This window comes from Oncorhynchus mykiss, chromosome 15, assembly GCF_013265735.2.
Source record: "Oncorhynchus mykiss isolate Arlee chromosome 15, USDA_OmykA_1.1, whole genome shotgun sequence".
Taxonomy (NCBI): domain Eukaryota; kingdom Metazoa; phylum Chordata; class Actinopteri; order Salmoniformes; family Salmonidae; genus Oncorhynchus; species Oncorhynchus mykiss.
The window spans coordinates 50,180,846-50,302,741 of record NC_048579.1 but is presented as its reverse complement, the minus strand read 5'-3'; the positions used below and the strand labels follow the sequence as shown (position 1 = coordinate 50,302,741).

The 121,896-nt window shown below is 45.4% G+C and overlaps 6 protein-coding genes and 1 non-coding gene across 16 annotated transcripts; 6 read left to right on the top strand and 1 right to left on the bottom strand.

Moving 5' to 3' along the window:
- Nucleotides 1-1,659: 1,659 nt before the first annotated feature.
- Nucleotides 1,660-12,692, top strand: LOC110490244 (PR domain zinc finger protein 4). Its single transcript, XM_021563514.2, has 11 exons — nucleotides 1,660-1,761; nucleotides 2,480-2,536; nucleotides 2,658-2,773; nucleotides 2,892-3,080; nucleotides 3,229-3,963; nucleotides 4,185-4,334; nucleotides 6,198-6,316; nucleotides 6,463-6,548; nucleotides 6,650-7,200; nucleotides 11,161-11,329; nucleotides 11,595-12,692. The coding sequence occupies exons 3-11, from the start codon at nucleotides 2,659-2,661 to the stop codon at nucleotides 11,941-11,943; spliced, it is 2,463 nt and encodes an 820-aa protein (XP_021419189.2). The 5' UTR covers nucleotides 1,660-1,761; nucleotides 2,480-2,536; nucleotide 2,658; the 3' UTR covers nucleotides 11,944-12,692.
- Nucleotides 12,693-12,739: 47 nt separating this feature from the next.
- On the top strand, nucleotides 12,740-18,522 carry LOC110490245 (transmembrane protein 209). 2 transcript variants are annotated; one of them, XM_036944545.1, is made up of 15 exons: nucleotides 12,740-12,875; nucleotides 13,728-13,849; nucleotides 13,967-14,025; nucleotides 14,167-14,298; nucleotides 14,454-14,680; nucleotides 14,905-15,097; nucleotides 15,352-15,527; nucleotides 15,644-15,715; nucleotides 15,820-15,916; nucleotides 16,009-16,134; nucleotides 16,343-16,440; nucleotides 16,539-16,653; nucleotides 16,740-16,837; nucleotides 16,964-17,037; nucleotides 17,423-18,522. In XM_036944545.1, the coding sequence occupies exons 2-15, from the start codon at nucleotides 13,734-13,736 to the stop codon at nucleotides 17,475-17,477; spliced, it is 1,638 nt and encodes a 545-aa protein (XP_036800440.1). In that variant the 5' UTR covers nucleotides 12,740-12,875; nucleotides 13,728-13,733; the 3' UTR covers nucleotides 17,478-18,522. The 2 variants fall into 2 exon arrangements, with proteins under 2 accessions (XP_036800440.1, XP_021419190.2); XM_021563515.2 differs by lacking the exon at nucleotides 12,740-12,875 and adding an exon at nucleotides 13,544-13,606.
- A 968-nt stretch (nucleotides 18,523-19,490) lies between these two features.
- LOC110490242 (putative adenosylhomocysteinase 3) lies at nucleotides 19,491-66,117 on the top strand. 3 transcript variants are annotated; one of them, XM_036944542.1, is made up of 17 exons: nucleotides 19,491-19,937; nucleotides 49,804-49,912; nucleotides 51,788-51,931; nucleotides 53,570-53,670; nucleotides 53,891-53,993; nucleotides 54,089-54,183; nucleotides 54,306-54,412; nucleotides 54,648-54,764; nucleotides 54,892-54,955; nucleotides 55,885-55,973; nucleotides 56,071-56,141; nucleotides 58,117-58,211; nucleotides 59,651-59,749; nucleotides 61,588-61,656; nucleotides 61,879-61,957; nucleotides 62,802-62,922; nucleotides 63,660-66,117. In XM_036944542.1, exons 1-17 carry the CDS (start codon nucleotides 19,617-19,619, stop codon nucleotides 63,664-63,666), a joined length of 1,791 nt encoding a protein of 596 aa, XP_036800437.1. In that variant the 5' UTR covers nucleotides 19,491-19,616; the 3' UTR covers nucleotides 63,667-66,117. The 3 variants fall into 3 exon arrangements, with proteins under 3 accessions (XP_036800437.1, XP_036800438.1, XP_036800439.1); XM_036944544.1 differs by lacking the exon at nucleotides 19,491-19,937 and adding an exon at nucleotides 48,221-48,338; XM_036944543.1 differs by lacking the exon at nucleotides 63,660-66,117 and having other exon boundaries at nucleotides 62,802-62,926.
- Nucleotides 66,118-68,121: 2,004 nt separating this feature from the next.
- Nucleotides 68,122-113,045, top strand: LOC110490240 (striatin-interacting protein 1 homolog). 4 transcript variants are annotated; one of them, XM_036944540.1, is made up of 22 exons: nucleotides 68,122-68,236; nucleotides 71,469-71,538; nucleotides 73,921-73,995; nucleotides 78,940-79,074; nucleotides 85,468-85,588; nucleotides 97,711-97,779; nucleotides 98,953-99,059; nucleotides 100,612-100,739; nucleotides 101,007-101,195; nucleotides 101,600-101,650; nucleotides 102,480-102,712; nucleotides 103,970-104,035; nucleotides 104,164-104,227; nucleotides 104,712-104,783; nucleotides 105,194-105,268; nucleotides 105,435-105,532; nucleotides 105,773-105,899; nucleotides 107,662-107,762; nucleotides 108,044-108,110; nucleotides 108,295-108,399; nucleotides 108,597-108,801; nucleotides 111,786-112,138. In XM_036944540.1, the coding sequence occupies exons 1-22, from the start codon at nucleotides 68,216-68,218 to the stop codon at nucleotides 112,037-112,039; spliced, it is 2,433 nt and encodes an 810-aa protein (XP_036800435.1). In that variant the 5' UTR covers nucleotides 68,122-68,215; the 3' UTR covers nucleotides 112,040-112,138. The 4 variants fall into 4 exon arrangements, with proteins under 4 accessions (XP_036800435.1, XP_036800433.1, XP_036800436.1 ...); XM_036944538.1 differs by having other exon boundaries at nucleotides 68,147-68,332; nucleotides 111,786-113,045; XM_036944541.1 differs by lacking the exon at nucleotides 78,940-79,074 and having other exon boundaries at nucleotides 68,147-68,332.
- Nucleotides 95,991-96,064, top strand: trnaa-ugc. The gene has a single exon. It is a non-coding gene; the product is annotated as a tRNA-Ala (tRNA).
- A 2,316-nt stretch (nucleotides 113,046-115,361) lies between the features above and the next one.
- Nucleotides 115,362-116,383, top strand: LOC110490238 (small lysine-rich protein 1). Of its 4 annotated transcripts, none has more exons than XR_002468683.2 (3): nucleotides 115,362-115,480; nucleotides 115,672-115,745; nucleotides 115,912-116,174. XR_002468683.2 is itself a non-coding variant. In XM_021563508.2 (3 exons), the coding sequence occupies exons 2-3, from the start codon at nucleotides 115,743-115,745 to the stop codon at nucleotides 116,176-116,178; spliced, it is 270 nt and encodes an 89-aa protein (XP_021419183.1). In that variant the 5' UTR covers nucleotides 115,434-115,484; nucleotides 115,672-115,742; the 3' UTR covers nucleotides 116,179-116,383. The 4 variants fall into 4 exon arrangements, 3 of the variants coding, with proteins under 3 accessions (XP_021419181.1, XP_021419183.1, XP_021419182.1); XM_021563508.2 differs by having other exon boundaries at nucleotides 115,434-115,484; nucleotides 115,912-116,383; XM_021563506.2 differs by having other exon boundaries at nucleotides 115,672-116,383.
- Nucleotides 116,384-116,616: 233 nt separating this feature from the next.
- On the bottom strand, nucleotides 116,617-119,922 carry LOC110490239 (short transmembrane mitochondrial protein 1). The gene is made up of 3 exons (XM_021563509.2): nucleotides 119,715-119,922; nucleotides 119,509-119,562; nucleotides 116,617-117,647 (listed from the first exon to the last, which is right to left on the bottom strand). Exons 1-3 carry the CDS (start codon nucleotides 119,727-119,729, stop codon nucleotides 117,573-117,575), a joined length of 144 nt encoding a protein of 47 aa, XP_021419184.1. The 5' UTR covers nucleotides 119,730-119,922; the 3' UTR covers nucleotides 116,617-117,572.
- Between the last annotated feature and the right edge of the window lie 1,974 nt (nucleotides 119,923-121,896).

The window sequence follows — 121,896 nt, the reverse complement described above, 5'->3', positions numbered from 1 at the left end:
ACTGTACCTATGCAAAATATATTTGGGTTAAGGTGCCTCACACTGGTTTACAAAGGCAAACAACAATACCCTCGTCCCTGGGGCTGGCCTGGGATGCACTATCTCCGTGAGAGAAACAGTGCAACTTTTGACCTGATTTAGCATCTGATAGCAGGCTTTACAGAGTCCACGGTGTTCGTTGTCAAAATGCACTGTCTTGTGGCTTTTTGTCAAAATCAAGTGATCAACATGTTCATTGAAATGAATGATAGAGAGTACACAGCTCATGGATATAACTTTCACGTGATTTTTCTGGAACAAACCTCAACAAGGATGCAATAAAGTGAAAGGAAATACAATTTATTCGTTTTTACACAGTTCTAGAAACTCAACTCTCCACTGTCGCTGTTCTTTGACTCGCCGTCGCTGTAGCATTCTGTCATCTTTGGCACGGGCGCACGGCTGCGCATCTCTCCAGGTGACATTTCAACTATCCCACCACCACTGGACACGTTGACATCTAACAGACTCTGCAAGTGTTTAATGTAGTATATTGCAGCACGAAGTGTCTCCACTTTGCTGAGTCTTTTGTCCTCGAACTCTTGGGGAAGATGCTCCCGGAGCCGTGCGTAACCCTCGTTTACGCAGCGCACCCGCTGCCGTTCCCTTTCGTTCCTTTTCCGAATGAACGCTGGTTCGAATGAATAGTCATAGACACCGATGTGCCTGTGGAATGGGAAATACGAGAGACTCCCTGCGAATCTCTGACCGTACACAGGATCCAGGTAGGTTGTTGTGTCCAGAGGAAAGGGCAGTCCACGCGTGCCCTTGTAATGCGCTATCTGGTGATCCATGGAGAGGCCGAGCGCTATGGGTCTGACATATGGCATGCGCTCAAATAATCCCTTCTTGTGGTCCGACATCTCTCTGCAAAGAAAACAATAATTGAGGGTTGATTTATGCTGGTTATATAGGCTATTCATTATAACACAAAACTCTCAGGTTAGCCTATCATCATGGAAACTATGAAACTCATCCCACCCATGGTTTAATTAGAAATTATAGGCTATTTCTAACTTTCATGCATCTTCATTTTCCCAACACCCAAAGCCTTCGAAATTACAGTGTTAAATACATGGCACAGACTAGAACATTCCCATTAATTCCACAATTGAATTCATGACCTGAGTTTACCTCGTCACAGAGTCTTCATAATCATCTCTCATCGCGCGTTATCTCCTTTCCCCGTTTATGTTTGTCTATTGAAGTATGCAGGTGAAATTGTAACCTGTTAGAAAACAAGTTGTCACATCCCCATTCCCTCTGTCTGTGACAATCTCTAGTTTTTGTTGGTTAATCATGCCAGGTGGGTGTGATCTTAAACTGGGCGGGGAGAAAGAGATATGCAACCCTTTCTCTCAAGACAAAACTACAGTGTGCTATGCATTTGAGTAGACATGTATTACTGAAAAATAATTGGGGATTTACTTTTGACAGCAAAAGGATAGTGGGGCCAATGGGAGATATAACTGTCAAACAAAAGCCAAGTCTAATTTGCATATCGGATATGCATCCAATTAATTTAATTTAAGTTACATTTACAAAGTTGTGGACCTGTGCAGCCTAAAAACCTTTTTGTTAGGGTCCGTGATAAAAAATAAAAAAAACAGAGAGAGGCTTTGGCAAATGACCTCAGATCAGATGTTCATCCTGCAGCGCAGCTTCCTGCATGCGCATGCTCAGTGTGTCACGCTGTCATGGACCCGAAGAGGAAGCCTTTTGGTATTTTAGCTTTTGTTTTCATACAATTTTAACTTACTGTATGCTCCATTTTTATATATTGCATGAATATACAACATCGCAGCATTGTCTTTGAATCGTCAACGTGAGCTATACGCTCAAATGGGGATCGTAACGGGTTTTTTTTTAGGTCAAATTGTTAGTTTCTCTTGATTCTCGTTAACGCTATTCTTAGCATGCTAGCTAGATAGCCAGCTAACTACATTACCAATGGTATTCATGTGTAGTGAAAAGGTGCAATATGCGAGAATCGTTCCGCCTTTACCTAATAGTTGGCCTAATTTAAGTTTGTGACAAAACAAACAATGGATCGTGTAGAGAATAATTTCCCCATGTAAATCGCTGTGAAATATATATGAATTAAACCAGAAATATTGTACTTTCTGCTGTTTGACTTGCTTTCAATGAGTGACAGATCTATAAATCACATGTCTATGTGAATTTAGTCTGGTCGCCCAAAAAGTTACATCTTGCAGCTACTGTATGTGAAATTGGTCAGGTCCCCCAAAAAGTTACATATTGCTTACTTTGTTGATAGGGTCTCAGGGCAGTGGCTCTGATTTGGGACTGTAACATGTTCTATGAAAGATATATCTTGTTATTAGCTAGCTAACTTATGCATTGTCATATTTTGCTACATGTTTTGGTGAATGTGACATGAAGCACATTGATGATTGGTATCTGTGTCTATCCTCTCCAGCCAGCAGAATGCACACATTTCACACTATCTTGGATGAGCACACACTGCCGAAGTCAGGTATCCAACCACTGTGATAGACTTTCCACACACATTTTAATGTTTTTCTTTTGTCAGCCTCAAATGGGATATTACACAGCGTTTTCTAACACCTTAGACTTTTTTTTTGATTCCTTTCTAGAATGAATGACATGAACCTCAGCCCTGTTGGGATGGACCAGTTAAGTGTGCCCGCTGTGAGTGCCAGTCATCTGGGTCTACCCACCTCCCCAACACACAACCCCATCACTACACCAGGTAAAACACATTCACTTATCTGGTGAAACTACATTATCTTAATTTGTTTACATATTTATGGCAATTATAGTTGTTGATACAATGGTCGATCCATTCGTTTTGTCCCCCTTTACTTCAGGCATGTCTGTGGCTATACCCAGCCTGGGGCCCTCTCTTGGGTCTCTTCCCTCTGCTCTGTCGCTCATGCTGCCAATGGGTCCTCTTGGTGACCGAGGGGTCATGTGTGGCCTTCCAGAGAGGAACTACTCATTACCTCCCCCCCCCTACCCACACCTGGAGAGTAGCTACTTCAGACACATACTGCCAGGTAGGGCTGAGCACTTCTCTTCACCACGGTCTGTCATCTCCATTGTATCTCTTATGGATATCTTAAGGATTCATGGCATTACACCATGACACGTTTGCTGGTCTATATGTACATGGATTGGATATGATTTCTCTTTCTCTCTATCAAGGTATTCTGTCTTACCTGGCAGACCGGCCTCCCCCTCAGTACATTCACCCCAGCAGTCTGAACATGGACGGGACTCTCTCTGTGTCCAGCCAGAACCCCTCAGGGCTGGACCCTTACAGTGGCCCTGGAGGACCTCTGGAACAGGGCCTGGTGTCCCTGGACTCCCGTCAGGTCAGTGGCCAGGGAGACCTCCACCAGGGTGGGGGCCACGAGGTGCAGCTGGACTCCACAGGGCTGAACATGGAGTCCCGGGTCAGCAGCCCCATGTCCCCAGACAGGATGGGAGAGGACCTGGCCAACATGGAGGGGGTAGTGGGGGCTGAGAACCAACAGCAGCTGGGAGGGAGGGGCCAGAACCACGAGGGCCTGGGAAGAGTTGAGTCCTCTGGGGGCGTGATGCCCCTGCACGGGCCTGGCCTGGAGCTTCCTGTGGGGATGGAGCCAGAGCACCTAGGGGGCCGGGTGGGGAACTCAGGGGGAGGCGGTCTGGGGGAGTCTTTACACAGCTCAGGGGAGCTGAACTCTGGGGTGGTGAGTGTGGTGCTCACCCAGTCCCAGCTGGAGCCTGTGTCCCTCCATGGTCATTCGGGCATGGGCCTAGATCCGGTGAATGTGTCCCCCATCACGGCAGAGGTGTCCATGGGGCCAGAGAACAGCCTGTTGCTGGTCAACTCCACCCTGCAGCTGGAGGACTCCACCTCCAACAAGGAGAATATGGTCACTGCCTTCACCATCTGTGAGTAAGAGGGAAGAATGGCAGACATTTTTTTTGTGTTTACTTGCGCTGAGTTATTGCTGGGCACGGTGGCTCATTTTTGGTCTGTAAGGAAAATTTTAGCTTGGTATTGTATAAAGCTCTCCCAGCTTACTGTTCTGTTCTTGTCATCCATTGGAAGTCTTTGAACTTCTGATCTGTATATCTTTCTTAACTTGTTGTTATGTTGCGTTTGTGAACAGGGTGTACGCTGTGTGAGCGCTCGTATCCCTCCGACTGCCCAGAGCACGGCCCAGTCACCTTTATCCCTGACACGCCCATCCAGAGCAGAGCCCGCCTCTCCCTGCCTCGTCCGCTCTGCCTCCGCATCTCTGTAGCTGATGAGCCTTTTGGTATGGAAACCGCTGTGGAAGATGCAAATTCGCTTCTAATGTCCTGACTCTCCATCTGTTTTCATGTGTCCTTTCAATTTTATTGCTTATTCACTGAGTGTACAAATCATTGAGAACACCTTCCTAATATCGAGTGATAAGAACAGCCACAATTCATCGGGGCATGGACTCTACAAGGTGTCAAGTGTTCCTCAGGGATGCTGGCCCTTGTTGACTCCAACGCTTCCCACAGTTGTTTCAAGTTGGCTTGATGTCCTTTGTGTGGTGGACCATTCTTCATATTTTAAACTGTTGAGCGTGAAAAACCCAGTAGCGTTGCCGTTGTAGACACAAACTGGTGCGCCTGGCACCGACTACCATACCCTGTTCAAAGGCAGACATCTTTTATATTGCCTATTCGCCCTCTGAATGGCACACATACACAATCCATGTCTCAATTGTCTCAAGGCTTTAAACTCCTTCGTTAACCTGTCTCCTCCTCTTCATCTACACTGGTTGAAGTGGATTTAACAAGTGGTGTCAATAAGGGATCATATCTTTCACCTTGAGTCACCTGGCCAGTATATGTCATGGAAAGAGCAGGTGTTCTTAATGTTTTGTACACTCAGTGTATATTGATTTGGACATTTCCATGTAAAAGGACCCATAAGCGCCAACGTGAAGTTCATAGAAGCATTTAAAATTGTGTGTCAAATGAAAGCCAAGAGTCAATATATATATTTTACATGAATGCATATATACATTTTTCGACCATGTTCCCTCCTAAAATGGTTGAATAAGCAAAGGCTTTGATTTCTGGTCAAACAGAGGGAAAGTAGGTCTTAGAAAACCTCTACCAGGAAAAAGTCTTAATAGGTATTAGAAATAGATTAAAAACACAATAATGATGAAGACCCCTGCCAACTAATGTCAACACTTATATTTGGTTTTGGTGACTTTTCCCTGCCTTCTGTATGTTTAGAAAACATTTTGTGCCTTGAAATTACGTTTCCAAAAACCTGTCTCTTTTGCGATATGTTCTCATTTCTCTCCCCAATGAGGAGGGATGACCATGAAAATGTAGACATATCAATTAGTTAGTGTTTTTACTGATATTTTGTTTAGGAATGATTCATTGATTAAAACAGTAGTGTACAGTACAGGAATGTATAGTTCAGTAGAGTACAGTACAGGAATGTATAGTTCAGTAGAGTACAGTACAGGAATGTATAGTTCAGTAGAGTACAGTACAGGAATGTATAGTTCAGTAGAGTACAGTACAGGAATGTATAGTTCAGTAGAGTACAGTACAGGAATGTATAGTTCAGTAGAGTACAGTACAGGAATGTATAGTTCAGTAGAGTACAGTACAGGAATGTATAGTTCAGTAGAGTACAGTACAGGAATGTATAGTTCAGTAGAGTACAGTACAGGAATGTATAGTTCAGTAGAGTACAGTACAGGAATGTATAGTTCAGTAGTGTACAGTACAGGAATGTATAGTTCAGTAGAGTACAGTACAGGAAAGTATAGTTCAGTAGTTTACAGTACAGGAATGTATAGTTCAGTAGTTTACAGTACAGGAAAGTATAGTTCAGTGAACACTAGATTTGAGTACACTAATGTACTGAACTTTACTATACTTTACTGAACTCTGTATTGAACTGTACTGTGCTCTACTCTACTCTGAGCTCGACTGTATGGTAATGTACTCTACTGTGTTTGCCACACATTTTAAGTGAAACATCTGAGTCTCAGCGTTACTCTATTCCGTTACTGTGGAATTGCCCATTCAAAAACAACTTACAGCTTGTTTGCCCATCATTAATATCTGTGTGTGTGTGTGTGTGTGTGTGTGTGTGTGTGTGTGTCTCTCTCTCTAAGGAGTGTTTGCTCGGGACATCATACCTCCCAGGACCTGCTTTGGACCCATGGTGGGTCAGCACTGTAGCAACGTAGACCTGCAAGACTGGCCAGACAAGGACACCCCTCAGATATGGAAGGTCAGTGGCTTACAACATCCACATCTCCTCATTTAGATTTCAGATGACCTTATCGTAGAATTGCATGTGAGTCAATGAAATGCTATGTCAATTATTTGGATGAAGGGAGGCACCATTCTGACCAGTAGATGGCGGTGTTGTTTCAGATGTTCCACAACAACGTGCTGGAGTTCTGTATCGTGACCACAGATGAGAATGAATGCAACTGGATGATGTTTGTACGCAAGGCAAGGTAATTATCACTTAGTGAAGCAATCTCATGCATTTGGCTCAGTGTTATTATTTTTTATCCAAAATGGCTGCCACTCAGATATGTGGTGTCTCTGTGAGCAGGACCAGAGAGGAGCAGAACCTGGTGGCCTACCCTGACAACGGGAAGCTGTTCTTCTGCACGTCCACTGAGATCCTCCCAGACCAGGAGCTGCTCTTCTACTACACCAGGGACTACTGCAGGCAGATGGGGGTCCCTCAGGTCCCAGAGGGCCAGGTGTGCCAGTGCGGCAAAGAGTGCCAGTCCTTCGCCGAGCTCAAGTCCCACCTGAGCAGCCACAACAACCACGGCCATTCCCACAGCCCCAGCCAGGACCACCACCAGGAGGGCAAGCTGCCCAGCGGTACCTCCATCTCCTCCTCATCCCCCTGGGCCTGCCACTCCCACAACAGCAGCCTCTCTCATAACACTAACAACTCTGGCTCCAACACACACAGACACTCGCTTGAGAGGAAGTACAAGTGCAGTATGTGCTCGCGGGCGTTCACCACGTCCACTAAGCTCAACGTGCACTTCATGGGACACGTGGGGATGAAGCCGCACAAGTGTGAATACTGCAGCAAGGCCTTCAGTGATCCGAGCAACCTGAGGATGCACCTCAAGATACACACAGGTAGGGGATGGGTGGCGTGGCCTACACTCACACGTTCACACATACACATTGACATGGGATCTCTCAACATAGCAGCTTAGCATTTTCTGTATCAGTCTCGGTGTTTTTAGATGAGTTACAATATTATTGAAGGCGTTTTAAAACACATGATGGTTCTACTGTATACAATACCAGTCAAAAGTTTGGACACCTACTCATTCATGTGTTTTTCTTTACTTTAACTATTTTCTACATTGTAGAATAATAGTGAAGACATCAAAACTATGAAATAACATATATGGAATTATGTAGTAACCAAAGAAGTGTTAAACAAATCAAAATATATTTTCTATTTTCTATTCTTCAAAGTAGCCAGCCTTTGCCTTGATGACAGCTTTGCACACTCTTGGCATTCTCTCAACCAGCTTCACCTGGAATGTATTTCCAACAGTCTTGAAGGAGTTCCCACATATGCTGAGTACTTGTTGGCTGCTTTTCCTTCACTCTGAGATCCAACTCATCCCAAACCATCTCCATTGGGTTGAGGTCGGGTGATTGTGGAGGCTTGGTTATCTGATGCTGCACCATCACTCTCCTTGGTCAAATAGCCCTTACACAACCTGGAGGTGTGTTGGGTCATTGTCCTGTTGAAAAATGATAGTCCCACTAAGCACAAACCAGATGGGATGGCGTATCGCTACAGAATGCTGTGGTAGCCATGCTGGTTAAGTGTGCCTTGAATTCTAAATAAATCACACAGTGTCACCGGCAAAGCACCCCCACACCATTACACCACCTCCTTCATGCTTCATGGTGGGAACCACACATGCCGAGCTCATCTGTTCACCTACTCTACCTCTCACAAAGACACGGCGGTTGGAACCAAAAATCTCAAATTTGGACTCTTCAGACCAAAGGACAGAATTCCCCCGGTTTAATGTTCATTGCTCTTGTTTCTTCGCCCAAGCAAGTCTCTTCTTATCAGTGTCCTTTTAATAAACTTTTCAGAAATTCGACCATGAATGCCTGATTCACTCAGTCCCCTCTAAACAGTTGTTGAGATGTGTCTGTTACTTGAACTTTGTGAAGCATTTATTTGAGCTGCAATTTATGAGGCTGGTAACTCTAATGACCTTATCCTCTGCAGGAGAGGTAACCCTGGGTCTTCCTTTCCTGTGACGGTCCTCATGAGCCAGTTTCAACATAGCGCTTGATGGTTTTTGCGACTACACTTGGAAGTCATTTTTCGTCATTGACTGACCTTCGTGTCTTAAAGTAATGGTGGAATGTCGTTTTTCTTTGCTTATTTGAGCTGTTCTTGCCATAATATGGACTTGGACTTTTACCAAATAGGGCTATCTTCTGTATACCACCTTTACCTTGTCACAACACAACTGATTGTCTCAAACGCATTAAGAAGGAAAGAAATTTCACAAATTAATTTTTAACAAGGCACACCTGTTCATCGAAATGCATTCCAGGTGACTACCTCATGAATCTACGGCTGGCCATGCTTTCCACCTGGCTACCACTACCCAGGACAACAGCCCTGCATCCCCCACAGCAATTTGCCCAAGCTTCCCCCAATTCTCCTTCACCCAAATCCAGATAGCCGATGTTCTGAAAAGCTGCAAAATCTGGACCCCTACAAATCAGCCGGGCTAGGCAATCTGGACCCTCTCTTTCTAAAATTATCTGCTGCAATTGTTACAACCCCTATTACTAGCCTGTTCAACCTCTTTCGTATCGTCTGAGATCCCCAAAGATTGGAAAGCAGCTGCGGTCACCCCCTCTTCAAAGGGGGGGACACTCTTAACCCAAACTGCTACAGACCTATATCTATCCTACCCTGCCTTTCTAAGGTCTTCGAAAGCCAAGTCAACAAACAGATTACCGACCATTTTGAATCTCACCATACCTTCTCTGCTATGCAATCTGGTTTCAGAGCTGGTCATGGGTGCACCTCAGCCACGCTCAAGGTCCTAAACGATATCTTAACCGCCATCGATAAGAAACATTACTGTGCAGCCCTATTCATTGATCTGGCCAAGGCTTTCGACTCTGTCAATCACCACATCCTCATCGGCAGACTCGACAGCCTTGGTTTCTCAAATGATTGCCTCGCCTGGTTCACCAACTACTTCTCTGATAGAGTTCAGTGTGTCAAATCGGAGGGTCTGCTTTCCGGACCTCTGGCAGTCTCTATGGAGGTGCCACAGGGTTCAATTCTTGGACCGACTCTCTTATCTGTATACATCAATGATGTCGCTGTTGCTGCTGATGAGTCTCTGATCCACCTCTACGCAGACGACACCATTCTGTATATTTCTGGCCCTTCTTTGGACACTGTGTTAACAATCCTCCAGGCAAGCTTCAATGCCATACAACTCTCCTTCCGTGGCCTCCAATTGCTCTTAAATACAAGTAAAACTAAATGCATGCTCTTCAACCGATCGCTGCCTGCACCTGCCCGCCTGTCCAACATCACTACTCTGGACGGCTCTGACTTAGAATACGTGGACAACTACAAATACCTAGGTGTCTGGTTAGACTGTAAACTCTCCTTCCAGACCCACATCAAACATCACCAATCCAAAGTTAAATCTAGAATTGGCTTCCTATTTCGCAACAAAGCATCCTTCACTCATGCTGCCAAACATACCCTTGTAAAACTGACCATCCTACCAATCCTCGACTTCGGCGATGTCATTTACAAAATAGCCTCCAATACCCTACTCAACAAATTGGATGCAGTCTATCACAGTGCAATCCGCTTTGTCACCAAAGCCCTATATACTACCCACCATTGCGACCTGTACGCTCTCGTTGGCTGGCCCTCGCTTCATACTCGTCGCCAAACCCACTGGCTCCATGTCATCTACAAGACCCTGCTAGGTAAAGTTAACCCCCCTGCTAGGTAAAGTTAACCCCCCTTATCTCAGCTCGCTGGTCACCATAGCATCACCCACCTGTAGCACGCGCTCCAGTAGGTATATCTCTCTGGTCACCCCCAAAACCAATTCTTTCTTTGGCCGCCTCTCCTTACAGTTCTCTGCTGCCAATGACTGGAACGAACTACAAAAATCTCTGAAACTGGAAACACTTATCTCCCTCACTAGCTTTAAGCACCAACTGTCAGAGCAGCTCACATATTACAGCACCTGTACATAGCCCACCTATAATTTAGCCCAAACAACTACCTCTTTCCCTACTGTATTTATTTTATTTATTTATTTATTTTGCTCCTTTGCACCCCATTATTTGTATTTCTACTTTGCACATTCTTCCACTGCAAATCTACCATTCCAGTGTTTTCATCATCCCCATACTGTTATTTATTTTTTGCTCATTTGCACCCCAGTGTCTCTACCTGCATATTAATCTGCTGCACGTCTATCACTCCAGTGTTTAATTACTAAATTGCAATTATTTCGCCACTATGGCCTATTTATTGCCTTACGTCCCTTATCTTACCTCATTTGCACACACTGTTTATAGACTTTTCTATTGTGTTATAGACTGTATGTTTTGTTTATTCTATGTGTGACTCTGTGTTGTTGTTTGTGTCGCACTTCTTTGCTTTATCTTGGCCAGGTCGCAGTTGTAAATGGGAACTTGTACTCAACTGCCTACCTGGTTAAATAAAGGTGAAGTAAAAATAAAATCTAGTTGAGAGAATGCCAAGAGTGTGCAAAGCTGTCATCAAGGCAAAGCGTGGCTGCTTTTAAGAATCTCAAATATAAAATAAATTTAGATTTGTTTTAACACTTTTTTTTTTGGTTACTACACGATTCCATATGTGCTATTTCATAGTTTTGATGTCTTCACTATTATTCTACAATGTAGAATATAGTAAAAACAAAGAAAAACCCTTGAATGAGTAGGTGTGTCCCAACTTGACTGGCACTGTATAAGGTGTATATGGTCTACATATGCTTCTCGTATAGGTTTTACTCACTCTAACCTCAGGTGCTCCCACAGGTCAGAAGAACTACAGGTGTAATGTGTGTGAGAAGTCGTTCACTCAGAAGGCCCACATGGCGTCTCATATGGTGATTCACACGGGGGCCAAGAACTTCAAGTGTGACCTGTGTGACAGGATGTTCATCAGGAAGCAGGACCTCAAGCAGCACATGTTCACACATACACAGTAAGTTTAAACTTAAGCAAGCTATTGACATGAGTGGTATGAGAAAAGTATTGGTTCCAGTCAATAGCCTGTAACCAGGGCCCAAGGTTTCTGCCCGGGTCACATGGCCAGGGAAAACTCCTGGACATAAGACATATTGGTAAACACATTTTATGAAGTGTCTGGATTTCCATCAGTCTATTTTCCTCTGTTTTTATCACCATTTCCCCTTCTCTCCCTCTACTCTTTTCTCCACCCCTCTCCCATCATCATTCCCAATGCACAGAGAGCGTCAGATCCACTGCCCCAAGTGTGACAAACATTTCTTGAGGACCAACCACCTGAAGAAGCACATGAACTCCCATGAGGGCCGCCGGGACTACATCTGTGAGAAGTGTGAGAAGGGCTTCCTCACCAAATACCACCTCACCAGACACCTCAAGATCTGCAAAGGCCCCAAGACTGACCGAGGGGCCCAGGAAGAGGAGGGGGAGGAAGAGGATGATGAAGAAGATGATGATGATGATGATGAAGAGGAAGGAGAGGGAGTCGAGAGACTGATAGATCCAGATAGCAGAGAAGACTGTGGGTTAGAGGGATATGATTCTGAGAAACCTTTGTCCCCACACAATTGACTGTGACCTCAATGTGCCATTACTAGAAATGCTAATTTATTTACTTATTTTTAACTGTTAGTTTGTTTTGCCAAAATCTCATTTGTTGCGTCAGGTTCAGGTTTATTTTCAAATATCAGTTTAACATTGGGCACAATCAAACAAGGATAATCCAGATTTTGATGTAGAGGTATTGTATGTGCTTAGGCTTCATGTTTTATTTCTTCAGGTACATTTCCCTTGCCTAACAGCTAATCAATTGTTTTCCCGCTGCTCTATCATCGCTCCATACATCAGTATGAAACTGCCATTCTTAGAAGTCGTTTGTGCCGACGTGACATGATTCATGTAGGCTGGCTTTTGCCCAACCCATTGGTCACTGGGACCAATCAGAATGTGTTTGCATTCTTAAAGAGTCGGGGAGGAAAGCAAATTCAAGACTCATCATAGAGAACAAACGTTAGCTGGTGTGCCATTTGGCCGGAGCGATGTGGCTGGGTAGCCAGGCAATGATCATCCTAGAAAAAGTTATGTTTTAACTCAAAAGCCATGGCCTTTTAACACACAATAGTTATTTTTTTAACAGTTGTCATCTCTTTATGGAATAGATACTGAGTTTGAGTCTCTCTGGATGCTGACAGCTAGCTAGATGCTGGCTCTGCTGCTGGTTGAATGTTGAAGAGGTATTGTGATGTGTCGGCCACATCTTTTTGTATGTATGTACGTACAAATATATAAATGATGTAAAACGTCTGAATTCCTTATCGATTGTGATAATGTAACGAAAAATTACATTCCACATCTCATCTGTAACAAGGTATTACCCGCTCCACATCTCAGTGGCATGTTTTGAAAAGGGGCGGGTGTACAGAACGGAAGTAGTTAGACTGCTCTAGGACATTACACTTCCGGTTGAAATACAAAATTTGTGCAGCGCCGTTGGAGCTAACGGGGTATGTATGAAATGTACTTATATTTAGCTGTATTTACTCTATTCAATTACACTTATTGGTGGTATGAATGACTAAGTAAAAATAAGTTAAACAAGTTGGTAAAAACAAAAGTCATACTTTGCCAGTGATTCAGTGTTTTTATTAGCTAACTAACTGGTGACGTTCGCATGCTATGCTAGCCAGCCAACTGGTTGCCAGAAGATACTGACCCTAACGTTATGCTTGTTTACACTGAGATGCACTGGGGTCGGAAAGCATTCATGGTTACATTAAGACACCTTGGAGCCGGCGTGAGATATTGGTCGGAAAACGTACCTCGATGAAGGGATGGGATATGCGAGTGACACTGTACTCAATTTTACTATTACCCACAATGATACATTGAGAAGATTGAACCACTGCTCGTTTTATTGGCTTCATGCCAGCTAGCAGCCGCAATCGATCGAAGCAATTTTGGAATTGTAGTGTCAGGCAATTAGCTCCTTTTGTTGTTCAACATGTGGCATTCCATAATGGCTACTGCCAACCAGCCTGAGGACGAAAATAGTATTTCAATCTTCTCGGTGGAGCAGTGTGGATAAAGGTCCAATTTGGTGAACAGTGGCATATCCTATCCCTGCATTGAGGTAAGTTTTCCGACCCATATCTTGTGCCGGCGCCATGGTGTCTTAATGAAACTAACCATGATTGTGTTCCGACCCCATTGCCGCTCAGTGCAAGAAAGTGTAAAGGTGGGGTCGGAATGTCGAGTGTCAGACACACTGGTTTATTTAGAAACTAGTTAACCCTTCTGTCTGAATTAAGCAGCCGACAGTGTGATAACGCTATGTGGACATGTCTCCGATGAAACAGGAGGGCATGTCTACTCTCATCGACAGGACGATGAGGATGAGGAGGGAGGAGCAGGCGCGCCAGGTGGTCCTCGCCTGGGCAGTCCTCAATGTGTCGCTAGCTGGCATGATCTACACAGAGATGTAAGGTTGTGTTTTCTTGTCAACGACTGACTCGCATGATTAGAAGCCTGTTGCAGATGCCTAACTGGAAGCAAGTGCTGCCAATGCCTCTCAGTAATATGTACATTGTCCTCTCAGGTCAGGGAAACTGCTGAGCCTGTACTTCAGCATCTCTTACTGGCCTATCTGGTACATAGGTGAGTGCTCTGGTTGCTATGGAAAGAAGTTAAACATTGTTTTCGGAGGGAATGCCCAGGTGTGGCAATGATGCACACTGGTTACAGATGAGCAATAACTTGTCATTCATATTATCTCTCCTTCCTTTTCCTTTCCCACAGAGCTGGCCTTCGCCTCAGTCTTCAGCCTTAACGCCCTGTTTGACTTCTGGAAGTACTTCAAGTACACCATGGCCCCCTCTACCATTGCTGTTACCCCTGAACAGCACCGTCTTCTTGGCCTCAGAAACTCAAGTGAGTCTTTGGCTGCAGAGTGGTTAAGGTGATGGTGTTGTACGTGTTTTGATGTATATTCTATGAACCCCAAATGTAGTCTATCCCTCTTGTACGTTTGTCTTTTTAAACTGCCCAAATCAATGAATACTATGTTGGTCTTCATCTCTACTCAGGTATCCAGGCATCACCCCTGCTGAAGCAAGAAAAGCAGGAGGCTCAAGCCCCGGCTCAGTCGTCACCCCTCCAGGGTCAGAGTGTGCTCAGCTTCAGTCCCTCCAGGCCGGCCAGCACCAGCCCCAAGTTCTCCCCCAGCTGTGTACCCGGATACAGCCCCCTATTGAGCAGCCCGTCCACCCCGGGCAGCGGGGGACACTTCTCCCCCTCCCTGGCCTTTGGGAAGGTCTGTCAGACTCGCAATGCTCTTTATTATCTAGCTATCAATCTGATGCATTTGTGTTGGGTGTCTGTCAATTAATCTGGTACTGTAACTGCTACCATTATCCTTTCACGTTTCCTGTGTTGTGGCTATCACTTTTTAGTTTTCCTTGTCATGTCTGAAATCTACTGGCATGAAGCCAGGGAGATAATGCTTTCCCATTTGTAACAGCTTTCTGTTTATTTCAGTTGAACTTCAGCCCCCCCTCATCCTACCCCAGCAGCATTGGCCCAGTGGATGGCACCAGCCTGAGGGCACGCTACCGCACCTCTCCCTCCGTGTTCAACTCCCCCGGGGGCAAAGAGGACTACATGGAGTCCCTGAAGACCCTGGACAGGTTCCTCCGCACCGAGGAGGAGAAGAGCCACCGCAGTCAGTTAGGTAAGAGTCTGACGATGTAGCTTAGGCCTGGCCTTATTACCATTTTCACTATGCAGTACTACTAGTGAAACTCTTCTAGATAATAAAAAATAAAAACTGACCATGGCTCGCTTGATGAAGAGCTGTCAATCCCAATGTGACTTTCTTGGTTAAATAAAGGATAACAAATTATAATGAACTCCAACTGAGCTTTTGTCTCAACTGTGAAGAGCATTATTGTAATATCCTGTATGCATCCTTTGACTGTTTCTCAGGGAGCCCAGAGTCTGTGTCGCCCTCCCACAGCCCGACGTTCTGGAACTATAGCCGCTCGGTGGGGGATTACGCCCAGAGCCTGAGGAAGTTCCAGTACCAGCCGGCCTGCCGTTCCCAGGCCCCCTCAGCCAGCAAGGACGAGACAGACCTGGGCTCCAAACAGGCTGCAGAGGAGGTTCGAGGGATCAATCAATTAATCAATAAAATAACTATTCTTTATTGTACCAGAGGGGAATTGGTTTTCCAAGCATGAATACACATTCTCCTGTAACCATTCTTTTTGATCTGCAGGTTTGGGCCAGAATCACAACCAGTCGTCTCGTGGTGGACAGCATAGACAGCTGGACGGCCAAGCTCAGAAATGTAAGACAATATAACAAGCTTAGAAGTAACATTGAAGCTCTGGTAAAATCTGAAATTTAGTTGGAAAAAGTGGTTGATACGCGTGTAGTTTCTCTTTCTTTCAGTGGATAAATGACACCATTCTAGTGCCACTTGTGAAGGAGATGGACTCAGTAAATGGCCAGCTAAGGAGAATGGGCTGCTCTGAGCTCCAGATTGGAGGTATTTACTGCCCATATGCAATGGGGCAAAATGAGAAATGTAGTTTACGCCGACCCAGTTATACTTACCCAGTCTGTCGCCCTATTCAACAGAAGCCAGTATAGCCAGTCTAAAACAGGCTGCTGTTTTGAAGGCTTCAGTCATCCCCACCATGCCTGCTATTGTGCAGTACCTGGACATCACCCCTAACCAAGAGTATCTAGTGGAGAGGATCAAAGGTAGGCCTATGAGAGGTTACGTTTTGACTCCTTGCTTATTGACTGTGCTATATTCCTGTCATATACTATACGTGTCCACAACTGAGGGTCCAATACATTAGAGCCAAAGCAGCTAAGATTCTAGAGAGATTTGAGTCCAAGGTCAGAAGACTTGATGAAAGCAGAGATTGACATATCATTATTGACACTGTTTGTTTCCCCTTGTCAGAGCTGGCCCATAGTGGCTGCATGAGTTCTTTCCGCTGGAACAGGGGCGGGGATCTCAAAGCCAGGAAGTGGGACACAGACCTTCCTTCAGACTGTGCTGTGAGTCTCATGCATCACTCCTAGTCTCGACCCCCAAAAAAGTAGTAATCTACTACATGGTTGAATTTCAAATACGTGTTGTGTTTTCTCTCCATTAGATCCTCATGCATGTGCTGTGCACATACCTGGACTCCCGACTCCCGCCTCACCCCAAGTACCCCGACGGAAAGACCTTCACCTCGCAGCACTTCAGCCAGACGCCAGACAAACCTGGTAAGGCCGAGCGGCACAACACACACAGAATGGACATCGTTCTTCTCCTATTCTTTACTGATACCCTGTTCTTGTTTCTTACGTAGACGTGACGAATGAAAACCTCTTCTGCGTTCACCAAAGTAGCACCAATCCCCCGCACTACCAACTTATTTACCAGGGCCATGTCTACAGCCTGCCCAAGGTAAGAACCAAATCTCTGCCTCTTTTGTCCCGATGGCCTTTTTGGACATGCCTCAGTGAGTGAGATGTATCTGTCAAAAACCACATGTGCTCCATTCATTTGAGTCCCCTCTGATTGTGCTCCCAGGGAAGGAACAACCTGTTCCACACAGTTCTCATGTTCCTCTTCGTCATCAAAACCAAGGAGTCTGGGATGCTGGGGTGAGTACTCCCAATTATTCCACTGTATAACTAACATGGGGCGGCAGGTAGCCTAGTGGTTAGAGCGTTGGACCAGTAACCAAAAGGTTGCTAGATCGAATCCCTGAGCTGACACGGTAGAAATCTGTCGTTCTGTCCCTGAACAAGGCAGTTAACCAACTGTTCCTAGGCCGTAATTGTAAATAAGAATTTGTTCTTAACTGACTTGCCAAGTGAAATAAAATAAAAATCTGCATTTAAACTTCCCAGGCCAGGGTGCCATCACTGACTCCAGATGGGCACTACTCTCTCAGCTCTTTGTGATAAAGTAAACTTGTCAAGACCACATTGGCAATCAATCTCTGTTTTAATTGAACATAAGTTGTACTCGTCTGTCTTTTTACAGGAGAGTAAATCTGGGCCTTTCAGGTGTGAACATCCTGTGGATATTTGGGGACTGATGCAATCTCTCCCTTCTTGAGCATTTCACAGCAGTGTCACAGAGGATGTTAGAGGGCAGATACTTCCTCAAATATTTTGTCACCAAGGTTTGTTTGTGAAACAATACATCGTAGCTTCTGATAACAACAATATTCTGTAGATGTTAGTTACCATAACTGTCCTCAGATCTAGGTTCATAAGGAAGCACTTATGAGAGTAACATTTTGTTGTACATTTGTTCAGTCATTTTTCTGAGAAACAGCAGACCACATTTTTCACTTGAAAGTAGCTATTGTCATTTGTGACATTTTTAAATCAAATTATTACAAAGACCATGAATAAGTTTGTTATTATGTTGCATCAAAAACAACAGTACTGTATTTTTACCCGAGACATCCACAATTTACTTGCTTTATTTGAAATATTCTGTGAATGTATCAGGATAGTGTCATTGTAAATAGTATACCAATGGGTTGAACCCTCCTGGCTTGAATGTATGTCAGTGAGTTTCTTTTTATATGAATTGTTTGAGAGAGCTTGAATATTGCAGCTAGGATGCATGAGTTCTTCCTTTTTTGTTGAATGATAGGGTTTGGAGTGGTAGAAAGTTACCTGCGTACAAATGCATGGCTTTGTTTACCAGGGCTGCAGTTACTTGCATTGGCATGCATATTATATCTATTCTAACTAGACGTTTGTTCCACGGTTCAAATGCTTGATAGATACAAAGCCATGCACATGGTATGCCTTTTAGAATTTCAATATTATGGAAGGTTCCAAGTAAATTGCTGTTATTTTTATTACCAAAGACTTTACTTGGAGAATTATGATGTATAGTGGTCAAAGAGGTGTCTTTTTGTTGTGAGAATGTCATTTATTTTGATTAAAAAAAATAAAAAAAATAGAAGCTAATTCAAAGATGGTAACAGGCTGCATGGACTTGTATGGGCTCATGGGGCAACTCCAATGCACTCCAACCCCCCCCTCATTCAATCAAATTTGAATTGTTTATACTGATGTGGTTTTCAATTGAGACATGGAAATAAACATAATTGATTGAGTTAATCTGTCTGTGGTTGAAAACATATTTGTTTACATATATTTTTATTAGAGTTACTCTTTAGTCCTTACTCCGTTATCAATGTGACTAGATTTAGGTGCAAGAGCTCTACATTACCAGAACCCACCCCATGGTGGCAGTATTTATTTGCTTCCAGAACCCATTTTCTCTAGATTGACCTCATGAAATGTCAAATCAAATTGTATATGTCTCATGCGCCGAACACACCAGGTGTTACCGTTGTAACACGTAACGGTGAAACGCGTGCTTGTAAGCATTAACCAATAATGCAGCTAAGAAAATATTCACAAAATAAACAAAAGTTAAAGAATTATACGCCACTCATTAAATTAGCAATATGGCTATATACAGATGTGCAGAGGGGGTTGTCAAATGAAAGGATGTAAGCAACCATTTCCAAGTTTTCCACTAATGAAATATTAATATTTTCAGATGGCATTGTGCAATGAACTTGAAAGGCTTCAATTTACACACATTTGCATTGCGTTCATATCAGAATACAGCATCATTGTAAATAGTTAAAATAAAGGTTAAATGCATTAAAAATAACATTTTGTCACTGGTGCGTTTACTTTGTATTCTTGCTTAGAGGACTACACGTGAGACATCTTCAAATGTCTTATGAATGATCATACTGTTTTTTTTCCCCCCAGATGTCGTCAATGTGGTTTGGATACAAGACTTGAATCAAATGTAAAATGTCATCCCTCACATAAGTAACTGTTTAAGTACTGCACTGTATAGTTCCCGTTAAATACAAACGTAATCTACCATAATGCATTTGAATATGTAATACTTACTGGGAGATGTAGTTCTGTAGTGTTTTCTGTCAAATTATTTGATAAGGCTCGGGGTTAAAGTCATTTTATGTAGCTAGTCTTTCATTTTTTATTTTGATGGTATCATTAATAGTGCTTGTCTGGCATTGGCTCTGATCATTTTAATATTTCCACTAAATGTTTATTGAGACTCTTGAAAACGACGAAGACCACAATGCCTTGCTTTTAATCAGTACTCCGCCGCTCACAATCCGTCGCCTTGTTATGTGTTGGGAAAAGGACTTCGCGAAATAGCAGCGATGTCAGTCCAGGTTTTGGCAGCGAAAATGGCCGAGGTCGAATTAAAAGACGTCCCCGGCAAAGAATTAACACCCGAATCGCCTCTGACACCAAAGGCAGATGACAAAGGGATGGTTGAAAACGAACCAAAAGCTACTTCGGCTACTACCCCAACGATGGAGCCGATGGTAAAAACCGGGGACACAAGTCCTGGTTTTCTCACCCCGAACACTAAGATGCCGCAGGCGTCCGCGATGAAACGGACAGATCCCCAACAAAACGGTGGAGAAGCTTTCGTAAATCGCGACGGTACGGTGGCAGAGGCCCCAAGATTGAAAAAGGTGAGGGCGAACGTAAATGGGATGTTGGTATTTTATTATGGTATTCTGCTCTAGGCAGATGCGAGGTTTGTGTTTTGTTTGCAATGCTAACTAGCTAGCCAGCAAGCTAGAAACCTGGCATTGTGTGACGATGGCTGTAGCTTTAAGCGAGCAATAAAAAGCACTTTTGCCGTTACCTGACTAGTCTTGTTCGCTAGTCAGACAAGTCGTTATTTAAATAAAATCTTATCAGCAAGTAACGGCAACGTTAGTTATATCATATTTGAAAGGATATTGTGTTCATGGGCGCAGCCACAGACCCTAGCAAATTGCTGTCTAAACTTACCCACTAACTATAATTTAACGTTAACGATGCGCTGTCGTGGCGCTGTGAGATGCCGATGTTGGGACAACTACGTGTAGCTAAACTAGCAATGAAGCTGTGAACAAAGTAGCTGGTCCAGATTGAACTTTAATGGCATCTGCATTCTACCTGGTGATGGTTTTGTTAACGCGTTTCAAGTCTCACTCACGCCCATGTCACAATTTTGTCCTGACGACGTAATAATGTGATGTCCACACATGTTCATCAAAATGTTGTTTTTTGTAACCCTATTGTAGCTCATGGACATTTGACACACATTTACGACCATGACAATACAACTAAAATAGCATTAGTCAAATCGTGGTCATGGTAGTCAAATGCATTCAACCAAGACTGTTGGAAGAAGTGATTTTAAATGCTGTTGTGAGATGATCTGAATTTGCATGGGGTGCTCAGCTGTAGAGCACAGCAGTGGTGTGTGTGAGATCAGGAAGGAAGCAGCGCTCTGGTGGGTAGCTAGGCTACATCACTTTATCAATGACTGTTATTTTGCCACCGCTCCAGTTGAACCTCACCACAACAGTAGCAGACTCCTCTGACGGGTCTGTCACACCTTTGTCACCTATTTCTTGTCTCGTTCAGCCTGGCAATAGATCACATAGACTACTTAAGGGAGTTTCCATCATTCAGGCTTACTCTGCTAGGCTCTCCTGTGGCTATACATCACCAGAAGATTTAGGCCTGTGTGTGTTCTGTATCAACACCTCTCCCTCAGGATGGGGTTGGCAAAGCTCTCAGCTCACTCGTCAATTAATCTTATCTCGTCAGCCTCATGGAAAGTTCTGATCTGAAGAGAATAATGGGGATCAAGGTTCAAGGAAAAGTAGAACTTCTCTGATAAGTAGTTCCTTGAAAAGACTGGTGTCGACTAGGCCTAAGAAGTCTCACCATAAATGGTTGTTTAGGATTTATGGCCCGTGCTCACTGTCATAAAGCTATTAATCAAAGGTGTTCAAATCAATCTTGTGTAAGGCAGTTCATGTGCAGGTGGCAATTAAATGATGTGCTCTCTTCAGGATATAAAGCAGGGTCATAACTGGGTATACAACATTACAGCATATGCATATTTTTGTGTCCATGTTTGTGCAGACCCTCCCTAAAGCATAGATTGGTTTATAGCAATGATGTACAGTCGTATGAAAAGGTTTGGGCACCCCCGACAATTTTCATGATTTCCAATTATAAATAATTGGGTGTTTGGATCAGTAATTTCATTTTGATCTATCAAATAACTGATGGACACTAATATTACAGTAGTGAAATGAGGTTTATTGGATTAACAGAAAATGTGCAATATGCATCAAAACAAAATTAGACGGGTGCATAAATTTGGGCACCCCAATAGAAAAATCACATCAATATTTAGTAGAGCCTCCTTTTGCTAAAATAACAGCCTCCAGACGCTTCCCATTGCCTCTAATGAGTGTCTGCATTCTGGATGAAGGTATTTTGGACCATTCCTCCTTACAAAACATCTCCAGTTAGGTTTCATGGTTGCCGAGCATCGACAGCCCACTTCAAATCATCCCACAGATTCACAATGATATTCAGGTCTGGGGTCTGGGATGGCCATTCCAGAACATTGTACTTGTTCCTCTGCATAAATGCCCGGGTAGATTTTGAGCAGTGTTTTGGGTCGTTGTCTTGTTGAAATATCCAGCCCCGGCGTAACTTAGACTGATTCTTCAACATTATTCCCAAGAATCTGCTGATATTGAGTGGAATCCATGCGTCCCTAAACTTTAACAAGATTCCCAGTACCGGCACTGGCCACACAGCATGATGGAACCCCCACCAAATTTTACTGTGGGTAGCAAGTGTTTTTCTTGGAACGCTGTGTTCTTTTGCCGCCATGCACAACATCCCTTGTTATGACCAAGTAACTCAATCTTTGTTTCATCAGTCCACAGCACCTTATTCCAAAATGAAGCTGGCTTGTCCAAATGTGCGTTTGCATACCTCAAGCGACTCTGTTTGTGACGTGTGTGCAGAAAAGGCTTCTTCCGCATCACTCTCCCATACAGCTTCTCCTTGTGCAAAGTGTGCTGAATTGTTGAACGATGCACAGTGACACCATCTGCAGCAAGATGATGTTGTAGGTCTCTGGAGGTGGTCTGTGGGCTGTTTTTGACCGTTCTCACCATCCTTCGCCTCTCCGATATTTTACTTGGCCTGCCACTTCTGGCCTTAACAAGAACTGTGCCTGTGGTCTTCCATTTCCTCACTATGCTCCTCACACTGGGCACTGACAGCTTAAATCTCTGCGATAGCTTTTTGTAGCCTTCCTCTGAACCAGAATGTTGAACAATCTTTGTTTTCAGGTCATTTGAGAGTTGTTTTGAGGCCCCCATGTTGCCACTCTTCAGAGGAGAGTCAAAGAGAACATCAACTTGCAATTGGCCACCTTAAATACCTTTTCTCATGATTGGATGCACTTGTCTATGAAGTTCAAGGCTGAATGAGCTCACCAAACCAATTGTGTGTTCCAATTAATCAGTGCTAAGTAGTTACAGGTATTCAAATTAACAGAATGACAAGGGTGCCCACATTTTTGCATAGCCTATTTTTCACATCTGATTTAATTTCATACAACTTAATATTGCTACACTAAAAATCTTTGTCTGGACAATACCCCAGTACTCAGCTTTTATTAGAAAAGGAATGGCATGCCACTGTGATCAATTTCTGTGACGACAGAGTAAATTATTATGCAGCCTTGAGGGGTGCCCAAACTTTTTCATACGACTGTAATTCCTTGTCCCCAAATAGGCAACAGATCTGACAAAACACCCTCCCACTATTCTGCCACCAACCCAGTGACTATGAACACAGGACTGGAAAATAGCAGTCACACAGCGAGGGAGGGAGGGAGGGAAAGTGGACTGGCTTATGACAGATGGTCCATCAGCCTTCTGTGTCCGCTACGAACAGCAGGACCAGGAACCCTACGAGCAGCAGGGAGAGGAGGCTGCTGCGGCATGGCATCTGGCTCGTTGTGGTGACCTGTCCTTAAAGGGACCACCGGCAATACCCTTTAGGTGAATATTTAGTGCCATCCGCCATGGCACAGATTCCGTATTATGTTTTATACATGAAGTGAGCTACTTAGACTGCAATATGCAAACATATTTGTACCGGCCAATGAACTTGTTTTGTGTCCTCCTCTCGCTTCACAATCATCTAAGTAGCCATGCATTGGAGCAGGAACGTGCATGCAAAGTTTTAGGCCTATTTATAGGCTGAATGCATGTGTGTGCTGTTATATAGGCTGCGTCTGTTGAATCCCTGAGTGCAGAAAGGGCAGTGAGATGGAGAGCAGCAGTAGAGCTGATGGTATGTGGCATGGACGGCTGGTTCTAATCCATGCCTTACCATGTCACCACATGGGGGATTAAGCAGCTTGCCTCCCACTCTAGGTGGGCAGATGTTAGCCTTCGGACCAGCTGAGTGATTCCCCCCCCCAACGGACTCTGCCAACCTATCATGATGTTTCTGGAAGGATCAGGGAAATATACGCTGCCCCTGCCAGGAAGAACGGATTAGCAGCGGTAGGTTTCAGCTTTCGGCGCCATGTGTGGCTAAGACTGCTGCTAATGAACGTTCCCGTCCTCGCCGCCACACACACAAGCAGTGCCCAATTACAGGTGCTGACGACTGCCACGGGTAGGTGCTGACAACTGCCACGGGTAGGTGCTGACGACTGCCACGGATAGGTGCTGACGACTGCCACGGATAGGTGCTGACAACTGCCACGGGTAGGTGCTGACGACTGCCACGGGTAGGTGCTGACAACTGCCACGGATTACATGGACAATCTCCCTGGTCACCCGCTGCCCTGCTCTCTGACCCAAGGAAAAGGTCCCCCAGCATCATAAGGTATTTTCATTCAAGTGGAGGTCCTAACAGGAGTCACGAGCTTACTGTGGGCTGGGCAAGACCTGTAGGTTAAATGGCTTGCAGACAGATCTGTATCGAAAATGGTTCTGTTCAAGTTCGTAAAGAAAACTCAATGCAAAGTGTCTGGGTTTATGGGCAGTTGGTACCTTGAATTGTGTTGGAACACCGTTAAATCAAATCAAATCAAATTTTATTTGTCACATACACATGGTTAGCAGATGTTAATGCGAGTGTAGCGAAATGCTTGTGCTTCTAGTTCCGACAATGCAGTAATAACCAACAAGTAATCTAGCTAACAATTCCAAAACTACTGTCTTATACACAGTGTAAGGGGATAAAGAATATGTACATAAGGATATATGAATGAGTGATGGTACAGAGCAGCATAGGCAAGATACAGTAGATGGTATCGAGTACAGTATGTACAAATGAGATGAGTATGTAAACAAAGTGGCATAGTTTAAAGTGGCTAGTGATGCATGTATTACATAAGGATACAGTCGATGATATAGATATAGATATAGTTAACAAGGCATGTCCAATGTCTTGGAGACATGTTCTGATCATTTTTTGGGGGGGGGCTCAGAAACCTGATTACCTGACGTTCGGTATTGATTTAGGTCAAGCCCTTTGACCCTCTGAACCTGGAACATCCAAAGGGGCATGACCCTTACTCCGGGAGAGTTGGAGTGGAGAGGATTCTCTTTAGCCCTGTGGATTACGACCTGTAGCCTACTGCTTCTTGCTGTTCCAAAGTGTAGGAGAAGGAAACATAATACTGTCTCTACCTAATAAATAAATACATGAGGAAGTGTGTTTTCCCTGCTCTTTTTGCCCATCTATCCTCTGCTGTCAGGAAGATGAGTTTTGGGCATGGCTGCCGTGACATGGCCCTGACAGTGCTGGTCATTGGCAGCCACCCCGGGGATCCTTCCTCATCTGAGACGGGCTCTATGACACCAGCGTCGCTTCCATCAGATTAACAGCCTGAGTGCTTTGTCCCTCCGAGAAGAGCCCAGCGTGCTCCAATGATGTCGCTAGGGATTCAGGAGGAGTAGCCAGAAGGAGGATTATCACAATGACCTTGAAAGGGCAGCAACCGACAGGGTAAACACTCCTGTGTCATAAAAATGCAGATATCTTGGCAGATGCTTTATTATGCTTACATAAAAGGCTAGCAGGCTCCAGTACTTCAATTGCTTTTTTGACATTGCCCAGTTATTTGACCACTATTCCCAAATGTAGCCTACAATAAAGGAGGACTCTGGGTCTATATACCATTTGTACTGTAGCCTATTTTAGCTGTAATATGGGAAAGCCTGGCTCTTGTTTTTCTCCTTGCTCAAGGACTAGGAGATCCATTGATCCCTTCCCTGTGTTCAAACAGCCACTGTGTTCTACTCTGGGTCCATGAAGACTTTATTCCCTAGCGTGACGCTGCTGAGATTATCACTTGATAGCTGGGGCCTGTGATGGGGAGAATGTAGCAGCACAGTTTCTAAACCCAGAGGCGCAACATCGCAAGACTTCTGGGAACGCTCACGAAGCAAGAAGTCAATGAGAGAGGTGTAAAATTCTTCCTTTTAGTAGTTCATTTTCTCAATCTAAAGGCACAACCTAGACTCAAGCCAAGGAGTTGAGCATGTTATTACTCCAACCTCGTTAAAGTGACACTGACATTTAAAATTTCGTCAAAAACAACTTCAAATTTGATTTGTCACATGCTTTGTAAACAACCGGTTTAGAATAACAGTGTAATGCTTACTTACAGGCTCTTCCCAACAATGCAGAAAGAAAAATAATAAAACAAGGAATAAATTATCGATAACTTGGCTGTATACACAGGGTACCAGTGCTCAGTCGCTGTGCAGGGGTACCAGTACGGAGTCCCTGTGCAGGGGTACAAGGTATTGGAGGTAAACATGTACAGTTGAAGTCGGAAGTTTACATACTCTTAGGTTGGAGTCATTAAAACTCGTAGTTCAACCACTCCCCACATATCTTGCTAACAAACTATATATTTTTAAGTCGGTTAGGACATCTACTTTCTGCACAACATAAGTAATTTTTCCAACAATTGTTTACAAAGAGATTTAACTTATAATTCACAATTCCAGTGGTTCAGAAGTTTACATACACTAAGTTGACTGTGCCTTTAAACAGCTTGGAAAATTCCAGAAAATGATGTCATGGCTTTAGAAGCTTCTGATAGGCTAATTGACATCATTTGAGTTAATTGGAGGTGTACCTGTGGATGTATTTCAAAGCCTACCTTCAAACTCAGTGCCTATTTGCTTGACAACATGGGAAACTCAAAAGAAATCAGCCAAGACCTCAGAAAATAAATTGTAGACCTCCACTTGTCTGGTTCGTCCTTGGGAGCAATTTCCAAACGCCTGAAGGTACCACGTTCATCTGTACAAACAATAGTATGCAAGTATAAACACCATGGGACCACGCAGCCGTCATACCGCTCAGGAAGGAGACGCGCTCTGTCTCCTTCCTGAGCTGATGAATGTACTTTGGTGTGAAAAGTGCAAATCAATCCCAGAACAACTGCAAAGGACCTTGTGAAGATGCTGGAGTAAACAGGTACAAAGTATCTATATCCACAGTAAAACAAGTCCTATATCGACATAACCTGAAAGGCCGCCCAGCAAGGAAGAAGCCACTGCTCCAAAAAAGCCAGACTACGGTTTGTAACTGCACATGGGGACAAAGATCATACTTTTTGCAGAAATGTCCTCTTGTCTGATGAAACAAAAATAGAACTGTTTGGCCATAATGACCATCGTTATGTTTGGAGGAGAAAGGGGGAGGCTTGCAAGCCGAAGAACACCACCACAACCATGAAGTACGGGGGTGGTAGCATCATGTTGTGAGGGTGCTTTGCTGCAGAAGAGACTGGTGCACTTCACAAAATAGATGGCATTGTGAGGAAGGAAAAGTATTTGGATATATTGAAGCAACATCTCAAGACATCAGTCAGGAAGTTAACTTCTTATGGTATAGGGGACGCTTGCGTCCCACTTGGCCAAAAGCCAAGGAAAATGCAGATTCAAATAAATTGATATAAAAATCTAACTCTCATTAAATCACACATGTAAGATACTAAATTAAAGATACACTCGTTGTGAATCCAGCCAACATGTCAGATTTAAAAAAAGCTTTTCTGTGAAAGCATAAGAAGCTATTATCTGATGATAGCACAACAGTAAACAGAGGGTAGCATATTTCAACCCTGCAGGTGCTACACAAAACGCAGAAATAAAATGTAAAACATGCCTTACCTTTGACGAGCTTCTTTTGTTGACACTCCAATATGTCCCATAAACATCACAATTGGTCCTTTTGTTCGATTAATTCCGTCCACATATATCCAAAATGTCCATTTATTTGGCGCGTTTGATCCAGAAAAAACAGCTTCCAAATTGCGCAACGTCACTACAAAATATTTCTAAAGTTGCCTGTAACCTTTGCCAAAACATTTCAAACTACTTTTGTAATACAACTTTAGGTATTTTTAAACGTTAATAATCGATCAAATTGAAGACGGGTCTATCTGTGTTCAATACAGGAAGACAACAAACCAAGCTACTTTTCAAGTCTTGCGCAACTCTCAACAGTGTTACCCAGTTCCTAAATGGCCGTACTTCTTCATTGCACAAATGAATAACCTCAAGCAAATTCCAAAGACTGTTGACATCCAGTGGAAGCGGTAGGAACTGAAAACAAATATCGTTTCCTAATGAGAACTCAGTGAACAGACGGAGACCTAAAAAAAACAATAACATCTGAACGGTTAGTCCTCTGGGTTTTGCCTGCTACATAAGTTCTGTTATACTCACAGACATGATTCAAACAGTTGTAGAAACTTCAGAGTGTTTTATATCCAAATCTACTAATAACATGCATATCTTATTCTTGGCATGAGTAGCAGGAAGTTGAAATTGGGCACGCTATTTATCCAAAAGTGAAAATGTTGCCCCCTATACCTTTCGAAGTTCAAGCTTGGTCGCAATTGGGTCTTTCAAATGGACAATGACCCCAAGCATACTTCTAAAGTTGTGGCAAAATGGCTTAAGGACAACAAAGTCAAGGTATTGGAGTGGCCATCACAAAGCCCTGACCTCAATCCCTTAGAAAATTTGCTGGGAGAACTGAAAAGGCGTGTGCGAGCAAGGAGGCATACAAACCTGACTCAGTTACACCAGTTACACACACATTCTTATTAATTAATTTGCATGTGTGTGTGTGTATAAGGTAGTTGTTGTGAAATTGTTACATTACTTGTTAGATATTACTGCACGGTCGGAACTAGAAGCACATGCATTTTGCTACACTCACAAATAATTAGCAGATGTTGATGTATGTGACCAATAAAATTTGATTTAAGATGTAGCATTTTTTTTACAATTGTTTGGGTCCTTCCTCTGACACCGCCTAGAAAAGAGGTCTTGGATGGCAGGAAGCTCGGCCCAAGTGATGTACTGGGCCGTACGCGCTACCTTCTTTAGCGCCTTGCAGTCGGATGCCAAGCGGTGATGCAGCCAATCAAGATGCTCTCAGTGGTGCAGTGGTATCTGAGGGCTCATGCCAAATATTTTCCAAGGAGGAAGAGGCGGTGGCATGGCCTCTTCACAACTGTTTTGGTGTGCATGGACCATGATGATTCCTTAGTGACATAGACACCGAGAAACTTGGACGCTTTCGACCTGCTCCATTACAACCCCGTCAATGTGTATGGGGGCGTGCTTGGCCCTCCATAACCCGTAGTCCACGATCAGCTCCTTTGTCTTGTTGAGGGAGAGGCTGTTTATTCCAGAGTGCCTTTTGATTTGAGGGCCTGCACATGCGCAGTTCGTCGCAAGACTACTGTTCGATGTCTGCATTACCTTAGCTAGCCAACATTGCCATGACAACACCTACAAGCGTGATTGGGGATTTCTATTGGAGAAGCTGTTTCTGCCCGTCATACTGGACTGTCTTTGGTAGCACGACAGTGTGAAGTTTGAAGCTTACTCGCATGACAGGCCTCATGAAAAACTGCTTCTGTCTTTTTTCACCTTTCTGTTAAGATGTTACTTCTCAACGAAGTGGCCTTTCCTACTCAGGGGCCTTTCCTACTCAGGGGCCTCCATTTGACAGTAAAGTCATAAACTAGGATGGATTGGAGGCATAAGTAAGTCTATCTCTTTGTCTTGCACACTAAATCAGGCCTTGTCCTGGCCATTCTAGTGGAAAAGGGGTTATAGACAAGTCACTTGTGCTTGGTCCTACATTATCCATTAACTGTTGGCTAAAGATTGTGAATAAGTTTGAACATCCAGCAAAGGTCTTTGGCCAGGGCCTCCCCCAGAAACCAGAGATCGAGGCCTGTGTCAATAAGAGAGGGCCCAATTGAGAAAGACACGCACCAGTGGGGCTTCAAGGAGAGCCGTGCATGTGATGCGGTGTTCATTAACACGGATGGTTGGAGGACAAAGCTGAAATGTGGGGGATGGGGACTAGATCTGTTGGTGTAGTGCTCACGTCAGCTCTCTGAGCTGGAAAGATCCTCATGGGTTTTACTGCCTCACTTCAGGCCGGTCTTCGGGAGCTCCTGGAACTTTTAATTTTATTATTGAATTGATTGAATATCCGAAACACACAATTATACTTGCAGCGAAGCCGCTCAACAACTACACCACAACAGACTCCCATTCAGAGCGACACACAGAAGCATCCGGGGTCAATGCCCTGCTCAAGGGCACATTGACAGATCTCCCACCAGACCAACAAAGTGAAGCTGAACCCTCCAAGACCCCACCACCCCCAGTTCCCCAATAGCTGTCCCTCAACCATTTGACCCCTCCCACAGTCCAAGAAGAAAACCAAGAAGAAAAAATAAATATTCAATTAACTCCACCCCCCCCCCCCCCCCCCCCCCATGCACCAACAACCAAAAGTGGAAAAATAAACAGACAGAAGACAACAGCAAACAAAGGTCATCAAGGACAACTAAAATCATAACAGCAATGCCAGCTGTATATGTTTTAGTGCATGTCTGGCACGATTACGTGTCTGAGTATGCGTGTATTCGAATGTGTACAAACACCTGCACGGCATCAGCCTCCGGCAAACCCGGCATTAGCTGTATAAAGGCTGCCCCTCAGTGTCATTCAAACATACTTTTTACCATGTTTTATTTGGACGTATCTTTGACCACCACTTCTATTTCCCGCACAGCATCTCCTCTCTACACGCGTCTTCAATTCCACATCCCAACCCTCTGCTTCCCTCAGCCCATCCCACCGATCTCTGCCGCCCACCCTCTTTGGATTGCTACGCAACATACACTACCGTTCAAAAGTTTGGGGTCACTTAGAAATGTCCTTGTTTTTGAAAGAAAAGCAAAAAAATGTTGTCCCTTTTTTAAAATAACATCAAATTGATCAGAAATACATTGTAGACATTGTTAGTGTTGTAAATTACTATTGTAGCTGGAAACGGCAGATTCTTTCTGGAATATCTACATAGGCGTACAGAGGCCCATTATCAGCAACCATCCCTCCTGTGTTTCAATGGCACGTTGTGTTAGCTTATCCAAGTTCATTTTAAAAGGCTAATTGTTAGCACAGCTTTCAACTATGCTGTGATGTTTAACGTACAATTTTTAATCTACAGAACCCACAGATAAATACTTTTACTAAGAGTATTAGTATTTGATTGACCCGGTCTCTCAATCTCCTAACAGTACTATTTCTTGGGTCAACATTTTGTTGGTGGCAAGAAAGCTATATAATCATTTTAGCGGAAAAGCATGAAGTTTTGAATCTTGCATCATTTTATACATCAACTCATACACCCTGTACCATGGAATCGGTACATCAAAAATCTCTTCCCAACTATTTTGCATTCTGTAAGGCACAGTAGTCAACATCCTGGTCCTCAAATGAAGCTGGTATACATTCCTATTTATGCTATTTTTATTCCTCCGCCAGTTTTGATTCTTTATATTGGCCAGACAGACCTGTTCCCTACCTCCTCTCGCTGCCACCTGCCTCCTCCATTTTGGGGTTAATGCTGTAATCAATTGGTTGTGCTCTTGGATTGAGCCGAGGTTCCTGTTCAATTCTGATAACACCATGAAAGACATAAATTATATTGTAAATTGGAATGGTAGACTTAAGAACAAAATACCCCTTTTCAAACATCTTTCCCATAAATACAGGTATTTTATCCACCAGCACATTTGAGTTCAGCCATAATCAACAACAAATATGACATATTTTCAGGGGGATGAAATTGAGACATGGCAATTTGCAAAAAGGCCATTTTTAAACAATGGAGTTTTTTTTAGTAATCTACTGAAGAACCATTTAGGGTTCAAGTAAAACTTTTTGAGTAAGTGAACCTTTTAGATGTTTAGTGCTTTTATATTTAATAATCTCAACCCACCCAATTCATATTCATTATGTACAGTTGAAATCGGGAATTTTCCATACACCTTCGCCAAATACATTTAATCTCGGTTTTTCACAATTCCTGACATTTAATCCTAGTAAAAATTCCCTGTTTTAGGTCTGTTAGGATTACCACTTAATTTTAAGAATGTAAAATGTCAGAATAATAGTAGAGTGATGCATTTCTTTCTTTCCAAGCTTTAACTTTTAACTGATGTCTTGAGATGTTGCTTCAATATATCCACCTAATTTTCCTCCCTCATGATGCCATCTATTTTGTGAAGTGCACCAGTCCCTCCTGCTGCAAAGCACCCCCACAACATGATGCTACCACCCCCGTGCTTCACGGTTGGGATGGTGTTCTTCGGCTTGCAAGCCTCCCCCTTTTTCCTCCAACATAACAATGGTCATTATGGCCAAACAGTTATATTTTTGTTTCATTAGACCAGAGAACATTTCTCCAAAAAGTACAATCGTTGTCCCCATGTGCAGTTGCAAACCTTTGTCTGTTTTTGTTTATGGCGGTTTTGGAGCAGTGGCTTCTTTCTTGTTGAGTGGCCTTTTAAGTTATGTCGATTATAGGACTTGTTTTACTGTGGATATAGATACTTTTGTACCTATTTCCTCCAGCATGATGTCAAGCAAAAAGGCACTGACATAATTTTCTGGAATTTTCCAAGCTGTTTAACTGCACAGTCATTTTAATGTATGTACATTTCTGACCCACTGGAATTTTGGATACAGTGAAATAATCTGTCTGTAAACAATTGTTAGAAAAATTACTTGTCATGCACAAAGTAGATGTCCTTACCGACTTGCCAAAACTATAGTTTGTTAACAAGAAATTTGTGGAGTGGTTGAAAAACGAGTTTTAATGACTCCAACCTAAGTGTATGTAAACTTCCAACTTCAGCTGTAGATAGGCACGCCTTATCCTGTCTGGTTTAGCATCCTAGATAAAGCAAAAATATATTTTGCTCATATGATTTGAAAAACGAATCATCAGGTGTAGGCAGCTCCATAAGTAAGTGAGTAAACTGAGAAATGACTAAGGATTTAATCAGGGTAATTTTCCCATAAATAGACAGGTATTTACCTCCATGGTTGCAGGATCTTGTCTATTTTCACAAGTTTTCTATTGAAATTCAGTGTGGAGAGCTTATTTTCTCATATTTCGTGATATGAATACCAAGCATGTCTACTTCACCATCAGCGCATTTTACAGGTATGCTGCAGGGTAATGTAAAAGTTGTATTTTTTATTTTTTAAAGCTCCACTGCGTAATATTGTACACGTATCATAATTAGGTTTTTAGTCCAGAACAGTTAGCTAGATCTTCAATGAGACATTGCAGGGATCTAGCTTTGCCCGGACTTAATACACAACTTGAGTCATCGGCGTACATGGACACCTGTCTGCCTTTAAGCCTTGGTTCTCATATCCTCTGTTGTTATTGGATCTGATTTTTAATAGCTAGCTCCTGGAACTAGTTTGTTTTATGTACATCAGTCAAACCACTAGGAAAGACATCACTCGAGGGCTTTTCTATTTCAGCCGTTTGTGTTAGCTGGCAAGCACCAGTTTCCCACCAACACACTTTATCTTTTGTCCGCCACACGCGGCAGGACAACTCTCATTTGATCACCAGTGCAGATATATTTTCCCAAAAATAGATATCGTAACGATATGAATGTCTAGCGTTTGTGTTTCTCAGCCTGCCTTGGACACTCCGTAGGGATGTGAGTGTGTTTTTGGCATGGTGCCCAATCAGTGCACTCGAGTCTCCGACTGATTATCGCAGTGGTTGTTAATGGCCTTAGAGAGATGTTTTCTCACGCACTCGTTCACTCACGCTGTGTTCACCTGACGTCACGCCACTCTCTCGATGCCTCAGTTTTCCGCTGTAGGCAAACAATAGTGTGAACCAAACCAAACAAAGATGTTTCTGCTGACTTACCGCACTTCCGTGGGTTGATAGTCATTGTGTGCTGGAAAGGTGTTAATTCACTCTCCCTTACAATGTAATTACGGCACAATACTGGAGTGCTACTGCACCTTCCGTTGCCTTCATCTGTGGTGTTGTGATTTATTACCAGGGAAATTGGCTGTTCGCACCACGGCTAGATAATAATCTCTCTGCTAGACTCCAGACCCTGAATGGACTCGGCTCACGTGTTTTGTCATTTTTCTCTCACACAAATAAGCTTTGGAAATGAAAAATGTAGGCTAGCTACTCCAAATTAGTCCGAGACACACACACACACACACACACACACACACACACACACACACACACACACACAAGGACAGAGGATATTTAGAGCGCATTACAACTCGATCTGGCCTGGGATATCTCTGTGCTGCAGCCAGGCACACATTCTCACAAAGGTGTCAGGTTCTTGTGTGGCCTTGTGTCAGCGTCTGGGGTTCCACCTTCAGACCCTCTCCCTTCCTGTCGTCACTTTGTACTGTAGCCCCGGAGGGTGTGTTCCGTCAGGTGAAACGCTCAGAGCGTCCCAGGTAGAAATGTAACCGATGGAGCTTCTGAAGTTCCACAGCCCCGGTAAGTGTACTGAGAATATTCTGACAGTTATACGTTAGCTAACCATTAGCTGAAGTAGGTAAACATTTTGAATGGTGACGTTGAAGAGTAGGACGATGAAGAACCAGTGAAGGGGGGCTAGGTGGCGTCAGAGTGCTGAGTGTTCATCGGAAAGACCCCAGACAGTACATCTCTCTGACAAAGGCCTCCCCACAGGGTAGGAATTCCGTTCAGACTCTGACACCAGGCCCCTGTACAAAGAGCCAGCATTGTATTCAGAAAGTGTGGCATCACAAAAGGCCCCCCTCACAAAGGAAAAAGCACTGTTCTGTCTGCCCGGTTTCCTCCCCGCCAGAGCTAAAAAGGCACGAACAGCGGTAGGCTAATCCAGCACTGGGAAAGACCATTCCTGTGGCGAAGGGGTAGAGGACTCCTATGAGCTGGATTAGCCTGACTCTACAATCAGCTCTGCATTGCGTTCAACCTGCAGCCTCTGTTGCACTGGCTTTGACTATTGGCATCTGTTGGGTTGTAATACATGAATCCTGACGCCTCACAGCTGTTGTGGCAGGTAGCCTAGCGGTTAAGAGCATTGGGCCAGTAGCCAAATGGTCGCTGGTTCGAATCCTGAGCCGGCAAGGTGGAAAAATTAGCCAAATCTGCAAGGCAGTTAACCCCCAACAAAAAATGCTCCCTGGGACATGGCCGTCTTTTTAAGGCAGCCCCCCCGGCACCTCTTTGATTCAGAGGGGTTGGGTTAAATGTGGAAGACACAATTCGGGTTGAATGCATTCAGTTGTGCAACAGACTAGATGTCCCCCTTCATAAACAACCGGTGTAGACTAAAGTCCATGTGCAGGTAGATATGTAAATGTAGCCTAGGTAGGGGTAAAGTGACTAGGCAACAGGATAGATAATACACACGCTAGCAGAGAGAACAGTCAGTGGCTGGATTCTTAGGCAGTTTTTAGGGCCTTCCTATGACACCGCCTGCTTCCTCTGACACCGCCTGCTTCCACTGACCACCGCCTGTTTTTTTCGGCCCAGATTACACAACCACTGACTTTTGCGAGGGAAGCCACATTACGGTCAGGCTGACAAATGCATGAGCAGACATTTGTAATTTTTTTCAGAGCTCACAGATGGTTGGACTCCTTCCACGGTCGCAGTTAAACCGTGCCGACTCAGAATAGCATGACCCTAAAAATGACTTAACCGCCCTCAGTGTGTTTTATGTAATTGTACATTTCCATTGAGACAATGCTATTTTCAGAACACTTCTTACAAACATATAATTCCACAATGCCCAGCTCCCCCTCCCTTGCTTTGTTGTGGGAGCAACTAATCTGTATATGTTTTTTTCTATCACTCAGGTTTAGGCTAGATACAGGCCTAGCCACCTGTTGCTTTTTCTGCAAATGTCACTGACCACTAGACATTGAGTATTGTTTTTTGTGTGTGTTTTTTTATATATTTTTTTTAGCTAAAACGCCTAAATCCTTAAAAGCTTTATTCACAAAAAAAGCATAAATGCAGTATTAATCCGGCTGCATTAATAGACACTCAGCTAAAGGGAGAGGCCACATCAATGAGTGTGTGGCTGGGATTTGGGGAACGGGGCAATCTAGTATATTGATCGTGTTTCGTGTTTCTCTGACCAGGGACATTATGGAAGAGCACCAGATCCCATTATCAATAGTCATTGAGATTGGTTGGTGGTATCGCTGTCAGTGGACGTTTGGTTAGACTGATTGGATTCTCAAAACGACCCCGAGGGATTGGGACAGTGACCTTTTTGTCTAAGTGACACAGGACCCTCCAGCAGTTGAGTTGGAACATTGTTCTCATGATGTTTTGTGTTAATCATATCAATTGATAGACTTTTAGAGCGTTGGCAATATGCGTGCGGCTATGGGAAAGCCCCCTTTTGCAGCGATCGAGTCTCACTCAAACGTATATCTGCTCCTGAATGTAGCAGGCAGCCACATGTAATCCCTGCCTTGGCTTTCCCTGCTTGGTCTTTCAGAGACTCAGATGCTTATTGTCAGTGTCTCCGAGTCCGTTTTCATGGCGACATGTTGAAATGGGTGAAACGAAGCCAACTGCTGGTCATTAGAGCAGTTGTCTGTGCTTCATGTGCTAAAGGATGCGTTTCTGAATGTGTCTTAATTGTCCTTTATTTATGGGTACACTTGTCTGTGAGTATGAATCAGCTGGGCACCGCTTTTGTTTTTTCTTACGTCACACCCCCGAGGGCAGCCATGCGGCGCTGCACTCTCCTCTGACTCGCGTCGCCAGCCTCCTCAGCAGCCATTGGAAGAGCGCACGAGACACTTCTCTGCATCATCACTGTGTGTGTGTGTGCATGGTTCAGTGTGCGTAGACTACCCTCTTCTAATCTGTCATTGACGGGGATGATCCTGTTGGATCTCTCGTTTTCCACCATTCATCCAATGGATTATTGCTCAGAGTTTGGTGAATGGATGAAATGTGGCCAGTGATTCCCGCGCAGCAGCGCAAGCCAAGTTGACGTTGGCATAGAGGTTTCGAGCAGCTCCGAACTCCAGAAATCAGAGTGAACTTAAATGTACCGGTGCTGCAGTGCCAGACTGTCGGCTTATCCATCTCATCTGCCTAGCCGTGGACAAACCCCCTAGGTTCAATGGTGTGGAGGCCAGAGAAGTCTCCCACCATTTAGGACCCCAAAGATACTGTTAATATAACACTTGTCTCTGTTCCAATCTTAGGACTGTGTGGTCTTTTTCCGTTTGGGGTTGTATGGCATGGTCATTGTGTGGCTTTCTTCTATCGGATCTGCAAGGAGAGGGTGGCTCTCTCAGGGTATAGGGCGTGCTGGCTGTTCCTAAATGGTAGCTGAGCTGGGTGAGTCGCTGGCTGTCTGTCCGGATTTCAACGTTCAACTTTATTTTTCTCACTGTCCCAGTCAGTGTCTGTCTGTCCTGCTCACAGAAGAAATAGAATGATTAACTGTATGGGTGTCTGATATGCTGATAAGTGCAGAAAACCAGACCCTCCCGACCAGCTGTCCCAAACGCCAAAATTAGCCCCTAGTAGACACTCGGTTGAATCTTCTCCTGAACCTCCAAACCCCCCCCCCCCCCCCCCCCAATCCAAAGTCTAAATAGTGTTAGGCCTGCAAATGTCAATTGTAGTAAGCAATGTATTTGCCTTTTTTTATTTGAAGTGAGAACCATATTTTAAAGGTAAGTAAAGTGTAAAAGACAGATACACTGTTTTCATTTTGTAGCTGCAAGCATATCTTGTTTTTTCTTGTGAGGATTTTCCACTCAAACATTTATTTTCAGAGCTAGGCCTGCTATGCTTTTGATATTTCTGTTGTTAACAAATCTGTTCACTCAGCCCCACATCTAGTCTCTCTAAATAGCACACCATGTACTTTTTTTGTTGTTTTTTTTTTTGTAATTTGTATCTCGTCTCAGTATAATCAGGGGGCACGTTGTCCTGCGTTATCTGGGTCTGTTTTGATCCAGTCGTCCTCTAATGGAGTGCTGCTCCGTGACAGCAGGGCTGGATAAAGTGGGCAGACTGCTGCGTGGCCTGGCCTCTCGCTCGTCTGTCGTGTTAGGCGAGACGTGGCTGGCGGAAGGGAGTGAATGAGGGGAAGGAGTGTGTGAATGAGTGTATATGAGGCCGTGTTAGTGGGCGAGCTCCAAGAACAGCCTCTTCGATTGCTCTGAAGGTTCTGTAGCGCAAAGGAGGGCTGCTGCTTTTTAGGTAAGCACCAGGGAATGACGTACGTGGAAACACAAAGCACTTTGGGTAAGCAGTATCCTTGAGCCTCAGCTTATTATTCTGACTAAAATAAAAATTAGATATAGGACGTGTTCCTCCTCTCAGCGATCCGTGAATAGTTGCTGCTTACCCCGCAGACTCGTAGAAATTCTACATATTCTATATTCTCTTTCTTATTACCCGTTGGAGATCCATATTGTTAGAAGAATGTCACATTCTAAGAACTTCCTCTTGTAAGGGGTAAGCAGTGTTTTCCCCTCCCGGAGAGGAGGGGGAGCAGGCAGTGTGTGGGTGTTCTCTGCCCTGTCACCCTGGCCAGCTGGTCCCAAAGGGGAGCTTTGTTTCTCCCTCAATTACACTCCTAAAAAGGACTCCGGTCTGAGACTAAGTTGTTGACATGGCCCGTGCTCTGCTCTTGTCCTGTTAAGCCTAGACTAGCTTATAGAAAGTAGTCTTTTCAGGATCGCTGAGTAGGCTATTCAATACCAGGTCTCTATGGAGTAGTCTGTGGTGCCCTGTTCCTCCGTTTTCCCCGTTTGCTGACAGACATTAACCTCGCTGTCACAAATGTTGCCAGCCAGTGATTGGTTTGGTGCCTGCCCTGTCTTGCCAGTGATATGGCTTGGCGGATGGAAACATGAGATGTTGACACAAAGTGGAGTGTGTCTGTTATAATTGGAGTCATACCATTTAGTAGTGTCAGACCTCACCGCTGCAGTGAGATGTGCACTTTTTTTCTCCTGACCACCATTTCATCTTTTCTCCATTTTTTTTATATCCCTGACCCCGATCTTTCGCCAGTCCATTTGTTTATGTTAAGCATTTAGAACCGGAATTCATCAAATGGGACCTTCAATCTCTGTGCTGTCGAAGGCTGCCACCACCATGTGACAGTGACCTGATTTTTAAAAATGTTTTTTTTTTCTATTTTTGTTATTTTTCTATCTCGGCTAACAGCAAAGCATCTGACTCCTGGACGGTCTGTTCCCAGAACTTGTTCCCATGTGAGGACAGTTGGAGTGAGGTCTGAGAGGGTAGCCAGCTCCCCTGTGAGGGGAGTTGGAGTGAGGTCTGATAGGGTAGCCAGCTCCCCTGTGAGGAGAGTTGGAGTGAGGTCTGAGGGGTAGCCAGCTCCCCTGTGAGGAGAGTTGGAGTGAGGTCTGAGAGGGTAGCCAGCTCCCCTGTGAGGAGAGTTGGAGTGAGGTCTGAGAGGGTAGCCAGCTCCCCTGTGAGGAGAGTTGGAGTGAGGTCTGAGAGGGTAGCCAGCTCCCCTGTGAGGAGAGTTGGAGTGAGGTCTGAGAGGGTAGCCAGCTCCCCTGTGAGGAGAGTTGGAGTGAGGTCTGAGAGGGTAGCCAGCTCCACTGTGAGGAGAGTTGGAGTGAGGTCTGAGAGGATTAACAGCATGTAGTTGCTCCCCTATAGAGACACTTCCATCCTTCCTCTGGCTGACTACTGACAACCTTGCAACAGTTTGCATGTCTCTTTTGCACTGACTGACTCAAGTCAATGAACTATTGGGTGGATGACGATTGCAGGTTTCATGAACCATGGGTCTCTTGAAACACAATTCTAATGGAGACTAACCAGGGTAACTTAACTCTGCAGATTTGTGAGAATCTGTGGAAAAGTGGAGCATGCACAGAGCTGAAGCCTGTATAATTACATCAACTCTGCTCATCATAGAGGGCATCATTTCAACTCAAGTACAGATGGAGATGTACTGTATGACCTTTCAATGAAAGCCCCAAAGCTATATTTTCCTCTGAGCTTGTCCCTGTGTCCTTCCCATCTCCATTTACTTTGAATAATGGGCATCGTTCAGAGAAACAGTGTGCAAGATCTCACGTCCTCAAGCCGGGGTGAGGCCCGTGTCATGACTGGATCATCAGACTTGTTGGATGCGCACATTGTGCCAAGCTGCTGAATCCCACGTACAACTTTGAGGAAGAAAACAGAAGGTTCCCAGAATGAGTTGACACAGCCTAGTTTGATCAGGTTTGTGCTGTGGTTCTCTAACCACAACACCCACTGCCGATAAGACTCTGAAAGAGTCTGCAGCAGTAGGTTGGTGAGATGTTTGTCTTGAAGGAAACTCAGTAACTTGTAGTTAATGGGTATATTCCTGGGGGATGTAGCATCATGGTTAGTTTTGACCAGTATCAGCTAAAATGGGCAGGACGGGGCAGATTGGCTCAATCGTTTTGAAGACTGTTCTGATGAGAACAATGGGACACTCATGCCAGGCTGTCCTCAGCCCACCCTGCCAGGACTCTCCTCAACTGTGCCAGAGAGGCTTATGGTGTCGACAATCTCTTCTCAGTAGTCCTAATTATCTCACCCTTCGTTACCTTCCGGCAGTCTTATTTTATACACACTAATACTAGGTTAACCCATACTAGGTAAACCCATGTCCTAAAGACCAATTTTTTGGGGGGATCTCTTAAAATCAAAGCACAGCTCAATCACATACTTCCTCTTATAGCCCAGTTAAGACTGGGTTGGTTTTATTTGTTAGTCCCCCACCATCCACATTGTAGCAGTCCAGGCTCCAACCCCTGTCGCTGCTGCTCAGTGCACACACACAGGGCCTGCTCTAGATGTGTCTCTGTACAGCTCAAGGGTCACAATGGAGTATGCACACTTCACATGCATGGATCTCACACACACACACACACACACACACACACACACACACACACACACACACACACACACACACACACACACACACACACACACACAGGGATATGCTCCCTCCCCTGGAATCAAAGACAATAACCCTTCTCTCTGTCTCTCACTCCCCTCTACTGTATCTTCCATGAATGTTCCTCTGCTGTAAAGAACTGACCTGTGAGCTCTCTGAGAGGATAAGTACTCTGTAGGAATGGCCTGTCCTGTCTGCTCCTGTTGGCATGGCCCAAGGCCTGGCTGTGCCATGTCGTCATAGAGACCGATCAGTCCATGTCATCTCTCTCAAGGACATGTCACCGTCCGCGGCGGCCCATTGGAGTGTCCTCTGTTTACTTAACACTCTGTTAGGGAGTTTCCCCTTCCCTTTAGCTTGTCAACGGACTTCACCTTCGTGTCTCCGAAGCGGAAAAACCCCACCACATCAAAGTCCACTCAGTTCAGTTCGATCCCGCGCTCTGCTCTGGTCATTTTCATTGCCTCAATGTTTGAAAGATCAAACTTCTTCACCGAGGGTGGTAACTGGGCTTTTTGTCTTCCCGTGTTTGTTAAGCTTGGCAACGTGATATGGAGGGGGATATTGGCAGAGGGATGTTGGGAGATATTTTAAATGCCTCACTCCCTCAATAATAGCTAAATGACAGCGTCTTAGGATCTGGTCCGTTTCAGTGGGCCGAGTCGTCATGCAGTCAATCATTACATTGCAGGCGCCTCTTCTCAAAAGTGTTTTGAGAAGCGACGTGAATGAATCGGTTCTATAATCCAACTCCAGCCCCCAACACACTCTGCAGACCAGTGTCTAAGCAGTGAGCAGCCAGCCCATCTCATGTCTGCCAATGTGGGGTAGGCTAGTTCCCAGGCTCCTGTTACCTGCTCCTCCGTGTTCAAACTCCCCCCCCCGGGCAGCACGTTGTACTGACTCAATCATATTGCATGTCATGCCAGTGTAGGCTCCACATGCAGGCTTATCATTTTCATCCGCCCAAAATGATCGGTGCGTTATTGATATCAATGCTTCCCGGGGGCATTGTTTTGTGGTACCTCTCTCTGAATGCATAGTTAGTTCTGGTTGTGGATGAGTAAAGAAGACTGGAAGTGAACTTAGCCGGACTGGTGTTTGCCCACTGAATACAGTCCTTCGTTGTGGAGTGGAGAAGACGCCATGAGGAAAGTCTTGTGGACTGGGAAAGAGGAGAGCGAGAACGGAGGCAGAGCGATCCCACTTCAACTATGACAGACAAAATGAGGGGGAAAAATCCAGAAATTCACATTGTAGGATTTTTTATGAATTTATTTGCAAATTATGGTGGAAAATAAGTATTTGGTCACCTACAAACAAGCAAGATTTCTGGCTCTCACAGACCTGTAACTTCTTATTTAAGAGGCTCCTCTGTCCTCCACTTGTTACCTGTATTAATGGCACCTGTTTGAACTTGTTATCAGTATAAAAGACACCTGTCCACAACCTCAAACAGTCACACTCCAAACTCCACTATGGCCAAGACCAAAGAGCTGTCAAAGGACACCAGAAACAAAATTGTAGACCTGCACCAGGCTGGGAAGACTGAATCTGCAATAGGTAAGCAGCTTGGTTTGAAGAAATCAACTGTGGGAGCAATTATTAGGAAATGGAAGACATACAAGACCACTGATAATCTTCCTCGATCTGGGGCTCCACGCAAGATCTCACCCCGTGGGGTCAAAATGATCACAAGAACGGGGAGCAAAAATCCCAGAACCACACGGGGGGACCTAGTGAATGATATGCAGAGCTGGGACCAAAGTAACAAATCCTACCATCAGTAACACACTACGCCGCCAGGGACTCAAATCCTGCAAATCTCATTTTGTCTGTCATAGTTGAAGTGTACCTATGATGAAAATTACAGGCCTCTCTCATCTTTTTAAGTGGGAGAACTTGCACAATTGGTGGCTGACGAAATACTTTTTTGCCCCACTGTACACTGTACCCATCAATATACACATCAATATACCTATCAATACACAAAAAGCAAAACACAGTCTCTTAGAAACCAGTAAAAAGGTACTCAGTCAGCGTTGTTGAATTTCCCCAGAGGCACCAATTCAATAGTGTGAAAAGCAAATCAATGAATGTAGCAATACAAGGCATTTCTTAACATTGTGCAAATATTTCCCCTCAACATGTCCTGGCCTCCCTTTATTGCTTCAAGGGGTTTGTCTCTCTTTCCTGGTCTGATCCAGCTGATGTGCAGTCATGCCTGAGACTCCTCTTCTCCCCATCCAGCTATGAGCCCTCCAGCCAGAGTAGAGCACAGTCTGTAGCTACTGTTGGCAGCACAAAGAGTGCACAGAGTTCAAACGCCTCTCACACATCCTCCAACTGATATACAGAGTGTTTGAACAGGCTGGTGTCGTAATACGTATTCTTATAGTGCATTTATCTTGGACTCACTCTTTCTCTACCTCCCCCCTATTTCTTTTCATTTTTCACTTTCTCACTCACCTCCTCCGCCCCCCCTCAAATGGTTCATTCCTCTTCCTGTCTGGCCATTCATTCTTCCTCGTCCTCGTTCTGTCACATGCTCCCTCTCCCTTTTCTCATAGTTCTCCAACCCACCCAATAATCAATCAGTCAAATGTATTTATATAGCCCTTCTTACATCAGCGGATATCTCAGTGCTGTACAGAAACCCAGCCTAAAACCCCAAACAGCAAGCAATGCAGGTGTAGAAGCACGAAGGCTAGGAAAAACTCCCTAGAAGGACCAGAACCCAGGAAGAAACCCTAGAGAGGAACCAGGCTATGTGGGGTGGCCAGTCCTCTTCTGGCTGTGCCGGGTGGAGATTATAACAGAACATGGCCAAGATGTTCAAATGTTCATAAATGACCTGCATGGTTAAATAATATTAACCACAGTTGTTGTCGAGGGTCCACAGGTCAGCACCTCAGGAGTAAATGTTAGTTGGCTTTTCATAGCCGATCATTGAGAGTATCTCTACCGCTCCTGCTCTCTCTAGAGAATTGAAAACAGCAGGTCTGGGCCAGGTAGCACGTCCGGTGAACAGGTCAGGGTCCCATAGCCGCAGGCAGAACAGTTGAAACTGGAGCAGCAGCACGGCCAGGTGGACTCGGGACAGCAAGGAGTCATCAGACCAGGTAGTCCTGAGGCATGGTCCTAAATTCACACAGGACACCAGATAAGACAGGAGAAGTACTCCAGATATAACAGACTGACCCTAGCCCCCCGACACATAAACTACAGCAGCATAAATACTAGAGGCTGAGACAGGAGGGGTCAGGAGACACTGTGGCCCCATTCGATGATACCCCCTGACAGGGCCAAACAGGCAGGATATAACCCCACCCACTTCATCATCCTCCCAGGCCTGTACTGGTCCCATGTGTCTCCGGCAGCTCCCTCCCTGTCTTGTTTCCATTCTCTCTGTTGAACCATGGACTCTGCCTGGTGTGGATTCCACAGTATCAGATCTGATCACATCTGTGCCTGTTTGTTTTCCTCGTGACTGTAGCCTATTGCTTTGTGCTGTTTGAAGCCTCTCTACTCGCAGTTCTCCTGGAACTCTTTCCAGAGATTGGCCCCATGGTGGCTGGTTGCTCAGTGGGTATCACTCTGCTCTGTGGCTTCGCCCTGGAACAGCTTACCCTGCAGCCGACCCTAGTGAGGCTGGAGCTGGAGCAAACACACATGCCGGCCTCAGGATACTACTATAGTAATATGACTAAGATACACTCGGTGGCCAATTTATTAGGTACACATTCACGAAAGTGGTTCGCTCCTACAGACAGTCGTGGCTGTAGCTTGCTATATAAAACAGGCATTGAGGTATTCAGTTACTGTTCAATTGAACATTAGAATGGGCAAAACAAGTGACCTACGCTACTTTGAGCGATGGTCGGTAGCAGGCGTGCCGGTTCCAGTATCTCAGAAACCGCCGGCCTCCTGGGCTTTTCACGCACGACAGTGTCTAGGGTTTACCGAGAATGGTGCTACAAACACAACCATCCAGTCAGCAGCAGTCCTGATGGCCAAAACAGCTCGTTGATGAGAGGTCAAAGGAGAATGGTAAGAATGTTGCAAATAATGGCGCAGAATGGCATCTCGGGAAACGCACAACTCGTCGGTCCTTGTCTTGGATTGGCTATTGCAGCAGACGACCACACCGGGTTCCACTCATATCAGCTAAAAACAAGAGGAAGCGGCTCCAGGGGGAACACCATCACCAACACCGGACAATATGAGGAGTGGAAAAACATTGCCTGTTCTGATGAATCCGTTCCTGTTGCGTCATGGTGATGGCAGAGTCAAGATTTGGCGTAAGCAGCCACGGACCCATCCTGCCTGGTGTCAACGGTTCAGGCTAGTGGTGGTGGTGTTGTAATGGTGTGTGGAGTATTTTTTTCTTTCTTCCTTACACACGTTAGGTCCCTTGATTCCAATTGAGCAACGTTTGAAAGTCACAGCATATCTGAACATTGTTGCTGACCAGGTGCATCCGTTCATTGCTACAGTGGGGTCCGAACCAGTACTAGATGGGTGTATCTGATAAACTGGTGCTGAAAATATACATACATACACACACACACACACACACAAACACACACCTAACCACAATTATAAACCGGGTGGTTCCAGCCCTGAACCCTTATTGGCTGAAACCCGTGGTATATCAGACCGTATACCATGGGTATGAAAACAGATCTAATTACGTTGGTAACCAGTTCATAATAGCTATAAGTCTTCCTTGGGGGTTTGTCGTATATGGCCAATATACCCCGGCTAAGGGCTGTATCCAGGCACTCCGCGTTGCTTCATGCATAAGAACAGCCCGTAGCCATATAGCACACTTCCTCAGGCCTTATTGCATAATGAGAGCTCACCTTTGGTGGTCTTGGCCAGTCAGACATGTTGCACAACTACCAAAAGCCCCCCTTGCCAAGCGAATACACTGCCACCTGGTGATGCGACCTTGCCACTGCAGATACCTCAGTCTGGGCTGAGGGGGCGCCTGTCCTCCCCAGACACTGTAAATGTGGCACGGGATGGTCGTTTGGGCCATGTTTGTGCCTGTGATTCTGTCTGGTTGGCTGGCCAACCTCGACCTGGTTCCTCTCTAGGCTACAGTCAACTAGCCATGCCCAGCTCCATTGAGAGGTGACAGTGTGTTGGGTTAGCATCTATTATTTACATCTCATTAGCCTCGCAATCACTGAACATGCATAATGTATGTATTATGTGGCTGTGGTGCTGTGCAGTGCTGCGAGGTTAATGCCTTTAATGCCGACTGCAGTAGGATGCAGGGACAGAGAAGGCTAGTATTCACTACTATGCGGCATTGGTGGTGCGCCACAAGGCTGTGATCTCTGACCTGTCTCATCCTGGATGCGGGATTGGTCCAGCCCAATCCTACTTCCGTCATTACTGGTGGTATAGAAAAGGATTAATCCGATGTATCTGTTTCATGCACTAATATGGACAGTTAGGCCTGGCTATGAGGCATTGCCTTAGCCGCATTGGGGAGAGATCCACACGGTTGCCCTCTTTGTCAGTGATCAAGATGAATGGTCTTCCTCGCTACAGTCAATAATAGTTTCCTGTCATCTGTTTGAACAGCTCCTCCCTCTGCTCTGTGATCTGTGTGTGTCACTGGTCCGCAGGAAATGTAGGCTAACCAGTTTTCTAGAACGGTAGTTCATTCATCATGCTCTGCTGATAATCCACGCTGTTGCCCCCGTGTTCTCCTGTTCACTACAACGGTGGGCACAGCGTTCAGTCTGGTTTAACCGGGTTAGGTAATCCTAGTGCAGGGCCAGAATGCTGCTATAGGGCAGGCAGTTTACCCTGTACCCTGCTAGCAGTCTGTGGTCCTCCCCCTCCCTCCCCTGTCTTTCTTGCATAACCTTCATCTCTCACTCACATGTTAGCTAATGCTATGCGTGCAGCTGTGAGCACTGTGCACGCAGGCCTGCCTTTTAATGGCTCTGCGTGGTCAAGCATTCGTCTGAAGTGACCATACAACATTTACTGTGACGCAGCCTCCGCAGACGTCAGGGCTTTCATACTTCTTGTGCTTAGCTGAGCAGAGCTATTGTGGAGGTAGTTGTCAAGGAAGTGAGTTTGTGTTCACACAGCTATACGAAGCCCTCCGCGCTGTTACAACATTTGAGAGGCGTGCGGCGACGCGGTACGGAGATTGATTTGGCCTCTGCGTGCATCTGGAGGCTCCGCAATCACATCAACCCCCACCCCCCCCCCCCGTACGAAGCCGCCAGCCAAATTTTCGGATCAAGCACGAATAGGCTTTTAGAGCGACATAGGGTCATTTGAGGAAACAAGTTGATTTGAGTCGCGTAACATCCATTCACATTCCCCGCAATAACAACAGTATCCTCAATGTAGAGGTGGATGGATGTCAGCGTTCTGAATGGAGCTCATTCATGATCCTGTGGTTGCTCATGCGTTCATTGAATGTACGAACAGTGATCATGCATGTCAGCCTCCCTTTTTATTCAGGTGCTGACCTAGTCTAACGCCATATTACGAAATGGAAATGATCAATTGCCGCGTTCTTCGTTCTTGGCACTCTTATCTCCCATTGATAACCAACACAGTTCGCTCTCCTGGAATGTGTCATCAGTCAGCCACTGTGTCTGTTTGCCCAGGTCTGAAGCCTCGATTTAAGACTGTTGGATCAATGCCTTGTTTACTGACCCTGGGTCCTCTCCTCCTGCCCTATGAAACCTCTTAGACCCAGGTGTGTGTGTGTGTGTGTGTGTGTGTCGGGTGTCGCAGAGAAGTTTGCTCCGGACACTCATAAGGTCAGGAGGCACATGTCCAAGCAGTCTGTTTCCGTCACACACTAGCATGACGATCTGGCATAAGGACCAAGTCGGATGGTTTGAAATCAGTTTCCTGATGCCCCTCGTTGACCTTTTGGTTTGAACTTTGATTAAACCATGTGACAGATGAAAATCTTTGGTAAAAAATGAAGCCAAACCTTTGATGTTATGTGATCTCTCACTGTTGGGCAAGTGGGCATTGGTTGTTGTAAACTGCCACCATAGAGATCCTGTACGTCTATATTTCTTCTAGTCTACAATATTTTCTAGTTCAGCAGCCTTGGTCTCACGCAAACAAAATGGGCCTAATCACTTACACAAAGTCTCTATTGTCTGTCCCAGTGGTGGCAGCCCAGGGTCTCTCCTTGGCAGAACCCACTGTCTTGATCCCTCTGATTCTGAAGTAACACCGCCTGCAATCCTCCTTCCTACCATTTCTCCCTGGGTCCACCGGTCTACTGTGGGTGACCTCAATAGTCCCTCAGCCAAGAGCCATTCAGGGTCACAGAGTTGTTGGCCGTGATAAAGAATCCCCAATCCAATCCAGCCTGTGAACAATTAACAATTAAACAAGTAGAGAGAGAGGAGAGGGAAAAACAAAAGTGGGGAACAATTCTGCATTGTTTCTGAGGCACAGCACATGGGTGACTGTCCGGACCAGTTGGAGCTGGATCGGGGGGTAAAGCTGCCTGGTAAAGAGAGGGTATAAATGGACCAGGCCCACAACTGCTAGTTTTCCAGGCCCACACCCCTCTAGTCCAAACACAGTTTCTCACCTCACAGCAGTCTACTGAGTCATGTTGTCGAAGAAGAAGGATGAAGACACTGGAGGTGAACCCAGTAGGAGAAAGGTAAGATGGGAGGAGGAGGATGGATTAGGTTGGGACTTGACAGGCTTCGGTAGAAGATGAATGAAATTCAATCTACGTGTGTGTACAGGTGTTTGTGGATCTCATTGTCTTGGGCCTCATTGCCTGGTGACTTTTCCCACTTGTTTTAAATGTATTTGGTTGGCAGACGCAGACTTGTGTCCGAGCACTGTATTGTGGGTGTGTAAGGGAGAAGGAGAGCGAGAGATATTTGAGGACTGTGTATATACATTTGGTCAGTACCCTGCATGGTTGCTTCTGCAACCGCTATTGTGGATCCAATTAGAAAGCATTACCACCAGCCATGCTTCTCCCTCTGAGCGAAGGGGAAGGAAGCCATGATGAGGGAACCAAGTGGATACTCTTGGAGGGGGGGACGGGACGGCTCTCTATCGTGAGTATGCAAGACCTTTGTCTGCCTCGTGACTCAGAATCAATCTGCCTGGTTGGTGGTGTCACATTCAGATTGCACAACCATGAGTCACTCCCACTCCCTCTCTCTTTCAGTGGTCACGCCGTAGTTCCTGTATGGAGAGGTGAACAGACGCGTCTCGTACTCTGGATGTGCATCAGACTCTCTGGGAGGGGGCTTATTTCAGTGACTGTGTCCTGTGTCAGCGATTTATATGCGCGCGCACACACACACACACACACACTCGTTCGACTGTTTGCGCTTTGTTGTTGCACTCCGAATGAGAAGCTTGAATGTTTGCGCGCATTGCAGTGTAGTCCAGGTGGTTGGAAAACCAGATAGGATTAAAGACAAATGTTTCTGTTAATGTAGTTAAGGTTTTCTATTATTTTGGTGCTGCAAAAATCCTATTTTTATCTGTGAAGTCTCCCGGGCTTATATTTGTGGTGATTTGAACAGATTTTTTTTTATCATGGTCACATCATTGTTTTCAATTTTTTTCTCTCCCATTTAAGTTGTGTCCTCGTTGCCTGTTATATGACACCAGTGAGTAATCCGTCAATATTACCAGCAGCGTATTCCATCCTAACCAAAGCTGCCTCCCTGGCTCTGGCCATGTAGGTCTTACATAATGTGATAAATTGCGTTTTTTTTAAACCAGTGGTTGTTCTCACTGTGAGTAGAGTCTCGTGGTGAGCTGACTCGGCTCAATTCAGACCTTAGGGATGAACTGTTGTGCAAAATCAATCACTGGCCCCTGACCCGTGGACACTTGATCCCCCCCCACGCCCCTTATAGATCTTACAAGAACCTGATGTGGATAAATGTTGGAAACGCTACAAGGCCTTGAGTGCTACGGTTATCTCATTGCTTAGGATATACCCATCTGATACTTCCTTCAGGATACACAGGGGGCCAACAAGGGGAAACGTCTTATCGGGGAAGGAGTTTTTTGTTTTTGACTTGGTGTTGGAGGTTGGAACGTTGGTGCCTGTGTGGGCGTTGTGGTCTCATTCCTCCCATCTCTGCCAGCAGATCCAGTTTGCGGACCAGAAACAAGAGTTCAACAAACGTCCCACCAAAATCGGCCGCCGCTCTCTGTCCCGATCCATCTCCCAGTCCTCCACAGACAGCTACGGCTCAGGTACCGAGAATACACACACACCTGGCATGCGCACCCACATCTGACACACTCACAAGCCCCCACACCCCCTGTGCCTAACTGGAATCACAGCCCAGGTACAGTATCCAGTCTATTCCCAGACAGGTAGGGAGCAGGACTGTTCTCCGTAACGTATAACTGGATTAAGAAGAGACGATACAGGCCACAGAGAGCTGCTAGTGTTCTCTCTAGTTTCTAATGCTGTGTTCCAGTGAATAATAACTTGCAGACCCACACACACACACACCAATGTCCTTGTGAAAATTTGAGCTCAGTATTTTTTTCCGGGCAGGCAGGCCAGTGTAAGATGTTAAAAAATAAATAATTATAAGTAAGGTTGGGGGTCCATAAAAGACAGGGGGGAGAGAAAGCTAGAGGAGAGGCAACGTTCCCACGATACTAGTAGTCATGGTCACCTGGTTGTCCCACTCCTGGTTGTTCCCAGGGCTCCTGGAGGCCCCTTTTCAAGAGAGAGGGAGAAAAAAAGGAAGAGGGAGGGAGAAAGAGAGAGGAGAGGTGACATTTCCACTGACGCGTTGGGAATGGCTCTGTAGTAGAACGAGGAGGGGCCTGTCTGTCCTGCGTGTCATGAAAAGGGTGTGACCCTTGCTTTACAACCAGAGTTAATCTGGTAGGGAGACATGTTTGTCAGGAGAGAAGTGTGAAATGCCACGTCCCTGGTGTGACTGTGGCCTCTCATTCTGCCACTTGTGAAGAGATGTCACTCTCAGCCTACCTGGCTGTCCCTCGTCTTTTTGAATGTCACGCACAGACACTCACCGTCCGCTTCGACCCAAGTGCCTCAAAAGTCCTCTCTCCCTCCTTTCTTCTTTGTCCTCTCGCTGTACCTCATTGCATTCTGCCCCCCCCCACTCTCACCCCTTTCTCTTTCTCTCTTCCGCTCTCCCTCTCTTTCCTGATCCCCTGTACTGTAATCCTCAACTCTGTGGTTGCTGTAACTATTCCCACAGAAAGAAAGAGTGAACAGAGCCAGAGTCCCGACTGTTCCCACTGACCCTTCTCTCTCATTCCTCTCTTTCTCTCTCACGTGCTCTCTGTCCCAGCCTTATTGTCCCAGCCCGGGGGCTTGAACGCACGCACACGGTGAGAGAGCTGTAATTCGGCTTAAGGCGTCCGCATGCTTCCCATCCGAAGCAGTTCGTAGATATATTATGATATTTTGTTTTGTATTGGTCTTCAGCATTGTTTTTTTTTTTGTGTTTTTTTTTTTTCGGTTGTTCGCGTGCACATTTTTTTCTCGAGCCACGCTGGCGTCCGGTAGCCGACGTCTACGGCCCTTCGTCGGTGATTGCTCAACCGTAGGGATTCTTCAATTAAGTGTTTGCGGTCATTCGACGAGTCATTCGAATCATCTTAGACTAATTCAGACTATTTTGAGGAAGTGTACACTGGCTACGGCGTCTCAAGATGGACAAACAGTACCATTGCCGCTATATTTCTTGTTTTTCAAGACTAGGTCTTTTAAGGGAGCATGCGAGGCACAGATGTTCACTTCACCTAGCCAAGTTCTGCTAGGATCAAACCGTACCGAGCATGTAGACGGCCATGCTGTGCAGGTGTATTCTGCCCTGGGGCTCAGTCCCCAGATGTAGCTCATAATGTGAGCTATGCAGTTGTTTTGGACGTCAGAGTAGATTGTGGCCTAGTGTGTGGTCATGTTACGTGTGTTGTTAGTTTAACGTCTATATCCCGAGGACGTGGTGAGTGTGTGGGCGTGTGTGCAGCTCGTGTGCTGCTGTTGACTGTGCGTAGACGTGTTGTCGGGCCCTCTCCTCTGACCCCTCTCCTCTGACCCCTCTCCTCTGACCCCTCTCCTCTGACCCCTCTCTCTTTTAGCTGCGTCGTACACAGACAGCTCTGACGATGAGACTTCTCCTCGGGACAAGCAGCAGAAGAACTCCAAGGGCAACGGAGACTTCTGCATCAAGAACATCAAGCAGGCCGACTTCGGACGCCGGGAGATCGAGATCGCTGAGCAAGGTGGGCTAGGAATGATGTGTGGCAAGGTGGGCTAGGGATGATGTGTGGCAAGGTGGGCTAGGGATGATGTGTGGCAAGGTGGGCTAGGGACGATGTGTGGCAAGGTGGGCTAGGGACGATGTGTGGCAAGGTGGGCTAGGGACGATGTGTGGCAAGGTGGGCTAGGGACGATGTGTGGCAAGGTGGGCTAGGGACGATGTGTGGCAAGGTGGGCTAGGGACGATGTGTGGCAAGGTGGGCTAGGGACGATGTGTGGCAAGGTGGGCTAGGGACGATGTGTGGCAAGGTGGGCTAGGAATGATGTGTGGCAAGGTGGGCTAGGGACGATGTGTGGCAAGGTGGGCTAGGGACGATGTGTGGCAAGGTGGGCTAGGAATGATGTGTGGCAAGGTGGGCTGGGGATGATGTGTGGCAAGGTGGGCTAGGAATGATGTGTGGCAAGGTGGGCTAGGGACGATGTGTGGCAAGGTGGGCTAGGGACGATGTGTGGCAAGGTGGGCTAGGGACGATGTGTGGCAAGGTGGGCTAGGGACGATGTGTGGCAAGGTGGGCTAGGGACGATGTGTGGCAAGGTGGGCTAGGGACGATGTGTGGCAAGGTGGGCTAGGGACGATGTGTGCCAAGGTGGGCTAGGGACGATGTGTGGCAAGGTGGGCTAGGGACGATGTGTGGCAAGGTGGGCTAGGGACGATGTGTGCCAAGGTGGGCTAGGGACGATGTGTGCCAAGGTGGGCTAGGGACGATGTGTGCCAAGGTGGGCTAGGGACGATGTGTGGCAAGGTGGGCTAGGGACGAGTTGTGTGCCAAGGTGGGCTAGGGACGAGATGTGTGCCAAGGTGGGCTAGGGACGAGATGTGTGCCAAGGTGGGCTAGGGACGAGATGTGTGCCAAGGTGGGCTAGGGACGAGATGTGTGCCAAGGTGGGCTAGGGACGAGATGTGTGCCAAGGTGGGCTAGGGACGAGATGTGTGGCAAGGTGGGCTAGGGACGAGATGTGTGGCAAGGTGGGCTAGGGACGAGATGTGTGCCAAGGTGGGCTAGGGACGAGATGTGTGCGTGAGAGACCGAACGAGAGAGACTTGTGCGTCTGTGTTGGATGTGTGTGTGTGCCATGCTGACGGCCCATCTCCTCCAGGGCCGTGTGCTCAGTGGCCGTATGTTCCCAGCCTGTGAGATCAGCGGGGGGGGGGGGGGGGGGGGGGGGGGGGGGAGCTGCATTGCTCTGACTCTGTCTGTACAACTGACCCCAGACAGCCCTAATGCGGTCTGTACTGCGGGCTACAGCACTTTCAACTTTTATAAGTCGCTATACAGCTGACCTCTCAGCCCTAGCCCGGTAGGCCGTATCACACACGGCCCGAGCTCTGAACGTCTAGGTGACAGGGCAACAGAAACCAGAGGGAAAAGATTCCACCATCTGGGAGTGTTCCCAAAGCACGTTTGCCAAATAACTTTGATTAACCATTTGTTTTTAAAGAATTATAAAGATTTTTTTTTTTTTTTTTTTGCATTTTAAAGATTCTACAGAGAGGAATGCCTTTTTTTAAGTTTTGAAATGGGACCAATGGTTTTGTAGTAATGTTGTTGTAACGTTGGGTCTAAAATAACCCTCCTCACACCCTTGTCTCCTCCTCACAGAGATGCCAGCCCTCATGGCCCTGAGGAAGAGAGCCCAGGGAGAGAAGCCTCTGGCTGGAGCCAAAGTAGTGGGCTGCACCCACATCACAGCTCAAACAGCCGTGAGTTACACGCGCACACGCACGCCACCATCCACCGCTCAGTCCACTTGTGAGTCTGCAGCTTCTGCTCAGAAAACCACGACTCGCAGGTATACTGAATGTTACTCGTCTTAAGCCAGCTGTACACTTCTTTCAGAGGCAGGACTTTGCTTTGAACACGAACGTCTCCGCTGTCTGTATCCTAACTGAACGCGCGGTCTGGTCTGTGTGTGTCGCGCAGGTGTTGATGGAGACACTGACTGCCCTGGGGGCTCAGTGCAGGTGGGCTGCCTGTAACATCTACTCCACTCAGAACGAGGTGGCGGCAGCTCTGGCCGAGGGCGGTGAGTGTGAACCGGGCCGCTTCATTTGAGCGTCTTTCTCTTTCACGACCGCTGGCTCTCTCAGTGCCCATCATATATCTCTCTCTCTCTCTCAGGGTTCTCTGTGTTCGCGTGGAAGGGCGAGTCGGAGGATGACTTCTGGTGGTGCATCGACCGCTGCGTCAACCTGGAGGGCTGGCAGCCCAACATGGTACGTGTCTGTCCCCCCGTCAAACGCCGTCTCTCAGTAGCAGACTTTTGTTGCGGTGTGAATGGCGTCGTCGTTTATCCCGATCAGTCAGAAAGACACGCGTTGTGTCCCCCCTGTTCCAGATCCTGGATGACGGCGGAGACCTGACCCACTGGATCTATAAGAAATACCCCAACATGTTCAAGAAGATCAAAGGCATCGTGGAGGAGAGCGTCACTGGAGTACACCGGTGGGTGGATCACTGCTCGCACGCGACTTCATTATACGTTGACTCATTGTCTAGACTGAAGAGAAAAAAAAGTGTTTTTTTTTTGCCAGTAAGATTCCCCTTCCGTCAGGGGTTTTGTTTCGAAGTCGGTGGTCTATCTTCTATGGACATGTCTCCATCTAGTGGCCATAACGGGTACTGTCAGTTTTTACTGCTTTATAATGATGCTCCCCTCTTGTTGCTGCTCTCTGTGTAGGCTGTACCAGCTGTCCAAGGCGGGGAAGCTGTGTGTCCCGGCCATGAATGTCAACGACTCTGTGACCAAGCAGAAGTTTGACAACCTCTACTGCTGCAGGGAGTCCATCCTGGACGGGTAGGACAACTCCGGCATGCCCGTTCAAAGCAGAGACACAGCGGAAGATTACTTCGTTCTTGTGGGCGACTTAAACGTTTGTCATGCTAAGGGCTGGTGATTTTGTGTTTCTTCGCTCTCCCCCCAGCCTGAAGAGGACCACTGATGTAATGTTTGGGGGAAAGCAGGTGGTGGTGTGTGGATATGGAGAGGTAAGTCTTGTCTTACCTACTGTGAATTAGTGATGGGGGGGGTGCATCTATAGTTGTATATCGCTATATTATTTGTGGACGATATTATATTGATATTTGAGTCCCAAGTATCGCTAAAATAATACAATAATGTTTTTGCTACTGTAGGTAGCGTTGGCTGCACCTGCACCAAAACTCTGCTGTTTTTCTCCTTTTTAAACGGAGCCAATGTGTTTTCAGCACTTTTATTTCCCTGACTGATCAAAACTAGCTTTCTCACGCTCTCTCGTCTCTCTGCAGCAGACATTTGGTGAGCAATATGTTTGGAACATCATACTGTAATACGTATAGGATCGGCACCTAAGCACCGCGATAACGTTGTGTCATGAGGTGCCTGGAATTTCCCAGCCCTACTGTATATGGTGCACTTCTCATTTTTGAACCCTTATTTTACCAGGTAAGTTGACTGAGAACACGTTCTCATTTACAGCAACCACCTGGGGAATAGTTACAGGGGAGAGGAGGGGGATGAATGAGCCAATCGGAAGCTGGGGTTGATTAGGTGGCCGTGATGGTCTGAGGGCCAGATTGAGATTTTTTATCCAGGACCCCTACTCTTACGATAAATGCCATGGGATGTTTAGTGACCACAGAGAGTCAGGACGCCCGTTTAACGGCTCATCCAGAAGACCTGGTCCCTACACAGGGAAATGTCCCCAATGCATCCTACTGGCCTGCTAACTCCACTTCCAGCAGCGACCGACCAGGACCAATCCTGCTTAGCTTCAGAGGAAAGCCGGCAGTGGGATGCAGGATTTGATGCTGCTGGCGATCTGAACACCTTATTATATCAAAATGGGCCACCAGAGGAAACTGTTTACCATCCATGTCTATAGTAGAGCCTCCCTCAGTCCTATACTCATGTGTGTGTTTTATTTGTGTATCCATAGGTGGGGAAGGGCTGCTGTGCTGCTCTCAAGGCCATGGGCTCCATCGTGTACGTCACAGAGATCGACCCCATCTGTGCCTTGCAGGCCTGGTAAGTTCAGCCAATCAGAGCCTGGCACATGAGCTGATCGGCCAATGTCAGCAGGGTGAACGAGGAAGTAACGCGTTTGTTTCCCGTCCCTGTTCAGCATGGATGGCTTCAGACTGGTGAAGCTGAATGAAGTGATCAGACAAGTGGACATTGTCATCACTTGCACAGGTGAACACCTCTCCCTTGTCCCCTCAGTCAGCACTAGATGGCCACGTTGTAAAATCACATTTGTGGTTGAGAACCACTATACCCCCATCCTTTCCAGCATGGGCATAGCAACAACAACCACCTTCTCCCTACTGCTTTACCCGCTTGACTGATTCAGCCTGCACCATTCTATTCTCACACACACACACACACGCACACTCTCTCTCCCCCAGCAGTCTAGAGGGTGACTAGGTAGTAGGGTATTGACCAGTGGTCAACAACCGGTCCGTCTCCATCTCCAAGGCATTCCTAGTCACCAAACATTTCTGTAAAAAAAAAAACTATGAGAAATCCTTGCGTTCCTATAAATCATTTCGAGCTGTTGGCGGCAGGTGCACTTGATTCAGCAGACCTAGTGCCGGGAAGGCAAAATTGTTCCCATTCTGTTCCCATTTCATGTGTCTGAAAGTAGAACTCTGCCTACCCAGAAGGCCCAGAGAGCAAATCAAATAGCAAGCGGTAAGCCTATAGGTGCAATCAGATGGCTCAGATCACTGTGTGTCTGCGCAGTTTCCTGGAGCCATAGACTGTAAAAAAAATAAGCCTTTCTAAACTTTTAAACCCATGACTAGAGAGAGACTCAACGAATACAGCAGAGAGCTGTATGTTTTAACTTGTTATTCAACCCTGTCAACACTTTGCCCATTTTATGGATTCTAAAAGTTTTGAACATTCTCCCTACTTCCACTCACGCTGCAACCAGCACTGCAGCTGTTAATGAATGAGTAGCAAAGTGTTCCGATAAGTTTGCGCTGTTATTATTAGCAGCTTGTGTCTTTTTTTTAATGTCGAGGAATATTTCACTTTCTCTGGTCATAGGAGTAACAACATGAATTGGTGCATGAGGCAGATATAATGCAGCGCGGCGTTGAGTTGCGTCCTCCGCTGTCCCCTTTTCTCAGAGGAGGGAAAGAGGAGGGACGGTGAGTTGGGTGAGAGGCAGCCTCACCACTGCTCCTTCCCTCCCCTCAGATTGACCATCAGATGCAGGCCGTCAGTCCAGTTCTGTTCCTAACAAGTAGTACAACAAAGGATCTATTACCAGTGTGGCCATGCACCTCCAATTTGTAAATATCATTTCAAAATGGTCTGAGAAGAACAGCATTGGCAGGGCAATTCAAGAATCGCCAATATGCAGTGATAATGTATTCACCCTATAATCTACTCCACAAACCTCATTACTACAGAAATGTTTTAATTGGTTAATGTTGAGTAGGCTTACATTTTGAAGTCACATTTAAAAAAAATATATATATATATATATATATATATATATATATATTTTATAATACTGGCTTGCATTTTGACTCAGATGATCAAGTGATCAAGGTTGGTGACCACTTGAGACATTACAGAAGTTGTCTCAATCACTCCGACCTGGCAGCCATGTGTGTAGCCAGTCCGTTTGCGCTCCACTTGCAGATTGAGTGAAGAGTTCATTGCGACAAACTGCATGCCTCCCTAGTCAATTAAGCATGAAGCCTATTGACAAGCTGCAGTTCCTCATCCACGTTAATTGAAAAGGGACAGACGGCCGTAAACACTCACGCGAGTGTGCATGAGTGTGCACACAAGACACGCAGTGGTGTGCAATGCAATTTAGACACTAATTCATACAGTAGGTCTATAAGGAGAGTGGATGTGAGGCGCTATCTTGAGTAGATTTATTTTTTTAAATATTTTTTTTACAATATATATTTTTAATCTAGTTCAGGAGATTTATTCCAAGCATCATTTGTGTAGTGTATACAGCAACATGATTCCTTTTTGAAGTGAGCTAAACATCATTCAGCATGTATCGACCCAGTAAGAGTTATTGGTAGTGTTCACCTCTCTCCTCTGCCCACTTCTGAATTTCTCTGACGTTTCAGTGTACAGTAGTGAACGTGATGAGTGTCAAATTGATGGTATGTTTATGATGTTCCCTCTCCTCCAGGAAATAAGAACGTGGTGGTGAGAGAGTACCTGGACCGTATGAAGAACGGCTGTATCGTCTGTAACATGGGACACTCGAACACCGAGATCGACGTGGTGAGTCAAGTGTGTGTGTTCACGAGCGAGTGTGTGTGCATATTGGTGTGGGGGTTTGAATGTACGTGGGTGTGTTATTGTGACTGCGACAGCTTAACTGATCGTGTGGGCGGAAGACACTGCTGTCACCAATGCTTGTCACATTATTGTCACTGTGGGGGAAGCTGTGATACAACAAACGTCCCTGACCTGACGTTGTCATAGTTACGGGCTGGCTTGCCGTGGCCTATGCCTGTCAGTTAATACTGTTACGGTGACATCCCAGGGTCAGTGTGAAACCATTTTCGTAGAGACTGTTGTCATCAGGCCCTGAAACTAACTTTTTTTTATTTAAAAATCTACCAGACACTCAGATTTTTTTCACCATAATAATTTTTTCAAAACGGATGAGCACGCTTTGTAATGTTTCTAAAACAATACAGGTATTACTAGTAAGAAGTGAAGTGGTATATTACTCAATAACCAAAATATCTCTGAGACAAAAATGTTCAGCTGCCCCTTTAAGGGCGGGAGGTTACCGTGGCAATGAGGGTACTGCGCCTCTGGAGTCGAGCAGCCGGACTCGTCAGTGACGGTGTGTGCCTGTGCTCTAGAGAATCTGACTAGTAGCCGATGTCTTTGCTAGCAGTTGAAGCAAACTCTCACATTGAAAAACAACCTAGCTTGTGAAAAAAACTATGTAAATAGCCAAGAAACACAAGGACAATCTCTCATGTTATACTTTCAAGTAAATTAGACCAACTTTGTCTTCCCGACTGGCTCAGCATCATCTGGGTTGGGAGAGGGTTTGACTGGCCGGGATTTCCTTGTCCCATCGCGCTCTCGCGACTCCTTGTGGCGGGCCGGGCAGGGTTGTGTTTTGGAGGATGCACGGCTCTCGACCTTCGCCTCTCCCGAGCCCGTAGGGGAGCTGCAGCAATGAGACAAGACTGTAACTACCAATTTGGATAGCACGAAATTGGGGCAAAAAAAGGGCTAACATTATTATTATTATTATTATTATTATTATTATTATTATTATTTATTTTTTTACAATTAGACCACCTTATATACTTGTGTTGCACCGGTTCTAAAACGAGTCTTCAGCACCGTGCACCCAGCTCCCCAGCCAGGCGGTGTTCCTGCACTTGTCGCCAGGTGGGATATTATAGGATTTGTAGTTCTTTGTGTGATTAGCTGCCATCTATGAAACAAAACGACAGAAATACTTTGAAAACAGCCACTGCAACATTTGTTTAGCTAAACATGAGCTCATACTAGACTTCGAACTCCATTTTTATTCGCAAATGAGCACCCGCCAACGTAGCTGGTGAAATGGACATCTTTACCCACCAATACCAACGTCGACCCGCGGGGGGGTTCATTTAGGCCCTGGTTGTCATAGTAAAACTGCTCTCGTGGTAACTGTTTCCTGTCTGTTTTGTTGTCCTCTCCTCCAGGCGAGCCTGCGGACCCCGGAGCTGACCTGGGAGAGGGTGAGGTCACAGGTGGACCACGTCATCTGGCCCGACGGCAAGCGGATAGTGTTGCTGGCTGAGGTGATCTATCATCACCCTCGTCACCTTAGTTACGAGGCTCTCCTTGATGACTGCCTCAAATCACTGCTCAGTCACACGTGTCAATGATCGGATCTATAAATCCTCTCAACTTCCGAATAACTGGGCTTAATTGATCCATTGTCTCTCTCTCTGTCTCTCTCTCTCTCTCTGTCTCTCTCTGTCTTTGTCTCGGTCTCTCGCTGTCTCGGTCTCTCGCTGTCTCGGTCTCTCGCTGTCTCGGTCTCTCGCTGTCTCGGTCTCTCGCTGTCTCGGTCTCTCGCTGTCTCGGTCTCTCGCTGTCTCGGTCTCTCGCTGTCTCGGTCTCTCGCTGTCTCGGTCTCTCGCTGTCTCGGTCTCTCGCGGTCTGTCTCTGTCTCTGTCTCTCTGTCTCTCTGTCTCTGTCTCTCTGTCTCTCTGTCTCTCTCTCTCTGTCTCTCTCTCTGTGTGTGTGTGTACAGCACTCCCTCTCTCATAGTAAACTGAGGCACTCTGTGGGTCTGTGCAGCAGTCTCTGTCTCTGCCTCGGTCTCTCTCTGTGTGTGTGTGTACAGCACTCCCTCTCTCATAGCAAACTCTGTGGAGGCACTCTGTGGGTCTGTGCAGCAGTCTCTGTCTCTGCCTCTGTGTGTGTGTGTTTGTGTGTGTGTACAGCACTCCCTCTCTCATAGCAAACTCTGTGGAGCCACTCTGTGGGTCTGTGCAGCAGTCTCTCTCTGTCTCTGCCTCTGTCTCTCTCTCTGTGTGTGTGTGTGTGTACAGCACTCCCTCTCTTATAGCAAACTAAGGCACTCTGTGGGTCTGTGCAGCAGTCTCTGTCTCTCTCTCTCTCTGTGGGTCTGTACCGCAGTCTCTGTCTCTCGCTCTCTCTCTGTGGGTCTGTACCGCAGTCTCTGACAGAATGAAGCCACTGAGAGCGAGTCAGGCAGAAAGACAGGCTGGCCAGGTGCTTCAGTGTGTCTGTCTGTCTGTTTGATCTCCTCCAGGCTTTAATCAGAGAATAGAATCCTCCGCTGCTGTTTGTTTGCCCCTCTCACTCGTCCCTCTTTTTGACTCTATTCTCTCCATCCTCGCTCCTGGACACTCTCACTTCTCCTCGGCTGTCTTGATCCGAGAGGCTTTTTTCCAAGAGAAGTGTCTGTTTTGTAAGTTTGGTTCTGCAGAGCTCATCTGCAGTCTGTGTTCTGTTCTGCTGACGCACTCCACTCTCGACAGAATAGGGAAGTGTAGGGAAGTGTGGTCTGTCTCAGTTCCACCAGGCAGTGTGTGCACACTGCGTAAAGTAACGGTACGCCCCGTTATACTGTTACTGCTACTCGCAGCAAACGGGGAGTCGAAACGGAAGCAGCACCACCAAAGCTTCATTTCTGCGTACTGCCACTACACGTTGCACCTCTCTGGGAAACGAGAACATTGTTGCAGGCTTTCGGTGTGACTAATGAGTGTGTGATAGCGGTAGTAAATGCAGATCAGTTCCTCCTCCTTTGTGAACGCTGCCTCGTTAGCAGTCTGAGCTCAGGAACAGTACCTGTCCCATTTTCTCTCTCTGTTTACATGTCTGTGTGCACCACATCTGTCTGGGATAACAGGCAACTTCTGTTATTCTGACCTTGGACTTTTTCTGATATTTGGTGTTAAACACACACACACACACACACACACACACACACACACACACACACACACACACACACACACACACACACACACACACACACACACACACACACACACACACACACACACACACAGTATCTTATCATTGACACGGAGGTGTAGAATCCCTGGTTCTGTGTGCTATTGACTGGTTGTTAACCCAATGTGTCTCTATCTGTTCTCAGGGTCGTCTGCTGAACCTGAGCTGCTCTACGGTCCCCACCTTTGTCCTGTCCATCACCGCCACCACTCAGGTACCGTGCGTGCCCGTGTGCGTTTGGGATTTGTGAGTGGGGTGGATCATCGTCGGGGGGTGTGTGTGTGTGCCACTTCGTACAGTAATCGTAGAGATTAGGGTCTCGTCCATTGCTCTGCCGCTGGCGCCAGGCCCGTGTGCGTCATGAGAGCGACTGTGGCGTTGCCGTGGTAACCGCCGTGTGTGGGATTGACGATCCGGGTCTTGTCTCATACCTCAGGCCCTGGCTCTGATAGAGCTGTACAACGCCCCAGAGGGACGCTACAAACAGGATGTCTACCTGCTGCCCAAGAAGATGGGTAAGAGACCGCGCTCTATGTCCACACACACACACACCCCTTCATCCCTCCTTGGTCTCGCGCGCACACACACGCTCCCTAATCCTTATTCGCTCAGGCCTCAGTCGGTAGCGACCTGACAGCACCCGTCCGCCTGTCTGAACCTCTGACAAAAGCCTTTTAGGAGAAAACATTGAGTTGAAAGGGGGATCAGCCAGAATGCACAACAAAGACTCAACTCAGCAAAGAGGAGCACGAGATATCCAGGATGGGGATAAAGATGGTAGGAACTCCTCCCCTGCAGCCATGTCTTGGATTGGGTTATAGATGTTCCATGTCATGATACGAAACGAACACTGGGTGTTTGTGTATCAGGGTGTGTATGTGGTGTTTAGTCATTTGTCCTATTCGTTTACAGCCATGGCGCGGACTAGGAAAATATGTAAATCATGGTAGAATGCCTTCTATTTAGAGAGAAGGGGTGTGTGTCTGGGTGTGCTTCATTCACAGTAGACTACATCTCATTGAGAGCCTGAGTGTGCATGCGTTGGTGTGTGTGACTGCAGCTGACAGCGTAGCTGGGTCTCTGCCCCCCCCCCTAGTGTCTAGAGTAAAAACGAGGCTCAATATAGGTCAGCCTGTCAGAGCCTGCTGCTAAGCTCACTGCACCATCACTGACGGAGAGAGACGGAGGGAGGGAGAGACCGAGACGGAGCCCCAATGTGCTCATCACAAACAAATACATTAGTAAATAGCCAACAGCCCTGTGTCCCTGCTAGCTAGAGTAACTAAGCGCTCTCACTCGTTCTCTTTGTCTCTGTCTTTCTCTGGCTCTTTCCCACTCCCTCCTTCTGTATTACTCCAGATGAATATGTGGCCAGTCTTCACCTGCCTACGTTCGATGCCCACCTCACAGAGCTGAGTGACGAGCAGGCCAAGTACCTGGGCTTGAACAAGAACGGGCCCTTCAAGCCAAACTACTACAGGTAAACATTAACGCCTGAATGCTTAGACTGCCTGCTAACATTGTATGTCACATACACTGACTATACCAAACATTATGAACACCTTGCTAATATTGAGTTGCAGCAAGGTGTTCGAAAGCGTTCCACAGGGAGGCTGACTTGATGCTTCCCACAGTTGTGTCAAGTTGGCTGGAAGTCCTTTGGGTGGTGGACCATTCTTGATACACACGGGAAACCGTTGAGCGTGAAAAACCCATTCAAAGGCACTTAAATCTTTTGACTTGCCCATTCACCCTCTGAATGGCAGACATACACAATCCACGTCTCAATTGTCTCAAGGCTTAAAAATCCTTCTTCAACCTGTCCTCCTCCTCTTCCTCTACACTGGTTGAAGTGGATTTAACAAGAGATGAACCCAGATTCACCTGGTCAGTCGATGTCATGGAAACAGCAGTGTTCTTAATGTTTTGACTACATGATTCATGGCCTTATATTACTACGGCGTGATGCTATAAATACAGTGTATCAGAGTTATAATGAGAAGTCAATTAATCAATCAAATGTATTTATAAAGCCCTTTATAAAAGTGCTTATACAGAAATCCAGCCTAAAAAACCCAAACATCAAGCAATGCAGATGTAGAAGCACTGTGAGACTGCTATGCTGCTAGAGAGATATGCTGGTAGAGATTTTTCCATTCTTCCCATGTTACATAACATTAACAACATGATTTGACCTTCTTTTTTTTTCTCCCCAAGGTATTAAACCAACTCTGAAATGAAGAAAATACCAAGGCTCCATAAATCGTACAGAACCCAGAAGAAAGGCGAGAGGAGGAGCTCTGTGCTTATTGGTCAGAGTGGAGGGCGTGGCTTTACCTGCGCTTTGGCAGTGTTTATTTATTTACGCTAGAATAGTGTAACTAACCTTTTTTTGAGCTGCTCCTGCCATTTTGCGCTCCTTAGCTAGCGTCTCCTGGAGTTTCCACCATTTGGTTTTCTCTTAGCTACTTGTGTGTCAGTCAGTCGTACGTAAAAACTCCCTTGCGAGATCTTTTTATTGTTCGTTTAAAAGCTAAAGATGGAGAAACTATTGATGAAGAAAAACAAAAAAAACTGAAATGTACAACAACAAAAAATCTGAACGATGACCTCTGAAGATTTAGTGATGGACATGTGGTTCATGTCCTGTTGTTTGTCTTTTCCTACTCTTGATTTGTGTTTTGTTTTCAAAGATAAATTGAAAGGGATTAGATGAAGAGGTGTGTGGGGGGGGGGGGGGGTCATTGGGTCCAATCATATCCTGTCTTTCATTTGATCATTTGATTCAGATTTTTTCCTTGTCTTGTTTTTAGGTATGTTTTAATGCGTTGATTGTCCTTTTCCCTCAATCAAACTGGACCGAGACAGGCGTGGGGCCGGGTTCTTTCCCTGTGATAGGTGGGAGAGGGAGGTCTCAACCAATCACTCAAACACAGGGAATCCATCTCAGCTGCCTGTCCAACAGTCACTCAATAATAAATGTTGTTCCTCAGCTCCCACACTGCTCTCACGATGATGCTAGTGTTGAAGTTATATGAAAAGTATTCCGCCAACCAGAGTTTATGACATCCACGATGTCCGGAGCTAGATTCTCCTTTCAAAGCATTATACTGAATTATAAACTGGGTAGGTCGAGCCCTGAATGCTGATTGGCTGAAAGCCCTGGTATATTAGACCTTATACCACCATGACAAAACATGTATTTTTACTGTTCTAATTACGTTGGTAGCCAGTTTATAGCAGCAATAAGGCACCTCAGGGGGTTTGTGCTATATGACAAAATAAACCACGGTGTCTTACATGAGAACAGCCCTTGGCAGTGATATATTGGCCATATACCACAAACCCCCTCGTGCTTTATTGCTTAATTAGAGGCATGACAGGTATGGGAGATCATTACAAGGGGATATATTTAGATATTTATGTAGAAATGTTGATTTTTCTATCTTTCCTCCACCCATCTAATATCTTACCTTTTTGAAATTAAACATCTGTCTCATTATAAAGATAAGCAATTAAATGTTATATGATAAATGTAATAAATGTTCTGGATGATTTTTTTGAATGCTGTGACAGACTATTTCAGTGAGATGCAGAATGTGCAGCCAGGCTGGTACTTGTTTCTTTGGCGAGTCCTCAATAAGTAAGCAAATGTGTATAGTACTTACAGCTCTAAAACCAATTGGTACACATAGCCGTTGTCAGGGGTTAGTTGTGTTTAACTGCAGTGAGGCTATAGCTTGATGGCTGGATCATTACATAATGCTTGTAATTAGTTGGGGACCTACATTTCACACGTTCTTAAAAAAAAAAATGTCACCTCTTCAGGCTTCAGTTTACCTCGTTGTTCCAATTTCTTATGTATTTATGATAAAAGGTAATAGTCACCTTTTTATAACTGTCCAAGATTTGGTGTCATCGCTAGTTTGCTGAGGTTTCCTGTTGAGGGCCAAACTCCTCTGGTACGATTATTAGTCCGACTTAATTTACTCAACATTTTAGATCAACTTTTCGATTCCCGGCTGTTAGTTTTCTCCTGAACCAAAAGCCCATAGTACAAGCCAGCGGGGAGGATCCAGCGTTTCTTTTCATTTTTATATACATGGCATAGAATGAACTAAATCCATGAGAATATACGCCCATATGCTCCCAATCCTACATTCTAAACTGTCACTGTGTTCATGTCATACTTGTGAGCTACCATTTGTGCATTTATGCCCCCCAGCCTCCATAATAACCATCCAAGTCAGAGACCCCGTCTGTGACCATCCATACTACTCATATGTCTGTTTGTCTGACTTTTAGAACATTACCCGTGTGTGGGTAGTGGGGGGGGGGGGGGGTCATTTGATGTTAGGACATGGTTGCTTCGATGCAGTTGTCTCAGGATCATAGCCTGTGCGTTCCGGGGGTGAAAGAGCATTAGTCGGTCCAATAGCTGCATCACATGGGCAGGGTTAACGCCAGCATCTTGTATGGTTAACTCAAAAGTATAGGAATTACAGCATATCAACTCTTGTATTTATTGTTGTAAATCCTCAGTCAGTACAAATGGACAATTCTTCTCAAATTTTTAAGTTGTCGAAACGATGTTTAAACATTGCAAGTGATAATGATAGATGAGCAATAATACATCTGTAATCTTAAAGAATAAAAATGTAAAATATTGTATCAACCTTTGTCGTCTATGTGCTGTATTTGTATTCATTTTCATGTATTTCCTTGAATATACCTACATTTAGATAGACAGATTGCCACCAATGCCTATTAGGCATCTATGGCTGCGTTTACACAGGCAGACCAATTCTGATCTTTTACCACTAAATGCTATTAACCGATCAGGTCTTTTGCCAATTATTGGACAAAAGATCAGTATCGGGCTGCCTGTGTAAACTGATTTCCCATTACCTTGAGTTCAAAGAATGACGGACATCAATAATGACACCACTTGAGAGAGGAACAGAGGATGTTATGCGAAGTGCTAGAAACAAAGTATGATTGTGAACTAGGGCGTTTCACATAAGACTTATTTATGACTGCAGTTAAATTGTGAAAGGACATGCGTGTAACATTAACACTGGTTATTCAGTGACTCAACAAACGATATATTCTGTGTCCATTTTACTTATGTTCTCAGAACTCTTATAAATGTGGATACTTATTCAGTCATGGGGTTATAATTGGGCTCTGCGCTCAGATTAAATTGATTACTGTGTTGCCGGGTGACACTGGGTGTGTCTCGAGCAGTCGAAAGCAGCTGTTGTTGCCACTCAGTCAAGAGTTGTCGTGAGTGACTTAATCAGAGTGCACCCACTCTGCTACAGACACTGAGGCGCACACACACAATCAGATGTTGACTGCCTATTATCCCGTTCATGCTACACACACACACACACACACATCAATTTCATTCAGTTCATGTGAAAGAGTTGTCACACAATGGCAAAAACGCAAGTTAAAGAATTCATGATTAAACTGTTGTTTTGGTCCCTAACAGCCACCAATATTAACCATATGAAATCAAATGTATTTGTCACATGCGCCGAATACAAAAAAGGTGTAGACTTTACAGTGAAATGCTTACGTATGAGTTCTAATAAAAATAAAAAAACAAATAGTAACACCATTAAGGTGGCCTTAACAGAATGACAAGAACACAGGTGTTTCACACCGTAATCATGTTTGTTTTGACCAGCGTTCTTCATTCATAAATCCCTGCACACAGTATAAACACCCTCGCACCCAACCAGCCACCATGCGTCAAGTTCACGTCCGTGAAACAGATATGACCTTTGCGCTTTCATTAAACTGTACACTCCAATCAGATCATGTTTAGTGCTTTTCTCAGCCAGGGGTTGTTACGGGGGGCTGAGAGGGGAGCCAGGCGATCTACACCAAGCAGCCTCCTGCTACAGTCACTAATCAATAATTCACTCCGTTCACTATGGCGGTGGTGGGATGAGAGTGACTGTTGAGTGGTCTCGGTCTCGTCTATCGATCCCTACATTACCAACACTCAATGTGACAGCCTGCCTCAAGGGATGGATGTTTTGGGGGAATATTAAATTCCCTCTAGAGCAGTGTTCTTCAATCATGATCCTGGAAGCCCTGACAGGGTGTGCAGGCTTTTGTTCTGGCCCAGCAGTAAGATACCTGATTTGACGAAATAGGCATCAAGCTCTTGATTAGTTTAAGCTGCTTTGTTACTCTCTCGGTATGAAATCATTTTATTGACTCATAAGTTTCGTGTCTTGTCTCAGGTCTTGGATTGATTGAAATACCCGCTCTGACTAAGGTGTGGAGGAAATCACGATATGACAGATAACATATGCACAATCCAGTCATTCTGACAGATCAAGATGGATTACACAGCTGTGTGAACACGGTGTGGTTACATTCAAGCAATAGATGCAAGTGAATGGCCTATCAGTACTTTGTTATAATAGCACATGTCTCATGCAATCCACAGAAACGGACAATGTTTCTAATGCAGGTGCCATTGTGGAATGCTCAGCATCAGCACCAATTCATTGACCGCATTAGATCACTCGCATCATCTACCCCACTGATTCACTAGTGGGCAAGACCAACCCGCCAGTCACCATTTACAGTAGAAGTTAACCCCGCCCTCTCTGGCGTCCAGTCAACCAATCACACGGACGGGGACGGATTTTCTGAACTTGGAATACTGAAATCTGTTACAATTTGACAGGCTCGAGAGCCTTACCGGAATGCACGAGCTGCAGAGAAAGTGAACGAACCGACACAGAAAGATGCAGGCGGACGAAATGGAGGTACCTATCATTAATAACATTAACAGTAACTGCAACAAGCAAAGGCCTCTGCCGAATGGGAGAGATGTGTTCAAGAATCTGCTGAAGGATTGGGAGGTAAAGCCAGTTTGTAGCTACTCGTTGAGCCGGTATAGAGGGGTCGGTGTCCGTGTGGTGTGTTGTTGCTGGGGAGCTTTAAATGCCCTTTTGCTACAGAGCCGCTTGTGAAAGCTTGCAGCCCGGGTTGTTATTTTGGTGACAGCGCAAGTGGATGCTATAAATACCGTAAGCTTATGGTTAATTCTGAACGTGGCAAATGCAGGTAGCTAATGTGACTGTCAATGTCCAGGCCGTTTTGTGGTCGAGTCTTGTCTTGCACCCGCCGCCTGTGAATTTGTGCATCGTAGACCGGTGTCAGATTGGCAAATATACATTAGGTTTATATACACCTTATTGATGTTAATTCGGTGTGTCCCATATGCTCGGGCAGCAGCCTATCTGTAGATATGTCACTGTGTGACTCAATATTATTTTTGAATTGCATTTTTTTGCCAGTGCAGGAAGAGTGGATTTGAAATGGATAGAATAAGGCATAGGATATTAGCTAGTTTCCTAATTATTACATATTAAGATGTAATTACTAACTGGATATTTATCAAATACAAAAACACACTAGGCTTTCAAAATGTTTCTGTAATTATATTGTACCTCAATGGCCTGTAGTTGCACTCAAGTAAACACGCTTGACATTATGTTCCATACTACATATGATACAGCATATTGTTTTCTAATAACTAATGAATTCAGCCGTTAAAAGCGAAAAACAAATCAATAGCATTTTGGATTCATATCTTGGCAGTATAACCCAGATCCAGACTAGCCCTGCTAGTGGGTGAACTGCGGTGGTAGGTAGCCTACATCTTCATTTTTTATGTCACCTTTATTTAACTAGACAAGTCAGTTAAGAACAAATTCTTATTTACGAAGACGGCCTACCCCGGCCAACACCTGGTGTAGTCAATACCTAAGACTAGATTCAGTGCGCAAAGCCACACAATGTACGCCTAAGTCATTGCCGATATGATCAAACCAATTAATTATCTTTCTTTGTCCAGGCTGTTCCTCGTGTGATCTGTGTTCACGTTTATTATTGCATTGGCCCATTGGCTTGGCTGGCTGGCTTTGGTCATAGGTTATTTTTAACAAATGCTCATGTGAGAGGAGGGTTGATGGGGGCTGGTGGGTATTTTGACGGGATGCCCAGTGTTTGCGCACACTGACGGCGGAGTGCAGGGTTCACTGTGCCAGTGTGGAAGGAAGGGCAGTGTTCATAGCAAGCTGGTTGGGAGGTGGAGAGAATTGTTGATGCCCATGGGTAGCTGAGTGAGAGACACCAAATTCCCCACTCTCCTTCAGACAAACATGAAAGAGCTCTATTGAGAGCAATAACAATAAAAACCTTTCGTTTTTTTTCTGGTGGGGGGGACTAAGCCAATCAGACACTAGGATTGAGGTCTGTGTTTTATTATAATCCCAATCAAACAATCATGCGCTGAAATGGGGTTGAGGGTTTAGCTTGGTCTCTGAGAAACATCACTATCTGCACTCAAGGCAATGTGAGTGTCACGGTCAGTACAGTCAGCACAGTGACATCGGTGTCAGTGGTTAGACTGGCATGACATGGTTTTAACTAGAGTGAAATATGATACCAATTTTCTTTTCGTTCTCTAGTGGTGATGATACTGTGTCGGGCTGAAACGAAAGCCTTCACCCTGCAGATCCCCGGGGCCAGTGGTTTAGTGTGTAATTAACCTAAAGTTTGAACACCTAACTAGAGCACATTTTCGATGTAGCACATCAAACCGTGACTGGTCCATTTTCTCTGAAGACCAAAATATATTCCCTAGTGATTTCCCCCCAAAGCTTACCTCCATTGTCGCCCTGTCACACTGTGAGACTATCGGCCCCTGAACCCCAGGCTCATCCTCTGGGAATGTGTCATTCTCCCCGTCAGAGGGTACGCCGTCATCTTCCCTCCTTAGCCTGCTGTGACTCCTGCTCTCTCAGCCGTCTGAGATGCACAGTGTGTGTGTGTGGGTCATTCTGAGTCCAGCCCAGTTTCTGAATGACTTATTTGGACACACGTTCCACTGACTCAGAGTCAGAAAATCACCTCGTACGACACAACAAGTCTGCATCTGGAGTGGGATCTGTGCCAACTGTATTTGGAGTGAACAAATCATTAGGCCAAACGATTCTTACGTTTTCAATCGCTCCTATTGGATCTCAACCTAATCTGACAGACTGTTTCTGGCTCTGAGGCTTTGGGTTCTTCAGGTTCCAGTGAATTACAGATGTTAGCTTATCCCTGGCTATCGCTGCCCTTCTGTGGTAGGATGCATGGAAGAAACAACTACAGACAGTCCTCACACTTCAGCAAAGGCTCAGGCTTTGACACGTGCCATTTAAGGACCGTGATTCGCTGTCATTTTCTTTGTCACTAAATTGCTGCTGAGACACTCTCACAAGTCTGACTAACGGCCGGTCTCAACCTATTTCAAAGTCTAGTCTGTCTCTGTCCAAGTGCTACAATCTTTTGTATTGGCTGGCAGTATGAGAATGTTGTTGTTCTGCGCTGCTTTGATAACTGGTGAGATCATGCATACTGTATCAGTCTGTCTCGACCTGGGAAAATAATGCTTTAAGTGGCTATGACGGCAAACAGAGGCGGGCCCTGTCTCTGTCCTTATTCCCACCGTGTGTGTGTGTGTGTGTGTGTGTGTGTGTGTGTGTGTGTGTGTGTGTGTGTGTGTGTGTGTGTGTGTGTGTGTGTGTATGTGTGTATGTGTGTATGTGTGTATGTGTGTATGTGTGTATGTGTGTATGTATGTATGTATGTATGTACTATGGTGTCCTGCAGTAAAGTGCCCAGAGGGCATGGGGTGAGGCTGAAGTCAGAGCGGCATCAAAGATCCTTAACTGGATACGTCCGTTAACCCATTCTGAAATGCAGGGCATGTTGACTCCTGCACACCTCTCATTCAGTTTTTACACTCTGATTGTTCCCTGTATTTGCATAGCCATGCAATAATTATAAAGGAATTCAGGGGTGTCGTCTGTGTCTGCGTCTGTGTCTGTGTCTGCGTCTGCGTCTGTGTCTGTGTTTGTGTCTGTGTGTGTGTGTGTGTGTGTCATGTGCCTTCATTTCCCTTTGCAATTCTGCCAAGACTTCAATGTTGTTTTCTGTTTTCAGAGCTCCATGGAGTCCCCTAACCTGGAGTTTGAGTATGGGGACACAGACAGCCTGACTGCTGAACTCTCAGGTAAGTTTCTTTAAACCCTATCCCGACGGTCACCAACCCTAGACCTGGGCAGCTATTGGGCAGGCTTTTGTTCCAACCACAAAGCACATTATTCAAGCACCTTATTGAACAGTTGCTGGAACAAAATCATGCAAGGTAACCCCTGTAGCTTTGGTGATCACTGTTGTACAGTGCTGCGCTGTCAGCAGCTACATGGGATTGAGTCAATGCAAGGTCATATTTTTCCCTTGTTGAATTCAGCTGCATTGGTTAGGTCGCTAGTCCCGCTGAGACATTAGCTTACACAAACACACACTACCGTTGCTCTCTTGTGACTGTTCGATCAGGCTGGAGTGACAGTTGACATTTACAGTGTTTTTGTTAGATTCATGACATCGCTGACTAATCCTTCTTCAGCGAGTATACAGTAGTTACAGTGCCTTGCGAAAGTATTCGGCCCCCTTGAACTTTGCGACCTTTTGCCACATTTCAGGCTTCAAACATAAAGATATAAAACTGTATTTTTTTGTGAAGAATCAACAACAAGTGGGACACAATCATGAAGTGGAACGACATTTATTGGATATTTCAAACTTTTTTAACAAATCAAAAACTGAAAAATTGGGCGTGCAAAATGATTCAGCCCCCTTAAGTTAATACTTTGTAGCGCCACCTTTTGCTGCGATTACAGCTGTAAGTCGCTTGGGGTATGTCTCTATCAGTTTTGCACATCGAGAGACTGAACTGTTTTCCCATTCCTCCTTGCAAAACAGCTCGAGCTCAGTGAGGTTGGATGGAGAGCATTTGTGAACAGCAGTTTTCAGTTCTTTCCACAGATTCTCGATTGGATTCAGGTCTGGACTTTGACTTGGCCATTCTAACACCTGGATATGTTTATTTTTGAACCATTCTATTGTAGATTTTGCTTTATGTTTTGGATCATTGTCTCCATCAGGTTTTCTTCCAGAATGGTCCTGTATTTGGCTCCATCCATCTTCCCATCAATTTTAACCATCTTCCCTGTCCCTGCTGAAGAAAAGCAGGCCCAAACCATGATGCTGCCACCACCATGTTTGACAGTGGGGATGGTGTGTTCAGCTGTGTTGCTTTTACGCCAAACATAACGTTTTGCATTGTTGCCAAAAAGTTCAATTTTGGTTTCATCTGACCAGAGCACCTTCTTCCACATGTTTGGTGTGTCTCCCAGGTGGCTTGTGGCAAACTTTAAACAACACTTTTTATGGATATCTTTAAGAAATGGCTTTCTTCTTGCCACTCTTCCATAAAGGCCAGATTTGTGCAATATACGACTGATTGTTGTCCTATGGACAGAGTCTCCCACCTCAGCTGTAGATCTCTGCAGTTCATCCAGAGTGATCATGGTCCTCTTGGCTGCATCTCTGATCAGTCTTCTCCTTGTATGAGCTGAAAGTTTAGAGGGACGGCCAGGTCTTGGTAGATGTGCAGTGGTCTGATACTCCTTCCATTTCAATATTATCGCTTGCACAGTGCTCCTTGGGATGTTTAAATCTTGGGAAATCTTTTTGTATCCAAATCCGGCTTTAAACTTCTTCACAACAGTATCTCGGACCTGCCTGGTGTGTTCCTTGTTCTTCATGATGCTCTCTGCGCTTTTAACGGACCTCTGAGACTATCACAGTGCAGGTGCATTTATACGGAGACTTGATTACACACAGGTGGATTGTATTTATGATCATTAGTCATTTAGGTCAACATTGGATCATTCAGAGATCCTCACTGAACTTCTGGAGAGAGTTTGCTGCACTTAAAGTAAAGGGGCTGAATAATTTTGCACGCGCAATTTTTCAGTTTTTGATTTGTTAAAAAAGTTTGAAATATCCAATAAATGTTGTTCCACTTCATGATTGTGTCCCACTTGTTGTTGATTCTTCACAAAAAAATACAGTTTTATATCTTTGTTTGAAGCCTGAAATGTGGCAAAAGGTCGCAAAGTTCAAGGGGGCCGAATACTTTCGCAAGGCACTGTAACTACTGTATACTCGCTGAAGAAGGATTAGTCAGCGATGTCATGAATCTAACAAAAACACGACAGAAAGGATAACTGGGAGCCAAATAGATTCTTTATGAAAGGTACTTAGTGAAAGAGTTGCCTTATAATATATGCAATTTAGCAGATACTTTTATCCCAAGCGACTTAGTCACATTGCTTCCATGAATTTGACAAATGTGTGGCCCCAGGAATCAAACCCACAATCCTGGCGTTGTAAATCCCATGCTTTACCAACTGAGCCATACAGGGCTTCCACTACAGTATACCCCGTGATGTCTTTCATGGCATTAGCTCTGTTGAATCCGTCAGTACTGTACTGTATGTCATCCTGTCTGTCTGATGGTTCCCCTGTCTCTCCTGTTTTCCCACAGAGATATACAGTTACACGGAGGAGCCCGAGTTCGCCCTCAACAGGGACTACTTTGAGGAGGACTTCAGGAGCCATGGTACTGTTACCTTCTTGTCTGTCAGTGGCGGATTTGTCTTTCCAGCCAACTGTGTGTGTGTGTGTGGTGTGTGTGTGTGTGTGTGTGTGTCCTTCCTTGCGCATACGCACGCATGTTTTTTTTTCTAAAGCAGCGAGTGTGCCAAAAGGCTTTCTGACTCACCTTGAACACGCTGTTTGTTTGCATACCCTCTAATGTGTTTGCCTGTTAATCTAGCGTTTACGGAGAGAGAGAGTATGTAGAAGTGCAATGGAATGGATTCTCGCCCTGGTAATCATCTGGAGAGAGAGAGTCTGATAGAGTGAGGGGGTGAAAGAGAGAGAAGGACGGAGGGAAAGGGAGAGAGGGTCGAGGGAGCTGATTAATTGACAGCTCCCAGGTGTAACATTTCCCTTTTTCTGTAAGTGGTTCAGATGGAGAGAAGGAAGGAGAGTATACAAGTGAACTGTCAGCAGTGTTCTGCCCAGTGGTGTGTGTGTGTGTGTCTGATTGCTTGCTCTAACCTGACACTTTCCGCAGGAGGTGTTGGGAGAAGGTCACACATACAGTTGAAGTCAGAAGTTTACATACACTTAGGTTGGAGTCATTAAAATCATTTTTCAACCACTCCACAAATTTCTAGTTAACAAACTATAGTTTTGGCAAGTCAGTTAGGACAGGATACCTACTGTGTGCATGACACAAGTCATTTTTCACACAATTGTTTACAGAAATATTTGTTTCACTTATAATTCACTGTATCACAATTCCAGTGGGTCAGAAGTTTACATACACTAAGATGACTGTGCCTTTAAACAGCTTGGAAAATTCCAGAAAAAGCTTTAGAAGCTTCTGATAGGCTAATTGACATAATTTGAGTCAATTGGAGGTGTACCTGTGGATGTATTTCAAGGCCTACCCTCAAACTCACTGCCTCCTTGCTTGACATCATGGGAAAATCAAAAGAAATCAGCCAAGACCTAAATTGTAGATCTCCACAAGTCTGGTTCATCCTTGGAAGCAATTTCCAAACACCTGAAGGTACCACGTTCATCGGTACAAACAATAGTACGCAAGTATAAACACCATGGGACCACGCAGCCATCATACCGCTCAGGAAGAAGATGTGTTCTGTCTCCTATAGATGAACAGACTTTGGTGCAAAAAGTGCAAATCAATCCCCGAACAACAGCAAAGGACCTTGTGAAGATTCTGGGGGAAACAAGTACAAAAGTATCTATATCCACAGTAAAACAAGTCCCATATCGACATAACCTGAAAGGCCGCCCAGCAAGGAAGAAGCCACTGCTCCAAAACCGCCATAAAAAAAGACAGACTACGGTGTGCAACTGCACATGGGGACAAATATCATACTTTGGTCTGATGAAACAAAAATAGAACTGTTTGGCCATAATGATCATCGATATGTTTGGAGGAAAAAGGGGGAGGCTTGCAAGCCGTAGAATACCTTCCCAACCGTGAAGCACGGGGGTGGCAGCTTCATATTGTGGGGGTGCTTTGCTGCAGGAGGGACTGGTGCACTTCACAAAATAGATGGCATCATGAGGGGGGGAAACTATGTGGATATATTAAAGCAACATCTCAAGACATCAGTCAGGAAGTTAAAGCTTGGTCGCAAATGGGTCTTCCAAATAGACAATGACCCCAAGTATACTTCCAAAGTTGTGTCAAAATGGCTTAAGGACAACAAAGTCAAGGTATTGGAGTGGCCATCACAAAGCCCTGACCTCAATCCTATAGACAATTTGTTGGCAGAACTGAAAAGCGTGTGCGAGCAAGAAGGCCTACAAACCTGACTCAGTTACACCAGCTCTGTCAGGAGGAATGGGCCAAAATTCACCCAACTTATTGTGGGAAGCTTGTGGAAGGCCACCTGAAACTTTTGAACCAAGTTAAACAATATAAAGGCAATGCTACCAAATACTAATTGAGTGTATGTAAACTTCTGACCCACTGGGAATGTGATGAAAGAAATAAAAGATGAAATAAATCATTCTCCCTACTATTATTCTGACATTTCACATTCTTAAAATAAAGTGGTGATCCTAACTGACTGATGACAGGGAATTTTTAAATGTCAGGAATTTTGAAAACTGAGCTTAAATGTAATTGGCTAAGGTGTATGTAAACCTCCGACTTCAACTGTACATCCATACATACAGGAACACGCACATCTTGCCAAACTCTGCTCTGCAGCCGTTGCCTCTCTTAGCGCCAGGACAAACAGAGCTGCCTTAGCTGTGGTTATGCCGCGAATAGATAACAGCCATACCTACCGTGACCAACTGTTCCATATCATGAGCACTGTTATTAAACAGCTGGTCGATTACGTTTTATCTCCTAATGTGAATCCTTTTGGCCGGATGAATTGTACTGTGTCCATTTTGCTGGTCTAATCTCCACATTCATTCGACCCCTCTCACATTCTTTCAAACTCTGCCCAGTTCGTTGCTGTGCTGTAAATGCGGTTGTATTCTTACTCCGCTTACCGAGTTAAAGGAAGGTTCACAATGAGGAACAATACATGTGTAGCGCCAGGCATTCAATTCCACAGAGCTTTATTGTCCCCAAAGGGCAATTTTGTTGCAGCTGCAGCATATTACGTAAATTAAGAGAGCTAGGCTACGTCTTGTTCTTCCCACTCTGTTTCCATAAAGCCAATGGGAATGAATAAGCTGGATCCGTGGAAAGCTTGGCTGGCTGGCTGTGCTGCAGAGAGAGATAGGAGATGTGCTGTCTCTCTGTATCTGGGTTTTAAATATGTCAACCGGTGACGGGGCCCCTCATCAATGTTTTAACACATCTGCCAGACTGCCACTCTCCATCACTGCAGAATCTGTTATGCACCCATGTCCTCTGCGTCGCTACTCTCCACGCACTTTTATCATAATCATAATAATTATCATACCATTATCAGAGCACTTCTCAGAGCCGCGCATTAAAAGTTACATGGGATGAACTTTAAACAGGGGAAGTTTTGTCAGAGAGTTGGTGCTTTCAGCAAGTATTCACACCCATTGACTTTTAACACATTTTGTTGTGTTACAGCCTAAATTAAGATTTTGTGTCACGGGCCTACACACAATGCTCCCTATTTTCAAAGTGGAGTTATGTTTTTAGACATTTTTAATTAAAAATGAAAAGCTGAAATGTCTTGAGTCAATAAGTATTCAACCTCTTTATTATGGCAAGCCTAAATACGTTCAGGGGTAAAAATGTGCTTAACAAGTCACCGGTTGTATGTATAATAGTGTTAGTAATAATAGAGTTTAACATGATTTTCGAATGACTACCTCATCCCTGTGCCAGACATTCAATTATCTTTAAGGTTCCTCAGTCCAACAGTGAATTTCAAACACAGATTCAAGCACAAAGACTAGGGAGGTTTTCCAATGCCTCGCAAAGAAGGACACCAATTGGCAGAGGAGTAAAAAAAATAAAGGCTGACATTGATTATCTCTTTGAGCATGGTGACGTTATTAATTACACTTTGGATGGTGTATCAATACACCCAGTCACTACAAAGATAACTCAGTTGCTAGAGAGGAAGGAAACTGCTCAAGGATTTCACCTCGAGGCCAATGGTTACTTTAAAACAGTCTCAGAGATTAAAGGCTGTGTGAAAGGTGAAAACTGAGGATGGATGTACTCGTCACTGAGTACCACTCTTCATATTTTCAAGCATGGTTGTGGCTGCATCATGTTACGGGTATGCTTGTCGCCGAGGACTAGGGAGTTTTATTTGAGGGGGGGATATAAAGAAATGGAATTGAGCTAAGTACAGGCAACATCCTAGAGGAAAACCTGGTTCAGTCTGCTTTCCACCAGACACTGGGAGACAAATTCACCTTTCAGCAGGACAATAACCTAAAACACAAGGCCAAATATACACTGGAGTTACTCATCAAGACATCATTGAATGTCCCTGAGTGGCCTTGTTACAGTTTTGACTTAAATCAACTTGAAAATCTATGGCAAGTCTTGAAAATGGCTGTCTAGCAATGATCAACAAACAACTTGACAGAGCTTGATGAATTTAAAAAAAGAATAATGTGCAAATATAGTACAATCTAGGTATGCAAAGCTCGTGGAGACTTACCCAGAAAGACTCACAGCTGTAATCACTGCCAAAGGTGATTCTAACATGTATTGACGCAGGGGTGTGAATACTTACGTAAATGAGATATTTCTGTATTTCATTTTCGATGCATTTGCATTATGGCGTATTGTGTGTAGATGGGTGAGAAGAAAAACAAATGTACTACATTTTGGATTCAGGCTGTAACACAACAACATGTGGAATAAGTATGAATACTTTTTGAAGGTACTGTGTCAGAAAATGTCTACTGAAAGAGGGGAACTGACTAGGTATTTGAATTCCATTGATCATGATGTCCTACAAGAATCCCAAGAGTTAAGGTAAAAAAAAATAAAGGACAGAAACGATCCTAATTGTACAATATACTTCACTTTTAGGAATCAATCGCTCATAGCCTAGAAGTAAAAGGCGTTGCTGCCTTGATGTTGGATCCTGGCATCACAGTGGGTGATCAGTGATCAGTGGGTGTACTGCTATAACTGGCCAGGGCTGAAATAGCCTGTTGTGACCATGCATGTGAGTTGGGTGCCAGGACACTTTGACTCTGAGACTCTGCTAGCTGCTCCTGGGTCAGTGTGAGTTTAATGACCAGACCTGATCCCTGCTAATCTTTTTCACGTGTGAAAAGGGCAGGGAGAGAGTGGGGGGGGGGGGGGAGAAAGAGAGCGGGGGGGGGGGGGGAATGGACGAAGAAAATAAAAAGTGAGGGCATGGGAGAAATAAGTGAATAGAGTCAGCGAGAGTAAGAGAGCGACAGACGTTCAAACTCAGTCACAAGGTCGCACAGTCTTACAAAGTGACATGACTCACCTGGTCTCTTTCACCCTGTCCCTGTCTCTCTGCAGTGCGGGGGAGGAGGTGGATTGAGCTGGGTCAGGAGCAGCAGAGGGCCTATGTGATGAGACTACTAGATGCTCTGGAGGTCACTGACCGGGACAAAAGGCTGAAGGTGGCCCGGGCCATCCTCTACCTGGCACAGGGTAATCATCATCATCATCATCATACTGTTGCCGCTTGCTATAGACCACCCTCTGCCCCCAGCTGTGCCCTCGACACCATACAGTGCCTTGCGAAAGTATTCGGCCCCCTTGAACTTTGCGACCTTTTGCCACATTTCAGGCTTCAAACATAAAGATATAAAACTGTATTTTTTTGTGAAGAATCAACAACAAGTGGGACACAATCATGATGTGGAACGACATTTATTGGATATTTCAAACTTTTTTAACAAATCAAAAACAGAAAAATTGGCCGTGCAAAATTATTCAGCCCCCTTAAGTTAATACTTTGTAGCACCACCTTTTGCTGCGATTACAGCTGTAAGTCGCTTGGGGTATGTCTATCAGTTTTGCACATCGAGAGACTGAAATTTTTTCCCATTCCTCCTTGCAAAACAGCTCGAGCTCAGTGAGGTTGGATGGAGAGCATTTGTGAACAGCAGTTTTCAGTTCTTTCCACAGATTCTCGATTGGATTCAGGTCTGGACTTTGACTTGGCCATTCTAACACCTGGATATGTTTATTTTTGAACCATTCCATTGTAGATTTTGCTTTATGTTTTGGATCATTGTCTTGTTGGAAGACAAATCTCCGTCCCAGTCTCAGGTCTTTTGCAGATTCCATCAGGTTTTCTTCCAGAATGGTCCTGTATTTGGCTCCATCCATCTTCCCATCAATTTTAACCATCTTCCCTGTCCCTGCTGAAGAAAAGCAGGCCCAAACCATGATGCTGCCACCACCATGTTTGACAGTGGGGATGGTGTGTTGCTTTTACGCCAAACATAACGTTTTGCATTGTTGCCAAGAAGTTCAATTTTGGTTTCATCTGACCAGAGCACCTTCTTCCACATGTTTGGTGTGTCTCCCAGGTGGCTTGTGGCAAACTTTAAACAACACTTTTTATGGATATCTTTAAGAAATGGCTTTCTTCTTGCCACTCTTCCATAAAGGCCAGATTTGTGCAATATACGACTGATTGTTGTCCTATGGACAAAGTCTCCCACCTCAGCTGTAGATCTCTGCAGTTCATCCAGAGTGATCATGGGCCTCTTGGCTGCATCTCTGATCAGTCTTCTCCTTGTATGAGCTGAAAGTTTAGAGGGACGGCCAGGTCTTGGTAGATTTGCAGTGTTCTGATACTCCTTCCATTTCAATATTATCGCTTGCACAGTGCTCCTTGGGATGTTTAAAGCTTGGGAAATCTTTTTGTATCCAAATCCGGCTTTAAACTTCTTCACAACAGTATCTCGGACCTGCCTGGTGTGTTCCTTGTTCTTCATGATGCTCTCTGCGCTTTTAACTGACCTCTGAGACTATCACAGTGCAGGTGCATTTATACGGAGACTTGATTACACACAGGTGGATTGTATTTATCATCATTAGTCATTTAGGTCAACATTGGATCATTCAGAGATCCTCACTGAACTTCTGGAGAGAGTTTGCTGCACTGAAAGTAAAGGGGCTGAATAATTTTGCACGCCCAATTTTTCAGTTTTTGATTTGTTAAAAAAGTTTGAAATATCCAATAAATGTCGTTCCACTTCATGATTGTGTCCCACTTGTTGTTGATTCTTCACAAAAAAATACAGTTTTATATCTTTATGTTTGAAGCCTGAAATGTGGCAAAAGGTCGCAAAGTTCAAGGGGGCCGAATACTTTCGCAAGGCACTGTATGTGAATTGATTGCCCCCCATCTATCTTCTGAGCTCGTGCTACTAGGTGACCTAAACTGGGACATGCTTAACCCACCCGCCAATCCTACAATCTAAACTTGATGCCCTCAATCTCACACAAATGATCAATGAACCTTTCAGGTACAACCCCAAATCCGTAAACACGGGCACCCTCATAGATATCATCCTAACTAACTCGCCCTCCAAATACACCTCTGCTGTTTCAAATCAAGATCTCAGCGATCACTGCCTCATTGCCTGCATGCGTAATGGGTCTGCGACCAAACGACCACCACTCATCACTGTCAAACGCTCCCTAAAACACTTCTGCGAGCAGGCTTTTCTAATCAAACTGGCCGGGGTATCCTGGAATGACATTGGCCTCATCCCGTCAGTAGAGGAAAGTTTTGGGACACTGTAAAGTCCGTGGAGAATAAGAGCACCTTCTCCCAGCTACCCACTGCTCTGAGGCAAGGAAACACTGTTACCACCGATAAAACCTCTATAATTGAGAATTTCAATAAGCTTTTCTCTACGGCTGGCCATGCTTTCCTCCTGGCTACCCCAACCCCGGTCAACTGCCCGGTACCCTCCACAGCAACCCGCCAAAGCCCCCACCATTTCTCCTTCACCCAAATCCAGATAGCTGATGTTCTGAAAGAGCTGCAAAATCTGGACCCCTACAAATCAGCCGGGCTAGACAATCTGGACCCTCTCTGTCTAAAATGATCTGCCGAAATTGTTGCAACCCCTATTACTAGCCTGTTCAACCTCTCTTTTGTATCGTCTGAGATTCCCAAAGATTGTAAATATGCCGCAGTCTTCCCCCTCTTCAAAGGGGTGACACTCTAGACCCAAACTGCTGCAGACCTATATCTATCCTACCCTGTCTTTCTAAGGTCTTCGATTGCCAAGTTAAAAAACAGATTACCGACCGTTTTGAATCCCACCGTACCTTCTCCGCTATGCAATCGGGTTTCAGAGCTGGTCATGGGTGCACTTCAGCCACGCTCAAGTTCCTAAACGAAATCTGAACCGCCATCAATAAGAGACATTACTGTGCAGCCGTATTCATCGACCTGGCCAAGGCTTTTGACTCTGTCAATCACCACATTCTTATTGGCAGACTTGACAGCCTTGGTTTCTCAAATGATTGCCTCGCCTGGTTTACCAACTACTTCTCTGATAGGTATTTGCAGTTGTCCATGTATTCTAAGTCAGGGCCGTCCAGGGTAGTGATGCTGGACCGTCGGGCAGTGATCGATTGAATAGCATGCATTTAGTTTTACTTGCATTTAAGAGCAGTTGGAGGCCACGGAAGGAGAGTTGTATGGCATTGAAGCTCGTCTGGAGGTCAGTTAACACAGTGTCCAAAGAGGGGCCAGAAGTATACAGAATGGTGTCGTCTGCGTAGAGGAGGATCAGAGAATCACCAGCAGCAAGAGCGACATCATTGATGTATACAGAGAAGAGTGGGCCCGAGAATTGAACCCTGTGGCACCCCCATAGAGACTGCCAGAGGTCCGGACAACAGGCCCTCTGATTTGACACACTGAACTCTAGGTGTCTGGTTAGACTGTAAACTCCCCTTCCAGACTCACATTAAGCATCTCCAATCCAAAATGAAATCTAGAATCGGCTTCCTATATCGCAACAAAGCATCCTTCACTCATGCTGCCAAACATACCCTCGTAAAACTGACCATCATACCGATCCTTGACTTCGGGGATGTCATCTATAAAATAGCCTCCAACACTCTACTCAACAAATTGGATGCAGTCTATCACAGTGCCATCCGTTTTGTCAAGAAAGCCCCATACACTACCCACCACTGCGACCGATTCTCGTTGGTTGGCCCTCGCTTCATACTCGTCGCCAAACCCACTGGCTACAGGTTATCTACAAGTCTCTGCTAGGTAAAGCCCCACCTTATCTCAGCTCACTGGTCACCATAGCAGCACCCACTCGTAGCACGCACTCCAGCAGGTATATCTCACTGGTCACCCCCAAAGCCAATTCTCTTTTGGTCGCCTTTCCTTCCAGTTCTCTGCTGCCAATGACTGGAACGAACTGCAATAATCACCGAAGCTGGAGACCCATATCTCCCTCACTAGCTTTAAGCACCAGCTGTCAGAGCAGCTCACAGATCACTGCACATAGCCCATCTGTAAACAGCCCATCTATCTACCTCATCCGCAGACTGTATTTATTTATTTATCTTGCTCCTTTGCACCCCAGTATCTCTACTTGCACATTCATCTTCTGCACATCTACCATTCCAGTGTTTATTTGCTATATTGTAATTACTTCGCCACTATGGCCTATTTATTGCCTTAACTCCCTTATCTTACCTCATTTGTACTCACTGTATATAGACTTTTTTGTTTTCTTTTTTTCTAGTGTATTATGAATTCTGTTTTGTTTGTGTCGCACTGCTTTGCTTTATCTTGGCCAGGTCACAGTCGTAAATGAGAACTTGTTCTCAAGTGGCCTACCTGGTTAAATAAAGGTGAAATAAAATAAATAAATAAATCATCATCCCCGTTACTGCACACTACAAGATCATTTGCTTTGGTTGTAGCATATTGTTACATGCATCCAGGAGATAAAGTGAATATTTAAATATTTCCCTTCTGATTTCTCTGACTAACATTTTCTTACAAAACAGAGGACATGTACCGTATTTATGCCTGAGTCCTTTAAAATAGATATATTCCACCGTTATTTAACCAGGTAGGCCAGTTGAGAACAAGTTCTCATTTACAACTGCGACCTGGCCAAGATAAAGCATAGCAGTGCGACACAAACAACACAGAGTTACACAAACAAATGTACAGTCAATAATACAGTAGAAAATCTGTATACAGTGTGTGCATCTCATATAAGGAGGTAAGGCAATAAATATGCCATAATGGAGAAGTAATTACAATTTAGCAATTAACACGGGAGTGATAGATGTGAAATTAGAAACAATGGTGTGCAAAAGAGCAGAAGAAAACTAAAAACTAATATGGGGATGAGGTAGGTAGGTAGTTGGTTGGATGGGCTATTTACAGATGGGCTGTGTACAGCTGCAGCGATCGGTAAGCTGCTCTGACAGCCGACGCTTGAAGTTAGTGAGGGAGATAGAAGTCTCCAACTTTAGTGATTTTTTTTCCATTCGTTACAGTCATTGGCAGCAGAGAACTGGAAGGAAAGGCGGCCAAAGTGGGTGTTGGCTTTGGGGATGTGAAATATCCATGCTGGAGTGTGTGCTACGGGTGGGTGTTGCTATGGTGACCAGTGAGCTGAGATAAGGCGGAGCTTTACCTGGCAAAGACTTATATATGACCTGGAGCCAGTGGGTTTGGCGATGAATATGTAGCGAGGACCAGCCAACGAGAGCATACAGGTCGCAGTGGTGGGTAGTATATGGGGCTTTGGTGACAAAACGGATGGCACTGTGATAGACTGCATGCTGAGTAGAGTGTTGGAGGCTATTTTGTAAATGACATCGCTGAAGTTAAGGATCGGCAGGATAGTTTTATCAGGGTATGTTTGGCAGCATGAGTGAAGGAGGCTTTGTTGCAAAATTGGAAGTCGATTCTAGATTTCATTTTGGATTGGAGATGCTTAATGTGAGTCTGGAAGGAGATTTTACAGTCTAGCTAGCCAGACATCTAGGTATTTATAGTTGTCCACATATTCTAAGTCAGAACCATCCAGAGTAGTGATGATAGTTGGGCGGGTGGGTGCGAGCAGCGGGCGGGTGCGGGCAGCGATCGGTTGAAGAGTATGCATTTAGTTTTACTAGCGTTTAAGAGCAGTTGGAGGCCACGGAAGGATTGTTGTGTGGCATTAAAGCTCGTTTGGAGGTTTGTTAACAGTGCCAAAAGAAGGGCCAGATGTATACAGAATGGTGTCGTCTGCATAGAGGTGGATCAAAGAATCACCCGCAGCAAGAGATTGATGTATACAGAGAAAAGTCAGCCAGAGAATTGAACCCTGTGGCACCCCCAGAGACTGCCAGAGGTCCGGACAACAGTCCCTCCTATTTGACACACTGAACTCTGTCTGAGAAGTAGTTAGTGAACCAGGCGAGACAGTCATTAGAGAAAACAAGGCTGTTGAGTCTGCCAATAAGAATACAGTGATTGACAGAGTCGAAAGCTTTGGCCAGGTCAATGAATACGGCTGCACAGTACTGTCTTTGTTATCGATTGTGGTTATGATGTCGTTTAGGACCTTGAGCGTGGCTGAGGTGCACCCGTGACCAGCTCGGAAACCGGATTGCATAGCGGAGAAGGTACGGTGGGATTCGAGATGGTCGGTGATCTGTTTGTTAACTTGGCTTTCGAAGACCTTAGAAAGACAGGGTAGGATATATATAGGTCTGTAGCAGTTTGGGTCTAGAGTGTCTCCCCCTTGAAGAGGGGGATGACCGCGGCCACTTTCCAATCTTTAGAAATCTCAGACGATACGAACGAGAGGTTGAACAGACTAGTAATAGGGGTTGCAACAATGGCGGCCTTATAATTTTAGAAAGAGAGGGTCCAGATTGTCTAGCCCAGATGATTTGTAGGGGTCCAGATTCTGCAGCTCTTTCAGGACATCATCTGTCTGGATTTGGATGAAGCGGGGGGGGGGGGGGGGGGGGGGAGTGTTGTGTGGTGAGGGAGCATCTGTTGAACCCTATGTGTGTCTGTTGTGTGGCGTTCCCCAGGGGTGTTTGATGAGTGTGACACGGACACAGACGTGCTCCACTGGTCTCGCCACAACGTGTTCCTGCTGTATGACATGGGCGTCTTCACCGCTCTCCTGGAGCTGCTGAGCATGGAGATGGAGTGAGTAGGACAACATTGCTACAACCGCACCACAACATCCCTGCAATGTCTCGTAATGACTGTGTTGTTATGTCTCTCAACAAGTGTTAGCACCTCTGTGGTTAGCGCTTACTTCCTCCTTTTAAATTGTTTATTTATTTCACCTTTATGTACCAGTTAGGCTAGTTGAGAACAAGTTCTCCTTTACAACTGCGACCTGGCCAAGATAAAGCAAAGTAGTGTGACACAGACAACAACAGAGCGTTACACAGGGAATAACGTGGAGTAAACAATAAACATGCCAATAACACAATAAACAAGTCAATGACACAGTAGAAAAAAAGAAAGTCTATATACAATGTGTGCAAAAGGCATGAGGAGGTAGGCAATAAATAGGCCATAGTAGCGAAGAATTACAATTTAGCAGATTAACACTGGAGTGATAAATGAGCAGATGATGATGTGCAAGTAGAGATACTGGTGTGCAAAAGAGCAGAAAAGTGAATAAAAACAATATGGGGATGAGGTAGGTAGATTGGGTGGGCTATTTACAGATGGACTATGTACAGCTGCAGCGATCGGTTAGCAGCTCAGATAGCTGATGTTTAAAGTTGGTGAGCCTTGATTAATGGTCCAAATCATTTACAGGGTAACAATTAAGTACCTTAATGTTACTGTTTTTGATTTAAAATGGGGAAAAATAAACACAATTTGTTTCTTAGCAAAGTACAATTTCTCAAGCTAGAATTTAGCTAGGACTGTCTGGGAGTGGTGTGAGTGGGGAGGGGAAAACTGAAAACTAGCTGTTGTTGGCAGAGATGCTTGGAACTGTTTCTTATTGGTTTATTAACTCATTTACCGTTTGGTGTTGTCACCAGGCAGGCCAAAACTCATCCAACCAAAACAAGCTGAAATTTCAGGTGGCCTTTTCAAACAACTCTTACACTAAAAGGACATCATTATTTTATTTTTTTCACAGTATTATTCCAACCTCATAGGTTGGAAATGTATAGAAAACACAGGAAATCACGTGTTTGACTGCACTGGGCCTTTAATGCTACAGTGCTGGTACACAGTTGCATTCACTCTCACTAGTTGTTCGCTGGATGGAGTAGGGGAAGGAGACACAGTGGGGGAAAGAGACACGGTAGGGGAAAGGGGCACAGTGGAGGAAAGAGACACAGTGGGGGAAAGGGACACAGTGGGGGAAGGAGACACAGTGGGGGAAAGGGACACAGTGGGGGAAAGGGACACAGTGGGGGAAAGGGACACAGTGGGGAAAGGGACACAGTGGGGGAAAGGGACACAGTGGGGGAAAGGGACACAGTGGGGGAAAGGGACACAGTGGGGGAAAGGGACACAGTGGGGGAAAGGGACACAGTGGGGGAAAGAGACACAGTGGGGAAAGGGACACAGTTGGGGAAAGAGACACAGTGGGGAAAGGAGACACAGTGGGGAAAGGAGACACAGTGGGGGAAAGGGACACAGTGGGGGAAAGGGACACAGTGGGGGAAAGAGACACAGTGGGGGAAGGAGACACAGTGGGGGAAAGAGACACAGTGGGGGAAAGAGACACAGTGGGGAAAGGAGACACAGTGGGGGAAAGAGACACAGTGGGGAAAGGAGACACAGTGGGGGAAAGAGACACAGTGGGGGAAAGAGACACAGTGGGGGAAAGAGACACAGTGGGGGAAGGAGACACAGTGGGGAAAGAGACACAGTGGGGGAAAGAGACACAGTGGGGAAAGGAGACACAGTGGGGAAAGGAGGCACAGTGGGGGAAAGAGACACAGTGGGGGAAAGAGACACAGTGGGGGAAAGAGACACAGTGGGGAAAGGAGACACAGTGGGGGAAAGAGACACAGTGGGGGAAAGAGACACAGTGGGGGAAAGAGACACAGTGGGGAAAGGAGACACAGTGGGGAAAGGAGACACAGTGGGGGAAAGAGACACAGTGGGGGAAAGAGACACAGTGGGGAAAGGAGACACAGTGGGGAAAGGAGGCACAGTGGGGGGAAGGGACACAGTGGGGGAAAGAGACACAGTGGGGGAAAGAGACACAGTGGGGAAAGGAGACACAGTGGGGAAAGGAGACACAGTGGGGGAAAGAGACACAGTGGGGAAAGGAGACACAGTGGGGAAAGGAGACACAGTGGGGGGAAGGGACACAGTGGGAGGAAGGGACACAGTGGGGGAAAGAGACACAGTGGGGAAAGGAGACACAGTGGGGGAAAGAGACACAGTGGGGGAAAGAGACACAGTGGGGGAAAGAGACACAGTGGGGAAAAGAGACACAGTGGGGAAAGGAGACACAGTGGGGAAAGGAGACACAGTGGGGAAAGGAGACACAGTGGGGGAAAGAGACACAGTGGGGAAAGGAGACACAGTGGGGAAAGGAGACACAGTGGGGGAAAGAGACACAGTGGGGAAAGGAGACACAGTGGGGAAAGGAGACACAGTGGGGGGGAAGGGACACAGTGGGGGGAAGGGACACAGTGGGGGAAAGGAGACACAGTGGGGGAAAGGAGACACAGTGGGGGAAAGAGACACAGTGGGGGAAAGAGACACAGTGGGGAAAGGAGACACAGTGGGGGAAAGAGACACAGTGGGGAAAGGAGACACAGTGGGGGAAAGAGACACAGTGGGGGAAAGAGACACAGTGGGGAAAAGAGACACAGTGGGGAAAGGAGACACAGTGGGGAAAGGAGACACAGTGGGGAAAGGAGACACAGTGGGGGAAAGAGACACAGTGGGGAAAGGAGACACAGTGGGGGAAAGAGACACAGTGGGGGAAAGAGACACAGTGGGGAAAGGAGACACAGTGGGGGAAAGAGACACAGTGGGGGAAAGAGACACAGTGGGGAAAGGAGACACAGTGGGGAAAGGAGACACAGTGGGGAAAGGAGACACAGTGGGGAAATGAGACACAGTGGGGAAAGGAGACACAGTGGGGGAAGGAGACACAGTGGGGGAAGGAGACACAGTGGGGGAAGGAGACACAGTGGGGGAAGGAGACACAGTGGGGGAAGGAGACACAGTGGGGGAAGGGGACACAGTGGGGGAAAGAGACACAGTGGGGGAAAGAGACACAGTGGGGGAAGGAGACACAGTGGGGGAAGGAGACACAGTGGGGGAAGGGGACACAGTGGGGGAAGGGGACACAGTGGGGGAAGGAGACACAGTGGGGGAAGGAGACACAGTGGGGGAAGGAGACACAGTGGGGGAAGGAGACACAGTGGGGGAAGGAGACACAGTGGGGGAAAGAGACACAGTGGGGAAAGGAGACACAGTGGGGGAAGGGGACACAGTGGGGGAAAGAGACACAGTGGGGGAAGGATACACAGTGGGGGAAGGAGACACAGTGGGGGAAAGAGACACAGTGGGGGAAAGAGACACAGTGGGGGAAGGAGACACAGTGGGGGGAAAGGGACACAGTGGGGGGAAAGGGACACAGTGGGGGAAAGAGACACAGTGGGGGAAAGAGACACAGTGGGGGAAAAAGACACAGTGGGGGAAAGAGACACAGTGGGTGAAAGAGACACAGTGGGGGAAGGAGACACAGTGGGGGAAGGAGACACAGTGGGGGAAGGGGACACAGTGGGGGAAGGAGACACAGTGGGGGAAAGAGACACAGTGGGAGGAAGGAGACACAGTGGGGGAAGGAGACACAGTGGGGGAAGGGGACACAGTGGGGGAAGGAGACACAGTGGGGGGAAAGGGACACAGTGGGGGGAAAGGGACACAGTGGGGGAAAGGGACACAGTGGGGGAAAGGGACACAGTGGGGGAAAGAGACACAGTGGGGGAAGGAGACACAGTGGGGGAAAGAGACACAGTGGGGAAAGGAGACACAGTGGGGAAAGGAGGCACAGTGGGGGGAAGGGACACAGTGGGGAAAGGAGACACAGTGGGGAAAGGAGGCACAGTGGGGGGAAGGGACACAGTGGGGGAAAGAGACACAGTGGGGGAAAGAGACACAGTGGGGAAAGGAGACACAGTGGGGAAAGGAGACACAGTGGGGGAAAGAGACACAGTGGGGAAAGGAGACACAGTGGGGAAAGGAGACACAGTGGGGGGAAGGGACACAGTGGGGGGAAGGGACACAGTGGGGGAAGGAGACACAGTGGGGGAAAGAGACACAGTGGGGGAAAGAGACACAGTGGGGGAAAGAGACACAGTGGGGAAAAGAGATACAGTGGGGAAAGGAGACACAGTGGGGAAAGGAGACACAGTGGGGAAAGGAGACACAGTGGGGGAAAGAGACACAGTGGGGAAAGGAGACACAGTGGGGGAAAGAGACACAGTGGGGAAAGGAGACACAGTGGGGGGAAGGGACACAGTGGGGGGAAGGGACACAGTGGGGGAAAGAGACACAGTGGGGAAAGGAGACACAGTGGGGGAAAGAGACACAGTGGGGGAAAGAGACACAGTGGGGAAAGGAGACACAGTGGGGGAAAGAGACACAGTGGGGGAAAGAGACACAGTGGGGGAAAGAGACACAGTGGGGAAAAGAGACACAGTGGGGAAAGGAGACACAGTGGGGGAAGGAGACACAGTGGGGGAAGGAGACACAGTGGGGGAAGGGGACACAGTGGGGGAAAGAGACACAGTGGGGGAAGGAGACACAGTGGGGGAAAGAGACACAGTGGGGAAAGGAGACACAGTGGGGGAAGGGGACACAGTGGGGGAAAGAGACACAGTGGGGGAAGGATACACAGTGGGGGAAGGAGACACAGTGGGGGAAAGAGACACAGTGGGGGAAAGAGACACAGTGGGGGAAAGAGACACAGTGGGGGAAGGAGACACAGTGGGGGGAAAGGGACACAGTGGGGGGAAAGGGACACAGTGGGGGAAAGAGACACAGTGGGGGAAAGAGACACAGTGGGGGAAAGAGACACAGTGGGGGAAAGAGACACAGTGGGGGAAGGAGACACAGTGGGGGAAGGAGACACAGTGGGGGAAGGAGACACAGTGGGGGAAGGAGACACAGTGGGGGAAGGGGACACAGTGGGGGAAGGAGACACAGTGGGGGAAAGAGACACAGTGGGACGAAGGAGACACAGTGGGGGAAGGAGACACAGTGGGGGAAGGGGACACAGTGGGGGAAGGAGACACAGTGGGGGGAAAGGGACACAGTGGGGGGAAAGGGACACAGTGGGGGAAAGGGACACAGTGGGGGAAAGGGACACAGTGGGGGAAAGGGACACAGTGGGGGAAAGAGACACAGTGGGGGAAGGAGACACAGTGGGGTAAAGAGACACAGTGGGGAAAGGAGACACAGTGGGGGGAAAGGGACACAGTGGGGGGAAGGGACACAGTGGGGAAAGGAGACACAGTGGGGAAAGGAGGCACAGTGGGGGGAAGGGACACAGTGGGGGAAAGAGACACAGTGGGGGAAGGAGACACAGTGGGGGAAAGATACACAGTGGGGGAAGGATACACAGTGGGGGAAGGAGACACAGTGGGGGAAGGAGACACAGTGGGGGAAAGAGACACAGTGGGGGAAGGAGACACAGTGGGGGAAAGAGACACAGTGGGGAAAGGAGACACAGTGGGGAAAGAGACACAGTGGGGGAAGGAGACACAGTGGGGGAAGGAGACACAGTGGGGGAAAGATACACAGTGGGGGAAGGAGACACAGTGGGGGAAGGAGACACAGTGGGGGAAAGAGACACAGTGGGGGAAGGAGACACAGTGGGGAAAGGGACACAGTGGGGAAAGGATACACAGTGGGGAAAGGGACACAGTGGGGGAAAGAGACACAGTGGGGGAAGGGGACACAGTGGGGGAAGGGGACAACAGGGGAAATCAGTAAAGTAATGTACTGCTCTGTAGGTTTAGGCTTGTTAGAACATCTTAGTAGCTACATTTTCAGAAACATACATGCAATGCATTGCAAAATTAATAGGAAATATAGTCAAGACGTTGACAAGGTTATATATAATGACTTTTATTTGAAATAATAATTGTGTCCTTCAAACTTTGCTTTCATCAGAAAATCCTCCATTTGCAGCAATTACAGCCTTGCAGACTCTTGGTATTCTAATTGTCAATTTGTTGAGGTAATCTGAAGAGATTTCACCCCATGCTTCCTGAAGCACCTCCCACAAGTTGGATTGGCTTGATGTGCACTTCTTACGTACCATACAGTCAAGCTGCTCCCACAACCGCTCAATAGGGTTGAGATCCGGTGACTGTGCTGGCCAGTCCATCATAGACAGAATACCAGCTGACTGCTTCTTCCCTAAATAGTTCTTGCATAGTTTGGAGCTGTGCTTTGGGTCATTGTCCTGTTGTAGGAGGAAACTGGCTCCAATTAAGCGCCGTCCATAGGGTATGGCATAGTGTTGTAAAATGGAGTGGTAGCCTTCCTTTTACCCTGTACAAATCTCCAACTGTACCACCACCAAAGCACCCCCAGACCATCGCATTGCCTCCACCAAATCAAATGACATTTTATTTGTCACATATACATGGTTAGCAGATGTTAATGCGAGCGTAGCATAATGCTTGTGCTTCTAGTTCCGACCATGCAGTAATATCTAACAAGTAATCTAACAATTTCACAATAACTACCTTATACACACAAGTGTAAAGGAATGAATAAGAATATGTACATATAAATATATGGATGAGCGATGGCAGAATGACATAGGCAATATGCAGTAGATGGTATAGAGTACAGTATATACATATGAAATGAGTAATGTAGGGTATGTAAACATTCTATAAAGTGGCATTGTTTAAAGTGGCTAGTGATACATTTATTATATCAAATTTTTTATTTTTAAAGTGGCTAGAGATTTGAGTCAGTATATTGGCAGCAGCCACTCAATGTTAGGGATGGCTGTTTAACAGGCGGATGGCCTTGAGATAGAAGCTGTTTTTCAGTCTCTCGGTCTTTGCTTTGATGCACCTGTACTGACCTCGCCTTCTGGATGGTAGCGGGGTGAACAGGCAGTGGCTCGGGTGGTTGTTGTCCTTGATGATCTTTTTGGCCTTGCTGTGACATCGGGGAGTGTAGGTGTCCTGGAGGGCAGGTAGTTTGCCTCCGGTGATGCATTGTGCACTACCCCCCCGGTTGAGCCTTATGGTTGAGGGCGAAGCGATTTCCGTACCAGGCGGTGATACAGCCTGACAGGATGCTCTCATTTGTGCATCTGTAAAAGTGTGTAAGTGTTTTTGGTGACACGCCAAATTTCTTCAGCCTCCTGAGGTTGAAGAGGCGCTGCTGTGCCTTCTTCGCCACGCTGTCTGTGTGGGTGGACCATTTCAGTTTGTCCGTGATGTGTACGCCAAGGAACTTAAACCTTTCCACCTTCTCCACTACTTGACAGATGACATCAAGCACTCCTCCAGCATTAAATTAGTTTTTTCTGCGTCTCACGAATGTTCTTCTTTGTGATCCGAACACCTCAAACTTAGATTAGTCTGTCCATAACACTTTTTTCCAATCTTCCTCTGTCCAGTGTCTTTGTTCTTTTGCCCATTTTAATCTTTTATTTTTATTGGCCAGTCTGAGATATGGCTTTTTCTTTGCAGCTCTGCCTAGAAGGCCAGCATCCCGAAGTTGCCTTTTCACTGTTGACGTTGAGACAGGTGTTTTGCTATTAATGAATGAAGCTGCCGGTTGAGGACTTGTGAGGCGTCTGTTTCTCAAACTAGACACTCTAATGTACTTGTCCTCTTGCTCAGTTGTGCACCAGGGCCTCCCACTCCTCTTTCTATTCTGGTTAGGGCCAGTGTGCGCTGTTCTGTGAAGGGAGTAGTACACAGCGTTGTACGAGATCTTCAGTTTCTTGGCAATTTCTTGCATGGAAAAGCCTTAATTTCTCAGAACAAGAATAGAATGACGAGTTTCAGAAGAAAGTTATTTGTTTCTGGCTATTTTGAGCCTTAATCGAACACACAAATGTTGATGCTCCAGATACTCAACTAGTCGAAAGAAGGCCCGTTTTATTGTTCTTTAATCAGGACAACCGTTTTCAGCTGTGCTAACATAATTGCAAAAGGGTTTTCGAATGATCGATTAGCCTTTTAAAATGATGAACTTGGATTAGCTAACACAACTTGCCATTGGAACACAGGAGTGATGGTTGTCGATTTCATAAAAAAATCTGCTGTTTCAAGCTACAATAGTCATTTACCACATCAATTATCACTGTATTTCTGATCAATTTTATGTTATTTAAATGATCTAAAAAACAAGGATATTTCAAAGTGACTCATCAATAAGTCAAATACTATACACTGAGTGTATAAAACATTAAGAACAGTCGTCCTAATATTGAGTTGCGCTACCTTTTTGGCCTCAGAACAGCCTCAATTCATCGTGGCATGGGCTCTGCAAGGTGTCGAAAGCGTTCTACAGGGATGCTGGCACTTGTTGACTCCAATGCCTCTCACAGTTGTGTCAAGTTGGCTGGATGTCATTTGGGTGGTAGACCATTCTTGATGCACACAGGAAACTGTTCAGCGTGAAAAAACCCAGCGACGTTGCAGTTCTTGACACAAATAGGTGCGCCTGGCACTTACTACCATACCCGGTTTGAAGGCACATAAATATTTTTCACTCTCTGAATGGTACACATACACAATCCATGTCTCAATTGTCTCAAGGTTTAAAAATCCTTCTTTAACCTGTCTCCTCCCCTTCGTCTACACTGATTTAACAAGTGGATTTAACAAGTGACATCAATAAGGGATCATAGCCTTCACCTGGATTCACTCAGTCAGTTCTTAATGTTTTGTACACTGTACAATTTCAGGTGGTCTTTTCAAACAGCTCCTACACTTAAAGGGCATCCCATAAGCATACCACTGAATCGATAAGTAGGTATATTAAATGTCCCCACGGAGTCAATTCCTCTGTCACCTGCCTGCCTGAGGTTCCTCCTCTCCCTAAGGGAAGATCTACTGCTGCCTCACTATTTTGGGTCTCTACCAACCTTAGCCATGGACTAATCTACCTAATGGGAGAGGCTGGTAGAGATGGTGCTGATAATAGCTGATTGGCGTGTGTGTGTGTGTGTGTGTGTGTGTGTGTGTGTGTGTGTGTGTGTGTGTGTGTGTGTGTGTGTGTGTGTGTGTGAGAGAGGGCAGGGAATTGAACAGGATTGAACATCTATTTTTAATTATTCTCCCGGTGGGAGTGACTCTGGGAGGTGGTACAGGCCGTGGTCTATGTGTGTGTGGAGAGGAGACAGACAGCTCGATCATGACTCAGTGTCCAGGAATGGCTTCCTGTTCTGTTTCTTCTGTTGGGTATTTCTGTCCATCCCCTTGGCTCCTCTTTAATGAGAGAGTCACCGCCAGGCAAGGCTAATCCCTGCTGAGTGTTGCTGAGGGACCCTGGACAGTGTGGAGTTAAACACACACAGGCACGTACAAGCACACGCACGTTCACAGACCGGCAGAGAGATACACACTCACACCAGAAATGTTAATTCATGAATACACCATTCTCTCTTTCTCTTCTCCGTCCTACCTCCCACATCCATCCCTCTTCGCTTCAGCTAGTATATGAGGCACCTACTGGCTCTTAGTGAGGGGGACAAGAGCAGCGAGAGCAGGTTGAGAGCAGACAGAGAGGGAGACAGAGCACCGGCCTCTGCGATTCACAGCTCACTGGCGAGGCGGCAGAGCCTTCAAGGCGTTGTTTCCTTCCTTTAGTCTATGTGCTCCTCTGTCCTGGTCTCTGACCTCTGATTCTACGGCTTAGCAAGCAAGCAGCCGCCTCCTATTACTTCGTAGCACCTGTTAAGCTGCGGAGCCAACACACAGGGAATGATCTCTGTCTGTATTTCTCCTCTGCTATTTATCCTGCCTGCACTGGTGTTCATTCTCAGTTGTGATTTACGCTGGGGGTTTTTTTTCACTTCAAATCAAATACAAGTTTGTCACATGCTTCGTAAACAACAGGTGTGGACTAACAGTGAAATGCCTACGGGCCCTTCCCAACAATGCAGAGAGAAAGAAAATAGAGAAATACTAGGAAAGTCAAACACGTAATAATAGATACACAATGAGTAACGGTAACTATATACAAGGGGTACCAGTACCGAGTCCATGTGAAGGGGTATGAGGTCATTGAGGTAGATAAGTACCTATAACTAGAAACAAAGTGACACGGTAGTAGCAGCAGCGTATGTGACGAGTCAGAAAAATGAATGCAAAAAGGGTCAATGCTATTTGGTTAACTATTTAACTAACTATTTAACTGTCTTATGGCCTGGCGGTAGAAGCTGTTCAAGGGCCTGTTGTTTCCAGACTTGGGTGGCTGGAGTCTTTGACAATTTTTAGGGCCTCCCTCTGACACTGGCTGGCATAGAGGTCCTGGATGGCAGGGAGCTTGGCCCCAGTGATGCACTGGGCCGTACACACTAACCCACAACCCTCCAGGGTCCTTAGCTCAGTGATGGTCGGTCCAGTGTGGCTCAGTTGGTAGAGCATGGCGCTTGCAACGTCAGGGTTGTGGGTTCGATTCCCACGGCGGACCAGTACGAAAATGTATACACTCTGAATAAGAGCATCTGCTAAATGACAAAAAATAGAAATGTACAAAATGATGAGCTTGGAGGGCACTATGGTGTCAATGAACTGCATTATCATGTAGGCCTTTTGTCCAAGTGGGAAAGAGCAGTGTGGAGTGCAATAGAGATTACGCTATCTGTGGAACTGTTGGGGTGGTATGCGAATTGGAGTGGGTCCAGGGTGTCTGGGATGATGGTGTTGATGTGAGTCATGACCAGCCTTTCAAAGCACTTGTCGGCTGCAGATGTGAGTGCTACAAGGTGATAGTCATTTAGACAGGTTACCTTTGGCGTTCTTGAGCACAGGAACTATGGTGGTCTGCTTAAAGCATGTAGGTATTACAGACTGGGTCAGGAAGAAGTTTAAAATGTCAGTGAATTAACTTGCCAGCTGGTCAGCGCATGCTCTGAGTACACGTCCTGGTAATCCATCTGGCCCTGCGGCCTTGTGAATGTTAACCTGTTTAAAGATTTTCCTCACATCGGCTACGGAGAGGGTGATAACCCAGTCGTCTGGAACAGTTGGTGCTCTCACGCATGGTTCAGTGTTGCCTCAAAGCAAGCATAGAAGGCATTAAGCTTGTCTGGTAGTATCACGTCACTGGGCAGCTCTTGGCTGAGTTTCCCTTTGTAATCCGTGATAGTTTGCAAGCCTTGCCACATCCGACAAGGGTCCGAGCCAGTGTAATAGGATTCGATATTAGTCCTGTATTGACATTTTTCCTGTTTGATGGTTTTTTGAGGGTGTAGTGGGATTTCTTATAACCGTCCGGGTTAGTGTCCCTCACCTTGAAAGTGGCAGCTTTAGCTCAGTGTGGATGTTGCCTGTAATCCGTGGCTTCTGGTTGGGAAAAGTATGTACGGTCAATGTGGGGACAGCGTTGTCAACGCACTTATTAATGAAGCCGGTGACTGATGTGGTAAACTCTGAAAATGCCATAGGATGATTCCCAGAACAAATTCCAGTCTGTGCAAGCGAAACAGTTCTGTAGTTTAGCATTCGCTTCATCGGACCACTTCCGTCACTGGTACTTCCTGTTTGAGTTTTTGCTTGTAAGCAGGAATCAGGAGGATAGAGTTATGGTCAAAATCGCAAAATGGAGGGGGAGGGAGAGCTTTGTATGTGTCTCTGTGTGTGGAGTGAAGGTGATCTAGAGTTGTTTCTCCTCTAGTTGCACAGGTGAATTGCTGGGAGAAATGAGAAGTTGTCCTGCATTAAGATCACCGGCCACTAGGAGCGCTGCCTCTGGATGAGCATTTCCTTGTTGGACAATGGATCTATACAGCTCGTTGAGTGTGGTTTTAGTGCCAGCATTGGTTTGTGGTGGTAAATAGACATCTACGAAAAATATAGATGCAAACTTGGTAAATAGTATGGTATACAGTTTAGCAGAACCTCAAGACTTCCTTTTAATATTAGAGATTGCGCACTAGTTAAGAAAGCGACACCCGCCACCTCCTTGTCACTTTAATTATAGGAAATGAGAACTTCCTGACCCCATGACCTGACCAGAGCCTAGACATGAGCGATATCTCTCGTCTGTTTTTAGCTGTGGTGTGGTATGATTTGTACTGTATACAAGCTGAACTGCTTCTGTGTTTCACTCTGCAGTAACAACCAAGCCTGCAGCAGTGCAGTGAGGAAACCTGCCATCTCTCTGGCGGACAGCACAGAACTCAGGTGACCATCCTTCCACCTCACTGATTTTTACAGCAGTCGCCCAATCAGCCAAGCACAAAATCCCAAACAGCAAGCAATGCATATGTAGAAGCATTATGGCTAGGAAAAGCTCCCTAGTAAGGAAGGAACCTGGCCAGCCCTCTTCTGGCTGTTCCAGGTGGAAACTATAAGAGTACCTGGCCATTTAAGGCCAGATTGTTCTTCAAGATGTTCAATTGTTCAAGGATGGGCAGCAGGGTCAAATAATAATCAGTGGTTGTAGAGGATGCAACAGGTCGGTACTTCAGGAGTAAACACCACTAGAGGGATATCAACAGACCACCAACTTACTACCCTTAGGCAAGGCTGAGTATAGCCCACGAAGATCTCCTCCACAGCACGAGCCCAAGGGGGCACAAAACCGGATAGGAAGATCACATCTGTGACTCAACCTACTCAAGTGACAAACCCCTCCTAGGGACGGCTTGGAAGAGCCCTAGTAAGCCAGTGACTCAACCCCCCTAATAGGGTCAGAGGCAGAGAATCCCAGTGGAGAGAGGGGAGCCGGCCAGGCAGAGACAGCAAGGGAGGTTCGTCGCTCCAGTGCCTTGCCGTTCACCTTTGCATCCCTGGGCCAGACTACACTCAATCATAGGACCTACTGAAGAGATGCGTCTTCAGTAATGACTTAAAGGTTGAGACCGAGTCTGCGTCTCTCACATGGATAGGCAGACCATTCCATAAAAATGGAGCTCTATAGGAGAAAGCCCTGCCTCCAGCTGTTTGCTTAGAAATTCTAGGGACAATAAGTTGGGAAACTAAATAACACGTCCTAATAGCTTGTAGAAAATGGAGGCCATTATGGCTTGTTTTCCATCTGAATCAAGGCGTTAATGCACCGGACACTGCCTCGCTAACATTGTATAATTACTGTAGGGTGATTTAGGCTGATGCATTAGCTAGGCAAGTGCATGTGGAAACGTGTACAAGAGCATTAAGTGTGATCACACACACATTTACAGATTCACACATGTACAAACTACACATAGGCAGACATAATGTATGCACAAGCACACACAGTTATATTTTTGGAGTGGAGAGCTGTTCTACCTCAGTAGCTTACAGACTATTTGTCTTGATGCATGCATGCACACACCTGTTCATTCTGACCTCTGACCTCTTGTGTTCCACTAGGGTCTTGCTAAGCATCATGTACCTGATGGTGGAGACCATCCGTCTGCAGACAGAGGACGACAGGCCAGAGTGGAGAACTGCCAGAGAGGCATTCAAGACTGAACTGGGTTTGTGTGTGTGTGTGTGTGTGTGTGTGTAAGACGTTTCTGTAATTTCAACAGTAAAACACTGTAGAATGCAGTAAAATGCCATACATGTGTTTTACAGCACACCAAGACTTTAATTTCAACAGCAAAACACTGTGAAATGCACAGTAAAATACCATAAATGTGTTTTACAGGATTAATGATGGTGCATTGTGGGTTAATGTTGTGAGCTGGGAAAGAGTCTTGCTCATTAACATGCTGTATGTTAATGTGTGCCTTGTAAGAGGCTGTATTTGTTGCACCCGTGAGTGAGAATGCTGTACCCACCCAGAATACAGTAATATACTGTATTTTAGGAATTGTATTTTAGGAACTGTATTTCAGGACCTTACTGGCCAATTGCTGGCAGTAATTGACTGTAATTCAGAATACAGTACCAAACTGCATTTTTGGAGTGCCAAAAACCTTTTGAGCAGTAGTGGGTGCATGGTATTGTTATCTTTTAAGAGGCTATATTAGTGAGAATGCTGTACAAATTTAACTGATATGTGATAGTAGTTCCCTAACAATGAAATGTATATAGGGAACAGATCAGCGTTAGCCTGGGTGACGTGACCCACGTGACGACGCAGCTCGAGAGCTGGCCTCTGCCAGACTAGATCAGAGTTAGCCTGGGTGACGTGACCCAGGTGACTACACAGCTCGAGAGCTGGCCTCTGCCAGACTAGATCAGAGTGGCAGTGAGTCTTACACCTTTAATGGTTGAATATTTAACAATGTCTATTCAATCTGTTTCACCCTGTAATAACAGACAGTTTGGAAGCCTTTGTTTAGGCCTGTGATATAAAAAAACAAATGTTCATAAATATGATGTAATATTCAAATACCTAGCAGCCAACCTTCTCGCTCCAATCCCTTGTAATTACAGGAAAATACTGCAATAATTACTTTCTTACAGTTTATTAGGCACCTTTACTGTATTGGACTGGGTTTCATTTCTTTGACATTATAGTCATTTACAGGAAGGAGATGTCAAGCCACCGTGAATATCTCAGTAATGTTTGGGCACTATCCAGAGATAGTCAGAGAGATATCATAAGATATCTTGCTGTAATAACTATTATTTTGAAGACCAGTGTCTTCTTAACTACAACAATATTTTCAGTAACGGTTTCAGAAACGTTTCTACATGCTATGACTTTGATATGTGTTTTTTTTCCTTCTCAACTTTGGTTGAATGCACAGACCGTAAGTTGCTAATGACAAGAGTGCCTGCTAAATGACCCGAATGTAAAAATTAAAACTTGCAAAGAGCACTGGGTGATTACAGATTTATACCGTAATTGTTATTGGTACTGTAATTTAGATTGCAGTAACTGACTTGGTAGTGTAAATTAGATTACAGTAACAGTTTTGCTACCGTAAAATGGATTACAGTAGCTGTACTGTAAAAGAAAGTACAGTAACTTACTGGCCAATTGCTGCCAGTAAGTTACTGTAAATTATACAGGAAATGTTTTAGTGTGTACACTGTATGTGTGTGCTGGCTGTTGACCCTCTCCTCTAACCTCAGGTTCTCCTCTGTACAACGGAGAGCCATTTTCCCTGTTGCTCTTCACCATGGTGACCAAGTTCTGCAGTATGAACGCTCCACACTTTCCCATGAAGAAGGTCCTGCTCCTGCTCTGGAAGACCATCCTGGTCAGTAAGCTACAGCACCGACACCATTAACTGTCCGTTTAGTAGGCTAGCCGCTCCGTAACAGAGGTATTTCATCCACCACTAGTGTAAATTCAAAACGCTTGCTAGAATGACGTTGGAACCGGAGTGTCAGGTTCGACTGGCTCCTGCAATGGAATCGATGGGTTCGTAAAATTCGGTTTGCCAATAGCTGCACAGAGCTCTGTCCGTGTGTTCATGTACATCTCTGTGGCTTTCTGTGTCCATCTGTCTCTCTGCGTGTCACAGTTCACCATGGGGGGCTTCGAGGAGCTCCAGGAGATGAAGGTTCGAGGGAGAGAGAGGCTGAGCCTGCCCCCCTTGCCTGAGGACAGCATCAAGGTAATTCGGAGCATGAGAGCAGCCTCTCCTCCAGCCTCGGCAATGGAGCTCATCGAACAGCAACAGCAGGCCAAGAGAGGACGCCGCAGCCGCAGGGTACGTATTATACAGCCATCATATCATGCACATACTGTTCCTGGAGCTTTTCACACACACACACACACACACACACACACACACACACACACACACACACACACCTGTGCGCTAGACTCACTTGACTGAATACACACCCGATGTGTTCTAACAGCGAGCCTAACTAAACCCGTGCAGTCACAACCTCACGGCGCCACGCCCTCTAACAAGCATGGATTGCTCAGCCTGACTGTAGCAGTAGAGAATGTGACTAGGAGCTATGTGCACACCCTCGGTGTACTGCACTCCCCCTGACACGTTTGTTCTTTTAACCTCTTCCTCTAATCCCAACTGTGCTGTTTTTAGACTGGGGCTCTGACTTCACCAGGCTCTCAACCGCCCTCCTCTTCCTTGTGTCCCTGCAGAGTGCCTTTGTTGATAGCTTGGAAGGAGACAGTCCCTTTCCCAAGAAGCAGGTCTTTACCCACTTTCCCTCTGCATTTTCTCTGCCTCGGGCTGGTTCTTGCACCTTCTATTCCTCCACCTCTTTCTTTTCCTCTTCTTTCTCCTCTTCCTCTTATTCCTTGTCCTCCTCCTCCTCCTCTTCCTCCTTCCCCTTTTCTCCTCCTTCACTGCGCTCTGCACTGTATGGGTGGGTACAGAGGCGGGGCTGGCTGTGGTCGAGGTCCCTGCGGACATGGCGGGAGCTTTCCTCTCGTCTCCATCTCCACCGGGTTGTTAGGCCGCCAGCGTATCGCTGTAGAACAACAGTTCACTGCAGCTTCTTTCCCACCACGCAGCTGAATGGCTTGTTCTCCATGGGATATGAGTCATGTAGGTCTATGCTGGTCACACTGCTTCCGTTACCTCTGTTGCTCTCCTCGCCAGCACACAGTCTACCTGACGACTACTTACTACCACCACACCGCCATACGTTGCATTGCACTGGCGCTCCGCTGCTATTAAATGCAACCCCCTTTGCCTGATGCTTGTTGCATTGATGATGCCGCAGTCATTCATTAAAACTATGGAAGTGGTTTGAGATTATTGGGGTTTGTGTTTGTATGACTCATTATGGTTGTAAGTGGAATGTTTAACACTTGAATATGGAGTTGGGCCCAAAGGTTCCTCAGGTTTTTTACTGGGAGTTTCTGTAACTTTTTTGTCTTGGAGTGCAGCCTTATGGTAGGTAAGTCTTGAGTATTGCTTGGGGTTGAAGTGGGAAGCCTGTGTGTGTGTGTGTGTGTGTGTGTGTGTGAGGGGACGGCCTCTTTCATGCCCCCTGCTGGTTGTTCTGGTTTCCAGCCCCTGGTAAAGCAGGACAGCCTAGACACGTACAACGAGCGAGACCCCTTTAAGAACGACGACGCACGCGACGAGGAGGAGGATGGCGAGGAAGCCGACAGTGGCATCGAGGGCGAGGTGGACCCCCTGGACCGTGATGTCATCATCCAGCCGCCACCCCCACCGCCCCCGCTCAGACCCCCCACTGAGAGTGCGTCCCTCCCCAAGGGTCTGCCCTGGGCCCCCAAAGTCAGGTAAGGCTGGAACGCCCAGTTCCAAACCAACCTCTCGCCCCTCGCCATAACTCTTAACCCTTCTGTGTTTGCAGATCTGAAGGGATTGGATAGGTGTAATATAGTGGAAGCTCCCCAAACACCATCAGAAGGCAGGGTGGATCGATCACCTTATTGGTTACCTCAGATCTGCAAACTCAAGTGATAGCATACAAAATCAAATGTACACTGGGTTCTAGTTTTGTTATTCTACACACTCGTGCTGCTGATAGTGCCCCCTCTGTTTAGGAGGACTCAAAGTAACCCACCTCAGTCACTCATACAGTAACAGCCAGCTCCCCCTCGCAAGATGGCCTCTGTCTACACATTAGTGACAGTGGCCTATCTCTCGTGTTTGTGTGTGTGTGTGTGCGTGGGTGGACTTGGCGACATGAATGATAATTTAGCACATGAGGTGGAGTTCCAGATCCCAATATCACACAGTGTACAGAGGCAGCATCGAGTGTGACTGATGAGGCTTTAAGCAGCCAACACGGCACCCTAAAGTGTGTGTGTGCAAACACTCTTAAGATGGATGTCTGTTGGATGCATCATCTGGTTAGCAGCCAAACATCTTTTTTTTTTTCTTTTTTTTTTCTGTTTCAAATATTTGTATTAAACACACACAAGAATGGTGTATAAGGTATACAAGACAGGTATACAATTCTTATCTAAACATAAAAGAGCATAAAGGAACAACAAGACCCAGAGTCCTGGGTGCAGAACAAATAATACAAAACACGACATACAAAACAAGGACACGTAGAAAGAAAGAGGGAAGATGTCCCCCCTTATTGCCCCCCCCCCCCCCCTCCCAACTGCTCGGGTGGCAGGGCCAGCACATGCTGCCCAAAGGTAGATTAAAATATTACAATTGAGAGTGCGTTAATAAGTACAAATTCACAGCGCCGACTCGTCCAAGTAGGAGAGGAAAGGCTGCCAGATTTGATCAAATGTTGATAATTTATTGTTCAGAATATATCTAATTCTTTCTAAGTGTACAGTGTTTGCCAATTCACTGAGCCATAATTTGGTAGAGGGCGCTTCCCTCCTCTTCCAAAACAACAAGATTCGTTTTTTTGCCAAACATCTTTGATCGGTCTGTTTAGATAGTATCTCGACAAGCCCGGGAAACACAGTAGGTCTCGTAGTGTGATCAGTGAGAAGGTGAATCTCAGACTGGGGGGGGTTAGTGAGGGGCAGCAGGCCTCTATCGAATCTATCGGTCTGTCTCCACAGAGAGAAAGACATCGAGCACTTCCTGGAGACCAGCAGGAACAAGTTCATCGGCTTCACTCTGGGAAAGTGAGTGTCGCTTTCACTGTGTTGTTGTCTGAAAGGCTCGCTCCACGTAGTACACTGCCATGTGTGGTCCTAGTTATTGCAGTGCCAGTGACTGTTCTCTCTCGGCTGCTATGTTTTTTTTCTTCTAGTGACACAGAGACACTGGTCGGTCTTCCTAGGCCCATACACGAGAGTGTCAAGACCCTCAAACAGGTAAGGGGGAGATAAATCTCTCGTTTTTCCTCTTCTGTCCTTTCTACCTCTCCTCTCAATCCCTCCGTCGCTCTCGCTCCACCAGGATCGAGTGTTACACCGGTGACGAAGCATTGACCGTTTATTTGACCAGCGGGTCAATATCCCTGGACATTGACATCCCACTCGGACATCTAATTGTGTGTTTTGAACTGACTGTGAAACACCGTTACACTGAGGAATGCCCTTCTGTGTGTCAACCTGTGAATACTAATGAACGCCCGTTCAAAGCCGCTTCTGTTTACACCCCGCGCGCTGCCTGACGAGATGATGTCGGAATACTATGGTATATCGCCATGGTGATGTCTCATTGAAAAGGTGTGAAGTGGAATAGAATCGATTGTGGTTATGAAGTGCTTTGCACTGGCTCTCCTAGTGCTTTATATTGTATTGTGTATTGTGGCTAACTCACCCAATCCAACACCATGCTCTCTTTTCCCTCCAGCACAAATATGTCTCTATAGCTGAGATGCAGATCAAGAGGGAAGAGGAGCTTCAACAGTGCCCCATGACCCTGGTCAGTGACGCTTCTCACTGTTTACTTTATATGAAATGACAGGAACTCCTCTATTTGAATGAGTTTAATGCTAGGCTAAAACTCTACTAGAAAATGAAGTGGGGGGGCTGTCAATGTTTTGACCCCTAGTTGCACCACACCTCCCAAAAGCATAATGTCTGCTCAATGTCTACATTTTTACATTTTAAAACTGAAGGGCTTTTTGTGTTTTATGTTGTGAATGTGTCTTTGTAATAACATTTGAATTCTATCTCTCTTCTAAAATAGATTCTTAATCTCAATGAGACTAACCTGGTCAAATAGAAATATGATCTTTCATTTTCTAAGTATTGGAACAGGGCTCTGTGATTGGAAACAAGATGACTATAGACCGTGTGTAACTCATATCGTGTGGTGTTGTGTTGTGTCAGGGAGAAGAGGATGTGGATGAGACCCCAACAGAGATCCTGTATCTGGGAATGCTTCCTAACCTGTCTCAGTATGTGGTGAGGACATCTACCGTTATATTCTGCTCTACCAAGACACTTCACATGGCATCATCTTACTTTGCATCTCAAAAATCATAGATTGTTACTAAGTATTTGCTGTCTAGACCTGTCATGTTTCCGAGCTGAGAGGTTGAAAGCTAAAAACCCACATTGTATTGATCAGATTGCCCTTCTGAAGCTGCTGCTGGCTGCAGCACCTACCTCCAAGGCCAAGACGGACTCCATCAATATACTGGCTGATGTGCTGCCAGAGGAGATGCCGTGAGTGTAATAGCCTTGTGCCTCTCCTTGTTCCCTCACGGCCATCTTTGCCGTTCATGCTTAAGTTGAGTGATGGCGATAAGGAGGACCTGTAATATAGTTTGTTCATAGATAAAGTCAATGACTATAGATTTGTCATGTCAAGGGAAGTTGTTGCTATGAATCACATAAAAGGGGTGTGTGTGTGTGTGTGTGTGTGTGTGTGTGTGTGTGTGTGTGTGTGTGTGTGTGTGATGGCAGAATCACGGTCCTCCAGAGCATGAAGCTGGGTATTGACGTGAACAGACACAAGGAGATCATTGTCAAGGCCATCTCTGCACTTCTGCTGCTGCTCCTCAAGCACCTGAAACTCAATCACATCTACCAAGTAAGCCCACCTACCGCCCCTACCGGTCTTTCTTTCTCTCTACCTCTCTCTCTCTTTCTCTGTTCCCCCCCCCCCCCCCCCCCCCCCCCCCCCCTCACACCCCAGGTCAGCCACTATCTCTCGCTCTCCATCCCTTTCTCTCCCCCACCCCCTCAGGTCTGCCGCTGCTCTCTCACTCTCATCTCTTCCAGTGGGGTAGTGGAGGGTAAACGCAGTTTAACCACTTTTGCAGAAAAATGCATTGAAAATATAGGAAGCTTAACTTTTTTTTTACACCACAGCAGGCGAACAGTTTACCCCCCCCCCCCCCCCCCCCCACACACACACCTTTCCCACCCTCACACACTAAGTCAGCCTCCATTCTCTCTCATCTCCCTGCCTTCCACATTCACCACCACATTTCTCTCGCTTTCTGTCTTCATCTCCTCTCACATCCCCCACCCATTTGGCTCCTGGCAGCCGACAACACAGATCCTGCACTGGAATGATAGGCACACAGTCAAAGGTTCATACGTCTCCCTGCACACAGAGAGGGAGGCAGGATAGAGGGAGGCAGGATAGAGGGAGGCAGGATAGAGGGAGGCAGGATAGAGGGAGGCAGGAGGAGGAGGAGGAGGGTTGGAGAAGTACCATCAGACAAGAAATGGGTACATAGCCGCACCATCCATTTTCTAAAATGCAAAGCTGAGCTCCTTCCAAAATCTGCTCTTGTAAAGGAGGATTATAATTCCCATTTTGGGCCGATTAGCTTGTATCGTCGTCCTACTGCTGCTTCTCCCTGAGACGAGAGAGTGTGTCTCTCTTCAGCACACGAAACCATGTACCTTTTTTAAAAGGGATTGGTTCAAGGTTGACTTTTTGGCACGCAACCACTATTGATAGGTAGTGAATCGTCTTCAGAGAGAAATGGAGCATCTGCTCTTTTGACAATAGTGTGCTTATACCTGGCAGCAGGTCAGGACTGTTCTGTCAAATCCTACATGAAAAAGGAGCTAGTTCCCCATTTAATAGGATGAAAGATGAACAAAGCTGGATGTAAAATTATAGTAGCGCCATCTACTGCCCAAAATGATTACCTTCACTCTTATTTCCCACGACCAACTGCCAAATGAAGCTTGTTGCAAAGATGCATTATTGCAACTGCAGAACCCAGCTCAGTGAAAGGGTTAAATGAGTCTGCCTATCCTGCTGGCTCTTAGACGGCCATGCCGCAGAGCTGAGTACTTCCAGGGAGAGCAGATTGGCTAAATCCTCTGATTGGAACCCCCGTCATTCCCATCGTGAGAGTGTAAAGGGGTTGTCATTTCAGAGTGTCTTTTACACCCCAAAAGTCGGATGACAGAATGCTCATCATTGTTCCTGCTTTGAATTCATAGGCACACAGCAATAATAGTAGCTGTGCTAACAAAAAGTGGTCTTGAATGGTCTTTTGATGATAGTAAACGATTGCATAGAATGTAGAAAAGAGGAGAAATCGGTCTACTCCTGAACTCTGCAGGCTGCTCATAAAATATAAAAAGACTGGGGGTTGGAGGATTAATCTTTTATTATTTAATGGATATGAATTTTTATTATTAGGAGTTAAAGGGCTAGTGGGTCTTAGTGCTTTATCTGGTCCTCCATGGTTCCTGAGCACTAAAGACAGTCAGGGACTTTGCAGTGACCTTGTACTTCCTGTCTCTCTCTCTCGCTCTCTTTATCTCTCTCTCTCTCTCTCTCCCTCTCTCCCTCTCTCTCTCTCTCTCCCTCCCTCTCCCTCCAGTTTGAGATTGTCTCTCAACACCTGGTGTTTGCTAACTGCATCCCACTGATCCTCAAGTTCTTCAACCAGAACATCATGTCTTACATCAGTGCCAAAAACAGGTAGGACTCACTGACTACAACTGACTACCACTTAGATTCTGCCACAGTGCCAGAGGTGCATCTGCACCCACATAAAGGCATGGCTTCCGACTGCCAGGTATTTGTTTCCTGCTCATAAAAGACACCAGCGGCTGAGGGGTGGAGGTGCCAAAACACGGGGGGGGGGGGGGGGGGGTTCAGGTGTGGTTGGCAAATATGTACCTCTCACCTCAATGACAGGTGTAACACCACTGTTGACACAAAGATGGGCTGTAATACTCTCGTTTGTGCTCTCATTGTAGTATATGTGTGCTGGACTTCCCTCACTGTGTGGTCCACGAGATGCCTGAGCTCACGGCTGAGAGCTTGGTGAGTCCAGATCACAAACCCATGTGTTTACATCAGACTGTTCGAATGTTAAAAGACCTGGCTATGGGTTTGGTTCATCTGTTGGCTGTGATTAGACACTGGACGTGTCCGGCTACCCATCCTACATGTATTCTTTGTGGGCGTTTTCAATTCTCCTAACCCTGTTGTTGCCTGTGATTTGTAGGAAGCTGGAGACAGTAATCAGTTCTGCTGGCGTAATCTCTTCTCCTGCATCAACCTGCTGAGGATCCTCAACAAGCTGACTAAGTGGAAACACTCCAGGACCATGGTGAGAGAGACCTGGTCCTGCGTCTCTTTATGATCACATGTCCCTTATTCAGTACCGACTTGTAGAACCTATCAGATCCTTTCAGATCTACAAGAGTGCCTAGGGTGTACAGGCTAGAGGACAGTTTAGAATTCAACGATTTGTGACGGGACATTTTTGAGATCCACTGTGTCCTTCTCTTCCACCTCCTCTCTCAGATGCTGGTGGTGTTCAAGTCTGCTCCCATCCTGAAGAGGGCGCTGAAGGTCAAACAGGCCATGATGCAGCTGTATGTCCTCAAGCTGCTCAAGATCCAGACCAAGTACCTGGGCCGCCAGTGGAGGAAGAGCAACATGAAGACCATGTCAGCAATCTACCAGAAAGTACGACACAGGCTCAATGATGACTGGGCCTATGGCAACGGTAAGATGCCGAGGAAATAAACTATTGAACGCATACCTGAAGTCAACTCTTAAATCACTGGTCTGTAGGAGATGTGAAAGCTATGAAACGAATCAGAATTTGTTGATGAATGTGAAATGCAATGCGGTAGGTACATACTATGTGCCTTTGATTATTGATCTCCGTAATGGAAAGTCCAATCAGCCAACTGCTGTAAGATGAAGGCCGGTAACTAAGGATGTGTTGCCATAGCAACCAAACCAGGGACCAGCTAGGGGTGAGAGGCCCTCAGAGAAAAAGAGACGACTGTCTGTCATCACATGTCTCAGGTTCTATTCTCAATGGACCAGATGGACAGAGAGAAAGAGAGGAGAGAGCTCCATTGGTTCTTCAAATCAAATGTTATTGGTCATGTACACCTGGTTAGCAGATGTTAATGCTAGTGTAGCAAAATGCTTGTGCTTCTAGTTCCAACGGTGCAGTAATATCTAACAAGTAATCTAACAATTCCCCAACAACTACCTAATACACACAAATCTAAAGGGGTGAATGAGAATATGTACGTGTAAGTATATGGATGAGCGATGGCCGAGTGGCACAGGCAAGGTGCAATAGATGGTATAAAATACAGTATTTACGGATGGAGTCATTAAAACTTGTTTTTCAACCACTCCACACATTTCTTGTTAACAAACTATAGTTTTGGCAAGTCGGTTAGGGCATCTGTATGACACAAGTAATTTTTCCAACAATTGTTTACAGACAGATTATTTCACATATAATTCACTGTATCACAATTCCAGTGGGTCTGAAGTGTACATACACTAAGTTGACTGTGCCTTTAAACAGCTTGGAAAATTCAAAACAATTATGTCATGGCTTTAGAAGCTTCTGATAGGCTAATTGACATAATTTGAGTCAATTGGAGGTGTACCTGTGGATGTATTTCAAGGCCTACCTTCAAACTCAGTGCCTCCTTGCTTGACATCATGGGAAAATCAAAATAAATCAGCCAAGACCTCAGAAAAAAATGTGTAGACCTCCACAAGTCTGGTTCATCCTTGGGAGCAATTTCCAAACGCCTGACGGTACCACGTTCATCTGTACAAACAATAGTACGCAAGTATAAACACCATGGGACCACGCAGCTGTCATATCGCTCAGGAAGAAGACGCGTTCTGTCTCCTATTGATGAACGTACTTTGGTGCGAAAAGTGCAAATCAATCCCAGAACAACAGCAAAGGACCTTGTGAAGATGCTGGAGGAAACAGGTACAAAAGTATCTATATCCACAGTTAAACAAGTCCTATATCGACATAACCTGAAAGGCCACTCAGCAAGGAAGAAGCCACTGCTCCAAAACCACCATAAAAAAAGCCAGACTACGGTTTGCAACTGCACATGGGAACAAAGATCATACTTTTTGGAGAAATGTCCTCTGGTCTGATGAAACAAAAATAGAACTGTTTGGCCATAATGACCATCGTTATGTTTGGAGGAAAAAGGGGGAGGCTTGCAAGCAGAAGAACATCATCCCCACCATGAAGTACGGGGGTGGCAGCATCATGTTGTTGGAGTGCTTTCCTGCAGGATGGACTTGTGCACTTCACAAAATAGATGGCATCATGATGAGGAAAATTATGTGGATATATTGAAGCAACATCTCAAGTCATCAGTCAGGAAGTTAAAGCTTGGTCGCAAATGTGTCTTCCAAATGACCCCAAGCATACTTCCAAAGTTGTGGCAATATGGCTTAAGAACAACAAAGTCAAGGTATTGGAGTATTGGAGCAAGAAGGCCTACAGACCTGACTCAGTTAAACCAGCTCTGTCAGGAGGAATGGGCCAAAATTCACCCAACTTATTGTGGGAAGCTTGTGGAAGGCTACCCAAAACATTTGACCGAAGTTAAACAATTTAAAGGCAATGCTACCAAATACTAATTGAGTGTATGTAAACTTCTGACCCACTGGGAATGTGATGAAAGAAATAAAAGCTGAAATAAATAATTCTCTCTACTATTTTTATAACATTTTACATTCTTAAAATAAAGTGGTGATCCTAACTGACCTAAGACAGGGATTTTTTTACTCAGATTAAATGTCAGGAATTGTGAACTGAGTTTAAATGTATTTGGCTAAGGTGTATGTAAACTTCCGACTTCAACTGTACATGTGATATGAGTAATGTAAGATATGTAAACATTAGTAATGTGGCATTGTATAAAGTGTCTAGTGATCCATTTATTAAAGTTGCCAGGGATTGGGTCTCAATGGGGCGGCAGGTAGCCTAGTGGTTAGATCGTTGGACTAGTAACCGAAAGGTTGCAAGATCGAATCCCTGAACTGACAAGGTAAAATTCTGTCGTTCTGCCCCTGAACAAAGCAGTTATCCCACTGTTCCTAGGCCGTCATTGAAAATAAGAATTTGTTCATAGTTAAATAAAAATAAATGTAAAAATATAGGCAGGAGCCTCTTTAAGTTAGTTATTGCTGTTTAGAGATAGAAGCTGTTTTTCAGTCTCTCGGTTCCAGCTTTGATGCACCTGTACTGACCTCGCCTTCTGGATGGTAGTGGTGTGAACAGGCCGTGTCTCGGGTGGTTGATGTCCTTGATAATCTTTTTGGCCTTCCTGTGACATCGGGCGCTGTAGGTGTCATGGAGGGCAGGTAGTTGGCCCCCGGTGATGCGTTATGCAGACTGCACCACCCTCTGGAGAGCCTTGCGGTTGAGGACGGTGCAGTTGGCCTTCCAACTGCACCGTCCTGTCATCCTGTCAGTCTGGTGATACAGACTGACAGGATGTCCCTCTGATGTCATTTAAATCCCAGAATTCACTGTTTTCTCTGTATTGATTGATTATTGAGGTCTATTGTCCTTTAACAACAGTATAACGTATTTTCCCGAACAGAAAATCGGCAGAGACAATGGATAGGGTTATGTGGTGCTGTTCATCGAGTTAATAGACCTGAGAATAAAACTCTGTTGTTCTTTTTGTCCTCCAGATATCGACGCACGGCCGTGGGACTTCCAGGCGGAGGAGTGCGCCCTGAGGGAGAGCATCGAGAAGTTCAACAGCCGTCGCTACGACAAGAACCAGAACGGCGAGTTCGCCCCGGTGGACAACTGCCTGCAAAGTGTTCTGGGCCAGCGTGTTGAGCTGCCGGAGGACTTCCACTACAGCTATGAAATGTGGCTGGAGAGAGAAGTGTTTTCACAGCCTATCCAATGGGAGGGTCTACTACAACAGGCCCAATGAGCGGGGAGGACACGCATACCAGGGACACAAGCCTACGACTACTGTGATCTTCATGTAAATATGTGGCAGAAATAGAACATCAGTTTGTAGTCACCTGTATCCATGCAGAAATTGTACAGTAACGTATAGACAGTAATAACGATGTCATGGCAACTTGGCAGGAGCAGGCTCTTACAGTGTGGAATACTGTCACTATTCTGTCAGTCACAACATCCAATCCAACCACTATGTCCAAACCACCAGTTCATTTTTTTCTCTCACTCAATTTGATTCGCTTCTGTGCTTTGTGGAATAATTCATTTTAAAACCATGGCATGAATTAAGTATTGACACTGTTCTTAGTTTATGTTGTAATGTTTTGCATGTGTATTTATTCATGATCACAGCCATTATGTTTTAGTTCGTAAATCTCATAGGTGCAGATGATATTGTGGTTGATTTATATGTTTCTAGAAAAAAGGGCATTTTTGGAAAGATAGTACAGGCTAACAATTGATTGATTGATTGTTTTCAATTAAAATAGTAAAACGTATACAAAAATAGCTTCATAGGTGAGCAATTTCTCAAGCAAGAATTTTGCTTGGACTGTCTGGGAGTGGTCTGAGTAGGGAGGGGAAAAGTAGCTGTTATTGGCAGACAGGTTTTGAACTCTTTTATCGGTCTATTAACTCATTTTCCCCGCCTGCGGATGTCGCTAGGCAGACCGAAACTCCATCCCAAAGAAACAGGAAGAAACAGCACTTACATTTATCATCATTTTCACAGTATTATTCCAACCTCGTAGTGTGGACATGTGTATAAACCACAGGATAATCACATTTTTGACTGCTTTAAGGGAGAATTGAACCACATTTGCCCTCTCTGGGTTAATAGTCATTGATCATCAACTAGATCCAGCCGCGGGATGTTTTTTTTTTTTTTAACCCCCTTTTTCTCCCCAATTTTCGTGGTATCCAATTGTTGTAGTAGCTACTATCTTGTCTCATTGGGAGAGACGAAGGCTGTGTCATGCGTCCTCCCAACCAGCCGTACTGCTTCTTAACACAGCTCGCATCCAACTCGGAAGCCAGCCGCACCAATGTGTCGGCAACCTCCCTAACCCGACGACGCTAGGCCAATTGTGCCAAACTTGCTTACATTTGTATGTGATCCCGTCTCTCTATTATGCGTGGGAATACTTGGGAACAGATTTCCACAATTAAAATCACATGGAGCTGATTTCCTGGTGTTTACATTTTTTAAACATTTTTTATGTCCAACAATGAGAAAAAATAAAATCACCCGCGGGCCAAATTCTGTTGGGGAACCCGGCTGTAAGTAATACGTGGTAGTTAATTTATGTTTATAAAGGTCTGTGAAGCCTTTGGCCAGATGGAGAGAAAGAAAAGGACACAGGAAAACCTTTTTGAGACTGATCTGAAGGGTTTGACCAGGGATTGGGAGGCTTGAGGGGGTTCATCGGCCCAACGTGGGAAGGCTGTCTCTGGGTAAGTCGAGGGCAGTGTCCCTGACTCCCTCTGGGAACCCGACGAGTCCTGTGGGCTTCACTCTCTGTCCTCCCAAAGGTGTCATGGCTGTCTTGGTTTAGCCCTCAATCCACCTCCCCACAGCAGCAAACCTTGAATAACAGCACAACAGCTGAAGGGATACACGTGTCCTTGTGAGGCTGATCTCTCTCGCTGAATACACAGTAGTTGTCACACAATGGTGCTGATTTTTACGAGATCTGTTGTCTAGTCAATTTCTTTCATTGTAAAGCAGAACTACCTTGGGCTGTCAAGGCCATTAAGTATTCTCCGAGTGTTCTGTAACTTTCTCTTAAGGTTATGGAACATTCTCTGATGACACAAGCACATAAGACATGATCCTTTTTCATATTATCTAGTGTAGTCTTTAGTGTTTCTCTCCGGGGAATTTGTGTAGGCGGCCAAGATGTACTTGGTTGTATTATATTTGTATTGAACGATGATTGTGTAACTGTGTTGTGCTTCTTTGTGGAATCTAAGTGTGCATGGCTGCAGTTTTATATTTCTGTTTGAATATGTCATATTTAAAACGGTATTCTGAAATTTTATACAATATTTCAAAATGTGACTTTCGTTCAAATTCCGTTTTTAGAACACAAATTCGAAATGTACTCTCACTCATGATTTGGTATATGTAGGGTGTTTTGGTAAATGTCTATCGAGTCAGCACCATGTCTGCTTCTGGGGCATGTCTCAAAAGACATGTCAAGTTTGTCCCACACAGGTGAAGACAAAGTCATTTGACTTTCTGAGTTTTCTTGAATGCAAAAGCTTTCAAAAATAACTGCTTATCTTGAGGATTCTCAGGTTCAGAATGTACAATAATTGTGAAGATCAACAACTATGGCTTCCTCCTCACTACCTATACAGTATGTAAGTACGAGTGGAACTGGTGGAATAGCAATAACATGATAATCCCAATCGAAGCATTGAAAAGTAGTCTATACTTTGATTGGCACATGCAGTAACCTAACACGTTGATCATTTCTTTACACTTGTTGCAGTTACTCCTGACTTTTGTTTCAGAAACCCTAACCTTGTGCCAAAGTAATGAGTGCCAGTTTTTGATTATAAATGAATGCCTTACTCAGAGCACCTCTCATTCGAAACAATGCAATATCTCTTTTTCTACATACAATCACTGGAAATACTCTACAGTACATGTATGTATGAGTTCTGGCAGTTGGAGGATGTGTTCTTAGATGTGTTTTACAGTGTTTGGATATTGCTATTTTTGTGTTTTTTCCCCCCATAATTATAGGACAGTGTAAAAATAATAATATTGATTTTGTTCAGGGGTATGTGCAATGACTGTCCTGTACAGCAGCATTATTCCGTTGAAAGACATCAGAGTTGAAACTTGTAAGATAATTCTGTCCTTCATTATACTGTATTTTCTAAATAAAGAGATCAATGGTTTTAATTAGTATACATTTTTCTATGGATAATGTTTAGGAAGTCGACACTCTTGACTCGTTATCCACTATTCAGGAAAGTGTTGTCTGACTTATGTGCATTCCACATAGTTTCCCTGGAGAACCGGTAGTGTGAGAATACATGAGGATTTCTTGTCTGAAAGTGTTTTTTTTTTTTATCCCGAAGTTAAAGGTAAGCAAAATACCCCCCCCTTTGGTCTATTTATTGATTGTGAATAAGGAATGGTGTTTTTGTAATATAATATTCATGATGCCAGGAGATAATCAGCAGATTACCATGGTGATGTAAACAGACATTCTTTGTGGGAGACAAAGGACATGTGAGACAGCAACTAACGCCATGCCCAGCAGCACAGAGACGGGGGACAACCTTGTTAAAGCCGCTGCCTATTCAAACACCAAGAACAAGCCTAGTCTCTACGACAACGGGACACAAACACACGGGAAGTCGTCTCTCTGCCAGACGTTTACACTGAAAGGTTGGTAAGCATAACTATTTCTATTACAATTCTAGGTTATTTCAATATTGGTGTGATTTCATTTGACATAAAAAAAAATGTTTTCACTTGTTCACAAGGACCTAATATAAAAATGCCACTTGGTAAGTTTTGGGGTGTGCATTCTTTACTTGAAAAGTAACCTATTCGTGTGATGTCCCTGATATTTCCAGGTTTCTTTGACACATTTGCAGAGAATGAACAGATGATCTCACAGATCAAATAGGAGAGGAATGTCCACACAATGGTACAGTAAATTGGATGTAGTTTTTGAAGCATTGATGCAGTAGTTGCATACATTGATCACTGGTCTAGGGTGCAGTGTAGAGCAAGTAGCCTACATTACTAAACATACTGCTTAACATGAACTTTCCCATGTTATCTATAGTGATTATCAAATGGTTTGTCCGCAGCCTACACAATCAACAAAATCCAGAAAATCAAGGTCAAAAAGGCCTGTCAAAAAGGCCGAGAGGAGGAGGTCATCCAAGAAGAGATCAGTCAGTGCCAAAGCCACCAAGTCAGAAGTGGACATTCTCAGTCCAGCAGCCATGCAGAATGTTTACTACATTTCCCACAATGCAGTTGACTGTCTGGCGTTCCGAGGCTTTGGATGGCCTAAGTCAACTAAAAAGAAAACAGGAGGAATGAAGGGCAAGAAACCAAAAAACAAAAAGTGACTCTACCACAAACCTTGCCAAGACCAAAGCAAACATTGTCAGTTTAGTACGGCTCTATTCAATCGGCATGGTGGAAATCCAGCTTTTCAGCGTGATATAAATGTTAAGGCGATGTTCCCGATCAGTGGAGGCTGTTGAGGGGAGGACGGCTCATAATAATGGCCGGAATGGACTAGTTTCACGTTTGATACCATTGCATTAACTCCCTTCCAACCATTCCGCTTCATTCCAGCCCTAAGCGAACGCCACTATTCCCCATTTATCAGACTGCATTCATGCTAAACGCTGCTTATGTTGGCTAAATCGGAAATGACCTTTACATTTCTATGGCAGAATCTGTAACGCTTCAGCTTTACAGATTGAATAAATCCCTAATTATAAATGTATATTTTAGTTGATCTAGTCTGTTCAAATTCAAAATAGAACTCTGGTTACCTCTGGTGGATTGGTTTTCATTTACAGAGAACAGTGGAAAGAAAACATGGGAATACATTGACCTCTGCTGGCCTACTGGCACACCATACCCAGATGCTCCCAGGAAAGATTTCTGTGACGCGTGAAAAGAATGCTTCTCTGGATAATGGATGTTAAGAATAAAACATGGCGAGCTAGAATAACTGCCCTACAAAATAATCTATTTTACTGGATGGTGAGGAAGTATTGAGATCGGTCCCTTGCTAGACAACAGTATCTTATGTGATGTAACACCTATTTTCAATTTATGACAGAACCAAATTCAGCAAATGTATTAACATCTGAGTGAGGCCTACAATGTTAGAGACCAGCATTTAGATTAGAATTGCAAACAATGCCATTTACATGAGCTACTCATTCTCAATACCATAACACCCACAGAAATACAATCCATAGAACAGGCCTCGCAATTCAATTCTATTTATATGATAACATCACTCAAAAGCAGTAACTGCACTCTGTTTAGTTGTCAAAAATGACAAGCGCATGTGGTAAAAATGCCATGTTTAGACATGAACGCTAAGGCCTGCCCTGCCCAGCTTCTTGCAAGGATAAGGCCAAGGTTTCTGAAGTGTAGATGTTGTCCCACAGCAGTTAGTCATCTTTGCATATACACTCATAAATAGCACCATCATAACATTATCTTGACAAGTAGCCAATTACTTTAAGAAAACAAAACAACAAAAAGAACACTGGCCCAGTCCAGGCACTGTGAAAACCCTGCTTAGAGAATACATTTTTACCATTTATTCCTCTGCCAGTGTAACCTTAGTATACATACTGCTTTTGATAAAAAAATATTAAATGAGATTAACATTTGGTATATATCCTCTGCAGTGTGCATCTTGTTGTTCCAATAGTCCCCCACCTCTTCAAATCTGTCCAGTTCTTTCTTTCCATGTTGTTGAGCAATCTCTTCTTCACTCTGCTGGAGGTTTCTTCTTTGCCTCCACATCCTTTTTGAAGGCTTCTATCTTTTTGGAAATGTTGGGGACCTTAAACAGAAGTGGAGTAATCAGAGAAGAGTGCCAAAAAGGAAAGAGTTCAATGGGATAGGCCTATTGTGTGTGTGTTTTTTTTTAGGCAAATACACAGGGGAACCATTGACAACGACTGACATATATAGTGGGTTGTTCCCTAGCGGACTTAACTCCACCGTCCAGGAAATTGGAGCAGAGACCTGGCTATTTGGAATATCTGACTACATCGATTCGACCCAATGTCAATACTTCAAAAAATGTGAATTATGAAATGCCTACCTTGTACCTATGTTTGTCCTGGTTGCATGCTTTTCTTTTTCTGAATACCATACTTTCTCAATCAAAGTTAACCCACTACAACCGACTGTTTGCTCATTGTTGTTGCTCTAACACGGAACCCAAACAGGCTGCTCGCGTGCGCCATCGTGCCTACATTTATTTTGTCCCCCCCCATACCACACACGATCACGACACGCAGGATAAAATATCAAAAACTCTGAACCAATTACATTAATTTGGGGACAGGTCGAAAAGTATTAAACATTTATGGCAATTTAGCTAGTTAGCTTGAACTTGCTAGCTAATTTGTCCTATTTAGCTAGCTTGCTGTTGCTAGCTAATTTGTCCTGGGATATAAGCATTGAGTTGCTATTTTACCTGAAATGCACAAGGTCCTCTACTCCGACAATTAATCCACACATAAAACGGTCAACCGAATCGTTTCTAGTCATCTCTCCTCCTTCCAGGCCTTTTCATTTTTGAACTTATATGATGATTGGCATCTAATCTTTCATAGTATTACTACACAGACCCGCAACACCGTTCATCTTTCAATCACCCACGTGGGTATAACCAATGAGGATATTGCACGTGGGTACCTGCTTCTATAAACCAATGAGGAGATGGGAGAGGCAGGACTTGCAGTGCGATCTGCATCAGAAATAGAAAGGACATCTATTTTAGCCCTTGGCAACGCAGGCGCAATAATTGAATAACATAGATTACAAAATGTTATTTGCAACGCGAGTTGTGTGATCAGCCTGTTACATGGAACCCAAACCAGCTGCCATCATGCATACATTTATTTTGTCCCCCCATACCAAACGCGATCACGACATGCAGGTTAAAATATCAAAACAAACTCTGAACCAATTATATTAATTTGGGGACAGGTCGAAAAGCATTAAACATTTATGGCAATTTAGCTAGTTAGCTTGCACTTGCTAGCTAATTTGTCCTGGGATATAAACATTGAGTTATTATTTTACCTGAAATGCACAAGTTCCTCTACTCTGCACATGAAACGGTCAACCAAATCGTTTCCAGTCATCTCTCTTCCTTCCAGGCCTTTTCTTCTCGACATTATATTGCAATTGTCAATTTTCATAAATTAGGTGCATTACCATGACCATGACCTGTTCATCTTTCAGTCACCCACATGGATATAACCAATGAGGAGATGGGAGATGCAGGACTTGCAGCGCGATCTGCGTTAGAAATATAACTGATTTATATATTTTAGCCCTTGCCAAAGCTCGTTGGTGCGCAATAATTGAATAACAGATTTCTAAATTTATTTTGCAACGAGCGGTGTGGTCAGCCTGTAAGATGGCAACTGCACAAATGCCGCCCATTGAATCTCAACAAGGAAAGACGGTGGTTGTATTTGATTAACGTTCATTGGAAAAGTATGGATTTCAGCAAACAAAAGAAAGGCAGGCACGCAACTACAGAGGACAAACATTGGTACAGGGTAGATGTTTCATAATCTATATTTTTAAGTATTGACCTTGTCGATGTAGTTTGACTCCAAAGCCTTACTCTGCTCGGTTGGTAGTGGAGTTTAGTCCGCGGCGATAGTTGTTCCTCTTAGTACCTCGTAGTTTTGAGCGAGGTACATCCCAACAACGTTTCCCAAGGTAAACCCAGCCTGCAAGAATATAAATAAGTGTTAATCAAGACGGAACACATGTTGTTTTTACTAGCTAGGTCAGCAGCACTGATGGTTATATAGCTAGCATACAACATAATTAGCCCATCAGTAAACAGTAATACATTGTTTTCATTTCGATATCAACTCACCAAAAACTGTAGCATGGTCGTGTCTAACGAAGGAGACTGTTTAATATATTTTAGCGATCCTGTTTCAAAGCTCGGTCGAAACAGCTAGCGAAGTCATCAACAGTGTATAATGCGCATGTCATGTCGCCTTCAAAAAGCATTTTCATTGGCCACGACTCCTGTCTGCAAGGTTTCTGTCATCTACGCGGGGCGCTATGTGATCAAACCCCCTACTTCTTCGGCGGGGTTGATCGGAGGTTGGCATCCAAAGTTATGGTGCATTACCTCCACCTACTGTACTGGAGTGTGGACCAGAGACTGAGAAATTAAATCCTACCTGCCAGCTCCGTTGCTCTTAAAAAATCTAAAATATGATAGACTATATCTTATGACGTTCTACTCAATATACGTTTTAAACTAATTTCCTGTATCCCCGACTTTCCTCTGTACTTGAAATAAATGCATGCCCTTAGTATCTCTATTCAACTGCTCCTGCCATCTCTGTTCATATCAGGCGTTTTGCCTCTGCCTTGCTCATTGAAACTACAACATCAAACATGCCCACTACTAAGTGCTTGTTTGGCCAGTACATCAACTGCCTCGTAAATCTTATCTGTATACACATTTGTCTAATCCTGCCATGGGTTTGTAGCAGCTCATAAAGCAGGTCTTGTCTGCTACGTGAGCTAAAGGACTGGAGACTCAACACTGCACATTAATCAGAACAAATAACTACTCCTGGACCCACTGCAAGGCCAACAGTATGGCCATCCGCTCCGCCGTATGTACAGACGGATGATCTGTAATACGTTTCCTGATTGCCACCTCACATTCCTGCACGACAAATGCTGACCCAGTACGTCCTGTCCTTGGCTCTTTTGAACCATCTGTGTAAATGGCCACAAAATCCGGACACACAGTATCCACACGTCTCTTAAACAAAACAGATGGATCAACACGCTTCATATCTTTCTATAGTCTCTCCAACACTTCGAGATCAACTACTGGAGGCGGGAGTAGCCATGGTGGTTTTACAGCAATCGCTACCGTCGGACTAAACTTCCTTCCATACAGTTCTCAATGGGATTAAGGTCTGGGGAGTTTCCTGGCCATGGACCAAAAATATCAAATTTTTGTTCCCAGAGCCACTTAGTTATCACTTTTGCCTTATGGCAAGGTGCTCCATCATGCTGGAAAAGGCCATGTTCGTCACCAAACTGTTTCTTGATGGTTGGGAGAAGTTGCTCTCGGAGGATGTGTTGGTACCATTCTTTATTCATGCCTATGTTCTTAGGCAAAATTGTGAGTGAGCCCACTCCCTTGGCTGAGAAGCAACCCCACACATGAATGGTCTCAGGATGCTTTACTGTTGGCATGACACAGGACTGATGGTAGCACTCACCTTGTCTTCTCCGGACAAGCTTTTTTCTGGATTCCCCAAACAATCAGAGAGGGGATTCATCAGAGAGAATGACTTTACCCCAGTCCTCAGCAGTCCAATCCCTGTACCTATTGAATAATATTAGTCTGTACCTGATGTTTTTCCTGGAGAGAAGTGGCTTCTTTGCTGCCCTTCTTGACACCAGGCCATCCTTCAAAAGTCTTTGCCTCACTGTGCGTGCAGATGCACTCACACCTGCCTGCTGCCATTCCTGAGCAAGCTCAGGACTGGTGGTGCCCCAATCCCGCAGCTGAATCAACTTTAGGAGATGGTCCTGGCGCTTGCTGAACTTTCTTGGGCGCCCTGAAGCCTTCTTCACAGCAATTGAACCGCTCTCCTTGAAGTTCTTGATGATCCGATAAATGGTTGATTTAGGTGCAATCTTACTGGCAGCAATATCCTTGCCTGTGAAGCCCTTTTTGTGCAAAGCAATGATGACGGCACGTGTTTCCTTGCAGGTAACCATGGTTGACAGAGGAAGAACAATGATTCCAAGCACCACCCTCCTTTTGAAGCTTCCAGTCTGTTATTTGATCTCCAGCCCTGTCCTCGTCAACACTCACACCGGTGTTAACGAGATAATTACTGACATGTCAGCTGGTCCTTTTGTGGCAGGGCTGAAATGCAGTAGGAATGTTTTTGGGGGATTCACTTCATTTGCATGGCAAATTAATTTAAATTCATCTGATCACTCTTCATAACATTCTGGAGTATATGCAAATTGCCATCATACAAACCGAGGCAGCAGACTTTGTGAAAATT

Bases quoted from the DNA above. Each gene is read 5' to 3' on its own strand.
- LOC110490242 (XM_036944542.1), top strand. From the start codon at position 19,617: ATGTCAGTCCAGGTTTTGGCAGCGAAAATGGCCGAGGTCGAATTAAAA. The intron at 19,938-49,803 runs GTGAGGGCGAAC...CTCTGCCAGCAG, and splicing joins AGGCCCCAAGATTGAAAAAG to ATCCAGTTTGCGGACCAGAA. The intron at 49,913-51,787 runs GTACCGAGAATA...TCTCTCTTTTAG, and splicing joins CACAGACAGCTACGGCTCAG to CTGCGTCGTACACAGACAGC.
- LOC110490238 (XM_021563506.2), top strand. From the start codon at position 115,897: ATGGTTTGTCCGCAGCCTACACAATCAACAAAATCCAGAAAATCAAGG.
- LOC110490244 (XM_021563514.2), top strand. From the start codon at position 2,659: ATGAATGACATGAACCTCAGCCCTGTTGGGATGGACCAGTTAAGTGTG. The intron at 3,081-3,228 runs GTAGGGCTGAGC...CTCTCTATCAAG, and splicing joins CTTCAGACACATACTGCCAG to GTATTCTGTCTTACCTGGCA. The intron at 4,335-6,197 runs GTATGGAAACCG...TCTCTCTCTAAG, and splicing joins TGTAGCTGATGAGCCTTTTG to GAGTGTTTGCTCGGGACATC.
- LOC110490240 (XM_036944538.1), top strand. From the start codon at position 68,216: ATGCAGGCGGACGAAATGGAGGTACCTATCATTAATAACATTAACAGT. The intron at 71,539-73,920 runs GTAAGTTTCTTT...GTTTTCCCACAG, and splicing joins CCTGACTGCTGAACTCTCAG to AGATATACAGTTACACGGAG. The intron at 104,228-104,711 runs GTAAGGGGGAGA...TTTTCCCTCCAG, and splicing joins GTGTCAAGACCCTCAAACAG to CACAAATATGTCTCTATAGC.
- LOC110490245 (XM_021563515.2), top strand. From the start codon at position 13,547: ATGAAACTAACCATGATTGTGTTCCGACCCCATTGCCGCTCAGTGCAA. The intron at 13,607-13,727 runs GTGGGGTCGGAA...CCGATGAAACAG, and splicing joins CAGTGCAAGAAAGTGTAAAG to GAGGGCATGTCTACTCTCAT. The intron at 13,850-13,966 runs GTAAGGTTGTGT...TTGTCCTCTCAG, and splicing joins GGCATGATCTACACAGAGAT to GTCAGGGAAACTGCTGAGCC.
- LOC110490239 (XM_021563509.2), bottom strand. The intron at 117,648-119,508 runs GTACTAAGAGGA...CTTCTGTTTAAG, and splicing joins ACCTCGCTCAAAACTACGAG to GTCCCCAACATTTCCAAAAA.